Below are 143,669 nucleotides of genomic sequence, written 5' to 3'. Positions count from 1 at the left end.
GGGCTAAGGCAGGCTCCTTGCCTGCCCTGGCTCTGCATGGCTCCCGGAAGCAGCAGCAATTCCCTTGTCTGGCTCCTAGGCATAGAGGCAACCAGCGGGCTCCACATGCTGCCCCCGCCCCAAGCACCAGCTCCTCAGCTCCCATTGGCTGGGAACCATGGCCAATGGAGCTGCAGGGGCAGCACCTGCAGATGGGGCCGTTCAGAGAGCCACCTGCCTGCATCTACGCGCAGGAACCAGAGGGGGGACATGCCGCTGCTTGAGGTAAGCGCCGCCTGGAGCCTGCACCCCTGACCCTCTCCCATGCCCCAACCCCGTGCCCCAGCCCTGATCTCCCTCCCGCCTTCCGAATTCCTAGATCTCAGCCTGGAGCACTCTCCTGCACCCCAAACTCCTCATCCCCAGCCCCACCCCAGAGTCTGCACCCCCAGATGGAACCCTCACACACCCCTGCACCCCAACCACCTGGCCCAGCCCTGATCTCCCTCCTGCCTTCCGAATCCCTAGATCCCAGCCTGGAGCACCCTCCTGCACCCCAAACTCCTCATCTCCAGCCCCACCCCAGAGTCTGCACCCCCAGATGGAACCCTCACACACCCCTGCACCCCAACCCCCTGGCCCAGCCCTGATCTCCCTCCTGCCTTCCGAATCCCTAGATCCCAGCCTGGAGCACCCTCCTGCACCCCAAACTCCTCATCTCCAGCCCCACCCCAGAGTCTGCACCCCCAGATGGAACCCTCACACACCCCTGCACCCCAACCCCCTGGCCCAGCCCGGAAACCCCTCCCACACTCTGAACCCCTCATCCCTGGGCCCACACCAGAGCCCACACCCCCAGCTGGAGCCCTCACCCCCTTACGCCCCAACCCCCTTCCCCAGCCCATAGCCCCCTCCCGCACCCTGAACCCCTCATTTCTGGCCCCACCCTGGAACCCACAGCCTCAGCCCGGAGCGTGTACCCCCTCCCACACCCCAGCCCCCTGAGCCAGCCCGGTGAAAATGAGCGAGTGAGTGAGGGTGGGGAGAGCGAGTGACAGAGGGATAGAGGGATGGAGTGAGTGGGGGGGGAGGGGCCTTGGAGAAGGGGTGGGGGCGTGGCCTCATCGGAGGGGCGGGGCAAGGGTGTTTGGTTTTGTGCAAGTAGAAAGTTGGCAACACTAACAACGGGGCCCTACTCTCAGTTCGGCTACGGGTGCTCATGTAGCACAAATAATCATGACACTCCTGAGGAAGGCTGAGCAGAGACGGGGGAAGGGCGGCAGTGCTGGGGTACAGGGTCTCTGTGTCAATGGGCGCTGCCTCCTGAGACCCAGAGGGTACAGGGATGGACCCCTGGGCCAGGCCGGTGAGGAGAATTGCACTGACTTGCCATTTCCCTGCCCCTGGCAAATGGTCTGCTCCCAGGCCTGCCAGTGGGACACACCCCTGTGCAGCATCACCCCCCCGCTAGTGGCTGGTCCACCTGGAGGATAACAACCTACTACCAGCGAATGGAGTTACTCCTCGGCTCAGGTGGTAGAGGTATGCGCTATGGATCTGAAGGTAGCAGGCTCAAGTTCTGCTGAGAGCCCCTGCTAGCGTTTGTTACAGCAGCTGGGGGCCAGGTACCAGGAGGCCCTCAGCCAGCTCCTGGAGGAGTCCCCCGTCCCATGCCGTGTTCTGAGTGTGCTGTCTGCCTGGTGCTGCAGCGGGGACTCACGCTGGGATCCTTGTAGCCTGTCGGTAGCGGCTCTGCCAGGTGAGCCTCCCGTGGGAGCTGTGAGGAGCCAGAACGGCTCTGCTCATGGCCAGGAGAAGTCGCTCTGTGCCGATCTCCCAGAGACCCTGTAGCCGAAAGCAGCCGGCGTTGGCGTGTGCTGAGCACTGGCTTGTAGGAGGCCGGGGTTGCGCTCAGGCCTGGAGCAGGCAGGACCAAAGGCCAGCGTTTGGGAAGCTGGTATTTCAGCCGCCCTAGGAAAGGCAGGGTAGTGAGCAAAGGAGCGGGCTAATTATTCACTCCGAGGGGAAAACAGACCAGGGGAAATTGGATGAGTAGAACTAGGCAGAAATAAATCACCACAACTTGGAGATACGGGATAGTTACCACAACATGAGCATAGGCTGCAATGTGGCCAATAAACACCACAACAGATCCCCCCCACACACACTTCTCCGCCTGCACTGTGCTGCGTGCCAGGACCGCTGGGGCCTTCACGAGATGACACCCCTCATCCTCCTAGCCAAGATCTTCAGCCGGGCCCAGTGATTTCAGATGCCTCCATTTTCAGAGGGCCCCGCTTGGCTCTCCTTAAAGTGGTCTAATTTGTGGATGGGGGGTGAGAATCAGGGTCTCAAGTCAGGCGCCCAGTGTCCCTGGTCACCTCTGACTGCTCCTAAACAGCCCTGTGGCCTGATCTAAAAGAAATTCATCATCCAACGTCATCCAGCCTCTTCTTCAAAGGGGAAACTAATAGGAATTATGGGTGCTCAGAAGCAGGCGGATAATCCACTAGTCCTGTATGTCCCCCAAGGGCCCCTGCTTTGTGGGAAGGAGAACGTCCAACTAGAGCAGAGGGAAACGATCCCATAGTTGGGACCCTCCTTCCAGATGGTGGTGTGGTATCCTCTCGCACTGAGGATACCTCTCTGGGGGAGGGAACTCCAGTTATTGGGAAGAGACAGGTATTAGTTATGGGGGATTTGATCATTAGAAACATAGATACCTGGGTTTGTGATGACTGGGAGAACCACATGGTGACTTGCCTGCCTGGTGCGAAGGTTGCAGATCTCTCGAGACATCAAGATAGATTTATATGTAGTGCTGGGGAGGAGCTGGTGGTCGTGGTACATGTAGGTACCAATGACATAGGGAAGGATAGGAGAGAGGTCCTGGAAATTTAGGCTGCTAGGTAAGAGATTGAAGTCCTGGACCTCCATGGTAGCATTCTCTGAAATGCTTCCAGTTCTATGCGCGGGGTCAGTTAGACGGGCAGAACTGCAGGGTCTCCATGCGTGAATGAGACGATGGTGTAGGGAGGAGGAGTTTAAATGTATTAGGAACTGGGGAAGCTTTTGGGAGAGGGGGAGCCTATACAGGAAGGATGGGCTCCATCTAAACCAAAATGGAACCAGATTGGTGGCTGCTGTGACGCCACCTGCCAGGTCTCACTGCCCAATTGTCCCGTGCTACACACAGAAAAGCTGGGCTGAGGTGTCCCGGGACCCCCTTCTCCCAGACCCCTGGCTGTCAGAGCTGGACCCAGCAAACAGAGGAGGTTGTAGATTAATAGCCACCAGCATTCCAGGCCTGGGGTTTCCATCTCATCTAAAAGCCCGGTCAGAAGTGCTGGCTCTCAGGAGCGTTCTCTGGGGGCAGACGGCTGCTGTGGGGCAGTGATAAGGGAACCACCCCCCTCCACACACACACACACGCAGCTCATTAAAGGAAAAGCTATAACTATTCATCACGTCCTCCTGGACAATGAGCGCTGAGCGCAGGAGGGACGATAAATCTGGGCCAGGCGATCTTTAGGAAGCATGTGGGGGCCTCTGATAAATGACTTATCTATGGCAAAATAAATGGCAGGTGGCGAAAGGGCACTGGCTGTTAGCAGCTCTATGATTAACTTCATAATTATTTCAGCTCAGTAGTAATGTGGACACGAGAACAAATGGATATAAACTGGCCGTGGGGAAGTTTAGGCTTGAAATTAGACGAAGGTTTCTAACCGTCAGAGGGGTGAAATTTTGGAACAGCCTTCCGAGGGAAACGGTGGGGGCGAAAGACCTCTCTGGCTTCAAGATTAGGCTTGATAAGTTTATGGAGGGAATGGTTTGATGGGATAACGGGATTTTAGTCAATTAGGCATTAACGTGCCATCGCGGGTAAAATGAGGGTCCGGCTGTAGAATCTTGCCTGTATGCTCGGGGTTCTACGGATCGCCATATTTGGGGTCGGGAAGGAATTTTCCTCCAGGGTAGATGTGCTGTCGTGGGAGCTGCAGGGCTATCCCAGGCTCGGGGCTGGGGCAGAGGGTGCTGCAGGCTCAGACTGGGTGGGGCCCTGGGCTGGAATAGCGTGGTGGCGGGGGGGGGGGGGGGCAGCAGGTCAGGACAGAGAGGCATAGGCAGAGCTGTGGGCGGAGCTTGCATTACATCTAATCATGATAACGAGGGCAGCAGCTTGGTCGTGCCATTTTCATCCACCATCCCGGCGCTGACGGTAAATGTAGTAACACTCGAGGGGGGGCGGTTACTAAATTCCCCGCGGTGGCTCCCAGCGGCTGGAGGACAAACGCCCGTCTTCTCCCCCGGCAGCACAGACCACCCGCAGCAGCAGGTTGTTAGGTCTGCGGTGGCCTGCGGGATACAGGAGGTCGGATCGATGGCAACCCAGATCCCTCCCGCTGAGGAGGGAAGGGGAGGGGCTTCGGGCAGTGAGCCCTGGAGGGTGGGGTCCCAGCGCTGCTCTGGTGTGACACCCCACCACCCCCCGCTGTCATGATGACGGGTGGCCGGGCCAAACCTGAGTGGTGCTGTGACGCCACCTGCCAGGTCTCACTGCCCAGGGCGGGATGTTCTTCTCCTCCCTCCCCCTAGGGCCTCCCCGTCTCACCAGGTGGGGATGGGGTCGCTTTCCAGCCCCTCTTCCCTCCCCCTTACTGGGCCCACCAACCACCATTCAGAACATCACACGCGGAGCACGAAGGGATGGACAAACAGGAAAATTACATGATGCATGGACTAGCCACCGCCTGGCTCTGCACACGCACACACACACACGCACTCGCACAAACACACACACACACACACACACTCTCTCTCTCTCTCTCTCACTCTCCCCGGCAGTAGCCCAAGCTCTCAGGGCTGGCTGTAGGCCGCATTGGCAGTGCTGTGGGAGGAAGTTTCCACACCGGTTGCCTGTACTATGCCTGGCTCTGCTAGCTTGTCCTGCCAGCCACCCACCGCTGGAGCTGGGCAACCAGCAGATGTCTCCGTTTGCTGGCAATTGCTGCTGAAAAACCAGCTCGGGTCAAACCGAAAACCGACGTTAGCAACGTTTTCAGCAAATGGATGCAAAAAAGATTTAATTTTATTTTGCTTTTTGTCAGAATAAAATGTTTCGTTTGACCTGAAATGCGACATTTTGTTTCCGTTTTGAGCAGTTTTTTAATGCTTTAAAAATGTTAAACTCAAATTAAAGGAAATTTTGAAACAATTATGTCGATCTAACCCAGCGGTGGGCAAACTATGGCTTGTGGGCCAGATGCGGCCCGCCAGCCATTTTAATCCGGCCCTCGAACTCCCGCTGGGGATGGGATCTGGGGCTTGCCCCGCTCCAGCTGGGGAGCAGGGTCGGGGGCCACTCTGCGCGGCTCCCAGAAGCAGCGGCATCCCCCCTTCTGGCTCCTATGCATAGGGGCAGCTAGGGGGCTCTGCCCTGCATGCTGCCCCCGCCCCAAGCACCACCCCTGCAGCGCCCGTTGACCAGGAACCGTGGCCAATGGGAGTTGCAGGGGCAGTGCCTATGGACAGGGCAGCGCGCAGCAGAGCCGCCTGGCCGCGCCTCTGCGTAGGAGCCGGAGAGGGGACATGCTGCTGCTTCCGGGAGCCACTTGAAGAAAGCGCCGGCCGTAGCCGTAGGGTTAGGGTTATATTGATTTTGTGTGGTGTTACTTTTTTAATCAGAATGTCACGTGGGACTAAGTCAAATGCCTTACAGAAACCTAAACTATTATGTCAACACAGTTACCTTATGGAGCAAACTAAAAAAAATACACAATATCAAGTTTATTTGGCAAGACCTACTTCCCCCCACAGCCCTTGGTAAGTTGGTACATGAGTGTGCCTTATTTCTAGCCTGACTCTGTCTAGCTTCATTGTGTTGGTTACGCTGCCACTGATTGCATCCCACACCGGCCTTTCCATGATTTTGCCTGGGACTCATGTCAGGCTAACTGGCCTATAAGTTGAATTTTAGATCTACTTTGATTCTCGAGGAACCTGTCCAGCTGCGTGCACCCATCTCCCCAGCAAGAACAAAAGCTGCTCATCGGTGGATAAAGGGAAGAAAAATATGAAAACAATGGAGGACGGAAAGTGAAACAAAATGGAGCTAGGAATGTGCCTGGGGCCACTATTACTCCGTCCCTGACCGTGTCTGCCTTAACACTGCACATTGGATGAGATCTTTTTATTCCCATTTTTCATGGGCAATTGAGAGCAAAGCTGGCGCTGGGGCGGGAGTGGCAGGGACAGAGCAATTTAACAGCTGATTGACTAACCTGGGGGGAGAGATTCATCATTTGCCGCTTTGTCAGCGGGTGAGAAGAAGTTCTCCTCACCTAGGAAGGGATTCATACAGCCCCTTCCACCACAGAACCTGAGTGCTGCACCACTGTTAATGGAGCTTCGCCTCACAGCCTCCCAGTGGGGTAGAGAGGTATCATTCCCCTTGGACACACAGGGAAACTGAGGCATGAGGTAGATTGAGTGACTTGCCACGGTCTTGCTGGGATTCTGCAGAGCCAGGACTAGGACCCACATTGACTGAGTCTTGCTCCAACACCTTATCCCCTATGCTGTCCATCCTGCTCTGAAACATGGGCCAGCTGCTTTGCAACAGATACCTTATGTCCATCCTGAGTTTGTTCTGAACTGACACTAATGGCCATGGCTCAGTATTTCCACCTCTCCCTTCACCCACAGAGATCCCAAAGCACTTTACAGTCTTTTCACAATCAAGCAGCTACCCATTCCCTCGCCAAACATAGTTCACATACAGCTGAGGCCGCTGCGCTCAGTATAACCCTTACCCAAAGCATGGAACGAGACAGATGGCCCAGTGACATGATCCTCTCACTAAGTGGTTCCTAACGCCTGGTGGGACCGGTTTGCATGGCATCCTCTTCTCACACTGACAATGAGTCTGTGCAAGCGCCTGGTACACCCCTGTCACCAGCCTCCAGGCCATCCAGGCACGCTCCAGTCTAGAGAGCTCACAGCCCCTTTCTTGCAATTATGACCAGGTTCCAAGCAGCTGGTACGTTGGCTAGTCTAGTGACCAGAACTGAAGCCAGGCAAAGCGTGGAGGGGTGGGTTTGCAACAGCGTCCATGAGGGGAACTCTGGGGCTTAGTCCTTGGGGAACTGGCATGACGTCCACCCTCTTCAGGTTTGCTTGGACGAATTCAGACTCCCTTCCCCCCAAGGCAACATCTCACCCCCCTCAACCCACGATGGTCCCTCAATCCCTCCATCTTCACTTCAGTGCATTGCTGCAACATTCAGATGGGAACAACAGCCTCCTGGACTCCAGGGACATAATCTGGCGGCTCCCCACATCTTCTTTTCCTGGACAGTCCTTAGGCACAGCCACTGCCTCCCTGAGGACCATAGGAGGGACCAGGAAGTGTCACATAGGACAGCAGAGAGAGACACACCCTTCCTTCAGCCACTGCAGTTGGTTCTTCACTGAGGTGTAAGGGCAGGTAACACCCCATAAGGCCTCAGGGACTGCATGTCCCAGTGCCTGGGAAGCCTGTCCCAGAACAGCACATGGCGGGGAGGGGTTATCGTATGGCTCCGGAGGGGGGTTCTGGGCCCTCTTGAGGACGGCATGGTGTGTCAGAGAGAAGGAGGCTTTGGAATAGCTGAGTGGGCAAATTGGGGAAGGGAAGTGTCCTGGCTGCTCTGCTGTCAGTCAGGGGGAGGAGAGAATCACACGGGGTGAAGTGGGGAAAAACATTTTCCCACGGCCTGAACTTCTTAAAGTCAAAACTCAGCCAACCTCAAAGCCAGGCTCAGCTCCAGTGACTGCAAGATTCGCTATGAAAATTTCACACCCGGCTCCACTCAGGACTCCTGGAGTCCACTGGGGTCTCTGCCACTCGCTTCCCGTGTGACGTACGATAAGTCACTTGTCTCCGTTCCCCATCTATAAAGGTTCCCTTTCTCCTACCCTGTGTCTTGTCTAAATCGAGATGGTAAACTCCTTAGGGAAAGGGCCATCTCTCAGGAGGTCTATGCCCAGGATCCAAGACAATGAGGCCTGATGTTGGATGAAATTAACAGGCACCAGGTTGAAAACAAACAAAAGGAAGTATTTCTTCACACAACGCACAGTTAACCTGTGGAACTCCTTGTCAGAGGATGTTGTGAAGGCCAAGACTATAACTGAGTTCAAAAAACAATGATATAAGTTTATGAAGGATAGGTCCATCAATGGCCATTAGCCAGGATGGGCAGGGACAAACCCCATGCCCTGGGTGTCCCCAAACCTCTGACTGCCAGACACTGGGAGCTGATAACAGGGGATGGATCACTCAATAAATGTCCTGTTCTGTTCATTCCCTCTGAAGCACCTGGCACTGGCCACTGTCGGAAGACAGGACACTGGGCTGGATGGACCATTGGTCTGACCCAGTGTGGCTGTTCTAATGTTCGGGGCTCCCAGGTGCTCGCCCTTCTGAAGGATGATGGCAAGATCCCACCTCCACTGAGTTACAGAAAGTGCACGTGTTGGGTTTCCATTCATTTCCGTCCCACGGTAGGTTAACTCACTGCTCAGAGCCAACCCAGAGGAGGGATTGAACAAGGAGAGGCGGTGGCGTGGTGGGCTGGGCTGGGTGGAAAGAGTCAAGAGATGGCAGCAGGGCGCTAAACCTTTCCAAACCGGACCTGAATTTGCAGAGAGTGGGTGCTCAGGCCCCTTTAAGAGCTCTCAAATTGGGGCCCGAATTCATTAGTATAAATCTTGGCCTGGATAAGTGAGAGGAGGGAAAATCCAGGCTGGGCTCACTGGCAGAATGGAGGGGGGGCAGGGAATGTGATAAGTGTTGCAACAGGGTTAGGAGGAGTTTTTCACCGAACTTCCAGGAGTCTGTAAAAGGCAGCTCCGTGCCAGGGATAGCACTGGTGCCGCTCTACGATTTGCTCAGCACGTGCCTCGCTGTACGTTACACATGACACACATTCCCATCCTCTGGCAGCACAGTTCCATCCTACATTCAGAAAAATCAACCTTTTCTCAGGGCCCCATACTGCGAGCGGCAGACATGCACCCGCCCCCCCGGAACAAATCCAGCCCTGGTAGATAAGGGGACCAGATTATTAATAAAAGCACAAAATGCTGAAAAACTATTTTCAGTGATCCATGTGTCAGTGAAAAATCAAGGCTCTCTTGTGAGGTGAGCAGCAGGAGGCAGTGAAGTGGTGGAGTGTATCTCCCAGGAGAGGGAATGGCTCACTGCTTTTCTCTGCAGGATCCCGCTACGGTCCTATAGCAAGCTACCTCCCTGTGCTCACCAAGGATTGCTAGGACCCTGTTGCTCTCCAAAGAGTCAGCGATGCTGAGCTGAAATTAGGGTAGCCCATTTCCCACGTGCTTACTCAGTCTGCAGCATCTCACGAAGCAGCTTTTTATGTTTCCACTGGTTTGATTTTCTTCAGCTCAAACATTCAGATGGCTACTGAAATTGACAGCCTGGAGGGGACCCAGACATATGGGCTGTTGTCGGGTAGTCACCTTTTACGTGATGTTTCATTGTAAACACAAAGTGGTGGCAATATCCTCATGTGGTAGCCTGCAGAGCCATGGGACACCTCTAGCCATCTCACCGCACGCTCTCCACTACGCGAGATTGGCTGTCTAACATAGTGAACGCCAGTGAACATGAGGTAGGATCTGAGGCTGAAATTAGGAAGGAACAAGTTAAAAATTGCTTAGCCAAGTTAGATGTTTTTCAAGTCACCAGGACCTGAGGCAATACTCGCTCCCACCCACCCCCCTGGACTCATTTTAACACTCGAAACCTCCGAGAAGCTCTAAAAAAATGCAATTTTAAAAAGCAACCTGTGCCCCCTCTCCCCTTCCAAAGGACGTTGGCTCGAGGCCCAGGAGGGAAGCTCTAACACTGAGATCCTTTGCTCTTGAGACTGAACGCTCTCCATCTAGAAATGAAGCACATTTGATTGGCTAACGGCTGAATTAAGCACAGCTCTATTTCAGCACGTGTCCATCCTGGAGACCCGCCCTCAGCTCCTCCGTAAATCAGTAGGGGAGATCATGGACTGTGCACGAGCAGTGCGTTATTGTCGCTCATTTATAACTATGCACCACAAATCCTTTTCTAGCCCCGCAGAGCCCCCGTTCCTCAGGCAGGAGGAGCCGACCTGCTCAGTACCAGCTGTCAAAACAAAGCAGAAAAAAGCATGGTGCAGTGTTGCCTGGCAGTTAGAACAGGGGACTGCGAGTCAGGACTCCTGGGTTCTATTTCTGTCTCTGCCCCTGCCCTTCACCCTATGAAACGGAACTGGACAAGCCGCTGATCTCTCAGGTCAGTTTCCTGATCTGTAAAATGGAAGATAATGCAGCCCTACTTCATAGGGGTGTCATGGAGCTTAATTAAATTCACATTTGCAAAGTCCTTTGAGGTCAACCAGGGGAAGTTGCTATACAAGCGCAGTGCACTATTGTTACAATAAGTCAGGTGTCACTTATCTGAGTGCATAGGAAAATCATCAGAGAAGGCTCCGAGAGCGAGGAAAACCCTTGAACATCCCCCACGCACCAAAGAACAAGTCCAGTGAGAGTTCACTAGCGTTGGAAAGCGATTCCCTTGGGCTGTTGGTTGTCATCTCTTTGGGGCAAGGACCGTCTTTCACTCTGCATGTGCAGAGCCCAGCACAGCCAGGGCCCTCCAGACAAACTGTGAAGCAGGCAGGAGAAGTGGCACTGAGATGCTCCCCCAAAGTACCATAGGGGATGGGGTTGGAGGGCTAAGGGAACGTAGAACCTTGGCCTGGCTTGGCAGTGAGTGGAACCTGTTCCCATCTGATGGCTGTTAAGTGCCCACTGTGTGAATTCTGTCAGTGTACCCTGCTCCAGTTCCTAGTAACCAGATGGCCATGTCCCCAAAGCCACCAGCTGGGCCGGACCCCTTGTAGGCCGGCTCAGAAGACGCGGGCCATGGAGGCTGAACTCCTTGCTTACCCATCGAAGACGCACAGATAAGGCCAGAAGGGAGCACTGTGATCATCTAGTCTGACGTCCTGCATAGGACTTCCCCAAATTAATTCCCATTTGAAAAACAGGGCCCCTCCCTCTAGGCAGAGGCTGACGTCCCTTGGCAGGGCAGTGTGTGCTAGTTTGAACTAAACTACAATAGGAAACAGCAGTTCCTCCTTCAGCCCCGTTACTTCCCTGGGTCTCGACTCTCATAACAACGGAAGAACGGCCACACTGGGTCAGCCCAAAGGTCTGTCTATCCCAGTGTCCTGTCTTCTGACAGTGGCCAATGCCAGGTGCTTCAGAGGGAATGAACAGAACAGGGAATCATCAAGTGATCCATCCCCTGTCGCCCATTCCCAGCTTCTGGCAAACAGAGGCTAGGGACACCACCCCTGTCCATCCTGGCTATTCTCCATGAATTTAGCTACAGTCGTTCTTTTTTGAATCCTAGAAGCAGCTGCTCCTGTTGATTCCCCCAGAGCTTAGCTGCCCTTCAAACCCAATTCATCCCCGTCAGCAGAAACGCGCATGTGTCTAATGGATTGGAAGTCCCATAGCCAACGTGTCCCTCTGTGCAGGGCGCAGGTGCCAGAGAGTGCAAGTGCCACCGTGTTGCAGAGAACATCTGTCCAGAGTGTGGAGGCTGTGCCAAGCCTGGAGAGCCAGGGCTCTTTTAGATCCACAGGGGTGAGTGGACATGTGATCACGGGCTGGAAAGGGACAGTAAAAACAGCCCCATCCTATGTAAGGTGCCGTGGCCAGAATCAGGCTAACATCAGATGTGTTCTCTCCTGGGCATGTGCAGGGGAGACTATGTCCTGCCCTGGCAGGGGGATGGGTGCTGCATTGTGACCTACCAGGTGTGCTCCATCTCTAGCTGCTGGAATGCAGATTCGCTCCCTGCTGACACCTCATTATTAAGCAGGCCTCAAGCTGCCTCCGTTTGCAACATGCAACTCTTTGCTCGGCATCCCTGGAGTGTACCATCAATCCCAAGGCCGGGAGGGACCATTGCGATCATCTGGTCTGACCCCCTGGGCAACCCAGGCCAGAGAACATCCCCCAATAATTCCTAGAGCAGAAACACATCAAACGTGATTGAAACATTGTCCATGAGGGAGAATCTAGCCCTGCATAAATGGTTCTAATGGTTAATTACTGTCACCATTAAAATTTACACCTTATTTCCAGTCTGAATTTGCCTTGCTTCAACTCCCAGCCGTTGGATCTCATTAGACTTTTCTCTGCTAGACTGAAGAGCCCATGATTAAATATTTGTTCCCCCACGTAGATACTTATAGACTGGGCTCAACTCAGCCTTTAACCTTCTCGTGTTAAGCTAAAGAGATGGAGCTCTCACTATCCGGCACATTTTCTAATCCTTTCATCATTCTCGTTTCTCTTCTCTGACCCCTCTCCAATGTATCAACTTCCTGCTTGAATGGTGGGCACCAGAACCGGACACAGGATTCCAGCAGCGGTTGCACCAGTGCCAAATACAGAGGTAGAATAACCTCTCTACCCCTGTATATGCAGCCCAGGCTCGCATTAGCCCTTCTGATCACAGCATCATCCTGGGAGTTCATGTTGAGCTGATTATCCACCATGACCCCCAAGTCTTTGTCAGAGTCACTGCTTCCCGGGATAGAGTCCCCCAGCCTGTAAGTGTGGGCTGCAGTCTTTGTTCCTAGATGGACATACTTACATTTATCCATATTCAAATGCATATTGTTTACTTGAGGGGCTATGTGCTCAGTCCCAGGTCTGCATGTCAGCTGTTCTCAGCACTCCAGGGAGAGCCATGGTCAGAGAGCCGGTCACCACCACACATGGCCCAAGACAGGTGGGCAGAGGGTGAGGGGAATCCTGTCCAGACTAGCCTGGCACTGAGACCCAGATCCAGCCAGGTGGCGATGCTGGTGAGAGGCACGTGACGTGTCCATCGTACGCTCTGGCAGCTCTTCCAGAAGAAAGCAACTCCCCCTCTCCGTCCCCCAAATCCACGGCACGGACCCAGTGCCAGGCATGTGGGACTTGTGCATGGGACAGGTCGAGCCCTGACTGCTTCTAGGCACTGAGGGGGCACGTTCACATGACACCGGCTGAAACGGAACCTGCACCCCTGGGCCACCTTCCCTGCCAGCATCCGAGATCCCCTGGCTGGGGGTGCAGGCTCTGGGGTGGGGCCAGAAATGAGGAGTTCAGGGTGCGGGAGGGGGCTCCGGGCTGGGGCAGCGGGTGTGGGGGGGTAAGGGGTGAGGGCTCCAGCTGGGGGTGCGGGCTCTGGGGTGGGGCTGGAGATGAGAGGTTTGGGGTGCAGGAGGGTGCTCTGGGCTGGGATGGAGTGGTTTGGAGGGTGGGAGGGGGATCAGGACTGGGCAGAGGGTTGGGGCGCAGGGAGATGGCTCAGAGATGGGTGGCTCTTACTTAAAGCGGCTCCCGGAAGCAGCGGGATGTCCCCCTCCGGCTTCTATGCCAAGGCACGGCCAGGCGGCTCTGCTGCGCACTGCCCCGTCCACAGGCACTGCCCCTGCAGCTCCCATTGGCCACGGTTCCCGGCCAATGGGCGCTGCAGGGGTGGTGCTTGGGGTGGGGGCAGTGTGCAGGGCAGAGCCCCCTGGCTGCCCCTACGCATAGGAGCCGGAGAGGGGGATGCTGCTGCTTCTGGGAGCCGCGCAGAGTGGCCCCCGACCCTGTTCCCCAGCTGGAGCGGGGCAAGCCCCAGATCCCATCCCCAGCGGGAGTTCGAGGGCCAGATTAAAACAGCTGGCGGGCTGCATCCGGCCCATGTGCCATAGTTTGCCCACCGCTGGGTTAGATCGACATAACTATGTCGCTCAAGGTGCAACATTGTTCACAGCGCTGATTGACGTAGCTCGGTTGATCTGATCTGTAGGTATCAGCCAGCCTCAGACACAGGAAGTCTGTTACCTCTGCACACCTGTCTATAGAACAGCTGGAATGAACCGAGCCCATCACCCTGGCACAACCCCCTACCCAGGAGAAATGATCAAACCATTCTTGCTTAGCTAGCCCATAATCTTTGTGTGGGGCACATTACAGAGACCCTCCGCCAAAGATACACATGGGCAGTAGGGACTTAAAATGAGTAAAAGAATGTATCCATTCCGCAAGCAATTCAGAGTGGTATATAATCATCCGTAGCTACTGCTCAGTAATTACATAGTGAGTTACTTTGTGCTGTTTTTCACTCAGTAATTGAATTATTAACAAAGAAATTGCACTAATCCAGTTCCTTGGTAAAGCCAATCCTCAGACAAGCTGGGCTGGGATCGTATTGTGAATCCGGAAAGTTTTGTGGATTTTAGCACTGGAGATCTGTTCCGAGTAGTAGTTTTGTAGCTGAGAATCAAAGCCCTGAATGCCGTCGGGGCTCTCTCTGCCGCTTGTTACAAGCTCAGACTGGTAATTCAATTCCCACAGTCCAAAGCTAGCTGTCAATATTGCTAATGACACCCAAGCAGAGTGGGATTCCAGCGGTTGCAGCGCTAAGGACAGGAGAATCACGTGAAATCAGCAGCTGCAGACATGAGCAGTAAGAAGGGGACATTCCCACCGTCACGTCTCCGATCGGAACCATATTCCAAGGGAGCACTATAACTCTCTCCGGCCAAAGCCTGAAGGCCTCACTCATTGGCCACATTCTCTGGTCCTTAACTGAGCAAAACTCCCTTTGACAGCAGTAGAGCTTGGGCCAGGTAAGGCGTCAGGCAGGAATTCAAGGTGGGGCCCATAGATTGTTGGCTAAGGTTAATCACAGTCTCCTGTAACAGGAGTGTGAGACATCTCTTGCTTCTTCTTGGGCCCCACAGCCCCCGTCTCTACCAAGCCATCAACAGGAGGCATCTCTGACTTATGAGCACAACAGCAAAGAAGCTGGAGCTCTGAGGATCTGGGCACAGAGCCCATCAAACAGGGAGCAACTAGTAATGACTTCCTCTCACCTCCAACCTGGCATGAATTTGAACCAGTGACTTAAAGCGACACACTCCAATCCTAATTCCCCCAAAGCCAGCAAATCCCCTAATCACCTGATTGGCCTGACCAATGATGCCTACACGTAACCGTGGCCATTCGATCTGACAGAGCCCTGTAGCAGGCTTGCCTCTTTCATTTGATCCATTCCAGTTTTTCTTTTCTCCCTCCTCTCTCCTATTACATGCTAGAGTAGAGAGCTGGGCCGAATTTTTCAACCAACACTTGTTGGGGGCAAAAAATGGAGATTCAGCAATGCTAAAATGTTTCATAAATTTGTATGGATTTGACTGAATTGTTCAGTTAGAAACACCCCCCTCCCGTCCCGCAAAAAAAAAAAAAAAAAAATCAGTGTTTTGATTTTTCAATGCAAAGTGACTTTTTGTTTCAAAATTTCCTTTAATTTGAGTTTAAAATTTTTAAAGCATTAAAAAACTGCTCAAAACGGAAACAAAATGTCGCATTTCAGGTCAAACGAAACATTTTATTCTGACAAAAAGCAAAATAAAATTAAATCTTTTTTGCATCCATTTGCTGAAAACGTTGCTAACGTCGGTTTTCGGTTTGACCCGAGCTGGTTTTTCAGCAGCAATTGCCAGCAAACGGAGACATCTGCTGGTTGCCCAGCTCCAGTGGCGGGTGGCTGGCAGGACAAGCTAGCAGAGCCGGGCATAGTACAGGCAACCGGTGTGGAAACTTCCTCCCGCAGCGCTGCCAATGCGGCCTACAGCCAGCCCTGAGAGCTTGGGCTACTGCCGGGGAGAGTGAGAGAGAGAGAGAGAGAGTGTGTGTGTGTGTTTGTGTTTGTGTGAGTGCGTGCGTGTGTGTGCGTGTGCAGAGCCAGGCGGTGGCTAGTCCATGCATCATGTAATTTTCCTGTTTGTCCATCCCTTCGTGCTCCGCGTGTGATGTTCTGAATGGTGGTTGGTGGGCCCAGTAAGGGGGAGGGAAGAGGGGCTGGAAAGCGACCCCATCCCCACCTGGTGAGACGGGGAGGCCTTAGGGGGAGGGAGGAGAAGAACATCCCGCCCTGGGCAGTGAGACCTGGCAGGTGGCGTCACAGCACCTCTCAGGTTTGGCCCGGCCACCCGTCATCATGACAGCGGGGGGTGGGGCGGTGTCACACCAGAGCAGCGCTGGGACCCCACCCTCCAGGGCTCACTGCCCAAAGCCCCTCCCCTTCCCTCCTCAGCGGGAGGGATCTGGGTTGCCATCGATCCGACCTCCTGTATCCCGCAGGCCACCGCAGACCTAACAACCTGCTGCTGTGGGTGGTCTGTGCTGCCGGGGGAGAAGACGGGCGTTTGTCCTCCAGCTGCTGGGAGCCGCCACGGGGAATTTAGTAACCGCCCCCCCCTCGAGTGTTACTACATTTACCGTCAGCGCCGGGATGGTGGATGAAAATGGCACGACCAAGCTGCTGCCCTCGTTATCATGATTAGATGTAATGCAAGCTCCGCCCACAGCTCTGCCTATGCCTCTCTGTCCTGACCTCCCCCCCCCCCCCGCCACCACGCTATTCCAGCCCAGGGCCCCACTCAGTCTGAGCCTGCAGCACCCTCTGCCCCAGCCCCGAGCCTGGAATATCCCTCCAGCTCCCACGACAGCACATCCTGGGGCTCTGCGCCCGTCAGTGTGCACAGCTCTGCCAGTGCACCTCTGTCTGCTCCTGCTGCAGGTTTGTCCTCTCGCTGCGTCACTGGAGGTTCCTGAGCCAGAGCTCAGTGGTTTATTGGGCGGGTGCTGGGCGGTGCTGGTGGTCTGTGATATACTAGATGATCCACTGGTCCCTTCTGCCCTTAAACTCTATGACATAAATACATCCTGGCCTGGAGTTAACAAGCCATCTCCTTGTCTCCTGACCCACTGCTTCATAACTCCACCTAAAGCGCCCGGCACGCTCTCCCCAGCCTTGCCTGTGACAGGCCAGCTCTTCTAACACGGTACCAGCCAGGCACCTCTGCAGCCAGCCTGCGAGCGGCAGCAGCTCATTATGAAGTTAATCCTAGAGCTGCTAACAGCCAGTCCCCTTTCGCCACCTGCCATTTATTTTGCCATAGATCATTTATCAGAGGCCCCCACACGCTTCCTAAAGATCGCCTGGCCCAGATTTATCATCCCCCCTGCGGTCAGCGCTCATTGTCCCGGGGGGACGTGATGAATAGTTACAGCTTTTACTTTAATGGTGTGTGTGTGTGTGTGTGTGTGTGTGTGTGTGTGTGTGTGTGTGTGTGTTTCCCTTATCACTGCCCCACAGCAGCCGTCTGCCCCCAGAGAACGCTCCTGAGAGCCAGCACTTCTGACCGGGCTTTTAGATGAGATGGAAACCCCAGGCCTGGAATGCTGGTGGCTATTAACCTACAACCTCCTCTGTTTGCTGGGTCCAGCTCTGACAGCCGGGGGTCTGGGAGAAGGGGGTCCTGGGACACCTCAGCCCAGCTTTTCTGTGTGTAGCATGGGACAATTGGGCAGTGAGACCTGGCAGGTGGCGTCACAGCGGCCACCAATTTGGTTCCATTTTGGTTTAGATGGAGCCCATCCTTCCTGTATAGGCTCCCCCTCTCCCAAAAGCTTCCCCAGTTCCTAATAAATTTAAACTCCTCCTCCCTACACCATCGTCTCATTCACGCATGGAGACCCTGCAGTTCTGCCCGTCTAACTGACCCCGCGCATAGAACTGGAAGCATTTCAGAGAATGCTACCATGGAGGTCCAGGACTTCAATCTCTTACCTAGCAGCCTAAATTTCCAGGACCTCTCTCCTATCCTTCCCTATGTCATTGGTACCTACATGTACCACGACCACCAGCTCCTCCCCAGCACTACATATAAATCTATCTTGATGTCTCGAGAGATCTGCAACCTTCGCACCAGGCAGGCAAGTCACCATGTGGTTCTCCCAGTCATCACAAACCCAGGTATCTATGTTTCTAATGATCAAATCCCCCATAACTAATACCTGTCTCTTCCCAATAACTGGAGTTCCCTCCCCCAGAGAGGTATCCTCAGTGCGAGAGGATACCACACCACCATCTGGAAGGAGGGTCCCAACTATGGGATCGTTTCCCTCTGCTCTAGTTGGATGTTCTCCTTCCCACAAAGCAGGGGCCCTTGGGGGACATACAGGACTAGTGGATTATCCGCCTGCTTCTGAGCACCCATAATTCCTATTAGTTTCCCCTTTGAAGAAGAGTCTGGATGATGTTGGATGACGAATTTCTTTTAGATCAGGCCACAGGGCTGTTTAGGAGCAGTCAGAGGTGACCAGGGACACTGGGCGCCTGACTTGAGACCCTGATTCTCACCCCCCCTCCACAAATTAGACCCCTTTAAGGAGAGCCAAGCGGGGCCCTCCGAAAATGGAGGCATCTGAAATCACTGGGCCCGGCTGAAGATCTTGCCTAGGAGGACAAGGGGTGTCATTTCGTGAAGGCCCCAGCGGTCCTGGCACGCAGCACAGTGCAGGCGGAGAAGTGTGTGGGGGGGGGATCTGTTGTGGTGTTTATTGGCCACATTGCAGCCTATGCTCATGTTGTGGTAACTATCCCGTATCTCCAAGTTGTGGTGATTTATTTCTGCCTAGTTCCACTTGTCCAGTTTCCCCTGGTCTGTTTTCCCCTCGGAGTGAATAATTAGCCCGCTCCTTTGCTCACTACCCTGCCTTTCCTAGGGCGGCTGAAATACCAGCTTCCCAAACGCTGGCCTTTGGTCCTGCCTGCTCCAGGCCTGAGCGCATCCCCGGCCTCCTACAAGCCAGTGCTCAGCACACGCCAACGCCGGCTGCTTTCGGCTACAGGGTCTCTGGGCGATCGGCACAGAGCGACTTCTCCTGGCCATGAGCAGAGCCGTTCTGGCTCCTCACAGCTCCCACGGGAGGCTCACCTGGCAGAGCCGCTACCAACAGGCTACGAGGATCCCAGCGTGAGTCCCCGCTGCAGCACCAGGCAGACAGCACACTCAGAGCACGGCATGGGATGGGGGACTCCTCCAGGAGCTGGCTGAGGGCCTCCTGGTACCTGGCCCCCAGCTGCTGTAACAAACGCTAGCAGGGGCTCTCAGCAGAACTTGAGCCTGCTACCTTCAGATCCATAGCGCATACCTCTACCACCTGAGCCGAGGAGTAACTCCATTCGCTGGTAGTAGGTTGTTATCCTCCAGGTGGACCAGCCACTAGCGGGGGGGTGATGCTGCACAGGGGTGTGTCCCACTGGCAGGCCTGGGAGCAGACCATTTGCCAGGGGCAGGGAAACGGCAAGTCAGTGCAATTCTCCTCACCGGCCTGGCCCAGGGGTCCATCCCTGTACCCTCTGGGTCTCAGGAGGCAGCGCCCATTGACACAGAGACCCTGTACCCCAGCACTGCCGCCCTTCCCCCGTCTCTGCTCAGCCTTCCTCAGGAGTGTCATGATTATTTGTGCTACATGAGCACCCGTAGCTGAACTGAGAGTAGGGCCCCGTTGTTAGTGTTGCCAACTTTCTACTTGCACAAAACCAAACACCCTTGCCCCGCCCCTCCGATGAGGCCACGCCCCCACCCCTTCTCCAAGGCCCCTCCCCCCCACTCACTCCATCCCTCTATCCCTCTGTCACTCGCTCTCCCCACCCTCACTCACTCGCTCATTTTCACCGGGGTGGCTCAGGGGGCTGGGGTGTGGGAGGGGGTACACGCTCCGGGCTGAGGCTGTGGGTTCCAGGGTGGGGCCAGAAATGAGGGGTTCAGGGTGCGGGAGGGGGCTATGGGCTGGGGAAGGGGGTTGGGGCGTAAGGGGGTGAGGGCTCCAGCTGGGGGTGTGGGCTCTGGTGTGGGGCCAGGGATGAGGGGTTCAGAGTGTGGGAGGGGTTTCCGGGCTGGGCCAGGGGGTTGGGGTGCAGGGGTGTGTGAGGGTTCCATCTGGGGGTGCAGACTCTGGGGTGGGGCTGGGGATGAGGAGTTTGGGGTGCAGGAGGGTGCTCCAGGCTGGGATCTAGGGATTTGGAAGGCGGGAGGGAGATCAGGGCTGGGGCACGGGGTTGGGGCATGGGAGAGGGTCAGGGGTGCAGGCTCCAGGCGGCGCTTACCTCAAGCAGCGGCATGTCCCCCCTCTGGTTCCTACGCGTAGACGCAGGCAGGTGGCTCTGTGAACGGCCCCATCTGCAGGTGCTGCCCCTGCATCTCCATTGGCCATGGTTCCCAGCCAATGGGAGCTATGGAGCTGGTGCTTGGGGCGGGGGCAGCATGTGAAGCCCGCTGGTTGCCTCTATGCCTAGGAGCCAGACAAGGGAATTGCTGCTGCTTCCGGGAGCCATGCAGAGCCAGGGCAGGCAAGGAGCCTGCCTTAGCCCTGCTGTGCCACCGGCAGGACTTTTAATGGCCCGGTCAGCAGGACTGACTGGAGCTGCCAGGGTCCCTTTTCCACCAGGAGTTCCGGTCGAAAACCGGCATCTGGCAACCCTACCCATTGTACACTGCACCACGTCCACAGACCGAGAGCCAGCCCTTGCCTCAAAGAGCTGACAGGCCACGTAGACGAGACAGCGACAGGATGGAAGGATCATCACCCCCATTTTACAGGTAGGAAAGTGAGGCATGGAGAGACGCATTGATCCATCTAAGGGCACCCAGGGAGGCTGTAGCAGAGCCAGAAATGAACCCAGATCTCTAGAGTCTTAGATGACTGCCATATCCACCGGACTGGCCTTCCTCGCTCAGCCGGCTGGCTGCTACTGGGGTACAGACAATCCTGAATTTGATACCCCCCCCCATCTCTCTTACCTAGCACTCCGCAGCAGTGGATCTCACAGCACTTCCCCCCAGGCCGACGAGGCCGGGCCGTGCGATGCAGACGGGAAACACGAACGGAAAGGCGAAGGGCTCGTCTACACTTGTAACACAACAGCGGCGCAGTGCTTCCGTGTCGACACTAACTACACTGCCCCGAGGGGGTCTTAGGTGACCCACCTCCCTGCGCGGTGGAACCAGAGTGACAGAATAACTCTCTCGGCCTAGCGCTGGCTACACGGGGACTTCGGTCGGCTTAACAATGTCACTCAGGGGATGGGGGTTTCCCGCATAGTTAAGCCAACCTAGTCACCTAGTGTAGACCAGGCTCCGTGACCTGCCCAAAGTCACCCAGGCGGTCTGGTGGAGCAGAGACCTGAACCCCAAACTCCCCTCTCCTAGGCTCCTGACCACTGGACCATCCTTCCCCTCATTAATAATCCCCAGTCTACTCCCAGCCAGTCCTGGAGCCCGTGCCAGCCCAGCGGCAGCCTGGGAAACGGGCCTCTCTCTTTGGAAGGAGTTTGTCTTAGCCAAACTTCCCTCTGCCCAGGCTGCCTGGCACTGCCTTTCGTGCCCCCCAATGGCTGGCAGCTCAGGCTGGTGGGCCAAGACCGTGTCTGCTTCGCGAGGGTTTCCCAGCGGGCTCCGGCGCGGGAGTGACTCCTGCTCCGAGGAAGGCAGGCGGGCGGGCGGCTTTGGTTGAAGTTAATGGAAATAATTAGCTAATTGCAGAGCGCCCGGCAGGTCACTGCAGTTGTTTTTTCTCCGCAAGTTATCTGCTAATTACCTCCATGTGGCTTATCTCTGGGCCCCCAGAGATCGATGGGCATCGTTCTATTTACAAAATAAAACGCAGGGACACACGCGCAGCAAAGCACCATCTCCTCCCGCACACACAGACCCACCGCAAGGGGGTTCAGAGAAGCCATTTGATGGTCCCACGCCGCTGTGAGTTTTGCCGTGAAACCCCCCAGCTCTACGCTCAGCGAAGGATGCGAGAATAGCATTCACGGGGAGGAAGTGTCGTGGAGGGGTTAGAGCAGCAGCCTGCCTCCAAGGAGCCTGTTCCATCCATCTAATGCCTCCCCAGGAAGAAACCAGCACAAAAGCAGGGAGGAAGCCAGAGCCCAGCCCCGTTCTCAGGCTGGAGGGTCTTGAGGCCACCTTGCCACAGCATGGCCAGCACTTCCTGATCCAGGTGCTCTCTCAGAGTGCAAGAGGATGTTGTGCTGATTCTTCTCGTGCTGTCAAAGCCCAGCTCTGCCAACTGGGGAGAACGGGAATGAGACAAACCAAAGGGAAAGGAGCTTTCACATGAGACAAAAGGAAGGTCTCAGCGACCGGCAGGGATGGTCTCCAAAGGAATGTGAAATGGACACGGCGGGGAGGCGCCAGGAAGGGACAGATCAAAGCAGGCTTTGAAATCAGAAGGGGACACAGGCTCCTTGGCAACAAAGAATCATAGACTAGCAGGGTTGGAAGGGACCTCAGGAGGTATCTAGTCCCACCCCCTGCTCAAAGCAGGACCAATCCCCAACTAAATCAAAGAGCTCTGGATCCGAGACGGGCCCCACCCGAGTTCACGTGCAGCACAGGCAGGTCAAAGTCTGCTGAGATTTAAAAAAAAAATAAAAAAAAAATCACAGAATGAGTTTGGGATTTTTGTCGGGTTTCTTATATCGAAGAAAACGTAAAATCCTTTCCCTCAACCTCTTTGCTGCTGCCTGTGCAGCGGGAGAACGCTGGAGTCCGCTCTCCCCCGTCAGCACGGCGTCCGGGGTCAGGGAACTGAGCACAGGCAAGCATGAGCTGATGCAGTGCTACTTCTATTTTTCTTTTGTGCCTTGAAATCGCTGCAAAGAAACCAAGCAGGAGAGAGGCCCTGCATGCCCAGTGTGGTGTGGAGGGCCTGGCTTAGCTCGTAAATTCTCAGGCCAGGTCTGCACTAAAAAGTTGGGTTTCCTGAGCTATGTCGCTTAGGGGTGTGAAAAAGGCACCCCGAGTGACGTGGTTAAGCCGACCTAACCCCCGGTGTAGACAACGATAGGTTGACAGAATTCTTCCATCAGCCGAGCTCCTGCAGCTCAGGGAAGCGGATTATGCAGAGTGATGGGAGAACCCTGCTGTCCCTGTAGTGAGTGGCGACACGGAGGCCCTACAGCGGCACAGCTGTAGAGTTACTCAAGATAGTCCGCTTTGGACTGAACTGTGAAGAGCTACAAAGGGACCCCACAAAACTGGGTCATGGGGCAACTTGTTCGAGTGCATGTCTGCACCTCTTTCAGTCTGTGGTGACCCCTTCTGGCAGTTTCTAGTAACTCAGCCCTCCAGCCAAGCCACACACAGTCTGTACGGAACACAACTCAAACAGACCCTTAATTTAATAATATATGGAGATATACCTATCTCATAGAACTGGAAGGGACCCCAAAAGGTCATTGAGTTCAGCCCCCTGCCTTCACTAGCAGGACCAAGTACTGATTTTAGCCCCAGATCCCTAAGTGGCCCCCTCAAGGATTGAACTCATAACCCTGGGTTTAGCAGGCCAATGCTCAAACCACTGAGCTATCCCTCCCCCAATAGCACCTCAAGCCCAAAGCTGTGCCCCCAGGGCTTCCTACCTGGAGAATCTTTGCCTGCTCTGTTCTAGCCCTACCTCTCCAGCTGGGCCTCTTAACAGGTCAGATCCACTTCTCAGGGTTTATCGCTGTCCACTTGTAGGCCACTTCCCCGGTGCCTTATAGGGGGGAACTGGGCCTACCCCCTACTGCAGGTTCCAGCCCAGGGACCCTAAGAATAACAGCCACGTGCCACTATGTCCCTTTAACTAAAATGCTTTCAGTCCCTGGGCCACTTCCCCGCAGCCCCTGCCCTCGCCAGTGCTTCACCCTTACTTCAGGCCCCTTCTGTGTTCAGGCCCAGCAGCCAGGCAGCCCTTTCTTGCTCCCCAGTCCCGACCTGCACTGTCCATGGTGCTACAGTCCTTCAGCTGGCTTGGAGCTTCACCTTCACTTCTCAGCCTCCAAGCAGTAACTGAGGCTGGTCTGCAATGCAGCTTCTTTTATACTAGCCTGCAACCCTCTGATTGGCTAGTCCCTTGCAGCCTCCTCCTGATTGGCTGCTTCCTGTGTAGTATCTCTAGGCTGCTTGGAGGACTTAGCTCCACTGTTCCTTTCCTGGGACAGGTGTGCAGGACCCTGAAGCCTCCAGCAGGGGGCCTCTGGGCCTACTCCACCCCATCACACTAGTTCTCTGAAAACATCCGCTCAATGTGAAGCAGCGGTCAAAAAAGCGAAAAGAATGTTATGAACCATTAGGAAAGGGACAGATAATAAGACAGAAAATACCTAATGCCACTACATAAATCCGTGATATGCCCACACCTTGACTACTATGATTCTACTGTGTGCAGTTCTGGTCACCCAATCTCAAAAAAGATCTATTAGAATTGGAAAAGGTACAGAGAAGGGCAACAAAAATGATTATGGGTATGGAACAGCTTCCATAGAAGGAGAGATAAAAAAGACATCTCTTTTCCAAGCTGAAAAGTCCCAGACAAAGAGGGTCTATAAAATAGAGGTCTATAAAATCATGACTGGTGTGGAGAAAGGGAATAAGGAAGTGTTATTTACTCCTTCTCATAACACAAGAACCAGGAGCCACCCAAGGAAAGTAACAGGCAGCAGGTTTAAAACAAACAAAAGGAAGTATTTCTTCACACAACTCACAGTCAACCAGCAGAACTCATTGCCAGGGGATGTTATGGAGATCAGAATTATAGCGGCGTTCAAAAAAAATAGGTAAGTTCATGGTGGATAGGTCCATCAATGGCTATTAGCCATGATGGTCAGGGATGCAACCCCATGCTCTGGGTGTCCCTCGCCTCTAACTGCTGGAAGCTGAGTGGATGACAGGGGATGGATCACTCAATAATTGCCCTTTTCTTTCATTCCCTCTGAAGCACCTGGCACTAGCCACTGTGGGAAGACAGGACACTGGGCTAGATGGACCATTGGTCTGACCCAGTCTGGCCACTCTGATCTCTCTGTGTATCTAAACATGCAGTGGCTGGGTGAAGAATTGGGACCAGGTTTGGCTCCAGACATATCATGAGAACACTCCGTGAGCTACTAGGACTGGGAAGCCGCAGGAGCTGAGGAATCCATGCGTGCACGGCCATTCACGGCCATGTGCCGTGGTGGCTCTAGGGCAGCAGTCACCAACCGGTCAATCGCGATCGATTGGTCGATCCTAGAGGATCTCCCAGTCGATCACGATCTCCAGCGGCGCAGCGCGGTTGCTGCTAAGGCAGACTCTCTACCCCGGCCCCACGCTGCTCCCGGAAGAGGCCAGCGCAGCCCCGTGGGGGCAGGGGTCTCCCTCTGCGCACTGCTCCTGCCTGCAAGCACCGCCCCCGCACCTCCCATTGGCCGGGAGAGCTGCAGGGGTGGTGCTTGCAGAGAGGGGCAGTGCACAGAGCCACGTGCCCCCCACCCTCCTCCCAGGGGCTGCAAGGGGCATTGGCCCTTTCCAGGAGTGGTGTGGGGCCGGGGTAGGCAGGGAGCCTGCCTTAGCCTCGCTGTGTCCACCTCTGACCAGGAGCCGCCAGAGGTAAGTGCTGCCTGTCGGGAGGCCACACCCCAACCCCCAGCCCTGAGCTCCCTCCTGGAGCCAGCACCCCATGCCCCCTCCTGCACTCCAAACCCCACGCTGAGCCCTCTCCCAGAGCCAGCACCCCAAACCCCCTCCTGCACCCTGAACCCACTCCTGCACCCCAAGCCCCAGCCCTGACCCCCCTCCCAGAGCCTGCACCCCAAACCCCTTCTGCACCCTGAACCCCCTCCTGCACCCCAAGCCCCAGCCCTGACCCCCCCTCCCAGAGCCAGCACCCCAAACTCCCTCCTGCACCCTGAACCCCCTCCTGCACCCCAACACTCTGCCCCAGCTCGGAGCTGACACTTTAATAGGGAAGCTTGCAGCCTCATTCTGCATTATGCCTCACTTTACCCTCCCCAATTAATCAGCATGTTATCTGGAACCGGAAGCACACAATCAGGGAGCAGCAAAAAACCAGTACAGTATAGAGTTAAACATAAATTACTAACAAAAGAATGTGATTCTGACTATACCTCATTAGCATTTCTGCACATAGTGCATTCTGTGGTTAGGGCACGTGTTAGAAAAATGTGACTACCAGGTATCTTGTATGCAAAAAATTACTCAATGTTAATTTTTTGAAATCTCACCCATTGGCATAGCTTTTCCTATAATCTTGTAGCACAGGGTCAGTCTTTGGTCACTTGCTTATGTCAAGCAATTCTTAACTCTAAAGTCTAGTATGGCCAAGCTAAAATCTTACAAGCCTCAGCCTGTAGGCCTTGTGTTTCAGCCCTACTTACTTAGATACCTAATATATACTTGTCACTGCTGACTACCGATCAATCCTATCCTTCTATAATCCTACAATTTAAATCTATTTACCAGATAATATATGACATAGCATGTTAGTTAAGCATGACATCACACAATAAATGAATGATAGAATGAAGTAATTGGCTACACGGTGATCATAGAATCATAAAAGAATCATAGAATATTAGGGTTGGAAGGGACCTCAGGAGGTATCTAGTCCAACCCCCTGCTCAAAGCAGGACCAATCCCCAACTAAATCATCCCAGCCAGGGCTTTGTCAAGCCTGACCTTAAAAACCTCTAAGGAAGGAGATTCCACCACCTCCCTAGGGAACCCAGTCCAGTGCTTCACCACCCTCCTAGTGAAACAGTGTTTCCTAATATCCAACCTAAACCTCCCTCACTGCAACTTGAGACCACCATGGTCCATTGTGGCACTAACGCCTATGGGAGGGAATGGAATGGACAGACCTAGCTCCAGCCGGGCAACAGCTGCTTTAGCACTGAAAGTCCTGGCTCCAGTCCCCAGAGGTAAGCAAGGTGACCGTTATTCCAGCAGTGTGGGGGTGGAGGTGCAAGACCTCTCCTTGGTCTCCCATGTGGGAGGTATCGTTCGGTGAGCAGAGGCCCGTCAATTACTCTGCCCAGCTCGTTGCTGTCCCCTTGGGCTCTGAGCAGTGGGAACAGCCCAAAAGGTTTGAAAGCCACTTTGTGCGCGCGGCGAATCTTTCCCCTACCCAGCACGGGAGGCTACAGCGCTTTACTCTGGGGAAGAGCTCGCTTTCTAAGACCATAGAATGCACATGCTCCAGTGAGGCTTTATGATTCGCTTGGGAGAAGTCGTCGAATTCCCATCTTGAGCGTGAGTCAGCCGTGGAGATAAAGCCGCCATATGTTAAAGGATGACCATGCACACTGCCCCCAAAGGGAATCCAATAAGGGGGCGTTTGAGCCTGCAGGAGACGGAGCTTTCACAGGGGCCGGAACTCGCTGACACATGAGGTAAGAGTGACCTCATCGCGTTCAGAGCCAATTGCAAAATTCATCCCATGGACTTCGCTTTCACTCCGTACGCTCTTTCACACATCCCCACCCCACCCCTGCAAAAACGACAAAGTCATCAAGCTAGTTCTCTCACCGTCTGGCAAAGGAGAAAGACAGGAAGGATAGCCCAGTGGTTAGCGCACTATCCCGGGACTCAGAAGATCTGGGGCCAATTCCGTGTTCCTCACAGACTCCCTGTGAGCCCTTGGGCAAGTCACTTTGTCGCTCTGTGCCTCAGTTTCCTATCTGTACAATGGGAAACGTAGCCCTGGGGTGCGTAAGGATAGAGACTGTGGTGAGGGGCTCAGATCTCCTGGTAATGGGGGCCCTGGCCATATAAGTACCATGGAGACACTGAGCTGTGGGGAGGCTTTCAGTACAACAGTGACAGGTATGTAGCCAGATTTAACAAGGCCATCTCTTCCTCGATCTATAACCAGAATGGCTCTAAGCTGCTCCATTCTGGTAGGGAAAAGGAAGCGAGTCAAGACAGTTGATGTTGGCTGTGCTCTCCCCTGTTACCTGTAGGGGGCGCTATTTAGAAGTGCCTGCCCGAAGGTGCCGGTGAATGATAAGGGATATTTTGTTACAGAGCAGAAGCTAGTTTGAGGAATTAACTTTCTCTTACCTCTGGGCAACTCCTTCATTCTAGGAATTCTGCTCAGATTTATAGCTTTACTTCACTACCACTAAGGCGCTTTGAAAATTGACAGAAAACTGTGTGGGGAAAGAAACAGAGGGGGAACCCCTAAGTTCTAACACAGGGCTCTCTATAAAAAGACTGTTTAATAGCACGGATCTCGCTCTAAAAAGCATAGTTTATATCGGAGTTTTATGTCCAGCTGAATTGCTCTATTATCCGGCGTGTGCGTAAATCTCGCCAAAGTCAGGGGAGTTACCCTGCATCGGTGCTGGTGCAAAGCAGACCAGACTCTGGCTCATTGTTTCTTGGAAGCTGCTTAGCTCAAAAATATAAGTTATTAAAAATGAAGGGGGGAAGTGAGCAAACGAGAGAACAGTCAGTGTGGCCCAATGGCTCCAGGGCATTGGACTGGGTGTCAAGAAACCTGGCTACTGTATTGGGCTCTGCCATTGCTAGGTAAAGTTGGACAATTACCTTCCCCCGGCCTGTGCCTCAGTTTCCCCATTTGGAAAATGGCAACCCTCGCCTCCTTTGTGAAGTGCAGTGCGAGGGGAGGGATAGCTCAGTGGTTTGAGCATTGGCCTGCTAAACCCAGGGTTGTGAGTTCAATCCTTGAGGGGGCCACTTGGGGATCTGGGGCAAAATCAGTACTTGGTCCTGCTAGTGAAGGCAGGGGGCTGGACTCGATGACCTTTCAAGGTCCCTTCCAGTTCTAGGAGATGGGATATCTCCATTTAAGAAAAAAAAAAAATAAGAAAGCGATCTACAGCTGAAAAGTGCATGGGAGCTGGTTTGGGGTCTCTTGGTTGTTGGGTATTATTTAGATCGTAGTGTACAATACCTATCGTTCTCCTTTGACAAACAGACAAGAGAACAAACGCCATACAAAACAAACAACAAGCCTACGCCCTTCTCTGGTACCTCTGACCCAAGGATGTCACGGCCTTACAAATATTCACAGTTTAAGCCTTCTCAACATATGTTTCTTTTCCAACCTCTTGAAAGCTTCCTAGGACAATTCTCCTCTAGGATGAGATGGGAAATTCCCCAAATAAATCAGTCCCGTGGGTAACTTACGGATAGGCTCATGGTGGGAATCTGACTTCAGCCTTAACTCTGCAGCAGTTAATGCGGCTCTAAAACAGCCACTGGTGCCACACTACAGAGTTCTTCTCCCTCCAGATATTTGCAGACTCATGTCCAACTCAGTCATCTCCTCACCAAGCTATCTACTCTTTAGCCCTTTAACTCCTACCTTGGAATTCAGCCCCTTGATCATTTTTGTTGCTCTCCTCTGAACTCCCTCCAATCTGTCAGTTTCATTCTGGTGATCAGACACCGGGATAATGAAGGCAATATTCAAGCTGTGATTGCCCTACAGCCGGAGAGAGAGATACCAACACCTCCCACCACTCGCTTTGTGTACACAGTCCCAAATCTCATTGGCCTTGTTTGCTTCCACATCACACTACGTGTCTACTTGCTGCCCATGGTACAGTACAGTTGCCTGTACCATTCCTGCCTTCCAGTTTTCATGCTCCCTTTGGGTAATTGTGTTTTAGATTATTTCCCTCCAAACTGAATCTCATTTCATTTCTTTGCTGCCCACGTTTCTTAGCTATCCGAGTCCACTTCACTATCCCCTTGTCTTCCGGGTTATCTGCAACCCTTCCCAGTTTACAGCAGTATCAGCTGTGCATTTCATTAACCCTTTTCCAGGTCATTAATGTTACATAGGACCCTGGCTAACACTGATCCCTCTAGCAATTCACTAGACCCCACCCCGCAACTCAACCCGTTGCTGTTTATTTTTATGCTCTTGACGGCAGCTTTCAGTTGGCGTGACCACGTCCCTTCCCAAGCCAATTTGAAATCGTTTTTCAAGGAAGATTTCACGCGATGCAGTATCAAATGCTTTAATAAATTCAAAATTCATTACAGCATCTGCATGCCTTTCCAGCCACTTATTTTATAATCCTATCAAAAAAGCAATCAGGTTTGTCTAGTACGATTTATTCTTTATAAATCCTGTGCAGTTTATTGCTTCTGGGTTTCTATTATCCCAGAGCTGTTCAGCAATTTTTCCTCTTCATATTAACTACATCTTTTAGGGGGGTGTTTCCCCAGAATGGAGGGTGTATTACCCTAGAATTGCAGCAAGCTAATTGCAACCATACTGGGTGCATTCAGTCACCGTGAATTAATAAAATAGAACACACTTGTTAAGGGTTCCTTTGAACAAGCAGGACAACAAGGTCAAATACTAGCTGCAGACTGGCAGGCTCTGCTAATGGGAGGAGGGGAGAAGAGTCAACAATTGGAGACTGACAGAAGATAAGTGGATAGAGACCTGGAGTTTGGGGCGTCTTTGATACAGAAGTTTATGATGTCTAAGACTGTTAGGAATGTTTGTTGATAGTAGTTTATTGAAGTTAGGAGAAGTGATGACCCAGAACGGGTCACTGTGAGCTGTGTGCTTTGTAAAAGTGAGTTATAAAAAGACTAGATAATAGAGTGCACTTTGGAGCAGTTCTCTGAAGCTCGCCTGAGAGTCTTTTCCTGCATCATATTCCCCGGCAGGGATGTGACCGGCCATCGCTGACCTGCAGCTAATTACTCAATACCAGCTCCGATATTAGGTAATTATTTGGGATATTCTAAACCTATTGCTTATGTCTGTGTGTGCTTACATCTAATAATTAGTAGTTTTAGATAAGAGCACACTTACTTTCATCAATCTGTCATCAGCCAGAAGTGCTGTGTTCCCACTGATTTATTTTGGACACCGGCTGGAGTAAAACAGTTTTAAGTTACCACGGCTGTGGGTTCTGCACACCGTGGGTAATGGGGGAGGAGGTAGATTTATAGAGCCACAATTGCAAGGATTGTTCTTATTTACTTAGTGGAAGGCTGGTACTAGATTCATTGTTCTCCAATCTTTTCAGATTTCCCCTGTTGCCGGTATTTCTCAGACATGTCAGTGCCATAGTAGGTTTGGCAGCTAATTTCTTTAAGGTAGGACAAGAAGTGGAAGATTGGACAAATGACCAGGGAGGAGTATAAAAATATTGCTCAGGCATGCAGGAGTGAAATCAGGAAGGCCAAATCACACTTGGAGTTGCAGCTAGCAAGAGATGTTAAGAGTAACAAGAAGGGTTTCTTCAGGTATGTTAGCAACAAGAAGAAAGTCAAGGAAAGTGTGGGCCCCTTACTGAATGAGGGAGGCAACCTAGTGACCGAGGATGTGGAAAAAGCTAATGTACTCAATGATTTTTTTGCCTCTGTCTTCACAAACAAGGTCAGCTCCCAGACTGCTGCACTGGGCAGCACAATATGGGGAGAAGGTGACCAGCCCTCTGTGGAGAAAGAAGTGGTTCGGGACTATTTAGAAAAACTGGACGTGCCCAAGTCCATGGGGCCGGATGCGCTGCATCCGAGGGTGCTAAAGGAGTTGGCGGATGAGATTGCAGAGCCATTAGCCATTATTTTTGAAAACTCATGGCGATCGGGGGAGGTCCCGGATGACTGGAAAAAGGCTAATGTAATGCCCATCTTTAAAAAAGGGAAGGAGGATCCGGGGAACTACAGGCCAGTCAGCCTCACCTCAGTCCCTGGAAAAATCATGGAGCAGGTCCTCAAGGAATCAATTATGAAACACTTAGAGGAGAGGAAAGTGATCAGGAACAGTCAGCATGGATTCACCAAGGGCAAGTCGTGCCTGACTAAACTAATTGCCTTCTATGAGTCTATAACTGGGTCTGTGGATGAGGGGGAAGCAGTGGATGTGTTATTCCTTGACTTTAGCAAAGCTTTTGATACGGTCTCCCACAGTATTCTTGCCGCCAAGTTAAAGAAGTATGGGCTGGATGAATGGACTGTAAGGTGGATAGAAAGCTGGCTAGATCGTCGGGCTCAACGGGTAGTGATCAATGGCTCCATGTCTAGTTGGCAGCCGGTTTCAAGCGGAGTGCCCCAAGGGTCGGTCCTGGGGCCGGTTTTGTTTAATATCTTTATTAATGATCTGGAGGATGGTGTGGACTGCACTCTCAGCAAGTTTGCAGATGACACTAAACTAGGAGGCGTGGTAGATACACTAGAGGGTAGGGATTGGATACAGAGGGACCTAGACAAATTAGAGGATTGGGCCAAAAGAAACCTGATGAGGTTCAACAAGGACAAGTGCAGAGTCCTGCACTTAGGACGGAAGAATCCCATGCACTGCTACAGACTAGGGACCGAATGGCTAGGTAGCAGTTCTGCAGAAAAGGACCTAGGGGTCACAGTGGACGAGAAGCTGGATATGAGTCAACAGTGTGCTCTTGTTGCCAAGAACGCTAACGGCATTTTGGGCTGTATAAGTAGGGGTATTGCCAGCAGATCGAGGAACGTTATCGTTCTCCTTTATTCGACGTTGGTGAGGCCTCATCTGGAGTACTGTGTCCAGTTTTGGGCCCCACGCTACAAGAAGGATGTGGAAATATTGGAAAGAGTCCAGCAGAGGGCAACAAAAATGATTAGGGGGCTGGAGCACATGACTTATGAGGAGAGGCTGAGGAAACTGGGATTGTTTAGTCTCCAGAAGAGAAGAATGAGGGGGGATTTGATAGCTGCTTTCAACTACCTGAAGGGGGGTTCCAAAGAGGATGGAGCTCGGCTGTGCTCAGTGGTGGCAGATGACAGAACAAGGAGCAATGGTCTCAAGTTGCAGTGGGGGAGGTCTAAGTTGGATATTAGGAAACACTATTTCACTAGGAGGGTGGTGAAGCACTGGAATACGTTACCTAGGGAGGTGGTGGAGTCTCCTTCCTTGGAGGTTTTAAGGCCCGGCTTGACAAAGCCCTGGCTGGGATGATTTAGTTGGGGATTGGTCCTGCTTTGAGCAGGGGGTTGGACTAGATGACCTCCTGAGGTCCCTTCCAACCCTGATATTCTATGATTCTAGGGGGAGGGATAGCTCAGTGGTTTGAGCATTGGCCTCCTAAACCCAGGGTTGTGAGTTTAATCCTTAAAGGGGCCACTTAGGGATCTGGGGCAAAATCAGTACTTGGTCCTGCTAGTAAAGGCAGGGGGCTGGACTCGATGACCTTTCAAGGTCCCTTCCAGTTCTAGGAGATGGGATATATTAATTTATTTTATTTTTAAGGTGCACATCCCATGGAGCAGGGGATTTGAATACTGTAAAAGGTGCATGACATCTCCGCATGCCCCCTTGCATCCAGGTGCTACCTTAACTTCCCCAATTGGGGAATTAGTAAACTTCACCAAGGTTTTTAGGTATCAAACAGCATCCCCTGTCTGAGACTCTGTTTAATGAAAAAGAAAGACAAGCAAGACGTTCACCCAGACTGCTTATCTGGGAGGCAAACTCCATCTGAGTGTATCAGTCTGACACCCAGGGCCTTTACCCACAGCCACACTCAACCTCGATTCCCTTCCCTGGAGCCAAGACTTTCCTGATAACTGCAACCCTTCTCCCAGCCAGGCCTCCTGCAGCTATCTGGGAGATCCCTCCCTGAGTTCCTTGCCTAGGAGTTCCCTGGGAGCCCCTCTCCTTAGGAGAACAACCCTCCGGCTGAACTCGGCACAGGTTTTTCCTTAGCTCGTGGTTATCAAAGACAGGGACAGCAAAGTGACTCATCTCACCAACAGCTCCCTCCCCCTTCACCGCTTTAGAGCCTGAAGAGCTGTGGCCACTAAGAGTTCAGTTCCCCTTCTCAGATGTATCAAAGTCCAGGCTACTTTCCCATTGGCGGGGGTGTGGGGACACCCACTACTCCAGGTCCCAACCCAGAGACCCTACAGCTAGCAGCCGTGCCACAGCCCTTTAAATAAACTGTGTCACTGCTACAATTCCCTGGGCCACTTCCCCATGGCCCCAGCACATTCTTCACCCTCTGGCCTTGTCCTGGTTGAGTCCCAGCAGCCAGCCTGGAGCTCCTTTGCATTCCCCCACCCCTGGGGTCTCTGCCAGCCCTGCTCTGTCCAGAGTCCTGTAGCTCCGTCAGCCAGCCAGGCACACCATGCCCGCTCGGCCAGCTCCAGCAAGGAGCTAATCTCACACCCCGCAGCTCGTCTTGTACTAGCCAACTGAGCCCTGGTTGGCTGTGTGGGACACAACCCCTCTAGGCAGGGAGTAAGCGTGTCCCTTATAATTACAGGTGGAACACAGCATAGGATAGTGCAGCGCAGTGTTAGCATGTGCATGCTGGAGCTGTGTGTGACTTTTCATTGCAATTTACACGTTTCAAATTTAAACTATAACTTTAAGAACGACTGCCAGTGATCGCTTACAGACGGGCCGTCTGTAACAGATCGCAGCACTTGGAATCGTTTCAACTGTAGGATATTGCGGTGTGAATGCTCTTTGACTTGCATTTAAGGGTTTGTGCTTTTATAACGTCAGTACGGGATTTGGGTCTGGTTTATGGTTTTAGATCATTAGTGTATTAGGGATTATTCTTCAGATCAATAAAAAGGTTTCTTGCTTTGGAAAAGAATATTGCCTGTGTCAATCACTTATTGGAAGGCCTTATCTGTGTCCTTCAAGTATTTCCTTAACAACCCTGGTGACCCATATCTTAGGAAAAAGAGATTAAGGGGGCAGTAAGTAGGTTATTTTAGGGACTCCCCAAAAGCTGGTTTTCAATGGGTTCCTGAACCAGCTCTTTTAAAACTCTTGAATGCACATTATCTGGACCTGCTAATTTAAAATTTCTAACTTTAGTATTTGTGGTTTAACATCCATCTGAGGCAATAGTGGAATAGGAAGAGTGGGATCATCATCATATGATATGAATATATCATCTGCTTTTTTTGTATTATTAATGAAAATTCTATCATTTCCATCTAGTAATGGACCAATACCATTGTTAAGGTTCTTTTTGTTCTTAATATACTTAAACTCCTTCTTATTGTCCTTAACTCTGCAGCCCATAGATTTTTCCTTATGTCCCTTTGCTTCCCTTATCAACTTTCTACAATTCCTAGCTTCTGATTGATATTCATTTTTATCATCAACTTCCCCTTTCTTCCATGTGCTATATATAATTTTAAAATTGTTTATAGCCTTCCCTTCTAAACAGGTCCGTGTTTTAACCAGTATGGCCTTCTTCCTCAACTGTGGTATTGGGAGAGGGAGGGGTGGGTTGTGGCTAAATCAGACTGGGAACTCCTTGCCAAACATTTTCTACTCTCCACCCCAGACAAGGATGGGATCTTCCTCCTGGATGGACTCTTGTCATTTTCCTAAGCTTCATTTATTGATCTTCCTCCCAAGCGGCAGCCAGCTGGCAGGAATCAGCTCTGTATTACACCTGCCTCTGTCTGGGGCTCCTCCAGAAGAGAGGGAGGATCAGCATCATGCAGAGGAACACTGGTGTATGTGAAAGGAAAGGCTTCCTTGCTCCGCACAGCCTTGCTGTGGAACCTCGAGCCCAGCTGTGTCCCTGGCATGAACCCCAGGGCTGGTTCGAGGGGACGTCGAAAGCTTATTAAACACCAGCCTTGGATGCTGCATTTCTCCAGCACAGACTGCAGCTTGCATTGGACTCACCTTATAAATGGAGCCCTGACAGCTCTTTCCCTGGTAACTGGGCCAGGCTAATCCATCAGACAAGCATCTCCAGAGGTAGCTATTGACATCTGCATTAGGGATAAATGACTCGGGGGGGACGTATGAGCAGCGTTCATCTGTCTAGCTCTGACTCCTTGTCTGCCCTTAAGAGTTCGGATGCTGCAGCACTGGAGTTGCTGTCGAGTGTCCAGGAAAGATGCGTCCCCAGCGCCTGCTCCTTTGAGGATTCAACTCAAGGCCACAGAACTTGGGCTGGGGGAGTCCTGGGACCTTGGGAGACAGGCGCATGTTTTCTCCTTGGGGCAGCGACGCCACACCTGTCTCTTGTCCGTGTAGTTCCTAGTACTGTAGGTGCAGTATAAAGCTCTTGGCTTTCATACGTCTGCCCCAGATCCAAACCAGGTTAGAAATGCCTGAAACTCAGTAACATCCGGTGGCTTCTCCGAAATGGGCTGGTGGCTTTTTATCCAGTCGCTGTGGCTGGACGAGCCCATTGTACAAACCCACAGGGCTGCATCTGGCACTGCGTGGCAGCCACAGCAGAAGCCATGGAAAGGGAGCTCATCTCCAAAGCTATTCTCCCCTTGGGGAGAGCGGCGCTGGCCTCTCGGATGGCAGGCAGGGTGTTACCCATCTACCTCGCCAGTGACACGGCAGCGGGGAGCAATTCCGCCCTGTCTTCTCAACAGCCAGCTCCAACAGCTGGTTTGAATGAAAGCTGAGCGGGCCGCTGCCATTCGGGGCAGCCCGGAAGTGTCAGCTCAGCAGGGAAAATCCCCTTATTCAAATCCCAGGTGCCCTTCGCTGACTAGTACCTACAATGTGGCACAGTCACGGTGTTGGCCGTCTCCATTTGGGGCGGCACATCACAGGGCTTTGTCCTGGCACAGGAACGTCGGAAAGGAGCCGCTCTCTGTCTCGCCCCCGCTTGACACTGGTGTCCCTCGCCTCTGTTTGTCAGAGGATGGAGATGGATGGCAGGGGAGAGATCACTTGATCATTACCTGTTAGGTTCACTCCCTCTGGGGCACCTGGCATTGGCCACTGTCGGTGGACAGGATACGGGGCTGGATGGACCTTTGGTCTGACCCAGTATGGCCGTTCTTATGCTGTATCTTGTCTGACTTTCTTTGGGCAGGCACTTGGGGCCTATCACCTCCAGCGTATTTAGGTTCCGAACTTCTAGTGAAAGCAATGGAAATTAGGAGCCTAAATATCTTTGAGGATTTGAGCCTCAACATCTAAAGTCATCCTGAAGCGACCCAATCTGACAGTTTTCACCCCCAGACTACTACTACTGAGGTCTCTAGCTGGACCAGAGAGACCACCGCCCGCCGGCTGTCAATCACAATGTTTGCTGGAACGCGCCTAAATACTCCGGTGACGGAGAGAGTAGAAAGTGTGTGTGGAGCAGTTTTGCAGTCAGTTATTGAGCACGTGTCATTCAACAGCAAGTGGGTTGGAAGAGAAAAGGGAGGGGGAAGGGAAGGGAAGAGAGAAAGAACTAAGATCAAACTCCAGGGACCCTTTAGGAGTTGGCACCATGGAATGGAAAAAATTACTTCCCCTGGAGGAGAGGCCATCAGCAAACGCAGCCCCACGGCTCTGCGCCGCTGACTCTTTACATACCGGGTCACTTATCTCCAGCTTACCATGAAAACGCTGTCCTTTCGCCTCCTTAATATCCCATTGCACCGAGGCTAGCGGACTGCAGGCTAAATGATCGCTGGGTTTGCCGTCGCTAACGAGCTGCAAGTGGAAGTGAAAAGCACAGTAATGAAGCTTGCAGATGCTGCGAAACACAGCACAGTTAATACCGGCGCAGGCATTCACACAACAGAGACGCCGAGAGCACTTAGGAGCCTGGGCAGAAAAGAGAGAAATGTCTCTACCTGGTGGAATGTACCAGTCAATAGGGGACAGAGCTGGTGATCAGTAATGCTGACGGAGAGCTACTGCAGAGGTGGACAGTGAATTTGTTTTGCTCTTCTATCCTACTGAAGATGGAGGTCTCTGGGTACGTCTACACTGCAGTTAGTCATGTGCCTGCTAGAGCGGCGAGACAGACCTGCATTACCTTTGCTCAAGCTAGCATGCTAAGATATGGCAGAGTGGATGTAGCGGCTCTGGCAGAGGCTTGGGCTAGCCCCTGCCCCAAGTCCAAGCCCACCCCACCCAGCCCCGTTGGGCTGAGCTCGGCTGGCTAACCTGTCCCCACTGCTATCTTTAACACGCTAGTGCAAGTCTGCCAGCCAGGCTGGACGGCTCACTGGCAGCTGCAGTGTAGACACACCCGCTGCGACTGTGCGGCGCAGACACGTACAGGAATAGCAGGGGGCTGCAGTCAGGACTCAGGTGCGGAAGCACAGCGGTGAGTGTGGAGCAGGTGACCAGAGGTGTCGGGGTGTTCATGGGGCAGGCTGGAGATGGAAACAAACAAATGGACGAATTTCTTCACACAGCTCACAGTCAGCCTGTGGAACTCCTTGCTAGAGGATGTTGTGAAGGCCAAGACTATAACAGGGGTTCAAAAAGGAACTAGATAAGTTCATGGAGGATAGGTCCATCAGTGGTCTATTAGCCAGGATGGCCAGGGAGGGTGTCCCTAGCCTCTGTTTGCCAGAAGCTGCGAATGGGCGACAGGGGATGGATCACTTGATGATTCCCTGTTCTGTTCATTCCCTCTGGGGCACCTGGCATTGGCCATTGTCGGCAGACAGGATACTGGGCTAGATGGACCATTGGTCTGACCCAATATGGCCGCTCTTATGTTCTGGGAAGGAGAGCTGAGATCTAGATTCTAGTTGAAAGCTTTGTGTTATTAGTCCCTCCTTTTCAGAGCACAACACTTACTCACCTCAAGAGAACACCCCACCCCATTTTTGGCTTGCAGCTAGACTCCCTTCTAAAAAGGATGTCTCAGGATCTGTGGGGCTATCCATCTGGTTCCACTGCTAACCCCACTTCCAAAAGCACTCAGGGGCGACAATGTATCGCAAACACGCCTTACAAAGAATGTCCACCAGCATGAACATAACCAGGCGCCACCTGGAAGAACACTGGATGCCATGAGATCAATTCTGGGATTTATTTTGGTTGCTGGTTTACAAAAGATGCTTGAAATAACAAAAGCAGAAGCAAGTTTTCAAAGCAGCATAAAAGAGCTATTAGTATCCAGCAAACCCCGTATTAAACCCTCAATGTACAGCTTAAACTGACAACAAAAGCCTCAGTCGCAATGAAACACTGGTGCCCAAGCAAGGCAGTGCTTAGGGCTTGACTAGCTGCTGGCCAGGGTTCAAGGTTTGGGCATGAGCCCAGGTCAGAACTGACATCACTGGTCTCCAATCTGAACAGTGGACAGCAGAGGGTGCTAGCTGCTTTCAGGAGATTTCATGGGACAAAAAACGCCTCCACTAATCTCTTATCCCAAAGCTATTGGCCCTGTCTGAACTAGAAAACAGGCCTTTCTGGTTTGGGGGCCGAGCCAAACCAAACCCAGAGCGGTGAGTTTGACTGCCAGAGGTGGAAGCCTAACCCTACAAAATATTTACAGGATTTCAGATTAGTGGCTCAGTATCATTAATAACTGAATCAGCTGTAGATGCAGGAGGCACTTGGGAAGTCACCCGTCCCCTCTAAACTCTGTATCCTAGCTTGAAACGTTCAGCCGCTTCCTAGCCAGGGAATTTCCCCCCCATTCTATTTTTCTGCAGTTTACATTATTTGCTAAATAGACGACGACGCTCGGTTTACTGCTCCCTGCAGCTTTGAGACTTCGATTTGGCCTCCTCATTTGCTAGGAAACGTCGGTGTCTTCCATCACAACACATGCAGGAGAACTGCCCCAAATCAGAGCGTGATGCTAAAATCCCTCGCTGAGACGCTTGCATTCAGACGCAAGTGCAAAGAAAGGCAGTTATCCGCAGGGCCGGCTCTGGCTTTTTTGCCGCCCCAGGCAAAAAAGCCTCCGGCCGCCCCCCCCCCCCACGCGGGGGGGGGGGGGGGCGGAGCCGGGGGGGGCGGCGAGCCCCGGCGGGGGCTCCGCTCTCCCCCCGGGGGCAGGGCGCGGGGGGGGGGGCGGCGAGCCCCGCCCCCCGGCGGCCGGGGGCAGGGCGCGGGGGGGGGGGGGGGGGGGAGGGCGGCCGGAGCCCTGGGAGGAGGGCAGCGAGCCCCGGCGGGGGCTCGGCTCCCCCCCCGCGGCCAGAGCGCCGGGGGCAGGGCGGCGAGCCCCGGCGGGGGCAGGGCGGCGAGCCCCGGTGGGGGCTCGGCTCTCCCCCCGGCGGCTGGGGGGAGGGCGCCGGAGGGGAGGGCGGCCGGAGCCCTGGGAGGAGGGCGGTGAGCCCCGGCGGGGGCTCGGCTCTCCCCCCCCCCCCCTCCAGCGGCCAGAGCGCCGGGGGCAGGGCGGCGAGAGGGCGGCGGCCCCAGCTCGCCGCTCTCCCCCCGGCAGCCGGGGGAGGGCACGGGGGGGGAGGGCGGCCAGAGCGCCAGGGGGAGGGCGGCGAGCCCGGCTGTGGCCCCGCTCTCCCCGGCGGCCCGAGCGCCGCGCCGCCCCCCTCCAGGTGCCGCCCCAAGCACCAGCTTGGTTGCCTGGTGCCTGGAGCCGGCCCTGGTTATCCGGCTTGATGTGGCTAGCTGAGCCCTGGCTACCCCACCTTTCCCACTGGCTAGCTTGAAAACCAAAACCCAGAGGCAAAACCCAGCTTATCAGGAGTGTGATACTGGCAGGGCCCACACCGACACACAAGCAGCAAGCAGGAAGTTGGAGGCTGAAATCTTCCAAGGGCAAACTCAGAGTTTTGAAATCTTCTGCAGCAAAGAATTGTCGTGAACATCCTCCAGCCACTTGATGAGGATCTTATTCAGAGCAGCTGGCCTGAAACAAAACAAAACAAAACAACAACACACTCCATTAAGCTCGGACTGCTCCTTACTGGGCTTTCTCCGGCCCAGCTTTCCCGTCCCAAGGAATTAGGCTTCCATCCATTTGCTAGGGAGACTGCTCCACAGCCTGTGCTGCTTTGCTGTTGGGAAATGTTATTTCCCATGAAAAGTTTAGAAGAAAATGATACATTTTATTATTAACTGGTGGTAACGAGGTGGCATTAACATGGGGAAAATGCAGGCTGTCAATTAGAAGAAGCTGAGAATTTGACCCAAAAATGCCTTTTTGACTAAATAGAATGTTAATTATTTTATTGTTCTAATTTTTCAATCAAAACATTGTCCCAAGTCCCATGCCCTATGAAGTCAATTACATCAACATTCCCACGTGTATCAACCAAACTTGTAATCTCGTCAAAAAATGAGTTGGACAAAATCTATTCTCCACAAATCCATGTTTACTGGCATGAATTATTACCCTCCTTTAATTCTTTGTTATTAGAGTCCTGTATCAGTCACTCCACTGTTTTGCCCAGGATCGATGTCAGGCTGACAAGTCTGAGACTACCTGGGTCATCCCGTTCACCCTTTTTAAATACCCGGGGAGTTATGACAACTTATTAAAAAAAATCAACACTAATGGCCCAGACTAGAGGGACTCAGGCTAGAACCCAGATCTGCCGGGCTCTGGGTAACCAAAGCAGCTATGCCCCCACATGACAGAACTGCAATCAATGCACTATAAACCCTGGGAGACTAAGGCCCACAGGAAGTGCCACCCACAGATGACCTGATTGGTAGCACCTCTCAACGACTTCTGATTGGTCCAGGTGCACCATTTAAGCATGGAGGAAATTCCAGAAAGCTGCCTGTGCAAGTTGGTGGTACCCAGTCTTCTGCTACAACATAGTCCTCTCTTATTCCCTGCATTGGACCTGGCTCTAAACCTTGGCTTGATTCCTGATCCCCACCACCAGCTACGATCTCCAGCTAGACTCCTGATCCCTGACTCTGGTTCCAATCTTCATCTTGACTCTTGGTTTCTGACGCCAGCGCTGACCCCTTGCCTTGACCCCTGACTCCTGTTCAAACTATTAGGCCCTACTTCTGCTCCGACCACTAGCCCTGACTCCTGGTTCTACCCGCTAGGTAGGCCACCCATATCCCAGTTGTGACACCAGAGCGCTCCTTGGCCAGCTCTTCTAAAACTCTTGGACGCAAGTTATCTAGAGCTGCTAATTTAAAATGTCTAATATTAGGGGCTGCTGTTTAACATCCTCCTGAGTTACTGCTGGCCTGGAAAGTATTTCCTGAGCCTGTGATATGAATCCATCAGCTGGCTTTTTCCCAGTAGAGAACCACAGGTCAGCATTAACTCACTGACCTTTGTTCCCACACATCCAAGTGGGAATGTTCCTGGGAGGGGGTCTGCATCAATCCGCCAACAAATCCATAGCAGGCCGATGGATCAGCCCACACAACCCTGCTAGACATCTTCAAAGGGGAAGACCTACTTGTCAGTGATACTGACTCCTTCTCGGTACCATCCAATCTCGTTTGGTTCCCATCCATGCAGATACTTGATATTTTATCCAAGGGTGGGAAATGGACACATGCATTGACAGACACGAGGGTGGTGGGCTCGGCTCTGGTGATGCCTGGCAATGGGGCACAGTGACCTCAGCCGGTATATGGGGGGAAGCTTGGGCTGTGATTTTTCTTCAAGGATTGAACTGTGAGGCCAGTAAGATGGTCACAGCCCCTGTGGTTGTCAAAAATAGGTCAGTGAACTAGGTGTTGAAGGCTCCTTTAGCTCCTAGGTTCTGAGCACCTCCTTTTGGAGACACCCAGGATTCACGCAAAGAGAAGCAGAACATTTGCATGAATGGGTTGGTGCCCAGATACCATGGTGAGAGGTGCTGCGGAAACACCCAAGACAGATCAAATCAGCCCACCTTGTCCAGCCGTGGCCAACATCAGAGGAAAGCAACAAATTCCAGTGTGGGTGATTCCCTGAAATTCCCCTTGGATACGGGATTCTTCATTTCCCACCCTACAATGCTGCCTGGTATAGCAGCGCTGCTAAGCAGCTACAGTAGCCCACTCCACCCCAGGGGGGCGTGATCAACAGAGGATGTCAAAGAAGGTGCAAGTGAGGGTTGACGAGCTAGTGTTGTAAAGCACACGGAGGTCTTTGGGTGAAAGGTGCCAAGTTCAGTAGCAGGATTGAGAAAGAAGGTGTCTAATTATCTGCTACATCCACAATTCAATGAGCAGCCCTTTTTTTCCCCCCCGGGACATGAACAAAGTTGAAACCATCAGAAGCCACTAAACTGCAAACAGGTGGTAAGTTTGCAACATGAGGCACTTCTGCTAGAGCGAGAGAAAGAGACAAAAGAAATCAGATGTAGTCACATTAAACAGCCATGGAACCATTTAAGTTTTGAAAACATCCATTCTGAGTTATTCGACCACTGAGGAAGAAGCGAGTTTTCACCCAAGGAGATGGAGCAGATGCTGGTTGGCCAGTGAATGACTCAAACCCAGCTTTGTTTCAGAAGTTCATCAGGATCGGTGTGTCATCCTGAACGAGGAACTCAAACTTTGTCTTATCTGAGGAAACCTGGTTTTGCAATCAACCTGAACACTTGAAAAAAAATCACGTTCCAGTGCAGCGCTTGGGCTTTGGTGAACTATACAAGCACACCGAGGTGTGATAGTCCACATGGGTGCAGGAGAGCATATAGAACTGAAATCCATTGGTCTGAGCATAGGAGAAGGAGCCAGGAAACCTTGAGTTCTAACATGACTAGACCTCTGCCAGTGACCCGTGTGGGGCTCGACGCAAGCCAATTAATCTCTCTTTGCTTCCGCTGCCTTCTCTGTGGAATGAAGATGATAATGTCGATCACCCGGGGTGTTGGGAGCAGAGACTAATTAGTTTTTGAAAGAGAAAAAACGCTGGGTGATGCTGTAACTCTTTAACGATGCACCATCACATAATACTTATGGGCCCAATTCTCTCCTGTATCCCAGTGGAACTGCCTGGACTTGAATGGAGTTACCCCAGCTTTACACCAAACAGGGCTGAGAAGACAAATCAGGCCCAGTGAGACCAGCTGGGAAAATCAGATGGGATCCAAACTCTCCCAAAATTTAGGGAGCGTTTAGATCCCCTGGCACAATAATTCAAACCGCCGGGAGGGAGAGGGAAAGGGAAACGGAAGAAGCTCTTCAAGCCGTTCCAACAGCCATGCAGGCAACTTACAAACCCTCTGCTGGTTCTTTTCAAGGTGATCTCTGCTTAACATCCTTCCCCTGCACCATCAGTGCTCTCTGGGCCTGTCAATGGGAGGCGCTCCATTCGGCTTTGGATCAGGCCCTCTAACCTCACATACAAATGATTACGCGGTTTAATACAAAATGCTACAGTCTAGTTCTGGCTGAGGAGCCGTTTCCATTACAAACCCGCTCCGCAGGCAGGCGGGGCACGCCGAGAGAGATGCGAGTCTGTTCTGTTACTTTCTCTTAGCACCCGTAACATTATTCAGCACTGAGCTCTCTCTCTTTGGAGTGTAACGACTCCGTCCTTTACCGCACTCGGCACTCTTAACACTGGCATTCAGAGCCTGTAAAGCCAGGAGAATATTCCGCCTTGCAATTTAGTTGACGAGATTTTATATATCTTGTAAACCAGCAGAAATCGAGTCTGATTCAAGCAGCGCTGCAGAGAGATTCATCCATCAGCCGTTAGTATTTATCATATTACACATGCACTTTGCAGAAATCCAATTGCTCCTGCTGACTTAACAGCCTTTCAGTCTATCTGCTGTTTTACAGCTTCTCTGACATTCAGGCAGACCTGTGAGTTAATTCCAGGAGTCATGGATGAGCAGTCAGTGGGGGGTTATTTCCCAAGAAGCCTCTATGGAGATGATGAAGTGCTCTCTCTCTCTCTCACAGGTGCAGAGGAGGTTTGGGGGCATGAAGAAGGGGTATGTGGGTAATTTGGGAGGATGGATCCATTCTGTGGGGCTGAGCTATCGGAGCGAAATAGAACGGAGACTTGCAGAGACCTGGGGGGGGGGTGGTTTCACCCCCTGGCTGATGGGCAAGTGTAAAGGAATCTCAGCTGTGTCGTTTCCTTTCCAATGATATGAAGAAGGTTTAATTTAAAGAAAGGGCAGAGCCTAGGGGAAAAGAGGGCCAGAAACGAGCAGGGGCAGAAGAAAAGACCAGCACCTGCTGGGGAAAATGTCCTGGGTTTGGGGCGCAGGCTAGGACCTGCCTCCTCTGGAAACTGAGGCCTTGCCATAGAGGGAAGAGAACTAGAGACCCTGGGTATAGATGAGGATACATTAAATAGTGACACAGCCCTTTTGATAAGCATTAGTACTTCAATGACTGTCTGAACTCCCTGGGGCCGGAGAGCATCCACCAGTTCACAGTGCTCCCGACTGGGGTGCTCAGACACTCTGGCAAAACAGGCCCTATAAGGACCATAGAATGTATAGGCTGAACTTTGTCTAACTTTGCCTTTTCCTAACTACCCCCCATGACTCCGTCTCAGGCCCGCTTGCCTCACCATCCACAGTTCCCTTCCCCCTCCAGTGCCCTGGAGGTGCTGACGGTAATGGCCTCTCAGCCGCGCACACTTAGCTGTCCTACTCTGTTCTCGTGAGACGATCCCTCCCGGCCCAGCTCATCTTCGGTTCCTCTTCTCTGCTAATTACTTGTGTTAAATAATGGCCAGCTGATGACATGGGCTAAGCTAATGAGGCTGATTTAACAGAGCTCACACACCCCAATGGGCTGGATCGCACAGTTCTGTACACAATTCCCATCTGCCGGAGGACAAGCTGGGAGGCTGCAGCGCAGAAATGCAGGGATGCTCGGACGGCACACGAGCTGCCGGGGATCCCGGGGATCTCCCCGTGCGGCACGACTGGGGCTGTAATGAACTCTCTCGTTAGCTGGTGGCGGGACATGCGTTTGGGGTCTATTCCAACAGTCCCCATGCAGACCGAATCTCCACTGACCCCACTGGGGGATTTTGCCTGAGCAAGCGCTGCAGCAGCTGGCTCGGTGGGGGTAGCCCAGGGGGTCTCAAACGGGGGGTCGGGACCCCTCAGGGGGTCGTGAGGTTATTACATGGGGGGGGGGTCGCGAGCTGTCAGCCTCCACCCCAAACCCCGCTTTGCCCCCAGCATTTATAATGGTGTTAAATATATAAAAAAGTGTTTTTAATTTATAAAGGGGGGATCGCACTCAGAGTCTTGCTGTGTGAAAGGGGGCACCAGTACAAACGTTTGAGAGCCACTGGGGTAGCCCCTCCGAATTCTTGGGCTGGGCTATGGGATGAAGACGAATCAGGAGCTGCGTCGTGGCCCCGGGCGGTAATGCTGCCATTACCCAGGTAGGCTGGGTCATGCGTATATGTATTGGCCTAATTCAGGGAGGTGCTGAGCCACCCTGGCTCCCTCTGAAGTCAATGGGAGCTGGGGGCGCTCGGCCCACTGAAAATCAGAGCCAAATGTGCAGTGATCTGCCATGAACCTTTTGGTCTGGTCCCTCCAGCACAGGCCAATACTGGAGGCTTCAGAGGAAGTGTTAAAAGTCACTAAGCCATTTAGGCAGGTTTCAGAGTAGCAGCCGTGTTAGTCTGTATCCGCAAAAAGAACTCCTGTTCTTTAAGCCATTTAGCTAATTGCACAAGGCTTCAGCATTGGGCGGGGGCTGTGGGGGAGATAATCCGTGGTGATCCCTGTGGGCAAATCAGTTCACGGACCAGGCACAAGAGCTCACTGCCCTTAGCAGCTTGGCTTGCAGTGCTGACCCAGCCGAGCCTTTAGCAAACACCGGCCGCGGCGCCCCACTCCCTCGCCGCGCATATTTAGACTCGCTAAAAGCTCACTCCGTGCAGCAAGGGCGCCGGAGCAAGAGCTGGCTGCCAAGCAGCGCTTACAGTCAGGCCCCCAGCGGTTGACGACGACAGGGCTTTAAACGCCAGCCAACCCGCCCCCGCGGTGCATGCGGTACCTTTCCATCTGAGTCCAGTGTCCGCACTCTTCAATGTGGCCCCGGGTCAGCTGGGGAATCTGGAGAGAGATGCACAAGAACAGTGAGACCCTGTTTCACTCCAAAGACGCTGCCGGGCCTCTCAAAGGTACAGAGGCTTTTAGAAAAGGAGGCTGCTTAGGACCTGCCATATGGGATCAGCCCCATCGAGCCTGGCACCATGAACCCAGCGCTGGACAATTCCTGACGCTTGAGAGGAAGGTCAACTCCCCGGCCCAGGCGTGTGGTGCTATACCTGGCTAGAAGAGCATTTCACCCTGACCCCTGCACGTGGCCTGAAGCATGAGGTTTGATCGCCCTTCTCGGCAGGCACAGCTTGTGGGATTTATGTAGCTCGTTAGTCAAGGCGGCTGGTTCGAGGCCCTTCTGCTACTGGGAACTCCCCACAGTTGCTTCACACGTGAAGCACGAGCCACTTACAAGGGATGCATTCAGTTGGGATGGAGTCCGAGGGAACCAACGTCAGCCCAATGACACTGGATATCCCTGGCCACCGGGTAACCGGGACGCCATGGGGTGGATAATGCTGATCACTTACCCACTCCTCCATGCCTTTACTCAGATTAGGATGGAGAACAAAGTCCTTCCCGGCAGTAACCATCAAAGCCGGGACCAGGATCTGCAGGGGGATAAAGACAGGGCTAGGAAATGAGACGCCCCCAGATCAAATCCGCTCTGTAAACAGTCTCCTTGCCCAGCGGGGTAGCGATCACTAGCCGTTCCCATCGGTGCGGAGTGGAGCAGACTCACGTAGAATCCATGGGAGCGGGGTGGGCGGGGGCTGCGTAGACACCCCACCAGGTGATGATGCGCTGCCCAAAGGCCACGCACAACAGTGCACGTGACACCCCTGCAGACGGGGAGCCCCAGGGTTTGTTGCAATTGCTCCTTGGCAGATAACCACACTTGAATTTCAACCCGTTTATCCAGTGTATGGAGAGCATGGGCGGCGCGAGATCCCCCCTTCGGGGAGGCTAGTCCCCCAGCCCCACCCCTTCTGCCCGAGGCCCCGCCTCCCGCCTACCAGAGCCCCAACCGCCCCCACCCCTGCGGATGGAGGAGCCCCGGCCCACCCGCCCCGACCCCCGGGCCAGACCGAGCCCCGGCCTGACCCCAGCCCCGGCCCGACCCCCAGGCTACTGGCTGGTCGAAGCCCCGAGCTCTGGGCCGCCAGCTGGAGCTGAGCCCTCACTGGCTTCAGGGGAGAGGGGGAGCGTGGCTGGGGCCACAGCCCGACCTTCGATACCCACCGCCCACGATGGAGAGCTACAGGCTGAAGCCCCAACGTTTTGCGACCTCGGCAGGCGTTTCTGCTCTTCTGGTCGGGAAATCACTCGGGGACGCTCGCCCATCCGGAGGTACAAGGGCACTAGAGAGGAGCCCTTTCAACCTGCCCCAGTTAGGACAATTTATGCCTGTCCGAGTACTGTGGCCGTCCCAGCCAGAGCACCAGCGAACAGACTGTAGAGAGCAATTCTGCACTGGCCCCAAACGATCATTCCTAGATCTGAGCCCAGGCTGACCAACCAGTCTGACCTCCTGCGTCAATCAGCCCCGAGAAAACAGCTGGACGGATGGAGCAGATGGGATCTAATGAGCCTTCTCTGTCCCTCTTCTCTGAATTCCCCAGGGTAGCCGCTGACCCAAAGAGAGTAGGGCAGGGACAGTGCAAGCGAGACCAGAGCCCCAGAGGGACATGCCCATCACACGCTGCCCTGGGAGCGAGAGAGAGCGTCTGCAACGTGACCACTGTCTAATATCAATCATGGCCCAGTCAATCAATCCCCCTGCTCAGCTGCAGCGGAGGAAGTGCCCTAGGCTGGAGGCCACCCACCGCGCCAAGAGTTCTCGTTTATATTCGCTGAGACTGAAAGAGAAGCGAGGTCACAGAGCCAACGCACGTCTGAGCATCGCATTGATTGCTCCAGCCAGTTGGTTAACCGCTCAATACCCTTTGGGGGGCGGTGCTGCCCTCTTGCGAAGGCAGCATGGTTCAGTGGTTAGAGCACAGAACTGCTGTCCAGCCCACTGGCCTGCAGTGTGACCTTGGTCATGCCACCTCACTTCTCCGTGCCTCAGTTTCCCCAGCTCTGTAACGCATTTGAGATCTCCGGAGGCAGAGGGCGGCATGAGTGCCGATTCCTGCTCTTCCGAGCACAGCCGCGCTGACCCCGCGTTCCGGCGTGGAGAATAAGGGAAAGCAAGAAGGGGCAGGACAACACCGGGTAGCGCGGCAGGGCAGTTTGGCAACCACTGAAAGCAAGTTGTGGGACCGTGTTCAAATCCTGCTGGGGTGGGCAGGCAGACTCTTAAAGGGATTTAGGTACCTAAAGCAGGCTGCACAATACCCTTGCAAAACTGGCCCTAAGTCCGGAACCTTCCAAAGGTGCCGTTCTACCACGGAAGACAGAGCTGAGGTAGACCTATTAGATCACCCCGCCCCGCCCCGCCCCTGGCCAGCGGAGGGTGGTTGACTCCGGGTGACAGGGATTTCAGCCCTCCACAGCCCCATACTCCCGCCCTCCGGAAACTTTTCCTCTCTTGCATGGAAAGGAGGCCCTGGGGGAATAGGCACAATGTTACTAGAGGCTGAGAAGGGACCAGTTGTCAGTTCACTCCGTGGGATGTACTGAGTGGGTGTGTGTCAATCCCAACTGCGGGACAACCCACAGCCCCACAGGGTCCCCAGGCCAGGCTCCCACATGGGGGTACCACGAAGGGCACCCTGCCCTTTGCCAACATGTTGCCTCTGGCAGAGAACGGACATTTCAGATGCCGGATCACGACGCGCCCGCGAGCCTAGGGGAGGACAGACAGATGAGCCTAGTGCCTGTTTCCAAGCGACTGTTCATTCTGCTCCAGGGAACGAAGGCACCGCGGGCTGCTCTCGGCACGTTCCCTCATCTGCGAGTGGCCCAGAACGGAGAACGCTAACCTAGCTCCTGCCCCTGCTCTGAGATCCGAGCCCAGAGACAGCTGCCGAGTGACAGGAGCCGCTCTCACCTTCCTGTCTTTTGCCGACAGGCTCCACAGCCAGTTGGCTCGCATGTTCCGGTACCAGTTCAATGGTCTCCTAAGGGCGAGACAGAGAGAGAAAGGGGGGAGGGGCTTAAATCGTTACTGGGATCCCCGAGAAGTTCTCGGGTGCTGCATTCCTTGGGGAGGTGCAGCTGAACCAGAGGCCAAGATTTTGGCTGAGTTGGTATTTCCTTGCGATCCCAGGGCAGACCCCCCCCGCCCTCTTAGTTGGGCTTTCTATGGTGGCTCATCTTAGGCTCCACATGGGCACCAGCACCGCACGCCTGCCTCCAAGCAGTGGGGAGAGTCTCAAGAGCCCCAGGCGGGGGGGGGAGGGAGTGGTTTGTTTGCAAATGAAACAGCCGAAGGCCTTGTAACAACGTCTCTGGGAATATCCCAGGCAGAGCCGACGTTACCTCCAGCGCCAGACTCTTGCTTCGTTCTTTAGCTTTGCTTTTACCTGAAGCCAGACTTTTTAAACTGCTGGATGAAGTACTGGAGATCCGCTCCCGCTAGGATCTGGCTTGGAGGTGGGTCTTCTGGCATGCCAACCAGAAGCCCTCCTGCCGAGACAGAGAGGGTGAGAACATCTGATAGGCAACGTGGTGGGAATAATCAGCTGCAAATGACCCCGAATCCGTGGCTCCAACAAAGGACTAAGGGCTTGCAAAGGGCCTCTGCAGCCTCCCTGCACCCACCCTCTCTCTCCGTGCTCAGTTTTAAAGCCGGGTGCTGCTCTGTGAATGGGATTTAGGCTGAGACGGGGGAGCCCGGTGGTGACGGGTGGATGGCGTGTGAGTTTCATGCCGGCCCAGGAGTTCAGGCTCCTCATTTAAGCAGCTATAGGAGCGGCCTCCTCTCCAGAGGCGCTTGGCAGCTGCAGCTCCCACTGAGGGTGCTCAGTGCCCGTGACGGCAACACCGGTTATTTAGGCACTTAAATGTGGATTTAGGTGCCTCGACTTTATGCACCAGAGCTTGTGATGTTCAGCCCAATGGCTACAGGGGCAGTGGGACAGAGGCCCAATGGTGCCGGCTGGCAAAGGGTTCCCTGGTCTGTAACAGCAGCGCCTAACAGGCCTGACAAACTCACTACATCCACCACCCCGCTTTCATAGAACGTATCCGTACCCGGGGTCACATGCAGCCCGGGCGTGTCTAGATGAGAACACGGCACTGGTAGAACTCACAGTGTGACGTTAAACCAATACGGTGAAACTGGTCCAGCTAAACCCAGATTAGCTGTTCACACTGAAATCCACACAGACGTTCGCTCTAGGCTGATTTTGAAGCCAACTTCAAGTCCTACCAGGGCATGTTTCTCCTTTGGACCGTCCCTTCGTGCCCGGAGTAGAACCCTGCAGCCCTGGGCATAGGCCACCCCTCCAGCTCTCCTGGAGGTTTTTGCAGGGTACGCGCCTCCAGCTGGAGCTGCGCAACGAATGCTTATCGCTGCTGCTATTGATAGCGCCTTTCTGCAGCGTGCATCGGTGGGGGATTTGATTAGAACGCGCTGCGTAAGTGGATTTGCAAGAAAGGGAAGAAACCCAAGGAGGGAGACAGGAGTTTCAAAGCGACGCCTTCAGGGGCTCTGGTTAACGCAGCCGCTCCACGCCATCCCACTGGCCGAGGCGTCCCTCCTGCTGCCCAGCTTCTAATGAAAGGGACAGCATCAAGGGTGTTTCTCAGAATGGCTCCTATTTCACTAGACCCACCCTCGCCTAGTGCATGATCTACCCAGAGCAGCTTGCAAAGAAAAGCGATTTCTTTCTCAATACCAGCCTCTCTCCTCCCTGCAAGCACACAGGCCAGTTTGTTATGGCAGGGTCTCTCCCAAGCCTTGGGCTGCACACGCTGGGGTGTTATTGTAGGGTTGCACTATTATGGGACAATTCAATGCTTCTTTCTATCCATCCCGCCGTACACCCTTTCTCTCTCCGCCATCCCCTTCTGTCGTGGCCCTGGACTTCCTTACGTCCAATAAACAACCCTACAATAACATACCTGCGTGCGCAGCCCAACCCTCGCGAGCAACCCGATCCTTTGTTATTGTAGGGCTGCTTGTGAAGTCGGGTCTGTTCACATTTGGAGGGCGACAAATCCCTTCCCACCTGGGCCATTTCGCACCCTTACCTCGTTCCCGGACGCTGGTGGCGTTGGGTGGAACAGGCAGCTGGTCCTGCAAGGGAAGCAGCTCTAATTAACGGGACGTGAGTAACTCCCAGGGCAGCCGGCCAGAGGGGAACTCAGAGAAAAGCCATGGGAGCAGTCACGTGGCATCGGGGACTGACGTAGGGGGTTGGATTAAAAAAGCGACGCGCATCTAGCTTGGCTGAGCAGTCATGCGAGGGTCAGGGGAGGGAGAAGGGGGGGGCACAAGAACAGGACCATAAATAGTTGAAGTGACCCAAGAGGCTACAGAGCAATGGGGTGAAATTCACGACAGTTGGGAAAAGCTCCGGGGACAGCGAGACGGATCTGCCTGTGGAACAGTCTCTCCGGGGAGGGGTGGGCGCCGCAGTGCTGGTATGCTCCATACTGGCCCTAGGGAACGTGGTGTAGGAACAATCCTGCCTCAGGACTCTGACCCCACATCTCTAGCTCCTACAGTTCTGCGGGTCAGACTGTGACTCGTAGGTGAGCACGGGAGGCATGCTGGGAGTGGGCGGGGCCACAGGGAGGATGCAGGACTGCTCCGCCCCCCCGGCAGGCTGACATTAAATATGGGGCCCTGTCTAGCTTGTCTTGACATTTACTAGGGCAGAAAAATCCCAACAGCTCTTTTTCCAACTCTTTTCCCCAGCGAATGCACGATTCGATTCCATGACATATTCCACGCAGAGGCCAGGTTATGCAGCCTTGCTCCTCGTTAAAGCCGTTGGCTCCATCTCCTACCAGGGCCCCTGGACAGGAAGCTAACGAGCCTGGAAACGACTGTTCTTATAGACTCATAGACTCATAGACTTTAAGGTCAGAAGGGACCAATATGGTCATCTAGTCTGACCTCCTGCATGATGCAGGCCACAAAAGCTGACCCACCCACAACAGAATCCTCCAGCCTGCGACCCCTGCCCTATGCTGCGGAGGAAGGCGAAAAACCTCCAGGGCCTCTGCCAATCTACCCTGGAGGAAAATTCCTTCCCGACCCCAAATATGGCGATCAGCAGAACCCCGAGCATACAGGCAAGATTCTACAGCCGGACCCTCATTTTACCCGCGATGGCACGTTAATGCTTAATTGACTAAAATCACGTTATCCCATCAAACCATTCCCTCCATAAACTTATCAAGCCTAATCTTGAAGCCAGAGAGGTCTTTCGCCCCCACCGTTTCCCTCGGAAGGCTGTTCCAAAATTTCACACCTCTGACGGTTAGAAACCTTCGTCTAATTTCAAGCCTAAACTTCCCCACGGCCAGTTTATATCCATTCGTTCTCGTGTCCACATTACTACTGAGCTGAAATAGTTCCTCTCCCTCCTTGGTATTAATACCTTTGATATATTTAAAGAGAGCAATCATATCCCCCCTCAGCCTTCTTTTGGTTAGGCTAAACAAACCGAGCTCCTCGAGTCTCCTTTCATACAACAGGTTTTCCATTCCTCGGATCATCCTAGTGGCCCTTCTCTGTACCCGTTCCAGTTTGAGTTCATCCTTTTTAAACATAGGAGACCAGAACTGCACACAGTACTCCAAATGAGGTCTCACCAGCGCCTTGTATAACGGAAGCAGCACCTCCCTGTCCCTACTAGAAATACCTCGCCTAACGCATCCCAAGATTGCATTAGCTTTTTTCACAGCCACGTCACATTGCCGACTCATAGTCATCCTGCGATCAACCAGGACTCCGAGGTCCTTCTCCTCCTCCGTCACTTCCAACCTATGCGGCCCTAACTTAACTAAAATTCTTGTTAGTCATCCCTAAATGCATCACCTTACACTTCTCACTATTAAATCTCATCCTATTATTGTTACTCCAATTTCTTGGTTACCTGCCCAGCCGTTCGGGGAACGGCTCCCCCGGGCCGACTCGGCGTTGCAGGGCGGCTGCAGGGAAGGGGCAGGCCCGGCTGTGGAATGGTTCCCCAAAGCTCCATAGGAAGGCGCTTTTGTGGCCCACAGCAGCACTGGGCCTCCTCTGTGCTCTGCTACCGAGCGCAGCCCCCAGAGCGCCCGGGGAAGGGGCTTGTTGGGGCCTTCCAAAGCCAGGAGCCGACAGACCAAAGCAGCGCAGGATTTGCACCGAGCACACGGGGGCTGGTGCTCAATGTAATGAGGCTGCTTGGATTTTAGGACCTGGCCCAGTCCTATCCGGACCATGCCCAGTCCTGCCCAGGGCTTCGCTCGCCCGGCTGGCTCGGAGCAGACACTGCAGAGAGCTCTAACCCAGCCAGCCCCAAGCAGCACGAGACGCTGCGTTTGGGGCGACGGAGGATCCCAGTCACTCGCGAACGGGCCCCGAGCGCCCCACGCTGCTGCTGGAGCACTCGCTGTCCGCGGGGACAGCAAACACTCATTACTTGACGCCTGAACCCCGATGCCCCAGGGACATGCAAGAGAGTTGGTTCAATTCCCAGGCTGATCTCACTCCCTGGACTCTCCCGGGACGGGACTATTACTCCATTGGCTCTGCAAAGGCCTGGAAGCCAAGCCAAAGAACTGCAGCGACGGGCCAGACGTCCCTGCTTCAAGCATGTGGCTCCACCTCGGCCCCCCTGGATTTACACTGGATATTAGGTCACTATCATTATTCCTGCGTTTAGGATGGCAAAAGGCAAACTGCAGTCAGGTGACTCGCCCCAGGCTACACAGTGAGTTGCAGCTGAGCCGGGATTTAAAAAAAAGCCTTAACTATGAATCTTCTGCCTTCCAGACATTGAGTTTGTTTAAATTACAAAGCTCTCTTAAGGGTTTTTGCCCTGAAGCTGCTGATAAATATTTACCGCCTCTCTTCTAGGTTAATGATGCTATTTGTATTGTGCTCTGAGATAAAGAGACTCGATGTAACCCCTGGAGAGAGTTCAGGTTGTGACGTATGCTCAAGGCCCTGCGCCCTCCACCGAGTCCACCCCAGCCACAACAGCATAGGGCAGAATTGGAGCGAGTTTCCTTAAAGGACATCCCAAGCCCTTACTAGTGAGAACACGGTCCTCCGAACGTGAAATGGATGCAAAGCAGACAGCAGTGCCCTGGTTGAGTCTGCAGACAGCCCAAATTATTGTCTTCAAGAAAGGTGTGAACTAACAACCCGTTCATCTCACCAGAGCACGTTAACTCTGAAACCTACCGATGATCTAAATACCAACATTCTTCTCCAAACATCCAGCGGGCCCATCACCGTTGGGTGGAGTGGCAGATAGCGGGGTCGGGGGTTGCAACAGTTGGCAAAACTTCCAGCTGAGTCTTGATGCCAAACCCCTCCCCCCGGAATTTCCGGCCTCCCCAGGTGAGAGAGATGGGAGCAGAGAGTTAACCCAGGCTGGGGCTGGATCATCAGCCTCTGCTTCTCCTCCTTCAGACCCCAGCTATGGGATAAAGATCACACAAAGCCCCGCCCTACCCAGCCGCATGCCCCGCCCCTACCTCCTTCCTGATGGATCGGATTATGATCCTAAACGTCCTGCTCAGGTCCTTCTCCAGCTCGAGCTCAGCAACACCCTGAAAGAGAAACAGCAGCAGCCGCTTTCAACAGCTCTCTCCAAAGAGGACCCAGAGTGCTGGCGAGCGGCTTGGCGGGAAGAGGCCTGCGGGGTAACACGGCACCGGTTTCCCGGGAATGGGGCGTTTCGTTCGTTATCAGCGCAGCTAAGATGGTGACATTTCAAAAGGCAACAAAACGCTACGTTAGGAGAACCCGGATCTCCCATGGTCAGGGGGCTGGAGAGCTCAGGGGCCTTTTATCTCTAGTCCCCCAGCTGGAACCCAGCCCAGACAGCTGTTCAGTGACCTATGTGAAATGGGTACATGGCACAGCGCAGCATAACAGTCCACAGTGTCGCTGGTCCAGGGACCTCCATCGCTCCCTACAAACGGTCTCACCCCCTCCTCCCCCCAGCAAAATAGGCGACGCGCCCACTTCACAGGGACTTCTCCTGAGAACGAATGGGGAGAGAAGTGAAGTCCCGCGGCAAATTAGAGGTCAAGTAGGAAACAGCACCCAGGAGTCCTGGCTCCGAGTCCTCTGCTTGGCCCACTGGAGGAGATCAGCGAGAATGCCAGCAACGGTGCCAGACATGACAGCAGTTTTGTAACATACACACCCAGCCGCTGGGGACTAGACTGAGACCCCCCCCCAACTCATTTAATATAGGGGCTATCGAGCAGACGTCAGATGTGAAAACTTCTGGTAGCCATCCAGGTGAACTGCAACCCACCTAAAGTGTGAAAGGCTCCAATAACACATTAGCAATCCCCTTCCTGCCACCAACACAGATGGGATGTGAACTGGCACCCTAAAGGTATGAGGCTCTGTGACATTTAAAGACACTTTATCTTAAGACCGTGCAGAAGCCAGTCAATAGTCCTGGTCACCGGCTTTCTGGGCTGGCTATTTGCTGACGCGCCCGAGCTGTCGGCCGGAACGAATTGAATGGCCCTGTTTGCATTTCAGTTCTGCTTTCTCTCACTCCAGCTGTCAATTAAAATGAAGCACCTATTAAAAGAAGAATTCATTTGGGGAAAAGCCAAATGCTCTTAGAAGAAGAGAGAAGGGGGAAGATTAATCAGCTTTGAGGCTGGGTGATTTTTTTTGCAGGTTCCCCACAGCTCCACCAGGGCCGATAATGCATCGGGCTGGCAGGCGTCTTGTCTACCAAGTCCAGTTTGGAGAGTCATATGTGCAGTGGCTTCGCATGCACTGAGAACAGGGGAGGAGAGGGTTAAACGCACCGAGGGGTTCGGTTCTGTCCTGCCCTGCAGGGACAAGCTGTGATGGGGGGAGGAGGAGACTGCAGTTGTGACAACTCCCGGAAAAAGACGAGAATGTTGCTTTTCATACCAAAAAAACCCCCTAATTTTAAAGCCTCCCAGAGAGAGGGGGAAAGAGAAAAAGCTGCATGCGCAGGCCACACGCCACATTTCTCACCATATTTCGCAGAGCCGAGAGGCAGAGGTGCTGGAACAGGGGGGCCAAGGGGCCATGGCCCTCCCACTTTTGAAAGTGTATAGGTGTGGCCCGTCCACTTTTCGCCATGGGCCCGGCCCTCTGCCCCTCCTCTTCCCCCTGAGGCCCTGCCCCCCGGCCAGGCAGGAAGCTGGAGCCTAGCCCAGGTATGAGCGGCCCGGGGAGCCCGAGCAGCTGTGGGGAGTCGCAGACCCAGGGGCTGGGGGCTGCTCTCGGGTCCCCCACCCTGGGCAGTTGGAGGGGCCCGGGCTCCCCAGCCCAGCTCCAGCTTGGCCAAGGGGCAGGGCCTCAGGGAGGGGAAGAGGCGGGGCCGCGGCCTCATGCCCCTCCCCCCCACCCACATTTTTAGGAGGAATCCGTCGCCCCTGCCAAGAGGCTCAGGCAGTTTGGAGAAGCAACCGACGTGTTGGATTCTTTGTGCTGTGTACGGAGCCGTGCTAACCATGTCAGGGTTTTTTTAGGCTGCAGGAGACACCGGCCAGGTTCAATTCTTGATGTTGTGGTCAGGGCCGGCTTTAGCCCGATTCCCCCAATTCCAGCCCCGGGACCAAGAGGGCCCCACGCCCAGTGGCCTTTTTAATTTTTACTCACCCGGCGGCGCACCGGATCTTTGGCGGCAGTTCGGCGGCGGGTCCGTCACTCGCTCCAGGTCTTCGGCGGCGGGTCCTTCAGTGCCGCCGAAGACCCGGAGCGAGTGAAGGACCCGCCGCCGAAGTGCCGCCAAAGACTCGGAGCGCCGCCCAGTGAGTACAAGCCACACGAATCAGGCCCCGCACTTGCTAAAGCCAGCCCTGGTTGTGGTACCCTGTAGCCTGGCGTTTCTGGATGTCATGTTCTTCTGACTCAATGTAACGGATTGGATGGGGTCACATTATTTCAATGGGACTCAAGGTTTCATTATCCACCTCCCACAGGATGGACCATAGGGTAAAAAAATACAGTAACATCTACCTCACTGGGGGGATGGGGGTGGCGTGGATTGATGTTCATTCTGCGATTCTAAGAGAGCGCCACTATCTAAGTGCTAACAACAACAATAAATAGCAATACCAATTCTTATAAAGGGATTTTCATCAGTAGATCTCAAAGCACTTCACAATTTTACATCATGTGTCTCCAAACAAGTATTACTCACCACTATGTACTTCTCTCTAGTGAGAGATTCGGGGGAGTCCTGGAGCATCCTTCACAGGCTGTCTACTACACTGAATTCCCACGAGAGGAACTTTACTGTTGTATAAGCCACTTAGATCGGAATCATTTTGGCCCGCACTGAAATGGAGCCAGCGCTGGGATGGAATGAGGCAGCACCAATGCACTGAATCGTGGTGGGACACGAAGAATCCGGCAATTCCGGGAGCAGAACGCAATTACCCAGAGTGGAGTTTGCCCAGGGCAAACGGGTTAACTGCTTTGCTGTTGGGAAAAGCACCGTGAGTTCTTTGATAACCACAAGTGCCTTGGGTTTACGTCTAATCTGAGGGACGGTCCCTCTGCCAACAGGGCCTCATGGCGCCGTTTACACGCACGGAAACGCTCAGCTATCGGTTCCCATCTGCAAGAAAGCCATCCGCACCCTGGAACGGATTGCTCTTCTCAGAGCCAGTATCAGCCGTCGCCGATGGATCCCTCTTCCCACATAACTCGGACATGCCCTGTCCACCGGGAGCCCAGCTACATCTGCCAACAGCCACATCTCCTATGAACCTCTGATGGGCCTGGCACCGCACCGCCCCTTTGTGGCAGGGGTGGGATGGGGAGTCGGAACCTCGCCACTTCCAAGTTCACGTGCCCACCTCTCTGTGGATGGCCCGATGCAGCCTAATGGCCTCCCTCCATGCAATCACCCCTTGGTCGGGGTAGTGTGACCTAATGGCCAGAGTCCACATAAATTGCTCCCAGCGTTGGAGCAGTGCGGCCCAATGGCCAGAGTCCATATAGCTCCCCCCTCGCAGGCGGGGTAGTGCGGCCTAGCGGCCAGAGTCCATGTAACTCGCCCCAAGTGTCAGGGCAGTACACAGGGATACGTGGCAGGTGTGTGGTGTATTTACAGATGCTGGTGCAGCAGTGCCCCCTACAGGGGACAATGCGCACAGCTAGCTTTGGGCAAAAGAGCCTCGGAGGAGAAGACAAAGGATTACTGGTTGGCTAAAACTTACTCTCTCTGGGGAGGGGGTTCTATTGTTTGAGGGAACAGACAGACCCACACAGACACCCACTGGGGGTCTGCCTTCCAAGGCACACCTCAGCATGATAAGCCTCCAGGTGGTACAGACCATCAGTGCTTTAAAATCCTTTTACACTTCCATTAGCTTTGCTCCTCCTGTTAAGATTAAACGATACTTTGGTTTAATCCCGGGTCTGGTCACTCCATTCGCTGTTGGTCACAGATGCCCTCAGGGAAGAAGTGCAGGGGCTGAACCTGCTGGCTAAGTACAGTGAACCACAGGGACGCTGTGCTCCAGGGCCTGGTCTGAGAGTGGAGAACTGCAGGATTCCATCCCAGGAGAGGTAAAGACCCAAGGCCTGGCAGCGGGGAGGTGCATTTGGAGAGACCAGAGAGGGGAGAGGGACAGCGAGCCCTGTAATTATGGCACCTGCATTCAGAAATTCTATTTACCCTGGATCTGGAGGGATTATCTCAATGGCCCTGAAGCCTTGGGCTGTTCTAGGGGTTTGTACTGCTACCCAGCCCCCTAGTATCTAGGTGCCTTTCACCTCCCAGAGACTGATACTAGTTGAACTGGGATATCAATAAAGCCCTGGCTGGGATGATTTAGTTGGGGGTTGGTCCTGCTTTGAGCAGGGGTTGGACTAGATACCTCCTGAGGTCCCTTCTATGATTCTATGATATGAGCCACAGCCACCGGGCAGAAACGGCAGCACACGCTGCCGGCTATCCTGCACTTCCTTGAATATCCAGATGTTCAGCTCCTAGACCGCTGGGAGTTCTCTGGCCTGTGACAGCCAGGAGGGCAGACCAGACGGTCACAACGGCCCCTTCTGGCCTTGCTACGAGTAAGAACGGAGCTAGAAAGAACCTCACTCTGCAGTGACTTTGCCATGTGTCCTTCACTGCAAGCCTGGCGAGTCTAAATGAGCCTATCAGAGGGGAACAAGTAACATAGGCGCATATTCATTTGAAGCGGAGAAGCTGACACTGCATTTCCTGAGGCTGCATCAGGCCCCTTTTGAGGTTTTGCTTTCTTGTTAAATGCCAGTTGCTCCCGCTCCCCCCCTCAGCAGTCAGCCAAGCCCAGGGCATGCAGCCACCCCGCAAAGCCCTGCTCAAGTTCCTGCCACCCACGGGGGCTGTGCTCCCCCCCGTGTGTCGCTAGGACTTCTGGGGGCGCAGCCCATGTGTTTCTGTGCTGCAGCAAACTGAGCCGCTCTATGATTCTACCCCACTGAACTGTGGGAGAGCTTGCCTGGCCTGCTGGGCACACAGGGGGAATTGTGGGAAGGCCCTGGAGGACTATCAGCACCAAGTGGTTTAGCCTGCGCCCTGGGCTACCAGCTCAAGTGAAGGCGGGACATAGGTTCCACCCCACACCCCCAACGGGACCAGCTAGCCCGAGCAGAAAGAACCATGACACTCGCGGGAGAGGGATATGTGTGGGGAGGGGAAGGTGGTTAGGGGGCACCCCCGGGTAAGAGCCTGGACTCACCGCAGTGAAGACAGATCTCCCCGTCCTCACTTTTGTAATGAAGTTTTGCAGTGGGCGAGACATGCTGAACACCCTCGAACCCCCAAACTTCCCTTCGTCCTCAGAACAGATCCCATACCGACCCCTTCCCTCTCAACGTCTCCAGCTGCAATCGGGGCTTAACTCCCAGCAAATCAAGATTTGGTGGAGCTCATCCCAGGCCCCAGCTATGCCCATTCAAACACACTGCAGTATGTAGCCTGACTGAATGCAGTGCCAGGCTCAGGACTGGAATGGAAAGGGGGGGGGACAGGATTGGGGTGCACTAACCGAGCTGTGTAAAAGGTTTGTGCTACACCTGAGTCTGGCCAGCATCATCAATCTGTCTTTTTCATGAACACTAATAAAACAAATTCACTCCCAACCATCTCAAAGGGAAAGCGCTGGTTCACCAGCCTCCTTGCATCGCTATTAATTCCGGTCACTGTCTGGCAGGAACAGACTTCAAAGTACGTTCTCTGCCCATCCAGATTGGAAACTGCCTTCAGAAGAAATTGATGCTCTGATCCACCCACCCAGAAACCACATACAGAGGCTGAAGTGTAAATGCAATTCCCATTAGCTGGTGATCATCAACTCGCTCTCAGGACATGCCCTTCATGGTGTCCCTGCTCACCCCCTCCTAGGGTGACCAGACCCTAACAGTAAAATATCAGGACATGTAGTGGGGGAGGGGGGACGTTGCACCACGGGATGCTGAACAGACTGCTCCCCCCCACCATTTGAAAAAAAGCAGATGACAGAAATACTGCTGTGTCCGGATCCGCGGCACCCTATCCAATTTGGCGTCACGCACGTGAAAGGGCGGAGAAAGGAGCTGAGAAGATAAATGGGTTTCAGTGGGATATGGAGACTTAACTTCCAGATGAAGACAGCGTGTTGATGGAGTTTAATAAACTGGCGGTTTAGGCAAAGCTGTGATTTCCGCTCAAACCTGGGATTTGTCGGGCTAGAACAGCGCACGTTGAGAAAGATTACACCTTGCTAGCTGGCTCGGGGGGCTGTTCCCTGCCAGAGGGGTGAGCTTTAAAGATGAAGGTTTGTCTTGAATTATAAAGCCAGAGGATGCCTGACGCGGCTCCTAGAGCCAGGTACGGAACGCTTGTTTGGGCGTGTGGTTAAAGGCTGTTTCATTGCGCCACGCGGCCGTCCTGGGGTATTTACGACCATACCGTTCACTGCTGTTCCAATTTCCACACTCTGCTTGCGAATGTGGTCTCGGACATTTGGGCAAAGTGAAGAGAAGCTCCCGGGCTCACCTGGAAGGAAACACCCACCATGTATAGCACACGGCTTCATTTGCCTAGCTCAGAAAGACGACTCAACCCCACAGCGTTTAACAGGATTCCGGGGGGGCAGTTCGAACTGGGGGCCTACGCAGCCTGGCTGCTGCTCTGTGTAGATCTCACACTAGAAAGACCCAGTTTAAAACCCCTGGTCAGCAAAGCAGCTCCAAACTAATGACAGGTCAGTCACATCCCCGGACGGGAACTTCCAGGCCCAGCCATCACTCCGCTGCTGATTCAGAGCCTCCCCTTCTTCCCCAACGTTTTCCAATAGCTCCTCACTCCTTATTTTCCTGGAGGTTGGACTATAATCTCCCCACCCAGCCACCGTGCTCTGCTGTGAGAATCAATACTATGCCTGCATCTAGCCCCTCTTAAAATCCATCCCTGGCTCCCTGGCCCCTTCAATTCCTTATTCTCCTCTTCAAGGCCCTACGCAGCAGAGCTCAGAACATCCCCTTTCATTCCCTCTGCCAAGGCCTCTTTGCTCAGAGGGCAGGAACGTCTTCCTATCTTGAAAGCACCAGAAAGTCCCTCTGTTCTTTCTTTATCTCCTCACCTGCCTGCCAAGCGTGACAAGCAAAGCCCAGCTCTGCCTCTTGGGCTGAAAACACATGGAGGAGCCATCTGCCTAATTATCATTTCAAAGACAAAGTGCGAAGGGAATATGCGAGGCCAGGGCGGAATTCACGCTGGAAAACTCGCCATGTACCACCAGTTCGAGTCAGCTAATCGGATTTCTAACGTGCTCTAAGGGACGCATGGCTCGGCCTTCTGCCTCCGACAGGCGGAAATACACTTGCCATCGTCAGCGCAGCTCAGAGGCCCGGCCCCCAGCTACGAGATGAGCATGCTCATGGTTCATTAGCCACCTGCCCTCTGTCGAGAGAGGCTGTGTTCCACATTTAATTTTGCACAGAGAACAGGGACTGAGCAGGTGGAGTTCCCACCCTGCTCCAGACAGATGGCGGGTCTCCACGACCGCTTAAGTCGATCTAACTTACGTCGCTCAGGGGTGGGGGGAAAGTGATGCAAGTTCCAGCGACCTAAGCGCTATCCACACTGGTGCTCTGTCGGCGGGGGACATACGGCGTCTTCGCCAGACGCGCTGCGTCGGTGTAGCTGCGCCAATGTAGCGCTTCTAGTGTAGACACGCCCAGAGTAAAACCAAACCGCTTGTACTCCACCCTTTTCCCTCCCCGGGGCTTGTAACTCAAATCAAAGCCTCAACCTGAGTTCTCCCCCAAACGGATCTGCTCCTGGACTGTCCTTGCAGGACCTCTTCTGCCTCAGCCCTTCATTCCCACAGCCCCCAAGAGACACACCAATCCCTCCCGTACCTGGGGCGAGCTAACGGGATCCACCTGCCAGCATCAATCCGCTGCAATCACTCCACCCCTGCCTGTAATTACTCACATGCCTGGCTTTAACGCCAGAGACTTTCCCAGCTGTTTTATGACCTTACGAGCTCTCCCTTTATGTCACTATGGGGCTAGATCTGGTGGAAGCCATGAGAGCTAGACTGAAGTCAATCCAGTTATCTGGATTTACAGCAGCTCCGAATCTGGCCCTCTAGCCAGAGCCATCTTTTATATTTCTTCAGGTCGAGTTCTCTGTTGCTGCCTTCCATCAGGGGACTGGCAGGCAGGAGACCAGAACCCATGGAGCGCATGTACCCAGCGCTCTGGGAATAGAACAGCTTTGGCTCGTACTCACCGGCTCCTGGAAATAAAGCTGATAGTCAAACACAGGACGGGCTTTGATCGTCTCCATGACATCCACTTTGGGGTCCGCAGGTCTGTAGGGCGTGTTCAGTCCAGCCACTGCCCTAAGACACCAGCAGCAGGAATCAAAGAGGGAGAAACCAAAAGACCCAGTTTACAACCAGGAGCGATACGCTCGGATTCAAACGGCAGACTCCGACTTCGCACACTGGCATTGGGCTGCGCGCACACACAGGGGCATTTACACGGGACAGGAAGTCACCCACGAGCAGGCTTCGGAGAGAAGTGAGATATGGACCTTTTCAGGTGCTCCCTCGGAGCTTCAAGCACATGGAGCGCCTTCACTAGAACTCCACCGTGAAGGGGTCTGGGGGAAGCAGAGCCGTTGTTTCTGTGATGGGAGGGCAGTGAGAGCAGTAAATGGTGAACTGGGGCAGGGGAGATGGATAGCAGAGACCGTCACTCCTATTACACCCCAGGCCCCGGGAGTAACATCATGTGAAGGACCAGGTCCGCAGCAGGCATAATTCACCATAATCATATTGGCCTAAAGAGATCATCAATTTACACCATCTAAGAATCGAGCCCCGAGTGCCCAGAGCCTTCTCCCGCGGTGAAGCATCACTTGTCAGTGGGGAAGGGCCCAACGAACGAGGTCACTGAATCCCAGATCCACTCGGTCCATATACTAAGGTTCTAGCCACCGGCACCCCAGTTCTGCAGGCTGGTCTCAGATCCAGCTGAGTTATTCACCGGGAATTGGCTCAGGCTCCAGGACTCTTACCGTGGCAACACGCCTTATGGCCACACTGAGAGCTCAGAGTCTAAGACTAGAGAGGTTGGGGCAGCCTGGCAGGACGATGCGCAGAGAAAACTTACTGGGCTGCTACTCAGGCTGTACTTGTTCAGTGGCTAAACAGAGCAACTCTGTCTCCCGGGCTGGCATCCTGGCAACTTTTCCCAGCACCAGCTTCACCTAGTGAGGCTCTACTCTGAAAAGTGTCCCTACAAATGGTCTTGTGAGAGGTCACGTTTGTTACGCCTCAGTGACTCCATCAAGCACGCTCAGTTTGAGTACAGAGGTTTTCCTCCACTAGCCAGCACTGGGAACTCAAGCTGGGCTCAGAGTCATGCTGGGATCCTTCCTTCTCACATGGGGCCACCAGTTCTAAAGGTCCTGTAGGGAAAATCAGGTGCTTGGTGACACCTGCGCAGCCCCAGTGCTTTCAGGTTATGACTTCAGTAACACCTGAGCAAGGCCACCGATTGAACAGGTGTAACTGACCGGAACCTTGTTAATGGTGCAATTGACGATGCCCCCAGAGGAATAGAATCCAGCTCGCTTGCTCTCAGCTGTGTTGGCTCTCGAGGGCTAACAAGAGTCAAGAGCAGTAAAAAATCACCTTTTGCCCCTCAAATGAACAGTTCTGCCTCTGACACTCACAACAGGGAGTAGACCTGGTGAGTCGGCGGAGGCCTCTTTGTCCACGGTCACTTTTCAGAGTAGAACCTCGCTTCTAACAAAGCTCTGAGCAAACAAATATTTTCAAGAGTCAAGTTGGTGATTGTGGTGATAATTTATATGGTGAACAAAAAACCTTCTGGTCACATTAGTGGGAATCGGGAGCATTTTCTCAGCATTCTCTTCCCAAAATCATCTCATTTCAGGACAGATTGGAAAAAACAAAACAAAATCCACGACTAAGTCAGAAAGCTCATTGCGTGGTACCCCCCACCCCCTTTGGAGATTGAATGATAGGGGAGACATCCGCCGGTGACTTACCTCACTCGCTCTGGGTAAAAGAGGGACATGTTCCACACCACAGCTCCACCCCAGTCATGGCCGATGAACACTGCCTGCGAAATGCCCTAGGGGAGTACGGGAAACAAGGAAGGCGTCATTGCGAGTGTGTCAATGGGTTAGTGATTTTGGGGAGCAAATGGGGTTTCCAGGGCAGAAGGAACTCAAGTTACTCTGGCTAGGAACACAGGAGGGTGACCCAGCACTTACCAGTGGGCACGAAGGAGCTTTGGGACAAGGAGACATTTGGAAGCTCTCCACCAGCCAGAGCGAGAGCGGAGTGTGTGGCACCGTTTTTCTCCCCCCCCCCCCGCTTCCCCCCCGCATTCCGAGGGCTCTGCGCCAGTCCAGGGGTCTGTCCCCCGGGGAGGGGTGGGCCAGGGGCTGCGGAACAGGCCAGTGTTCATTGTTCCCCAGCCCTGGGAGGATGGGGAAAGAGACAGCCCGAGGAGGTGCATTTCCACAGCCCAGCCTCTGGGGCGGGGATGGACTAGCTGCAGAAGCCCTGACAGCACGGCTCCAGTTGAGCCGCAAAGCGGCTTCGTCCCCTGGCCCCGCGGCAATCGTTGCTAGCACAGAGTTCTTTGCTTGCACTTGGCTCCTAATCCAGCAGGCTGGGTAGCCCACCCCGAGTGAAAACCAGTCTCCTAGTGACCTCGCAAACCCCTGGGCACGCGATCCAGCGTACCAGTCTGTTCTCGCCCAGGACAAATCTCCATTCCCAATGCCCCGCCGGGGGCCGAGCACAGGAACCAAAGCCAACCTCCCGCCAACCTACAAGCGGGCTGTCAAGTGCAATTCAATGAGCTGCTGGCTGGAGTTTTGCTGGGCCTTTTACAGATGAATCAATTGCTCTCCTGCCTCCCGCTGGCTGGGAAGTTTAAGGCCAAAGGCTGGATTCAAAGGGGACGTGGAACGTGGTGTCAGCTGGAGGCTGGGATGCTCTCACTCCCTTAGCCCTCCGGACACTGCTGTACCAGTGTGTAATGGAGCCTCTATTGATGTAACTTGCAAAGGAGCTGGGAGGAGGGGTTTCTTCCAGTAGCGCAGGGGCTGCTTTAACTCAAGCCTTCTTCCGCCTCCTGCTCGTTGCGTTCCTTGGGTCCCTCGGCACGTGGCTTACAGGGATTAGCCTCCCTTACATTCACATCAGGCGGCCACGGTTGAAGCGGAGAGGTAAGCAGCAGGGTCAGTTATGTGTAGGCGAGTGGGTACAACTCCAAGGCAGGGCAAGAAAATGTGCAGCAGCCGAACTGATCGATTTAAGCAGGGCAAACCCTTAGCGTAACCACACTCGGACTCATTTAAACTGCTCTTAAGCTTAGTTCAGTCAGGCCTGGTCTACACACAGCGTTTCACAGTCTAACTAGAGGTGTGAATTTAAACCAGTTTAATTAAAGCAGTTCACAAGGGCACAGGGGCACTCTTACTGGGGCCTGAGAGGGGCTTATTACAGGTTAGCCTGAACAGATCCCGAACAGACTTAGGACAGGGCACTGGAATAAGTCGGGATATTATGGGTTCTAGTCCCAGCGCTGCTACTGGTCTGGGCAACTCGCTTCATAGAATATCAGGGTTGGAAGGGACCTCAGGAGGTCATCTAGTCCAACCCCCCGCTCAAAGCAGGACCAATCCCCAACTCAATCATCCTGTCCTGTGCCTCAGTTTCCCCCCTGTATAATGGGGACAGCGCTATTTGCCTTTCTTTGAAGAGCTGCAGGTGGACAGTGCTACGGGAGAGCTGAGCACTGCTGTTAGCCACCACCTCTTAAACCAATGGCTTCACAGTGAGGGTTCAGCTGCTGTCACTTGTCATGGGCGGCACGGCCTTGCCAGGCAGAAGATCAGAGGGAAAGGGGACCCGGCTCCCAGGAGATGCCACTAAAACAGCAGCAAGACAGAGAGAAGAGGAAAGCAATTAGTTCCAGTTTCCATTGGCCAGGCCCTGCGTTACCTTGAAAGGACCACTGCCAGCTTTGAAACAGTGTCTGTTTCAACAAGATACAGCTCAATCCATGGCGCTCCCTGTTTAGATGTTATTTATTTGTGTGTCCTGATAGAGGCTGGGCCCGGCCAGAATCTCTCTCCTCCCTTGCACGTCCAGCCGTGCTGCAGTACCGAGCTTCTTCAGATGGCACAGAAGCCCCCTGGGAGCTGCCCCCTTGCGGGGACAGGGTGGCACGTCTGGATTTCACAAATACTACTACTTTGCGTTTCACTGGCGCTCTCACAGCACTTACAAATGCAGGCACCATTATCCCCAGATAGGAAACTGAGGCAGAGAGAGGGGGGGGGAAGTGACTCACCCAAGGTCACAGTCAATCAGTGGCAGAGGTGGGAAGAGACCCAGGTGCATTAGCCATTGGACAACACTGCTCCTATTTCAAAGGGGACTGGATACCGAAATGAACCCAGGCCACTGTTCTGCCCACCTCATCTCTGCTAGTCTAAGGTACTGGCATGGCCCCGACTTCCATCATACCCGAGCGCCTCATGATCTTCTATGTGTTTATCCTCACAAACCCCCCCCCCCCCGCGTGAGGCAGGGCAGAGCCATTAGTACAGAGGGGAAACTGAGGCACGGAGGGACTAAGGCAGATGACAGAACAAGGAGCAATGGTCTCAAGTTGCAGTGGGGGAGGTCTAGGTTGGATATTAGGAAACACTGTTTCACTAGTAGGGTGGTGAAACACTGGAATGGGTTCCCTAGGGAGGTGGTGGAATCTCCTTCCTTAGAGGTTTTTAAGGCCCAGCTTGACAACACCCTGGCTGGGATGATTTAGTTGGTGTTGGTCCTGCTTTGAGCAGGGGGTTGGACTAGATGACCTCCTGAGGTCTCTTCCAACCCTAATATTCTAGGATTCTATGAACACTGCTGTGAGGCAGGGAAGTGCTACTAACCCCACTCTACAGAGACTAAATGACTGGCCTAAGGTTCCTTGGCAAAGCAAGGAACTGTACGCAGACCTCCTGAGTCCCAGGCCAGCACCCTAACCGCTGGGCCATATTTCGTCCCCTATCAACCCATCACTTTCACGAGCAGTCAATTCCATCGGTAGTCTGAAGGGGTCCTGTCCCAGGTAGGAGCCCAAAGTGAAACCTGGCATTTGCAAAAAATGCATCAACACAGCTGTCTGATGCCAAGTTAGCACATCTGCCAAGACTCAGCTAGAGAAAGGGCTCCATTTGTGACTCACCCGGAGGAGCCTGCAAAAATCACAGCTTGAATCTTGGCTGGAGTAGCACGGAACGGACCCACACACAGTCACAGCCTATCTGGCCACCAGGTTACTCCTGGGGGAATTCTGTGCCACTGTGCACGTGCAGAATTCATCTCCCCCGGCAGATTTTTTTCTCTGCAGAAAATACATTCTGGCGGAGAGGCGCTGCAATTATGCCTTTCGCCCACCAGGGGATGCTGTGTCATCAGAACAGAGGGCAGTCGGCTCACCGGCCGTACCAGCCCAGCAGCCAATAGGGGGAGGAGAGGCTGCATTCCCCACAGCATCCTGACCATGGGGCCAGGTGAGGAGGCACAGGATATGGAGGGGGACAGACAGAGCAGGGCACATGGGGCTGCTGGGGGATGACAGACTTGGCTTCAGAATAGCTAGTGGCGGGGCAGACTGGGGCAGGGGCTGAATGGGAGAGGAGGGTGCAGGGACACATAGGGACAGGAGAAGAGGTGGCTGAGTGGGGGGGTGCAGGGACACATGGGGATGGGGGAAGTGGGGTGCAGGGACACATGGGGACGGGGCAGATGTGCCTGACTGAATGGGAGAGGCTAGGGGTCAGCCAGGGTGTGCATGGGGGAGGCTCCCCAACTCTAACAATCCCCCAGCCCCAAAAAGTTCCATACTTCTCCCACCCACACCCAACAACCCCCAGGTTCACTCCCAGGCCCCTTCCCAGCAATTATGTTCCTCTCCCTCTGATCCTCCGTTACCCCTGACTCCCCAGCCTTTGCACTGCTTCTGAGGGATGCGGGAAATACTTTTCTGCATTGTAGTTTAAATAAATTATTACTCAAAGCTCTCTATTAATATGCCTAGTAAGGAATCTATTTGTGAAAAAACAGTTCCCAGATCTTTTTTGTTGTCTATATTATTACACACATACTTCCCCACAGGTGTTTTGAAATAAATTACCAATATAATTGAAACTGGCGTGATTATAATGTGTTATTTGGGGTAATAAAATATGAAGAATTTTGCAAAATTTTTAATTTTTTGGCACCGAATTCCCCCCGGAGTAACCAGGTGCACTGGGGAGAGTGCAGATTACTGGTGAACTGCAACAGTAATCCTGCAACACCAAGCCACCAGCACGCATCACCTAGCTCCCACATGCAACCCTGCCATAACAAACCAACAGCATATGCAGCCCAGTGCTCACATACAACCCTACCACAAACTGCAAGCGAGCCCAAGAACCCGTCTGGGTACACACAGCGAAGAGACACACCCCAGTTACAGCCCCGAGCTCTATGGGGCTAGAAAAGAGTAGAGCAAGATGCGCTTTTAACAATTAGCAATACCTTGCTCAAGTCAAATGAGTTGAATCAGGGAGTGTTCTAGTCTGTAACGAACCTTGGATTCTCGCCAGCATTAGAATAATGAAGTGGACATGAACAATGGTCTTGGACTGAGACCAAGTTCCTCTGAAACCTGCTTGGCAGTGGATGGGGTTGTGAAATTAACAGCTGAGCAGTTATAACAGGAGACACGTGGACCGCGGTGTGAAAAGGCCATCCTAAGAACCCACTAACCATTCCCAGCCTTTGAACGGACGAGCGCCCAATGGAAGAGGCTGGGGCATCTCTGACTGCAGTCCCCTGGGAACACTCTATAGCCTGCTAAGAGACCCTGAATTGAACTGGACAGGCTTGATTCTCCAGGGCCCTGCTCCATGCACAGTCCTGTACACGCCCGGCCAAAGCAGGAGTAGAACTATGTACAGGTGCCAATGACAATGCAACCTGCAACGCGGTGAAGGTTCATGGCTCAGCAATCCTAGCTCCGCTGCACTCCACAGCCCATGGGCACACAATCAGCAGCCGGAAATATCTGCCACTCCAAATATGGAGAGCGTTCCATCATTTGGGGACTCGCCCATCTCTTCCTGGAGTCAGCTGGGGACTAGCTGTCCCCAAACTCCATACCATACTCAACACAATCCCTTCTGTAAAGCGCCAGATGAATGATGTTGATCTGTCCAAGCCCAGGGCAGCCACCCACCAAGAAAAGACCACCCCACGCTGAGAACACATCAACCCCACAGACAGCGGCAGGGCCTGCCACAATGGGCTTATCAAGGCTAGGACGGGGAAGCTGGCTTCTTGTGACATTTCACTTTTAAAAGCCTTTCAGGATGGTTTATTCACAGCCGCTGCTGACAGGAAATGTTAATTGGATTTCTCGCAGACTGCGGCAGTGTCAGAGAAGGGCTGAAATGTAAGATCTGACTTATCAGCCCACGAACCTTTGTGCCACAGTTGAGTCTCCGCATCAATTATACGACAAACTCAACTCCTCCATCTTATCTTCCTAATTATTTTTCTTTCACCCTGGCCATATTCCCTGCCCCGGACAAATGCATCAAATGGATCATCACAGATACTAACAAAGCTAGGGAACAGCAGGAGCTGAATTTCCATATAGGAACTGAAGGTCATGCTAGATGAAAAAGTTTACCCTTAGGTCACAGAGTTGACCTACTACCTTGAAGTTGAGAGATGATTCATGGTCTTGGGCTTAGCTAGGTCTCAAATCTTCTCCTACAAGCAATGAGGTTGCTCCGATGTCTTAGAGGTAAGCAGTCCCTTAGAGCAGTGGGCCAGCCGCCACGTAAGCGTTGCCCCCTGTCAGGGTTCCCTCTCCACTCTGAACTTTAGGGTACAGACGTGGGGACCCGCATGAAGACCCTCTAAGCTTATTTCTACCAGCTTAGATTAAAAACTCCCCAAGGCACAAATCCTTCCTTGTACCTTGGATTAGGTAACGCTGCCACCACCAAGTGATTTAAACAAACAATCCCTACCTTCCCCAAATATTCTCCCAAGCCCCTACACTCCTTTTCCTGGGCAGGCGTGAGAATAATATCCTCACCAATTGGTACAGGTGAACACATACCCAAATCCTTGGATCTTAAAACAATGAAAAAATCAATCAGGTTCTTAAAAGAAGAACTTTAATTAAAGAAAAGGTAAAAGAATTACCTCTGTAAAATCGGGATGGTAAGTACTTTACAGAATAACAAAAGACTCAAGAACACAGAGGATCTCCCCTCTAGGCAAAACCTTAAAGTTACAAAACCAGGTATAAACCTCCCTCTTAGACAAAGGAAATCACAAGCCAAAATAAAAGTAAGCTAAGGCATTCCTTCGCTAGTACTTACTAATACTAATGGAGTTGGATTGCTTGCTTTCTTGATCTGTCTCCGCCAGCACACAGAACAGACAGACAAAGAACAGACAAAACAAAGCCTTTTCCCCCTCCCCAGATTTGAAAGTATCTTGTCCCCTTATTGGTCCTTTTGGTCAGGTGCCAGCTAGGTTACCTGAGCTCTTAACCCTTTACAGGTAAAAGGATTTTGTGTCTCTGGCCAGGAGGGATTTTATAGTATTGTACACAGAAAGGTGGTTACCCTTCCCTTTATATTTATGACACCCCTAGATCTCATGAGTGGTAGGGCCCCTCTAGCAGTCCTGGAAGGTGCTACAGCTACAGAAGGTCCTACCCATAGAGAGAGGCGATCGCTTGGGGAGGCTCTATGGAACCCAGAGAGCTGTAAAGCTCAGACCATGATACCCTGAGCTTCCCTGGGGGAAACCAACTGCGTGACTGGAGCACAGGGGAGACGAAGACCCACCCTATTCACCAGGCAGGCTGCCACACCCTGGACCAGTGAAAGCTTTCCTTGCAGGGCTCGCCTTCCCAGGCATAGCACATTGCAGCCAGCCAATCTGCAGGTCACAGGAGCAAATGTGAACCCTCCTAACACCATTGGCAGGCAGCCACAGTCTGGGGAAACTGAGGCAGCGTGGGTGAGTAACTTGCCGGGAAGTTGCGCGACAGTCCAGGGGCCACAGCAATTAGAACCCTGCATTCAGTCCAGGAAAGCCAGACCCCAGAAAGGAGCCAAACAAACGGAGCTGGGCGAAGAGCCGCTGAGGCTAACAGCAGGCCAGAGGGGCTGAGTTATGAAGGAAGACGGAGAGGTGGGTAGATATCACTGGGTCACGGGGGCACTCGTGGGAGGGGCAGGGCAACTCAGACACTCGGGGGGTAAATAGCAAGAACGGAAAGCAATAGTCGGTAGGTGAGTGACACATGCCCCTCCATTGTACCACCTGTCAAGAGACCCCAGCGATGAGGGTGGCATAAAAGATTGTATGTGGCAGATTCATGCAATGCCATTGGCCTTTTAGGTCAGTTCCCTGCCCTCCTCCAAAGATGGACCAGGGAAGAGTCTTTAAAGGAAAGTCAGGGGCATCTGTCATTTAGGATATTTAAGAGAGGCAGCATGGTCTAGTGGATAGGATACCGGTGACCTGAGTTTTATTCCTGGCCCTCTGTCACTGAGCAGCTGTGAAATCTTGGGCAAGTCTTATTTAGACTGTAAGCTCTTTGAGACGGGCTATCTATGTATATGTACAGCACCTAACACAATAGCCTCAAATGCGATCCAAGCACTCTATATATAGATAACAGACTGGCAAAAAAACCTAGAAATTATACTATAGGATAGGGAACAATCTTGCATTTACTGTAGGAGATGGACCCAATCAGTCACCTCCGTTTCTTGAATTGTGCTGTTGTTATAGGGTTCCTGATCCCTTTACACACACACACACACACACACACACACACACCCTGGCTCAAAGCTGTGCTTTCACAAGCAATCACAGTCACTCAAAACATAGTTTAATAAAAGCACCAGCATTGCACTGAAGAGATCCCCAGACACACAATGCACAATTAACTAAACCTGCTAAATGCATTTCCAGCTACAGCTAATGTGGCAGAGAATCTCCAGGCCAGGCTGCTGGGATTTGGGCAGGCGACTGTAGGAGCTAAGCACACACACAGCATTCCCATCAATCAGACTGATTAAGAGAAAGAATAGATTCTCTTTTTCGGGGAGGATCAAACAATAAATATATTTGATTTTTCAAAAAGCGAGTGTTATCTGGGGAGCAAGCAAAGTTTGTTTTGTCCCAATTAATTGCTTTAAGTACCTAAGGCCTCCCAAGAAAGGTAGATTGATATGATCTCCTGCAAACATTTTTTAGATTACTTACCTCCTGGGATCAGTAGCACGGCTCTTAAACTCCATCCCCATACAGTTATAGCTGGGCAGCAGATGGTGCAGAGAGCATTTCATCTGCAAGCGAACTAAGTGAAACACGGAGCACACACCTCCACAAATGGGTCAGCCCCACAGATTTAACAGTTAGCACATATATGGCACGCACATGTTTAATTACATTTCACATGCTTGCCACTGCCATCTGGACCGTGACAAAGGGGCAGCTGAGAAAGGGCCTTTAGAGTGGGGATCGGGCAAGAAAAATAATGGAAGAACCATTCACGTAAGGATGCTTTGAACAGTTCATCAAGTGCTGCCGGGCACTACAGAGCATTTGATACAATGTCTGCAGGGGGGATGGACTCTCAAGGGATTCGAGATGAGATATGGAGCCTTTCATCTCTAGCTTGCATTTCAAAATCTGACCTGGGTTGGTAGTTAACTCAAGGGATCTCCCTTGATGCTGAAGCAGCAAAGAGATGAAAGTACCTCTGGCTCTCAGTGTCTGTAAACCGAATGGAGTGAGGTTGGGAAGAGATCGTCTCATGGCATGGGGACAGCCGTAGGAGCTGGGAATATTCATCCAGAAGGACTCCAAGGAACATTACAAGGCACACAAGGGACCACTTTGCCCCTCACCTAAATGCAGCAACATATGGGGTAAAACACGGCAGCCACTTAACACCACACATCAATGCTAAACAATTATAGAACAAAGTGATAAACAGCCTCGTTCCCTCTACAAGGGGGACGTTTTAGGGTTGGCAGAATGCAGCTGTATGCCCCAAACAATGGCTTTTTAGCCAAAGCCCAGCTCTTAGAGAGGCTGCCTTGGGGCCCTGAATAACCACCAGTAGCCAGGACAACAAACATGTTTCCGTCTCATCCAACAGATAGCACCCCCAACAACAGTGCCCCCTAGCACCAAGCTGGGGCACTGTTTCCATACCAATGAAAGGAAAAAGTGCTCAATATCAACACCACTTCCTGCCGCACATGGGGGTTCCTTAAAAACTGCCCATCCACACACTGACCCAGCCTAGCTACAGAGTCCTTGGTAGGTAAAGAGTTAACTACGTAACCTTTCTGCCACTGGGAAGAGGGGGAAGCTGTAGTGGGGTTGATTCCACTAAAGACGCAGATGCATTTCCCATCTCTTTACCAAGCGATTCAGGCATTGTTTAAAAATTATGTAGCAGAAGGTTCCCAATTAGCCAGCTGGTATTTAAGATACAATTAAACTTCCCCTTCAAGCAGCAACGTGAAAAAGTCGTCACGTTCCTTGGAAGAGCCTGCAGATGGCGAAGCAGTTTTAATCCTCTCCCTGTTGCTTTACACTGGATTCTCTTTCAGCAGCACACGTGTCCTCGGAGGGAAAGCTGGCAACCTACATAGCAGGATGATGGGCCTCCCAAGGAATGCATTAGAGCAAGGAGCTAGCAGAGAGTTGGCCAACTGTTTGCTACTCTCCTTTGGGGCATTGTGAAATCCCAGACAGCTAATTCCTTCAGCAGTAAAGACCACAGAGGACCATAGCAATTAGAAATGATGAGTATCTGTCAGGTTGTCTCCATGTGGAATACAGAACAGTACATACATGCAGCCACACATGGAGAGAGGAAGAGGACTAGAGTGGAACCTCAACCAAGCAGAGCCGATAGAGCTTGTTCCCACCAGGTCTATAGGGGTCCATCTACATGACCCATGGGCTTTTGAGTGTAGGGAAGAGCACCACGTGACACAGCATACTTCAAAACATGGGCGTGTAGCAGTGTATGAGAAAATGCTGCTTCCCTCCCATGCCTTCTCCAGATGGCTTGCACTGGGCGGGATGGAATTCAAGCCACTCTACCTGTAATTGGGATGCAAAATGCCCAAGTTACTGATACCAGGTTTGATCTCTTAGGGGGCATGTGTGGCTGGGCCAAAAAGGGTTAAGCAACTTGCAGGCTAATTGATCCAGATTCAACCTTTAGAGACGCAGAAGTAGTTAATGTTTGTGGTTTTTGTGTGTTAACAATGTAACCAAATAGTTCCTGTCTATGGCTGTATTCTGTTAATTCAGAGATCAAAAGAAGATCTTCACATTTAAATGTACTGATATCACTGTCTTAATTTCTCTTTGAAGTCTGTGGTAAATCACCTGTAAAATGATGAAGATAGGCAATTGCCTTGTGTTAATCCATGTAGCTAATTACCAGTGATGCTTGGGAAATAGGTTTACTTCCAAGCCACAAAAATTGCCTATTGTTCACCAAGGACTGCATGCTGCTACAGAACTATAAAGGGGACGCTTGGGTCCTGCTTATGCTTTATCAGGGGAAGCATTGACCTACAAGATTGAGGTCTCCAATTTCATTTTGGGTCGCCCTGATATGGAACATTGGACTAAACCTATGAACTAATTCTGAAAGAACTTTGCAACTCTCAAGTTCACCGTCTCTACTATGAAACTGGCCTACAAACTTGACTCATATCTGTATGTATAATGATCTTTTAACCAATACTCTCTCTCTTCTTTTTGAATAAATTTTAGTTTTGTTAATAAGAATTGGCTGTAAGCCTGTATTTGGGTAAGATCTGAAATATTCATTGACCTGTAGAGTAATGTGTCCGAACCTTTGGGACTGGTAGAACTTTTTATATGATGAATAAGATTTTCAATAAACTTCATATTTGACTGCTGTTTGGGTGGAAGCCTGTTAGGATATAGATATTCAGGCCTGTCTGTAAAGGCCTATACTTAAGAATTTAGGTGTATTCTTATCACTTAGCTAGTTATCGAGGTATAAAAGAAAGAATCAAAATCACTGTCTGCCGGTGTAAGGGCCTTCTCTTACCGTGACAGTCTGAGGCCTGGTTCTTAGGCTAAGGCCTTCAGCTAAGCAGCAGAGGCCAGCCATAAACTGGGAAGTGTCTGGTCACATCCTCACATTCCAAACTAGTCACATTGAAATAAGGTGCTAATATAATGTTATGGAGGTTAAACTATTTCCCAGGACATGTGCAGTGTATATTGGAAAAGAGGTAAAAGAAATGCAAACAAAACGTGGTACTTAATTAAAATCCTATTGGGGCTCCAAAAGGAGCCACAATAGATTGTGCTTTCTTTTTCAAATGTGTGTGTGTTTTGGAGCAGGAGATGAAAGTGAAAAGTAATCAGAACTCTGGTGGAAGTGGAATGTGTCCCTTTTAAGACAGTCTCTGAGCTGCTAATAGCTTTGGATCCAAAAGCAAGCCAAGAAAGCCTCTGTGTGAATGCAAATTATCTAGCTGATGGGGGAACGAGGAAACTGCCGATAAGTAGCAGCACAAAGAACCTGCAAATAATGAATAAATCTGGTCAGCAAACAAGCTACTAGAAGACTCAGATTATGGCCCTCCAGAAAAGGGAGGTGAAAAAACAAGTCAAGCCTGAAAATAAGGGCGACGGGAGAGAGAGAGAGAGAGAGAGAGAGAGTGTGTGTGTGTGTGTGTGTGTGTGTGTGTGTGTGTGTGTGTGTGTGTGTGTGTGTGTGTGTGTACAAAGCTGACATCTGAAGCTGTCTCTCAGTTATTACCTAAAAATAAACTTAAAGCTTGGTACAGCAAAGAAACTATTGCAAACCTGGTTTGTTGTACAAGAGGGGAAATTGAGGCACACCACCTCATGAATTTCATAAATGACCAGTGAGTGGGGTAATTCACTAGCCTGACTATAGAACAAAATAAGGATGGCCTGGAGGTAATTCTTCTGTTTTTCCCGCAATTAGCAAGGAAATTTGTAAAAGGAATTGGTATTATTCTTAAGCAATAATCTGTCCCCACCAGGGGGGTGGAAATTGTTTTTTTGTTTGTTTTTCAGACACTCTACAAGCAAGCTGGCGCCAGCAGAAGAATAACCCAGAATACCATGGATCTATGTTCTGTGTTGTTTGTCTGTGGTGTTTGTCTTGTTGCTAGCATGACGTGGGTGGGGGATGGCTTCAAAAGGCTGACCGGGGGGAGGGGGGGGGAGGGAGATGTGTTTGGGAATGCAAAATCTGAGCTAGGAGTCCAGCACCTGTGTAATAGCTACCATGGTGCCTGGAAATGAAACGGCAACTAAGGTGGGCCCCACAAGCCCTATGGAAATAATGAGAAGGGGAGGAGCTCACTGGGAATCAATGGAGGGGTGTGTAAAATGGTGTAAATCCAGAGAAGATGTTTGGATGTGCCCCTCTCCTATGACTATGGAGGAGCAGGATCAATGGCCTATGGCAAGGGGCGAACAATTGGGTGTACTGCGTATAAGGTGTTTTGCTGGAAATGTACATATTACTAGGGGGCACAATTACACCAGCCCCTAACCAAACTACACACATCTACACACTGCTATCTGGACTTTAGTACACAAATGGATCTGTAAATATTATTGCTGTGAATAATCAAACCAGGACATACTGCCTGATTCCATACCAAGTGGTTAAGTTGGTTTGGACAATAACCCATTTCTCTGTGAAAAGAACAGGAGTACTTGTGGCACCTTAGAGACTAACAAATTTATTAGAGCATAAGCTTTCGTGGGCTACAACCCACTTCTTCGGATGCATATAGAGTGAAACATATATTTATCTCCTCAATATATGTTTCACTCTATATGCATCCGAAGAAGTGGGTTGTAGCCCACGAAAGCTTATGCTCTAATAAATTTGTTAGTCTCTAAGGTGCCACAAGTACTCCTGTTCTTTTTGCGGATACAGACTAACACGGCTGCTACTCTGAAACCATTTCTCTGTGGACATTCAATGGACTTATGATATGGACAAAAGCACGTAAAACCTGCAGGGGCAGCTTGTTCCAACTGGACACATTAAGATCTTGACCCTGTCGAAGGAGAAGAGGCAGTGTTTTGGTGGTAGCTCGAATGTTGGACCATATTGCAGTGATCAGGACTCGGTGTTGCTGTGGATTGTGGATTGTTAACTGTACTTGTGTTACGTTGCATATGGAGATAACCTATAAGTAATGTAGTAAGCCCTCCCCACCCCGCAGTGTACTAGACAACCCAGACCCAACCTCCTCGGGCCCACTATAATGGGAAGTCTGGAACACTGATTAGAATAGGTGTGGTATGCCCATATGAGAGAAGGTGCAGGGCACTATACTACACAAGGGGCAGTGGGACAAATGGAATATCGACACCTTCCACCTTGATGCCTGGCCCTATCATGAAATGTGTCGCCATATGTCCAATGCTTTTCCAGGGATACCGGGGCAGGAGGATCGCAAAAGAAAAAAAAAAAATGGGTGGAGTGTTAGGATATAGATATTCAGGCCTGCCTGTAAAGGCCTATACTTTAAGAATTTAGGTGTATTCTTATCACTTAGCTCATTATAGAGGTATAAAAGAAAGAATCAAAATCACTGTCTGCCGGTGTAAGGGCCTTCTCTTACCGTGACAGTCTGAGGCCTGGTTCTTAGGCTAAGGCCTTCGGCTAAGCAGCAGAGGCCAGCCATAAACTGGGAAGTGTCTGGTCACATCCTCACATTCCAAACTAGTCACATGGAAATAAGGTGCTATTGGGCTGTTAGGAATACAATCCTGTCCTGATATTCCTATCACCTCCAGAGAAAGGGAAGAGCCTAGAAGATGTAAAAGGAAACTTAGTTTGATAGCATCCTGTCTGGCAAGAACTCACTTATCAATAGCTGGGATGTGAAATCCTCATTTCTGTATTGTTCTATCACTGTAGTCTCCACTTCCCTATTGTTTGTCTGTATAATCTCTGTCTGGTTCTGTGATTGTTTCTGTCTGCTGTATAATTAATTTTGTTGGGTGTAAACCAATTAAGGTGGTGGGATATAATTGGTTAAATAACCATGTTACAGTATGTTAGGATTGGTTAGTTAAATTTCAGTAAAATAATTGGTTAAGGTATAGCTAAGCAGAACTCAAGTTTTACTATATAGTCTGCAGTCAATCAGGAAGTAAGGGGGGGAATGGGAACAGGGACTGGGGGTGGGGGAATTGGAATCATGTTTTGCTAAGGTGGGGGGAATGGAAACAGGGAGACAGGCAAGGCTCTGTGGTGTCAGAGCTGGGAAGGGGGACACTGAGGAAGGAAACTGGAATCATGCTTGCTGGAAGTTCACCCCAATAAACATCAAATTGTTTGCACCTTTGGACTTCGGGTATTGTTGCTCTCTGTTCATGCAAGAAGGACCAGGGAAGTGAGAGGGTGAAGGAATAAGCCCCCTAACAAAGCCCAAGGCTGGATTGCTTTAATGAAACTGTGTTTTGGCTTCTGTACCCAGTAGGGTATTGTAGAAGCTGTTTGGTTGCTAGCTGGGTGAATCTAAGTATTGGAATAACCACCAGCTTTGGGGATTGTCTGCCCCATTCTTTGCCATTTGCTCTAACTGAGCAACCTCAGTTTGTCCCCCCACTCCTGGACCCCGGTCACAGTGGCGTAGTCTGGCTAGGATCCACCTCACCACAGGTTAATTGGGTTTTTTGGATCAGAACCACACGTGTCAAAAATTAATTCTGATATTGGCGAGTTTAAAGGTTAAAAATCAGCTACAGTGAGTGACCCACGATCATATGAAGATCTTGACAGAAAAAGCCTTGAAGAATTGTGCTCACAGAGGGGGTTGTCTTTTAAGAAAAAGGCCCCAGAACAAGAACTGAAAAATCTGTTAATGGCTAGTGATCAGGAAGCAGAAGCAGTGAGAAACAAGCAGCAACTTGAACATGAACAAAAACTGGTGGATCTTCGAAGGCAGGAAAAGCAAAAGATAGCTGATATGGACTTAAAGAAGAGCTTCGGAGATTTGAGATTGGTGAGGCATATGCAGAGAGAGCAAGATTTGTATTAAAGCCCAGATCAGTAGAAGCATAATCACAACACTACTAAGGCATGAAAAGTAGAACAGAACAACCCACATTACACGTACTGACGCATCTTATGGGGAACACATGATGGAAGAGGGAACCCCTCTTCCTTGAGTCTGGTGTTAAGGTTCCCACTATCCAACTATCCCAACTAAGGGCTGGGCGTACACCTCTTTTCTATCCCTTTCCCTTTCCTCCACATGGCTGGGACCATATCTGCTTAAGTTTCAGCCCCCTGCCCATGTCTGGTATTCTGTAGGGACCAATTTTAGGGATCCAGCTGCTTGTATGGCCATGCCAGGCCAATGCATTTCACAGTGGCTTTGACATGTCAATACAATCTCAAAGGTGCTCAGAAAGTACCTAAAATAAGCTCTTAAGACCAGACTATGAGCAATATAAACATATTAACCGCAATAAATCTTATGACCCTTGGGTGAATCACTCATGCTAACTCTTGAGGCCTTATGCTAACTGCTAACTTATTGCCCAGTCTGTTTAAGACAAACCTTCACTTTGTATACACTTACATTACAGCTTTAATTATTGATTTCTTAAACATCTTAACATGTCCTAGAGGTACACAGGCCTGAACTCAGATTATGAATTACCCAATCTTAGGACAGATCATACTTTGAAGATCAGGTCAACATACCCACCTTCCACAACTCAACTCACATGACTCCTTGTTTCATGACGGCCATGAATAAGGACCTGATCCTGCAAGGTGCAGCTGACCCCTCACTCACAATGATCACAAACAGGAGTAGCAGGCGCTCAGCACCTCACAGGATCAAACCCACCCCAGACAGGAAGAGAGGACTCTTCCAGCTCCTTGAAATGAAAAAGAACAAAGTTATTCCCAAAAGGCACAAGGTGTTTGCAAATATACACATGGCCAGCAAACCTCCTGACAAGATGGAGTTTTAAAATGGGCATACCCTAATCAAATAACCCTAGCCCCAGTCAGAACTCTAGCAGCAGCATTCCTTAGAGAGTGCAATTGCTCACAACAGGCCCGAAGTCCGGAGAAGAGAAAATTACGATGAGCAGTTGAAGAGAGCATCTGTTTCCTCTGAGCCTTTTCTCAATAGAGGGGAGCCTTATTCTAGCAAAATTACAGACACATTTTGGGACAGGGGAAAGCCACTCATGTCGGCCATGGCCGTGTTCAGGTCTGTGGCAACGGCTGCCTTCTGCTTAGAAACATACTGAGGACGGCAAACATTTTTTCTATTTGGAGTGAGTGGCTGTAACTGCTGGAGGGTGAGTGGCATTTCCTTAGAGTCTTTGCTGTCAGGGGCACGAACATGCCCTGCAGTCACATTTCACTATGCACTGCCGGATGGGGATTGCCATCTGGGGGACATGTTTACAATATATGGCAACGCTGTTCTTATAGTCTTATCAATAACATAACATAGGAACAGCCACACTGGGTCAGACCAACGGTCCATGTAGCCCAGTATCCGGTCTTCTGACAGCGGCCAATGCCAGGTGCTTCAGAGGGAATGAACAGAACAGGGCAATTATTGAGTGATCTGTCCCCTGTCGTCCAGTCCCAGCTTCTGACAAACAGAGGCTAAGGATGCTCAGAGCATGGGGTTGCATCCCTGACCATCTTGGCTAACTGATGGACCTATCCTTCATGAAATTATCTAATTGATTTTTGAACCCAGTTATAGTCTTGGCCTTCACAACATCCTCTGGCAAGGAGTTCCATAGGTTGACTGTGCGTTGTGTGAAGAAATACTTCCTTTTGCTTGTTTTTAACCTGCTGCATATTAATTTCATTGGGTGATCCCTGGCTCTTGTGTTATTTGAAGAAGTAAATAACACTTCCTTATTAATTTTCTCCACATCAGTCATGATTTTATAGACCTCTATCATATGCCCTCTTAGATGTCTCTTTTCAGGCTGAGAAGTCCCAGTCTTTTGAATCTCTCCTCTTATGGAAGCTGTTCCATACTCCGAATAATTTTTGTTGCCCTTCTTTGTACCTTTTCCAATTCTAATATATCTTTTTAGAGCTGGGGCAACCAAAACTGCACACACTATTCAAGGTGCAGGGGGTACCATGGATTGATATAGTGGCATTATGACATTTTCTGTCTTATTATCTATCCCTTTCCTCATGGTTCCTAATACTGTTCGCTTTTTTGACTGCTGCTGCACTGAACAGATGTTTTCAGAGAACTATCCACAATGACTCCATGACCTCTTTCTTAAGAGGTGATAGCTAATTTAGACCCCATCATCTTGTATATATAATCGGGATTATGTTTTCCAATGTGCATTATTTTGCATTTTATCAACCTCAAATTTCATCCACCATTTTGCTGCCCAGTCACCCAGTTTTGTGAGATCCCTTTCTAAAACCTCAGAGTCTGCTTTGGACTTAATTGGCTTGAGTAATTTTGTATGATCTGCAAACTTTGCCACCCCACTGCTCACCCTTTTCCAGATCATATGTGAATATGCTGAAGAGCACTGGTCCCAGTAAAATATATTGGGTATACAGTACTCTGCAGTACTGCTTAGGGGCCCCAAGTCATAATTCAGGACCCCAGTGTGCCAGGCGCTGTACAAAGAGAACAGAAAGACAGCCCCTGCCCCCAAAGATTTTACAATCTAAGTAAACTGGCATCCCTTGCAGGTACCACTGCCCTGTTTGTACAGAGGGATAATGGTGTAATGCACGCCTGTGTGAAATGAGTTTGGCGGATCTCAGCCCAAACCCACCAAGCAGGCAGGTGTCTGCATCACAAAAACGATCGCTGCTGTTGGTCCCTTTTGTTGGCAGACTCAGCGAGATGGTCAGGGATTGAAAAGGCCAGGGTGAGCGCGTTCACCTCTCGGCCAGAGAAGCGGTCCTTCCAGGTGAGGGTTGAAGCTCATTGGTGTGCTGTGTTTATGCAGATTAAGCATAGGCCCAGCGTACAGAGGGCTGTTCCTATCGAGTTAGAATCCCTGCCCCCAGGAGCTTACAGGACGCATTTGGGAAACAAGCAAAGGCAGCAAGGGACTTGTCACGATCTCCCAGCAGCTCAATGGCAGACCTGGCATTAGAGCCTTGGTCTCCTGAGTCACAGTCCAGTGCCCCAGCCACTGGGCCACACCATCTTCCCCAAACCTGCCTTGCTCCTGCCTATGCTGTCCCTGTGCTGGGGACCTCCACCTCCAGGGCCATCTTCCTGGCATGGGATCCTCCACCCACCCTGCATTCACCAAGGGAAGCCACAAAGCACCTGGTATTTCAACAGGACAAAGTTCAGCAGCCCAGAATTCACACACACAGATGCAGGTTTGCTCCCCGGCCCCACCCCCCTCTCCACCTCCCCTGCCCTGGAACAAGCTGCACTGTATTGATCAAGGCTCTTCCTTCTCCTTCCCCCACACCAAGTCAAATCCCCGGGTCGCATTGCAGCTTCCTCTCATTTGTACACCACAGATCTTTGTTCAGTGACCTTTGGGCTCTTGACTCATGTGTAAATATCAGCAACAACAATCAGAACCCAGCAGAGGCCCCATGAGAGGTCTCTCCCCAGCTACAATCTCCTCTTCGTCCTCGCCAACTTTTGGCATTCTGCAAGAGAACGCAAGCTTGAGGGCTGAAGACAGACTGACAATGGGTTTCCCCTCCCCCTTACATTTTTGGAGCTCCAGCGTGAAGGCGTTTAGTCCCATTCCTTATCCCTTAGTGGTAATGGCACCGCTGCCCCCTTGCTGTTTAAATCAGGCCAAGAGCAACTTACACAGGACAGCTGCAGCAGCCAAGCAGAATGCATTATACCCAAGGACCTTTGTTTTCAGCTTTTATTTTATTTAATTTTTCCCAGGAATTTATCAGTGTTTCTTACCACAACAAGAAAAACAGGTGAAAATCAGTGCAAAAAACTATTAATTTTTCTGGGTAAATATCAGGGTTTATTTTGGTGGAGGGAAAGACAAGGTGTGACGTTATGAGTATAATATAATATCTCATTGAAAGGTGACAGGGCCAGAAAGAGTTAATTAACTCACAGACTGACCTGACCCATGGCTGAACTGTAAAGACTGGTTAGGAAGATAGGTAAATAAATAGAGCTTTAAAATGTAAGTCTGTATTGTCAGAGGTAAAAGGGTAAATGTTTGCTCAGGGCATGTAATGCAAGCAAACAAGTCTTGTCTATTGCTACAGCTTTAATTCAAAGATCAAAGAAGGAATATTAACATTTATAATGACACTTGAGTAAAACAGTATTATTGTCTATATGTCTCTTTGAAGGTTGTGGTAACCTGTATCTAAACTGTTTAATGGATAAATTATCCTGTGCTAATTGCCATGAAGTTTAGAAGAAGGAAAGTTGAGCCTATTGTTTTCTCAGGCCAAAAGGCTGCTGGAAATGTATAAAAACCTTGGGACACGATCCTTCTGCATCTCAGATCTGCTTTGGGTTTCAAGAGGGGGAAACCTTAAGCCACAAGGATTAAAATCCCCAGTCATTGACTGGAGCCACCCTGAATATGGACATTGGACTATAACCTATGGACTATTTCTAAAAACTTTTGGCAACTACATGCTCACCTCTACTCTGTATCTGAACCTCAAAGATTAAATTCAAGTCTGTATGTATATTAATCTTTTAACCAACACTTTTTTTTTTTTTAACAAATTTTAGTTTAGTTAATAAAAATTGACTATAGTGTGTATTTTGGGTAAGATCTAAGTTATAATTGGACCTGGGTATGTGGCTAATCCTTTGGGATTGGAAGAACCTTTTCTTTTATATGATGAGAAGATTTTCAGTAATCATCATCATATCTGGATGTGTGTCTGGATGAAGGCCTGAGGCTGGGCACTTTAAGGGAACTGCGTTGTTTGGACTTCTAAGTAACCAGTGAGGTACTACAGGGGCTGTTTTGTGCTGGCTTGGTAAATCTAAGTATTAAAATATCCACCAGAGTTTGGGGTTTGTTTGCCCCGTTTTGTTTGCAGTTCACCCAAATTGAGTAACCTTAGCTGGCTCCCACGGGCAGCACCGTCACACAAGGGAAAAAGGTATTCAGTAGATTAATGCTTTGAATTCCGTTCATCAATTGTGGTTCGCTGCAGAACTAAAACAGCACTCAAAACACAATGCCACCTCGGAGTTTAAGAAAACAATACATCTCTAGTCCCCCAATAAAACTTCTCATTTGAACAAACAGTTTATTGTTGTAGACTTAGAACTATTAGCCTGTAAATATTTACATTAAATAATTGGGCCACACCCTTTGCAGAGCAAACACTCAACATCTTTTTTTTTTTAAAACTTTCGACTACTTCCTTGTGTTCTGAAACGTATTCCAATACAGATTTTCATTGTCTTCCCAGTTTAGCGTGTCAAATCTTTAAACCGATATGTGCTAACAGCTTGAAATGTGTACGTGGTGGGCAGGAGATTCATCAGTACATTCAGATGCACACACACTTCAGAGCTTGTGTGTGTTCCTGTTTGTTTATTGTATGTATCTTCTAGACCAGTGGGTCTCAAACTTTTACTGGAGACCCCTTTCACATCAGAAGCCTCTGAGTGCGACCCCCCTAATAAATTAACCCCCCTTTTAAATATATTTAACACCATTATAAATGCTGGAGGCAAGCAGGGTTTGGGGTGGAGGGCAACAGCTCGCCCGACCCCCCCCATGTAATGACCTCGCGACCCCCAGTTTGAGAACCCCTGTTCTAGACCAATACATAGCTTTACTTCAACAGGCAGCTTTGCATATACACAGAGACTAATGTATTATCGAAATACATCTCTCATGCAATGTACTGTATTTTCCTAATAAAACAAGTTATTTTTATCTATTTGAATGATACAAAAAAGTCAGATGAAAAATCAGAAAAAACTGAATAATACTTTTTGTAAAACCTGGGAATTTTTCGGTAACAGTTGGTTTAAATTGAAAACGAAGGGGATGAATTGTAACGCAGTGACAGGACAAACAAACCACTGGAATGAGGGGCACAAAGGCCAGTCCAGAACTTTTATGTTCAGTGTAGGAAATTCTGATCAATTTGCCCAACAGAAGACATGACAGCTCAGCCCTAGAAGCATACATGCAGGGTCAATAAACTCTCCAAGTTATGACTGACAAGAAACAAAGTAATCAGACACCAAGAGTGTAAAGTGTCAGCATTAAACAGACACGAGCAGTCAAGGTAGCTTAGATAAATCCCTGGCAGTTCAGACATTAGCTTAAAAAGTCTAGACAGAAAAAACATTCACAGAGGGAAGTACAGTCCAATGGTTAGGACACTAGCCTAGGAGTTAGGAGGACCAGAGTTCAATTTCTTGCTCTGCCACAGACTTCCTTTGTGACCTTGGTCAAGTCTCTCTGTGCCTTAGGGTACATGTACACAGCAACTAGAAACCCACAGCTGGCCAATGCCAGCCAACTGGAGCTGGCGGGGCTGTTTCATTGCGGTGTAGACTTCTGGGCTCCAGCTGGAGTCCGAGCTCTGGGACCCTCTCACCTTGCAGGGTCCTAGAGCCCAGGCTCCAGCCCATGCCCAGAAGTCTACGCAGCAGTGAAACAGCCCTGCAGCATGAGCCCGAGCCGGCTGGCGCTGGCCAGCCATCAGTGTCAAGTTGCTGTGTAGATGTACACTTAGTTTCCTATCTGTGCTATGGGGAGAACAGCCTCCCCTACCTCCCAGGGGTGCTGTGAGAATGAGTACATTAAAGATTGTGAAGCACTCGATACTATGGTAATAGGAAGGAATACAAGGAAGTTAAATACTTTAAAAAACCTTAACTCTGACCCCCACAGCACAATTGTTATCCCAGCACTTTGCTTTTTGAACTATACCAGAACTGCCTGAAAACTCCCACAAAAACTTAAGACTTTCACCTAGAGAAGACCCAGGAAGAAGAATTTGAATCTAGATCTGCTCAAAGAGCTGGTGGAGCCAGTTCATTTCCAGCTTTAAGTTCCGTAAGATTCATAGACTGGATGGCCAAGAGGGACCATGCGCTCATCTAGTCTGTCCCCCTGTGCAGCACAGGCCATTACATTTCACCCAGTCACCCCTGTACTGGGCCCAATAACCTGTCGAGTGCGGATAACGACACCTCCTTGGTAAAGCGCCTGGCGAGCTGCTGCTGAAAATAATGCTATACAAGAATTAGGTTTTATATTCTCGTGTTTGGCTAAAGCAAATCTTCCAGAAAGGTAGCCAGTTCAAGAGATGGGGACTCCACCACGTCCCTCGGTAGTTTGTACCAATCATTAATCACCCGCAGTGATAAAAATCTGCCCTATTTCCAATTGGAAATGGTCTGGTTTCAGCTTCCAGCCATTGGTTCTTGCTCTGCCTTTCTCCACTCCTCCTGAAAAGAGAAGCGTAGCTGGGAATAGCACGGGCAGCAGTTCAGGCTAGCTGCCTGAGTACAAGCCTGGAACCCCTGGGTACATACTCGGCTGGCTAGCCCAACCACCAGCCACGCCATCCCCAGCTGTACTGCTACTTTTAGTGCCTTTGCTTGGACAGAGCTAGCGCATCTGCCTACTCGAGCTGGGACCCATGTTCCCAGCACAGAGACCCACACAGTGACCCGAGGGGAACGTACCACAAGTCTGCAATTCTTTGCATGTCCTCTAAGATCGTAACATCCTTCCCCTCAGACATGCACACACCCTCCTCTCATCTCCATCACCCCAGGGAACCATATACTTCTGTGGTTAGTAAAAAGCAAAGCCCAAGAACTTATGCTGAGCTAGTCGAATGCAACAATTATACGGGTTAATTGCTGTAAGAAGAGAGACGAGCTGGCAATCGCTGCCTTCATCTCTCAGGCAAGCGCATCTCCCAGCAGAGGACGTATCAGCTATTAAATACTAGATTTGATCTCAGCCAAGAGGCAGAATTAATTAAACCATTCACTCGAGCTGCTCAGCGAGTCACCAGGGATCTGCCTTTCGTCTTCTCTCCACCCCTTTAATTCAAGATTACACGAGGTAAAGCTTTACAGGCATTTCCAGCTCATTTCTCGTCTCTCCCTGGCAACTTCTGTTCCCAGCCAGTCTGGGGTAACGCTGCACAAGGAGGAACGGAGGGGAGAGGGGGGGTAAAAGTTACACATCTGATAATGCTTTTCCCCAGGATCTCTGGTTGTGGCCCAAAGCAATCCCACCGCTTGGATTTGTACATCACTGTACACTTAGCAAAGGGAAAACGTAAATCACAGGGGGTTTCTCACCAGTTTGTCCAGGAAAACCACAAGATCCTGTGAGGGGGGAAAAAGAAACAGATAATCAGATTTCTTAGCCATGAACATGCCACTATCTTAAGTGCCAACAGGATTCTGAAGGCTGTTTGCCTTCACTAAGAGGTCTCCAAAGTCACCTGAGATCCAATACACCTCCCCATCCCTACAAGGTCAGGGCACCGGGCTGGGATTCAGGGGATTTGGATTCAAATTGCCAGCTCAGCCAGAGCCCCCGTGTGCCTACGGGAGGTCACAATTGTGCTGAAGTTCCCCATCTAACGTTTTGTCTTTTTAGACCATGAACTCTTTGGGGCAGGGACTGTCTCACTATGTCCGTGCAGTGCTTCGCACGACGGGCCCTGGAGGATCTTTGCCCCTCAGTGAAGATTATGCAACAAGGAGACCTCATCCTGGCATCAGGGAGTCTTTCCTTGCGGGATCTGCGGTGTTGCATGCAGCCTCGCAGACGAAGAGCAAGCTTCGCTGTACAGTACTGCAAACCACTAACCAGAGAGTCGGATTTATACTGCACTCCTTGCCGAACTAAGTTCAGTCACTCAAGTAGCACAGTTCCCCTGAGTTGGAAACAGCAGCCCTGGGACTGCCTTTGTTCTCCCACCCCATCCTGGACCCTTTTCTACCGTCCATAGAGATACGCGGGTTAGAACCTTAACTAGGGAGCTCGGACCGTGGTTCCATAATACAGACAGACCTAGGTCACAAACAGAAATCAGGACACCGTCTCCTACCTTGCATATCTCTTCCTGGGAATATTCTTCTATGTCTGCAAACAACAACAAACATTAATTATTGAGCTCACTTAAGTGTCCTTCCATTTAATTTTTTAACATTCTAAATCTGCCATGTACCAGGCTGCAGCCCCCTGGCTCCCACAAGCTCTACAACAGTTCAGTACACACCAGGATTCATCTCATCAGCCACTGCACCATCTTTAGAGAGTGGGGGGAAAAATGGGATTTCCCCTAGGCTTTCCATAGGTCTGCTCTGGGACGTTGATGAAGTATGGCTGCCGGGTTCAACCCCAGAGGTGGGTGCATTTTAGCGGTGGTGGCAGCAGGTTGGGGGGGGGGAATGATCCTTCTATGGCAGGTTGTCAAGTGCTTTGGGGTTCAGGATTAAAGGCCCGGCACAGCAGGAGGCTGTGCTAATCTGATTTCAGATTCAAGGGCAGGAGGCGGTATCATGAAAAAGGGGTCTCTGCCTGCAAGGGAAAACAAGAAGCCCTCCTGAAACGAGCTCTGAAGTCTCCTCCTATAAGCCCTGCTGTGGAGGAGTGAGGAGTAACGACGGGGGGATTTAAGGTGAGAGCAGGTACGGTCACTTCCCAAGCTGGAATATGACCAGGACACCAGCAGCCAGAGCCGCCCAGCGACTGGAGCGATGAACGGTGCTATCAGGGACTAGGTATTTGAAAACAAAGATTAGAAAGTCTTGCGTCAAAGGGCTCCAATGACAAGTGGGTCTGGGCTAATCTAGACCAACAGGAGCAGAGTACACATGTCGGCACCAGACCCTGCAGAAACCAACACGTATCAAGAGTGTACTATGGCCCCCAGCCCCTGCTGACTGTGATCCTAGGAAAACCAAGGCCCTTGTACCCACCGCAGGAAGGAAATTAACTGCAGTGGCCTTACAGGAGCTGCTCCCCATGCACCAGCAGGGGTTGGCTCCCTCACAGCCACTCTCTGTCTAGAGACAAAAGCCCTCTGGAAAAATGCCCCTGCTGTGCTCAACCAGTTCCTAGGCAAGCAGCTCAGATGTGCTGGCTCGGTTTAAATAATGTTGTGAGTGACGGGACACTTTACAACAGGAAGCACATGAGTATTTTCAACCATACTAAAAAGGAACACGTCAGTTCAACCACCGGTGATTGGGCTTGAGGGGGGAACCAGCCAGCCGGCGAGAGTCTACAGCTGGCGTAGGGGAGAGGCTAGAGGACCGGCATTGTCCCTTCTGGCCTTAGATCTACCAGCGTACCGATAGACACGGCAGTGGGTGTAACTCAGTGAGCAGAGGTGAGGGGGCTGGGAAAGGGGGCATGTTGGAAGGGAATGAGCTCGGGGTAGCCGTTAAAGAGGACAACGGGCACTGGCAGTACCTAGGTGGAGGCAGTTGCAGAAAAGGGAATGGACATGGCACACGCTGATCACCCACCTGATCACTTGTATGTAGTATCCCTTTTCCCCCACACCCATGTCTCTTTAGACTGCAAACTCCTTGGGCTGATGTTCTTCTGTGCTTCGCTAGGTTTGGAAAGCACCCAGGGTGAGATTTAGATGCCTGAAGATATAAAGAGGCGCCAAGCAGGACTTACAAAAGTGCCTAAGTGAGTTAGGCGCCTCTCTGCATCTTTAGGTGCCTAAATACCTGTGTCAATCTGGCCTCTGGTCCATTGTGGGCACCACAGCAACATTCATAGTGAAATGATATTAAATGAACAGAGTGCAAAGCAGTGAGGGCTGCTGCTTTGATCAGCCCTCAAGATTAGCAATGGCATTTCCCAGGGCCTTGTACCCTCAGCTCTTCCCTTCCCAGCCCCCCTGGATGTTCACTCTCAGTCGTGCGCAAATGCCCTGAAGCGAAAAGGAAGATGCACTGTACAAGAGAAAGCTATTTGGCTTGACACAGATATTGCATAACAATGTGGTTACAGCCTCGATCCAAACCCGGTTAGAACCAGCCGGTTCGGAGGGCTCTGGGGATCCCAGCCAGACTCCCAACCTCTGAATTAGAGCCATGCAGGGGAAGACTCAGGCGGGGTAGGGCGGGTGTCAATAACGAACCCCCTCAACCAGGTAGCGACACCACTCAGCTCCTGCTGCCTCGAGATAGAGGAGTGCGTGCCGCACTGTCATTGCTAGTCATCAGGCATGGATGGCTGCAATGACCCCTCATCCCCCAGGCTTCCAGATGGCTCAGGGGATCGTTAACGGGTGACAGAGCCTCTCGCTCCTAGTTTGCTGGTTCAAATCCAGCCCAGGCTGGTAGTGACTGAAAGTCACTGAGATCCGGCAGCTGTTGGGTAGTTCATGCAAAGCACCTTATAAGGAAAGAGGGTGTTCGCTGCCAGTAGCCAGGGCGTTCTCCCTGTCCAATGCCACCACTTCTTGGCAGCCGCAGCCAAGGCCAAGGATGGAATGGGTCAAAGAAGAGCACCACCAGTTGGATCACCACCTTGAGTTTTCTTTGAAGGTCTCCCATTCAAGTACCAACCAAGCCTGACCCTGCTCAGCTTAGAAGCTAGAGACAACTTGGGTATCTACAGCCAAGTCACCTCTTCTTCAGCTATTCTCCCACGGCATCCTGTGGGCAAGTTCACATCAAGGTTGTGCCAGGGGTGGAAAGAGACAGGAAATTAAAATAAGACGGCCTGAAACAGTCCAGTGTCGTGAGCAGCACTTTTATAACTGACAAGCCAGGTGGTTTCCTCCTTGACACCATGTAAACATTGGGAGCTGTCGTGGAAAAATTGACCACACCGTTGATTTTGGGTCAGACACACTGATGCACTTTTATTAGGTTACACAATACAATTATGCATAAAGGGAAGGTCGGCGTATCCCCATGCAAGGGGGTCAGCCGCCTTGCATAAACCACACAGCTTTAAGCTTATAAAGGTAAAAACCGCAACGCGTAATGAAGCATTACAAATTTTATTAGCCTTATTTAGTATATTTATTAGCAAACCAATTAAAGCCTTTCTGGGGCCGCGACTTGGACCTGATACCATTTAGGGTTTTTTTCTGTTATTGCTAGAGGCCCTGGCACGGCCCCCCTTTTGCGGTTTTACTGTACAAGACTTTTTTGCCTTATTAATTTTTTATAGCTAAACTACTGCTATCTTAGGTTAGGTTACCCAACTACCAGTAGGCGTTGGTTCCCCTTTTTTTTTTTTGTTGGCCTTTTAATTGAGCCATACAGGTTTTGCATTGTGCCACACAAGCGTATTACAAATCTTGCTTATACCTTTAATAATCCTCAACAGAGCCTTTTGTATTTACTTTTCCTGCTTCAGGAGCATTTCAAATCCAAGCCACTCCTCAGACAAACACTAGAAGGAATAGATTGCCAGCCTGAGCTCACATCACACCAGGAGATTCTAGGAACCCATGGGAGGTTATGGGGGAGGACAAGGAGGGGGGTCGGCAGACATACAGATACCAAGCGCATGTCAAGATGGTTTTGACTGTTGTTCAGTTTGTGCCACACCACAGATTTAGACGTTAGCGCAATGGAAGAGATGTGTCAGACTATCCGGTTCATCTCCCTGCAAGGGTGCAATTCTTCCCTACAGTCCCTATATTCCCAGGAACTTTAGCAAAGGACGGGACATTCTCCCAAGAATCAGGGCTTTCCCCACTTCCCTTGGGAGTCTCCCGCAGCCTAAATAGTTCTCACCAAGAGTGAATTCTACCCAATATTCAGCCTCAACTTCTCCTGGCTCATCTCCACCACAACAGTCCTAGCTAGGACCCAGCAGACACACAGACACAGCAGAAGAAGGCTGAGCAATTTATCTCTGCCCTCGTTGCTTGCCCCCTCTAAGGGAGGGAGGAGGAGAAGATGGGAAACGCGACTGACCTGGGGGAGCAGTGGAATCTCCGTAGCCTTTCATATCCAAAGCCAGGACCCGGAAGCCAGCCTCAGCCAAAGCAGGGATCTAGAGCAGAAACAGAAAGAAACATGTGACCTTGGGAAACAGACTTGCGTCTGCTGTAGCTCACCCACAGCTGGGAAGTGGACTTCCATTTATTTGAACTGTCCCCTTTTAACATCCGGCACTATAGCGACTATGACACATCAGTCACAAAAGCGAAGCTACCATGTGAATTCCACACGCTGGAAGGGGCGTAAGAATGACAACAGACACTGCTCTACCAAATGACTGTAGCCAGCCAAACACCGGGCAAAACAATCCACGCCAGCTAGCACCACACACAGAACGAGAGAGTCAGCCACTAAAGAGTAAAGGTGCCTTACATGGTGCATTAGCATTCAGACTGAGGCCGAGGCAAATTCCAGAGGCAGAGACCAAAAGAATAAACCCTGGATCGGTGCAGAGATTCCTCGGGGGTTAGAGGTGGGACGTGAACTTCACACTATCAATCAGCGAGAGGGAAAGAGGGCTGGGGAGCAGAGTTCATTTGTGCACAATCACTTCTTGGCTGTGGGTTCAAAAACGTGCTTTGGGTCATAGAATCACAGAAGTGTAGGACTGGAAGGGACCTCGAGAGGTCATCGCGTCCAGTCCCCTACACTCAACGCAGGGCTAAGTAATAACTAGACCATTCCCGACAGGTGTTTGTCCAACCTGCTCTTTAAAACCTCCAATGATGGAGATTCCACAACCTCCCTAGGCAAATTTATTTCTGTGCTTAATCACCCTGACAGTTAGGAAGTTTTTCCTAATGTCCAACCTAAACCGCCCTTGCTGCAATTTAAGCCCATTGCTTCTTGTCCTATCCTGAGAGGTTAGAGAACAATTTTTCTCCCTCCTCCTTGAAACAACTTTTTATGTACTTGAAAACTGTTAAGTCTCCTTTCAGTCTTCTCTTCTCCAGTCTAAACAAACCCAATTTTTTCAATCCTCTCCCATAAGTCATGTTTTTTAGACCTTTAATAATTTTTGTTGCTCTTCTCTGGACTTTCTGCGATTTGTCCACATCTTTCCTGAAATGTGGCGCCAGAACTGGACACAATACCCCAGTTGAGGCCTAATCAATGCGGAGTAGAGCGGAATAATTACTTTTCGTGTCTTGCTTACAACACTCCTGCTAATACATCCCAGAATGATCTTTTTTGCAACAGTGTTACACTGTTGACTCATATTTGGCTTGTGATCCACTATGAACCCGAGATCTATTTCCACAGTACTCCTTCCTAGGTAGTCATTTCCCATTTTGTACGTGTGCAACTGATTGTTCCTTCCTAAGTGGAGTACTTTGCATTTGTCCTTATTGAATTTCATCCTATTTACTTCAGACCATTTCTCCAGTTTGTTCAGATCATTTTGAATTTTAATCCTAAACTCCTAAGCACTTGAAACCCCTCCCAGCTTGGTATCGTCCGCAAAGTTTATAAGTGTACTCTCTCTGCCATTATCTAATCATTGATGAAGATATTGAACAGAGCTGGACCCGGAACGGATTCCTGTGGGACCCCACTCGTTATGCCCTTCCAGCTTGATTGTGAACCACTGATAACTACTCTCTGGGATCGGTTTTCCAACCAGTTATGCACCCACCTTATAGTAGCTCCATCTAGGCTGTATTTCCCAAGTTTATGAGACGGTCATGCCAGATAGTATCTAAAGCCTTACTAAAGTCAAGTTATACCACATCTACCGCTTCCCCCCTACCCATAAGGCCTGTCAAAGAAAACTATTAGGTTGGTTTGACATATTTGTTCTTGACAAATTCATAGTGACTGTTATTTATCACCTTATTATCTTCTAGGTGTTTGCAAATTGATTGCTTAATTATTTGCTCTATTATCTTTCAGGGTACTAAAGTTAAGCTGACTGATCTGCAATTCCCCGGGTTGTCCTTATTTCCCTTTTTATAGATGGACACTATATTCGCCCTTTTCCAGTCTTCTGGAATCTCTCCCATCTTCCAGAACTTTTCAAAGATAATTGCTAATGGCTCAGATACCTCCTCAGTCAGCTCCTTGAGTATTCTAAGATGTATTTCGTCAGACCCTGGTGACTTGATGACATCTAACTTGTCTAAGTAATTTTTAACTTCCTCTTTTCCCTACCAGTGAGAGGTGCGGAGCAGCCAGGCTACAGCAGAGCAGGACTAAAGTGGCCCTGCTGGGTCGGACCGGGTAGTTCCCTATCAAAGGCAGCAGGTGGCTGCGGTGAAGGAGGAAGCTCAGGAAAGCTGCAGAACGTAAGAGAGGCTCCTGCAGGGAAGACCCCAGTACCAGGCGCGTTGGAAGTCAGAGCCAGAAACCTGAGACTCCAGCCAGTTAGGGTCTGGGACCGGCCTGTCAAAGCAGGAAGGGCCCCAGGCAGGAAGGTGTGGGAGTAGGGTGTGGCTGACAGGAGAAGGAAGCCATGCCAGAGTCTGGGACTGGTGGCTTCGGGTGGAGCAGCCTGGGACAGAGGGAGAGCTCCCTGTGTGGCAGATCAACCAGGGCCAGGTCTGAACTCTTGGGTTACCATGGTGGCCTTGGGCCCCTGAGGACTGTGTGACTCACTTGGGTTAAGCCAGCTCCAAGTGGGGCGCTGTCAGCCACAAGAGAGACTGTGTGGAGTTGAAGGGGCTCAACATGAGGGCTCAGAGGCAGCAGGGTGCCTGCAAAGCGACCGCTGGCCACGAGGGGCTGCTACAGGTGGCCCAGCAGAGCTGTGTGCAGGCCCCAGGCTAGAATAGCAGTGGGGGGAGGCAGGGCAGAAGCGAGGGGCCAAGCAGAGAGGACAAGGTGGTGCCCCGCAGCACCTAACGCTTTGCCTTCGCTTGCTGCTCCCAGCCCCTCACGGGAAGCAGGCACATCACTGAACACCTAGAGCTGCATGCCAAGACTGTCGCTCAAGAGATCTCATCGGGGCTTCAGCCCAAACCATGCGCTCAGGGGACCTCCCACCAACACCCGGCAACTACCACCTGCCGGAGCATTGCTGGGCCAGGACAGTCTGTTACTGCTCTGAGGCCTGGTCTACACTAGGAGTTTATATCGAATTTAGCGCCGTTACATCGAATTAACCCCGCACCCGTCCACACCACGAAGCTATTTAATTCGACATAGAGCTGTCTTAAATTCGACTTCTGTACTCCTCGAAAACGAGAGGAGTAGCGCTAAATTCGAAATGGCAATATCGAATTAGGCTAGGTGTGGATGGAAATCGACGGTAATAGCTCCGGGAGCTATCCCACAGTGCACCACTCTGTTGACGCTCTGGACAGCACTTCGAGCTCGGATGCTCTGACCAGCCACACAGGAAAAGCCCCGGGAAAATTTGAATTCCTTTTCCTGTCTGGGCAGTTTGAATCTCATTTTCTGTTTGGACAGCGTGGAGAGCTCAGCAGCACTGGCAACGATGCAGAGCTCTCCAGCAGAGATGGCCGTGCAATCTAATAGAAAGAGGGCCCCAGCATGGACTGATCGGGAAGTCTTGGATCTCATCGCTGTGTGGGGCGATGAGTCCGTGCTTTCAGAGCTGCGCTCCAAAAGAAGGAATGCAAAGATCTACGAGAAGATCTCTAAAGCCATGGCAGAGAGAGGATACAGCCGGGATGCAACGCAGTGCCGCGTGAAAATCAAGGAGCTGAGACAAGGCTACCAAAAAACCAAAGAGGCAAACCGACGCTCCGGATCCCAGCCCCACACATCACGTTTCTACGAGGCACTGCATTCCATCCTAGGTGCGGCCGCCACCACTACCCCACCAGTGACCGTGGACTCAGAGGATGGGATACTGTCCACGGCCGGTTCCTCGTCGGAAATGTTAGCGGACGGGGAAGATGAGGAAGGAGATGAGGAGGACGAGGCAGTCGACAGCGCTTGCACCACTGATTTCCCCGACAGCCAGGAGCTCTTCATCACCCTTACCGAGATCCCCTACCAACCATCCACAGCCGTTACCCCGGACACCGAATCAGGGGAAGGATCAAGCAGTGAGTGCTTTAAACATCTAAACATGTAATTTTAACATAACTGGTCCACCGTGGTAACACACGTTCCCACGCCATGAGTCCAGTAAGTAGTCTGGGATCATGGCACGGCACAGCATGGCGGCATACGGCCCTGGCCTCTGCATGGTCTCCCGAAGCATTCTTCCCCTCTCGCTCTCCGAGATCCTCATTAGAGTTATATCGCACATGACGCCCTGCTTTAAATTAGGGAGGGGAATGTTAGTATTGGGACTGCTTTACAGCCACGCGGTGGAGGCGGCAGAGGGGCAGCATACAGTGATCTTTCCCGGGGACAGCCGCGAGGTGGTGGGACAGGGGCAGAGCTCATGCTTCCCTGATTGCTGCCAGCAGAGAGTGGCCTTGCATTCAGTGCGAAAGGAGCCCAGTGCTACTATTACATTTTTAAGCTGCCACAAGTCTACGGCTTACCATGTTTTCCTGCAACAAAAGTAGAGGTGTCCTGCCACGCTTCTCTGATCGCAACTGCAAGACCCCAGGCACTGAAGGCGAGGGCCGAAAATTCGACCTTGTCCTGTGTGCGCATGTGAAAGGTCCAGTGCATGGTGTTGTTCACAGAGAAAGACTATGTTCTTTGTTAGCAACTTCATTTATCTGTCTCAGGAATTTACTCCCTTTTTCCCATTCCCACAGACACATCTGCGACTGTCTCCCAACCCAGCCTGGCATCACACTCCCAGAGGCTAGCGCAGATTAGGAGAAGGAAGAGAAAGACGCGTGAAGACATGTTTTATGAACTTATGGAGTGCTCACGAGAGCAGGCAGCCCAGACGACACAGTGGAGGGAGAACTTGTCACAAATGCACAGAGCAGTCATGGAACGGGAGGAGAGGTGGCGCCAGGAGGACCAGCAGGCTACTCGAACCCTGCTTGGACTAATGAGGGAGCAAACGGAGACGCTCCGGCGCCTAGTGGATGTTCTGCAAGACCGGAGGCAGGAGGACAGAGCCCTGCTGCTGTCTATCTCTAACCGCCCTCCCCCGCCACCAAGTCCCACACCCCCCTCACCAAAAGTCCAAAGAAGGAGGGGCGGCAAGGGCCGTTAAAACTTTCAGTCGGCCCCTGCACACTGCTGCAGCAATGGAAGGCTCTCGTTCCAAAGTTTGAAAAGCCCTTTCCTACCCATCTCACAATAGCCCACGTCCAAGTTTCCTCCCCCCCTTTTCATGTGCGGTTCATAATAAAACATCTGTTTCTGTTAAGTACTGTTTCCGAGAGTGTCTTTTAGAGGGGATTCTGTCTGAAGGGGGGGAAGGGGTTTGTTACTTGGACAGGACAGTCACCTGTAGCAGGCTACAGAGGCGGGGGCAGGTCCAGCATCAGGACACATACACAGTACAGTCACCAGTTACCCTGGTCAGTCTGGGAGGCGGTTTTCATGTTCTGGGGTGCGAGGGGGTTGATCTGTGACTTTGTGGCGGGGGAGGGCAGTTACAGATCTTCTGCCGCGGTCCTTATCCTGGATCACAGAGCCACGCAGCAGGGGATCTGTTACCCTCCGCCCCCTGCCAGAAAGTCACTTGGCCGACACATACATGCAGTCCCGCCCAGGACTGCTGGCAGGCTGCGTTGAAACAACCAATCCAGCACTGCGGAGCCTGTCATTCCCGGAGTTTAGAAGCATCATTTGCATCAAAACAATAAACCAGCCCCCCGCCACAGTCTGCGTCCCCGGTTTAAAACATTCCCGCGAAAACAGTAAGAAAGAGAACCTTGTTCAGTAACAAAACGGAACAGATTTTATTTGTTGGGAAGGTGGGGAAGGGGGTATGTAACTTGGAAGGATAGTCAACAGTAACTGGGTAAAGAAACGGGGGCAGGTTCAGTATCTGTGTCCACAAAGTGAACAGTCACTGGAGACCCTGCTCAGTCAGGAACCTGGCTTTCAAAGCCTCCCTGATGCACAGCGCGTCCCGCTGGGATCTTCTAATCGCCCGGCTGTCTGGCTGGACGTAATCAGAAGCCAGGCTATTTGCCTCAAGCTCCCACCCCGCCATAAAGGTCTCCCCCTTGCTCTCACACAAATTGTGGAGCACACAGCAAGCAGCTATCACAATGGGGATATTGGTCTCGCTGAGATCACAGCGAGTGAGTAGGCTTCTCCATCTCCCCTTGAGACGGCCAAAAGCACACTCCACCACCATTCTGCACTTGCTGAGCCGGTAGTTGAATAGTTCTTTCCCTGAGTCCAGTGCGCCAGTGTAGGGCTTCATGAGCCAGGGCATTAGCGGGTATGCAGGGTCCCCGAGGATGACTGTAGGCATCTCCACATCCCCAACAGTTACTTTGTGGTCCGGGAAGTAAAGACCTTCCTGCAGCCGTCTATACAGACCAGAGTTCCTGAACACCCTAGCGTCATGAACCTTGCCAGGCCATCCAACGTAGATATTGGTAAAACGTCCCCGATGGTCCACCAGTGCTTGCAGCACCATGGAAAAGTACCCCTTTCTGTTGATGTACTGGCTGGCCTGTTGGTCCGGTGCCAGGATAGGGATGTGAGTCCCATCTATAGCCCCACCGCAGTTTGGGAATCCCATCTCGGCAAAGCCATCTCTGATGAGCTCCACGTTTCCCAGGGTCACTACCTTAGATAGCAGTAGCTTGACGATTGCCCTGGCTACTTGCATAACAGCAACCCCCACGGTAGACTTGCCCACACCAAAGTGGTTAGCGACGGACCGGTAGCTGTCTGGCGTTGCGAGCTTCCAGAGGGCTATGGCCACTCGCTTCTGGACAGTCAGGGCTGCCCGCATCCGGGTGTCCTTTCGCTTCAGGGCAGGGGACAGCAACTCACACAGTTCGAGGAAAGTCCCCTTCCGCATGCGAAAGTTGCGCAGCCACTGGGATTCATCCCAGACCTGCAGCACTATGTGGTCCCACCATTCTGTGCTTGTTTCACGGGCCCAGAATCGCCGTTCAACAGTATCAACAAGACCCAGTGACAGCGAGATGTCCTGGGCGCTGGGTCTCATGTTCTCAGAGAGGTCGGAGCTAGTGTCCGACTTCATGCCGTCACGGTGGTGCCGTAGCCTCCTCTCATGATTGATCTGCAGCTGCCTCTGGTACAGGTGGAGGAGAAGCTGCGAGGCGTTGAGAACTGCCACAACTGCAGCGATGGTCGCAGCGGGATCCATGCTCGCACTGCTGTGGCGTCCGCGCTGTCAGTAATCAGAAAAGCGCGCGAACTGATTTCCCACCGGCGCTTTCAGGGAGGGAGGGAGGGAGGGCGTGAGTGACGGACGGATGACGACAGGCGCCCAAAAGCACCCTCGACACATTTTTTTACCCAGAAGGCATTTGGGGCTCGACCCAGAATTCCAATGGGCAGCGGGGACTGCGGGAACTGTGGGATAGCTGCCCACAGTGCACCGCTTCCAATGTCGACGCTTGCCCCGTTAGTGTGGACTCACAAAGTCTCACAAAGTCGAATTACTGTCCTTAGTGTGGACACACACGTTCGACTTAGTAATATCGATTCCACATAGTCGAATTAACTAAAATCGAAGTACTCTCGTAGTGTAGACAAGGCCTGAGTCTGCCAGGGCAAGTTCCCCACTCCTCCAAACTGACCGGAGGGGCGGGGCGGGGGAAGGGAAACTGCCATCACGGCCCGGCCGATCAGTCATTTCAGCAGAGCAGAAGGGGCTGGGAGAGAAGGAAGGAAGAGGTGACAAAGATGGAGGGAGGAGCTCTAGATTGCAGATGAAAAAGGGCGATGGGAGACACACCAGGAATGAGGTAGAGTCAGAAGTGGCCTCCACCCCTCGCCATACAGTCACACAAGTGAGAGACTTCCCCCCCCGCCCCCTTTCTTCTCATGAAGGCCACACCGCTGTGTAACAAATGGCCACAACACTCTGCACAGAGGTGGAGGATGCACAGACAGCACCGCTGCCAGCCATTGGCCCGGCTTGGCATTACCTGGTACCTCCAGGAGAACCAGGATTCAGGGAAGCCATGGCAGAGGCACACCACTGGGCCATTCCCCATCTCGACAAAATGCAGCTGGACTCCAGGCTAGAGGGAAGAACAAGCAAATAGCACAAGTTTATTCCCCGCTCCACAGTCCTTCCCCCTCCGTTTTACACCCAGCAGTTACGCCCCACCCCCTTTCTGCGGGCTGGCATATGGAAGCCGGCCCCAGCGCCTGGCACTCGGGTCATTGGCCATCCAGAACCTTAGCCCCTGGCTGTAAACATTCCCCACCTTCCCGTAGCCCGGCCTACTCTGCAGCAGAGACCAGACCAGTGCTCTCTCTGGTCCAGTTTTAGAGGATTTGGCTTCCAGCCTGGCCCTCAGTAAACAGTCTCACACGGTCAGAAAACATCTCCCCCGTGTAAAGTCTCTATCTGCCTTGCTTGAATTTCAGCCCATTGCTGTTAAACACCACACAGTGTGCTCCCAGTCTTCATATATGGATATAGCCACCTCTCCCCCTCCACGGCGTTAACACCCTTCACATGCATGGAGAGGGCCCATTGTTAGGATATAGATATTCAAGCCTGTCTGGCCTATACTTTAAGAATTTAGGTGTATTCTTATCACTTAGCTAGTTATAGAGGTAGAAAAATCAAAATCATTGTCTATCTGTGTCTCTCACTGTGACAGTCTGAGGCCCTGTTTAGTCAAATTGAACTAAGGCAATCTGGGGCTGTTAGGAAGGTGATCCGATCTCTCACCTCCAGATAAAGGGAAGAGCCTAGAAGATGTAAAAGGAAATTTAGTGTGATCGTTTTCTGTCTGGTAAGAACTCACTTATCAATAGACAGCTGGAAAACCCTTGTGTCTGTATAGATGTAGTTGTGAAATCCTCACTTCTGTATTGTTTTGTATGTTTATTTGCATGGTTTCTGTCTGGTTCTGTAATTGTTTCCGTCTCCTGTATAATTAATTTTGTTGGGTGTAAACTAATTAAAGTGGTGGAATATAATTGGTTAAATAACCATGTTACAGTATGTTAGGATTGATTAGTTAAATCTCAGTAAAATGATTGGTTAAGGTATAGCTAAGCAGAATACAAGTTTTACTATATAGTCTGCAGTCAATCAGGAAGTAAGGGGGGGGAAATGGGAACAGGGACTGGGGGTGGGGGAATTGGGATCATGTTTTGTTAAGGGGGGGGATGGGAACAGGGAATGGGAACAGGAACAGGGACATAGGTAAGGCTCTGTGGTGTCAGAGCTGGGAAGGGGAACACTGAGGAAGGAAACTGGAATCATGCTTGCTGGAAGTTCACCCCAATAAACATTGAATTGTTTGCATCTTTGGATTTCGGGTATTGTTGCTCTCTGTTCATGCGAAAAGGACCAGGGAAGTGAGAGGGTGAAGGAATAAGCCCCCTAACATCCATCACTGGATACTTATGGCCCTCAACACCACAGTACTGGGACACTTAGCTATCAAGATGGCTTTCCTAACACACCGTTCGTTACAGCCTACCTTGATTGGCACATAACCATGGGTCAGGTTCCCTGGGTCACACGCAATTGGCAGAGTCTCTTCATGGCCAAGAAGCTACACGGTGAATAAAGAAAGTTCTCAGTTCTACACCAGACACCCCCACTGCCAATGTCGGTGCCCAGCAACACAGCGGCCACAGGCTGTTTGCCCCTTTCTACTGCTCAGCCAGCCTTCTAAACCAGCCCCACCCTCTTTGGGAAGCTTCCTTCATTCAAAATGGTCGTAGCTCATTAGGCCTCCAGCTCAGGGGTTCTCAAACGACCTTGCACCACCACCCCCTTCTGACCACAACAATTACTACATAACCCCAGGAGGGAGGACTGAAGTCTGAGCCCACCCGAGCCCCGCCACCCCATGTGGGGGGCCAAAGGCCAAGCCTGAGCCCCACTGCCCTGAGTGAGGGGGCCGAAGCCTGAGCCCTGCTGCCCCAGGCCCCAGCGGGCCAGCCCTGGTGACCCACTTCGATGTCCCACCCCATTCTAGTACACCAAGGATACTGCTCGGCCTCTTGGGGAGACCATCAATGAGGAGGGCCAAACGTGCACTAACTTTGGTGGTGGTTTGCATGACATGGGCACCTGCCACGTAGGAAACAGAATGAAACACTTGGTTTGTTCTTTCTGGTAACCTAAGCTACCAATCACCTACCCAATGGTGGTAGCTGCCGATCAGGCCTGGATTGGAGCTTGTGACCTTCAGGCAAAAGGTTTCGTGCTCAACCACCAATCCTCTGAACTATCCATTTCCACTCACACGTGTAGGCTAAAGCTAGGCACCCAAATGGGAAGACATTGGGCACCTAGAGTCATATTTAGGCAGCCGGGATGGGATTTTCCAAAGGTACATTGCTTCTTTAGAAGTCCATGACTGTCAGTGGGATACTTTTGAGCTCAAAAGCTTGTATCTTTCACCCACAGAAGTTGGCCCAATAAAATATACCTCACCCACTTGTGTGTCTGATAAAATAAAGGTCAAAGTCACAGTGCACTTCTGCACAGCAAAGTCCAGCCTCTGCTAACATAGCTCGGTGAACCATTAACCACGCCAGACAACTCTCCCAAGGGTGAGAGAAAGGGTAGAAGTTATAAGGAACCCTCTGTAGGGAGATGGGAGCGGAGCCGACTTTACAAAGTGTCAGGAAGAAGGAGCCTTGGCAGATGGCAGGCACTGCAACGTATTAACCTATGAGCAAGGGAAGCATGGAAAGCTTCACTCAGGCTCTGCAGGTGGTAACATGATCTGCTTGTGATTAAATAAGCCAACATTAGTCAAACACTGCAAAAGGTGAGAAAGGCTGAGTGGAATTACAATCACTAGCACCTTAGCCAAGGAGAAGCCACCACTTAGTACTGATCCTCAGGGCACCACACTATTAACTTCCTTCCATGCTCATTAAAGTCTTACTTTGGTTCCTACCTGACAGTTCTTAATCCATTACAGGGCTTTACCTCCTTATCAGATCCACGTGTGGGACTTTCGAAATGAATTGTATCTGCCAGATCTTTTAACATCCTCCTCTATTTTGCTACCTCTTCTACAGAATTGTAACAGATTAGAGCAGCAGGATTAACCCTTCCAAGAGCTGGACTACTTTGCTCCAGTTTTATGACATTCACCCAGGTACTTCATAACTGAACCAAGTTCTACTCTCACTCTGGATTGACAGCAGTGTTAGTAATGCCATCGCTACAACCGAGTTACTCTGGATTGACAGTGGCATTACTTACAGCACAATTTGACCCTCTGTCTTTAACAGAGATGGGCAAAATTAGGGCATTTTTAATGTCGGTTAGCCTCATCTTATCTGGGTTTCGTTTTGCAAAGCCAGGAGTGATCTAGGTCTGGGCTGAATTTGACCCGAACCCTTAAAGGACAGGCACACAGCATTTGAGCCTAAATTTTGCGAGGGATTCTGAGTCCGCTAACAAAAACAGGTCTTGGAATAAAATTACCATCACAACCACACTATAGCATCACTCCGAAAAACACCGTACAGTGCAGGGTCAAGAGAGCCACTCCATGGAAATTTCGCTCTAAATAATAGTAGGCTAGGCAAGAGCAGGAGTCTATCTACCATAGGTTAGGATATTTCTACAGCACCCAGCTTTGCGGTATCTAAACTCTGAACTATGTATTCTGTCCAGAGGGAGGAGACAGTAAATGTACAGATTCAGAAAGCATTTAGCCACTAGATACCTGAATTCCACACAGGTCCTGCAGTTCCTTCAGGGCAGCATCGGTGTCCTTGACAAGGATGGTGGCTATTCCCATTTCCCGGGCTGGCTTTAAGTTAGCTCCGATGTCATCCAGGAAAATAACCTGGATTCAGGAGAGATTCAGAACCTGGGGTCAGTCAAGGGAGAGGAGAGTTTTGGGGAGAACAAGGAGAAGGGGACATTGCTGTGATTTCCCAGTGATTTGGGCCAAGAGATTTTCACGTCAGTGTCTACTGATTTTGGGTGCCCAGCTTGAGAAGCCCTGGTTCACAGCCGACAGGTGTGCCCAGCACTTTCGGAAAGCCTGGCCCCTTTCGTATGTCTAGTTGGGTCGCTTTGGGCAGTTTTTGCCATTGTCCCATAACTAGAAGTAAGTTGCGCCTGCACCTCCTGCGGTTTCGCCTTCAGCACGCCCAGCGCGTACTCGTAAATTCGAGGGTCCGGCTTCTTCAGACCGACGCGGCAAGACTCGATCACCAGATCAAAATGCCTCCTCAGCAGTGAGAGCACGAGAACCATGATGTGTCTCTGAGGGCCGTCATCTATCCAGTTATTTGTGAGCACACACGTCCTGAACCCTGTAACAGACAGATGACTAAATGGGTCGCGGGGCTATTCAGACTGGGAACGGTTAAGGAGAATCCTTCTTTCCACCACCCAGCGGTCTATCAGCAAGTACACATCTCATCTCTCTATGTCCACTTTAACCACAGAGGATCTCAAAGAGCTTTACAAACAAAGGGCCCATCTTTGCGAGGCTCTACTCATACAAGGTGTGTGACTTTATAAGTGTAATATAATATTTCACTGGAAGGTGACAGGGCCAGAAAGAGTTAATTAACTCACAGACTAACCTGACCCATGGGTGAACTTTAAAGACTGGTTAGGAAGATAGGTAAATGAATAGAACTTTGAAATGCAAGTCTGCATTGTTAGAGATCGAAGGGTAGATGTTTGCTCAGGTACATTTATAATGGTACTTGAGTGAAATAGTATTATTGTCTATATGTCTCTCTGAAGGTTCTGGTAACCTGTATCTAAACTGTTTAATGGATAAATTACCCTGTGCTAATTGCCAGGATGTTTGGGAGAAGGAGAGTTAAGCCTATTGTTTTCTCAGGCCAAAAGGCTGCTGAAAATGTATAAGAACCTTGGGACACAATCCTGCTGCATCTCAGATCTGCTTTGGGTTTCAAGAGAGGGAAACCTTAAGCCATAAGGATTGAGATCCTCAGTCATTGACTGGAGCCACCCTGAATATGGACATTGAACTATAACCTATGGACTATTTCTAAAAGGACTTTTGGCAACTACAAGCTCACCTCTGCTATGTATCTGAATCTCAAGAGTTGAATTCAAGTCTGTATGTATATTAATCTTTTAACCAACTCTCTTTTCTTTTTAAATAAATTTTAGTTTAGTTAATAAGAATTGGCTCTAAGCGTGTATTTTGGGTAAGATCTAAGTTATAATTGAACCTGGGTATGTGGCTGACCCTTTGGGGTTGGAAAAACCTTTTTTTATATGATAAAATAAGATTTTCAGTAATCACCATCATATCTGACATGTGTGTCTGGACGGAGGCCTAAGGCTGGGTACTTTAAGGAAACTGCGTTGTTTGGACTTCTAAGTAACCAGTGACGTACTATAGAAGCAGTTTTGTGCTGGCTTGGTAAATTTAAGTATTGGAATATCCACCAGTGTTTGGGGTTTGTCTGCCCCGTTCTGTTTGCAGTTGACCCTAATTGAGTGACCTCAGCTGGCTCCCACGGGCAGCACCGTCACAAGGTATCTTTACTCCTGAAGTCAGGAGGGACCACTCGAGTGAGGACTCCATGTTGAGCAAGGGGTGCACGATCAAAACCGTTTACCACCACCCAGTCACGTAATCCTGTTCAGAAATTTACCAAGCTCCATCTTAAGGTCAGGTAGGTTGTTAGATGAAGAGCACACCGCTTCTGTTATACAACAGTTTGGGACAGGACGTTAAGAAGAATCCCACGTCCCATTGAGACTGTTGGTGGAATTTAGGTAGGCAGAATGGAATCCGGCCACCAGCAGAGGTTTCTGCTTCTGGCCACTGGGTTGAAGAAATTGGCAGGACTTCATTTTGGGAGATTGAACAGTCCCTCTAAGGCAGCCACTCCATGAGGATTTGGATGCAATCTCTTTCTAAGGTGGTGGTTCGGTTGCTTGGGTCTGTTTGGCCTAGTCCCAACTGAGGATTGGGGTGTTTTTTTTGTTTATTTCCAATAAATCCAGCTGTTCCCAGGATTAATGCAAACCAGGTTTGATCCAAAGCCTATTTAAGTCAGTGGGACTCTTTCCCCTGAAGCTCATAGTAACTATAATTCCCTCAAGTATCAGAGGGGTAGCCGTGTTAGTCTGTATCCACAAAAACAACGAGGAGTCCGGTGGCACCTTAAAGACCAACAGATTTATTCGGGCATAAGCTTTCGTGGGTAAAAACCCCGCTTCTTTAGCTGCATGGAGTGAAAATTACAGATACAGGCATAAATATACTGACACAGGAAGAGAAGGGAGTTACCTTACAAGTGGAGAACCAGTGTTGACAAGGCCAATTCAGTCAGGGTGGATGTGGTCCACTCCCAATAATTGATGAGGAGGTGTCAATACCAAGAGAAGGAAAATTGCTTTTGTAGTGAGCCAGCCACTCCCAGTCTCTATTCAAGCCCAAATTGGTGGTGTTAAAGTGCAGAGCTACAATTCATTTGCAAATGTCTCTTTGCAGTCTGTTTTTGAAGTGTTTTTGTTGAAGGATGGCTACTTTTAAATCTGTTATTGAATGTCCAGGGAGACTGAAGTGTTCTCCTACTGGCTTTTATGTGTTACCATTCCGGATGTCTGATTTGTGTCCATTTATTCTTTTACGTAGAGACTGTCCGGTTTGGCCAATGTACATGGCAGAGGGGCACTGCTGGCACATCATGGCATATATCACATTAGTAGATGTGCAGGTGAATGAGCCCTGATGGCGTGGCTCATGTGGTTGGGTCCTATGATGGTGTCGCTAGAGTAGATATGGGGACAGAGTAGGCAACAGGGTTTGTTACAGGGATTGGTTCCTGGGTTAGTGTTTCTGTGGTGCAGTGTGTAGTGGACTGTGGAGTGGCTGGCTCACTACAAAAGCAATTTTCCCTCTCTTGGTATTGAGGCCTCCTCGATTATTGGGAGTGGGCCACATCCACCCTGAGTGAACTGGCCTTCGACATTGGTTCTCCACTTGTAAGGTAACTCCCTTCTCTTCATGTGCCAATATATATTTATGTCTGTATCTGTAATTTTCACTCCATGCCTCTGAAGAAGTGGGCTTTTTTACCCACGAAATCTTATATCCGAATAAATCTGTTAGTCTTTAAGGTGCCACCGGATTCCTCGTTATTTTAATAATTTCCCCCTCCTCTGGAGTTCTCTTAGTGCCTCCAAAGCGGCACAGTGTTACGGAGATTGCTAGACTGTTTAGTTAATTATTAAGTATCAAAGGGGTAGTCGTGTTAGTCTGGATCTGTAAAAGCAGCAAAGAGTCCTGTGGCACCTTATAGACTAACAGACGTATAGGAGCATGAGCTTTCGTGGGTGAATACCCACTTCTTCGGATGCAGTCTATAAGGTGCTACAGGGATCTTTGCTGCTTTTAATGAATTGTTGTTGGCCTGGTGACAGCATGTCTGATTTATTTGGTATTAACACAGAGAGAGAATATCTAATTAGTCAAGTGATGGTAAGTAAATCTCAGGGAAATATTTTGAAGATAAAAAGCCCCATCTAAGCCCCACGATTTCATTGGTTAGAGGATTTGGAATGGTTTGCTGATGAGTGATGGCTATCTGCTGCTGCCAGAGACCAACAGCAACCAGTGCTTCGGGAAAGGTGCGCCGTGGGAATTCAGGATACATTTGGGCCGGGGATGGAACGTTCTTATCAACAGCCACAGTCAGTAAGGAATCATAGAATCTCAGGGTTGGAAGGGACCTCAGGAGGTATCTAGTCCAACCCCCTGCTCAAAGCAGGATATTTCCTAGTATCAGGCACAGCTCTCCATTTATAGGGAACAGAGACACGTTGCCTGCGAAGGGATGGCAATCCAAGCGAGACAAGACGAACATAGACGAGACACGGGACATCGGTACAGGGGAGGCAGGGTGTAGGGTTACTAGTGATGAGAAAGAGGACAGATTGCTGGAAGCAACAAGTGTTCAGGAGGGATCTGAAGAGAACCACCTGGCTGATGGCAGAGGAGGGCAGCATGGCAGGAAGGAAATGAAAGTCAGGGAGGGGAATGGGAAGAGCACAAGGAACAGGATGGGGTTCAGGGCGATGCGGGGGAATGAGATCAGAGATCCAGATGGGAACAACATTGCTAAGACCATTTTCCAACATGGCTATTCTCCATTGTGGTTAAGCAACACCCAACATGGGAGGGACTCTGCTGGTCCAAACCCTCCTATGGAGTGACCACCAGTTAGCCTGCAGCATGGTTTCTGTACCTGGCTGTACCACTGTCAGGGACAAACATTAGGGTAGAGTAAAAATCCATGTAACAGCCACTTAAACTCTAGCATGGACAAGCCAGAGGTTTTGCCTGCATTGCCTTCAAGCTGCTAGTCAAAGACTAACTGCACTACGAAGAGTCCTTGGAGAAATATTGGCAATCAAATACAGTGGGTCTACAAAAGGAAGAAAACCAGGTCTAGTCTTCACTGCAAACATTAGCCATGTTTAAACATGATTTTAGTCCAAGCAATTTCTGTCCACCGTGGCAAGCAGTAAGCCCATTTCCTAACCATGTTTTAACCTGGGGACATTCCAGGGTTGAGACATGGCCCTTCAGTGTATCTATAAACCTATTTTTTCTGTCCACATAGGCAAAGAGAAACCCTATTGTAACAAGAATGTACCAGGGTATCACGCCTGAACGTGGTTACTGGTGTAGCATAGCTGGGTGGGAAGGAATGCTAACAGCAAGCAGCCATCACTTACCATTGTTCCTGAGAGTTACAGCAGCTTGCAGAACAGCAGTATTGAGCTTTCCTTGTGTCGTAAAATCCTCAAAGACCTGTGCTACGGAGAACGTCTCCGGGAGAGAAGCCCCCGAGGAGGCAGCAAACTTCTTGCAATCCTCTTCCAGCTCCGAAACCAGCTTAAAAACACAGAGTTCCCATCACCCAAAGGAGATCAAGTTACATCTCAACACACAATGAGAAAAAGTCACTCAAAACTCTGAATCCCATCAATACACATGCTCCACACTAACTATTTCCTAATGAAGTTTAAGGGTTACCAATAAGCTAGTACACCTTTACCCTGATATAACGCAACCCAACATAACACGAATTCGGATACAACGCGGTAAAGCAATGCTCTGGGGGGGCGGGCGGGGCTGCGCACTCCGGTGGATCAAAGCAAGTTTGATATAACGTGGTTTCACCTATAACACGGTACGATTTTTTGGCTCCCCAGGACAGCATTATATCGGGGTAGAGGTGTATTAAAGACCCCTCTCCCCCAGAAAGCAGGAATGAAAGGATTTAGCCAGAAGGTATAAAGGAACCAAGTACATTTTGTTTTAGATCTAATGAAATAGCATTGGACATAAGCCAAGTAATTAATCTACCACCGGTGGAGGCTATTTCTCATGGTGAAATTGCCAAGCTATAGCAGACTTAAGCCCATCCTGAGGCCAGACTAGCTAAGTGTGAACGCCGCACAGTTACCGTTGTCAAGATTCAAACCTAGCCCCTTCTTGGCCCAAAGGCAATAGCTTCCCCAGGTGAGCCAAGAAGAAACCTTGTCTTGGCAGGACATCTGCACAGCTTGTGTCCACCACAAGTCGTGCCCTGCCCATCTGCTCAGCGCTCAGCTGAGATGATCTCTTACCTGAGATAAGGCGATCTCTCCTCTCATCGCTCTGGCATAGGGACCATCGGGGCCTGCTCCAACGATGACATTTTGCAAAAAGTTCCTAAAAATCAACGAATACATTACAGTAAGGAACGAACAAGCAGCAACTGGCTCCAGGATGCTGCTGTCAAGTTACAACTTCCTGCAAGGCAAGGACCGAGCATTGTCAATGCACTGGCGGGAACCCATTCGGCAGTTCAGTTCTACTCCGAAGAGGGACTGCCAGGAGAGCTTCTCACTCCCCAGGGATCTTTGATTCATCGAGTGGGGAAAACATTTATTCCTTTGTCTCCTGTTGACACTGCAGAGTGCTGAGCGAGAACGCCGGATATTATTCTCCTTACGCATCATCTACCCATTGGTCCTGCAAGCCTCAGAATAAAAACCAGTGGCATGGGAGGGAAAGTCACTTACGGAAAAGACGTCACCTTACTTGAGAGCAGAAGGCCTCTAAGTCAAACATTAGAGATGAAAATGACCTATTAAGCTAGTGGGCTAAATTAATCCCTGGTGCAACTCCAGTCAAGTTAAGTCATAGAATAAGCTTGGTTCATCCCTTGCCACTGCAGTGTGGCTCCCAAGACTCTCCGATGCTTTGTACAGTCCAGAACTGGAGTTCAAGTGCTGAAGCTTCTATCACTTCCGCTAAAAGGATACTGGTGGCATAGTAGATTTTACGTCAGGAAAGCTTTTGTGATGTTCAGCTCAGATTTTCCCTTTGCTTCGTTTCATCCCATCACTGATTTGTATTGGGAGGCAGCGCGTGGCCTAGAGGACTGGGACTGCTGGGCAACCTTGGGAAATTCACTTCACCTCCCTGTGCCTCAGTTTCCCCATCTGCTTAACTGGGATGATAGTGACCTCCTCTGTAAAGTGCTTTGAGATCTTGTATTAATTGAAGTTGTTTCAGGATTGGGGCCTCAATGTTAGAGCCCTGTGTGGATACAAAATTTCCATTTGCATCTGATCCGCAAACACAGTCCGCGGATATCCGCAGATTTGCGGGACTCTGCTCATTGTGACTATCTTAGGTACTACTATGGCCCCATTACACTAGTATCTCAGCACCTCACTGAGTGCTATTACCCCATTGTACAGATGGGGAATGGAGAGAGATTAAGTGACCTGGCCAAGGTCACACAGCGGGTGTCTGTGGCAGAGCAGGAATCAATTCCTGGTCTCCCACAGCCCAGGCTGGTGCTCTAACCTCTAGACCAGGGGTGGGCAAACTTTTTGGCCTGAGGGCCACATCTGGGTATGGAAATTGTATGGCGGACCATGAATGCTCACAAAATTGGGGGTTGGAGGCTCTGGGCTGGGGCAGGTGGTTGAGGTGCCGGGGGGATGCGGCCCACAGGCCGTATTTTGCCCACTCCTGCTCTAGACCATCCTCTCTCCTCCAATTCTATGCACCTCTCACAGCAGCACACAGGGTGGCACTTTCACCCTCTAGAACAGAGGTGAGCAAACTACGGCCTGCGGGCCACATCCGGCCCATGGGACCCTCCTGCCCAGCCCTTGAGCTCCCAGCCGGGGAGGCTAGCCCCCAGTCCCTCCCCCCGCAGCCTCAGTTTGCCGTGCCGCCAGCGCTCTGGGCAGTGGGGCTGCGAGCTCCTGCTGGGCAGTGCGGCGGCGTGGCTGGCTCCGGCTGAGCGGCACGGTTGCCAGTCCTGCTGCTCTGAGCAGCATGGTAAGAAGGCAGGGAGGTTGGATAAGGGGCAGGGGATCCCAGGGGGCAGACAGGGAGCAGGGGACAATTGGATAGGCGTGGGAATCCCAGGGGGCCTGTCGGGGACAGGGGTGTGGCTAAGGGGCGGTCAGGGGATAAGGAGCAGGGGGGTTGGATAGGGGGTGGGATTCCAGGAGGGGGCGGTCAGGGGACACGGAGCAGGGGGGGTTGGATAGGGGGTGGGATCCCAGGGGGCGGTTAGGGGCGGGGGGGGTCCCAGGAGGGGGCGGTCAGGGGACAAGGAGCAGGAGGGGTTGGATGGGTCGGGGTTCTGAGGGGGGCAGTCAGGGGGTGGGAAGTGGGAGGGGGCGGATATGGGGTGGATGGGGGCGGGGGGCCAGGCTGTTTGGGTAGGCACAACCTTCCCTACCCAGCCCTCCATACAGTTTTGGAACCCCAATGTGGCCCTCAGGCCAAAAAGTTTGCCCACCCCTGCACTAGAGGAAGGAATCTTGCAATGCCGCTGCTCCAAAGCACCTTCCCCTAGGGGGCACCCCAGTAGCAGGACCTTAGAGAGGGCACCCATCCACATCAATGACTAACCCAGCCCCCACAACGAAGGACCGAGAGGGAACTTAAAAAAAATAAAATAAAAGCCCTTATTTAAGGCTCGATCCTGTGAGACGCTGGATGCCCTCGCCTCCCATTGGCTGCCCACCAGCATCAATGCTTTGCTCGTCAGACTACAGAGCAGACGTGGAACTAGAGGACTCTGCTACCTCACCTCAATAGTTTTGTGCCACCCAAACTAATGCCTCCCCCTCCCCAGCCCCCCCGATTACACCCTGCAAAGTGCCACAATCCCATCTGCGTTAGCAGCTAAATGTACAGCTTAAAACTACATTAGTTCGTTTAATCTTCCCAGATTAGCTTAATCCTTCCGGCCCCTCCAGCCATTTTGGAGAACTTTGTTCTAGCAAAGGTTTGAGCAACAATTTCTCAGATACCTGGCTCCCGTCTCGCCAGGATCCAGCAGGTAAGGGAAAGTCTGACACATCAAAAGAAACATCAGAAGCGACAGGAGGAGCTAAAAGGACAAAGGCCTTTTGAATGGCAAGTCGCATCACAGATCAAGTGGGGCCGCTCCAGTTTGTTGCTGACATTAAGATGGTTTAAATAATCAGATCACAGCCAGTCCAGCTCCCTGCCAATCCAGGTGTCAAGGTTGATTCCCCACTCTGGTACTTCAAGTGCAGAAGGTGGAAGCCCACAAGGATTCTAAAAATTAATACTGGCCACTCCAGGCTTGTATTAAACTCCCAAGGTTACAGCTTTTCTCTGACCTTGGATGAGGTGGTGGCAGCATCTACCAAGTGCAGAACCCATTTGAGAGGCCGGGAATGTGCACTTGGGAATTCCTCCTTGTGGGGCACCCTCATGCCCTCTCCCCCCCCCCCCCCTTCGGGGGAAGAGCTGAGGGGAAAAAAAGGAAATCAGCTGTTGCCACCAGCTAATTAAACCTCATGTGCACAAACCTCTTAAGACACAGAAATCCAATCCTGTTCTTAAAAAAGGTAAATTGTATTTAAAAGAAACATCTGGAAACTCAGGCTATTGCTAGATTTTAAAAGAGTAACTACAAGGATTAAGCACCAAGAATAGCTTTCTTGAGGTCCCGCTTAAAGGTTACAAGCAAAACAAAAGCACCTGGGGTTAGCACAGAGAAATCCACAAGCCATAAAGAAACAAAAAGAGAGAAACCTAATCGTGTCTTCCTAGACATTCCTGATCTACTTACATAGCTGGGGTTTCAACTGAGTAGTTTCTAGGTATGATACTGAGGATTTTTCATACCTGGCCCAAGCTTTTTACAGCTTAGCTCTGCCCTGTCCACCTCTCCCCGGGAGAACAACAGACAGACAAAAGGGGAGTCTTTTCTCAATTTAAAAAAGTTCTAGCCTTCCCACTGGCCCTTTTGGCCAGTGTCCACCCATTTCCTTTTACCTATGCATAGCAGTGAGACTTTTTAACCCTTTACAGGTAGAGCAATTAGAGAACAGCTACTAAGAGGGATTTTATAGCTACTGGCTGGCTCGGTGTTCATAAAAGGAAGCTCCCCCTCCCCCCCATTTATCACAGCAGGCTAAACCCCTCCAGCACATTTTCTAGTGTATTGGCCACTCTGGTTGCCAGCAACCCAAACAACATAGGTTCCAACGCTCCCCTAGTCACCGCTCTGTTGACATGTTTCCTTCCCCGGTCCCTGCTCCATTTCATCTTCTTCTTCCATGTGCCACACTTAGTTCTTAGACATCCTTGAAGATGGCTACGCTTGGAAAGATTTGATTACCTTTTTTTTTTTTTTTTTTTAAAATCGCTAAGTGTCAATTTCACCGAATATGCACAAACCGAGGAAAAGTATTTCCATCACGTGTAGTACAAAAAGTGCTGGTGGAGACCTGAGAGTTTGATTTAAGGATATTTACTTTATATATTTTGACTTGTGATGTTGACACTTGGTGTTTTAACTATGATAAAGCTTTAACGGTTTGAATCTCTCTGTCTACTCTCGTTAAATAAATGTCTGATCCCCCTCTAGGGTTGCCAACTTTCTAATCGCACAAAACCAAACACCCTAGCCCCGCCCCTTCCCCGAGGCCCCACCCCCCACTCACTACATTCCCCATCCCTCAGTGGTTTGCTCTCCCCCACTCTCACTCACTTTCACTGAGCTGGGGTAGGGGGCTGGGGTGCCGGAGAGGGTGTGGTTCCGGGCCAATAGGAGTGCAGAGCCGGTGTTTAGAGCGGGGGGCAGCGCGCGGAGCCCCATGGGCCCCCCCTCCCAGGAGCCGGACCTGCTGGCCAGGGCACAGCGCAGTGCCAGGACAGGTAGGGACGAGCCTGCCTTAGCCCCAACCAGCACCGCTGACCAGACTTTTAATGGCCCGGTCAAAAACCGGACCCCTGGTCACACTTTTCCCTATCTGCACAAAAGGACCTGGGGATTACAGTGGACAAGAAGCTGGATATGAGTCAGCAGAGTGCCCTTGTTGCCAAGAAGACTAACGGCATATTGGGCTGCATTAGTAGGGGCATTGCCAGCAGAACGAGGGAAGCGATTATTCCCCTCTATTCGGCACTGGTGAGGCCACATCTGGAGTATTGCTTCCTGTTTTGGGCCCCCCACTACAGAAAGGATGTGGAAAAATTGGAGAGAGTCCAGTGGAGGCCAACGAAAATGATTAGGGGGCTGGAGCACATGACATGACTTATGAGCAGAGGCTGAGGGAACTGGGATTGTTTAGCCTGCAGAAGCGTGAGGGGGGAATTTGATAGCTGCTTTCAACTACCTGAAGGGGGGTTCCAAAGAGGATGGAGCTCGGCTGTTCTCAGTGGTGGCAGATGACGGAACAAGGAGCAATGGTCTCAAGTTGCAGTGAGGGAGGTTTAAGTTTTTCCTAATATCCAACCATTTCACTAGGAGGGTGGTGAAGCACTGGAATAGGTTACCTAAGGAGGTGGTGGAATCTCCTTCCTTCGAGGTTTTTAAGGTCAGGCTTGACAAAGCCCTGGCTGGGATGATTTAGTTGGGGTTGGTCCTGCTTTGAGCCGGGGTTTGGACTAGATACCTCCTGAGGTCCCTTCCAACCCTGATAGTCTATGATTCTATGATCCCCCTTCCCCGATTGTCTGAGCCGCCCTCAGTTCCTTGCAACTGTGAACATTTAAATTGAAAAAAATGCTTAAAAATACCCAGCAGTGTTATCGAAGTGACATCAAGGTTAACATTGAATTCTGCCAAGCACATACCAATGGCTCTAATGCTGCAACGCAGCAGCAGCACCGGAGCACCCGGACGCATTGTGCCTACGGAGAACAAACGCCTCCCGGTGGGAGGAGGCTGCACAGCTGCTGCAACACCCTGTGAAAGGGCGAGTTCACAGGATCCACCCTGCTGCCCAGTGCAAGGTACCAAGCCAGGAGCAAGCCCCCTGCTGCCCACCAGCGTTAGGAGACTCCAGCCCTGGCGCTGAGGGGTTTCCACGGACAGCGGCTGCACGCACAACCTGTGTGGGGACGCATGGCTCAGCACAGCCTGAGCCCGGCGCTTGTGTAACCCACACACCTCCCGGGTGTGATGTTCTGTGGTTTGTGGTTGTTTAACCAATTATATATCCACCTAATGGTAGTTCCACCAAGCCTGCATTTCTCCAGCTTATCAGAATAGGGTTGCGAACTTTCTACTGGCACAAATCCGAACACCCTTGCCTCACCCCCTGCAAGGCCCCGCGCCCCACTCACTCCATTCCCCCTCCCTCAGTCGCCTACTCTCCCCACCTTGACTTGCTAATTTTCACCGTGCTGACTCAGGGGGTTGGGGTGCAGGAGGGGGTGAGGGCTTCAGCTGGGGGTGCGGGCTCCAGGGTGGGGTCAGAAGTGATTAGTTCAGAGTGTGGGAGGGGGCTCCGGGCTGAGGCAGTGGGTTGGGATGCAGGAGGGGGGGTGAGGGCTCTGGGGTCGGGCCAGGGATGAGGGGTTTCGGGTGTAGGAGGGGGCTCCGGGCTGGGCGGGGGGTGGAGCCGAGGGGTTCAGAGTATTGGTGGGGGCTCTGGGCTGAAGCAGGGGGTTGGGGTGTGGGAGGGGGTATGGGCTCTGGGCTGGAGGTGCGGATTCCAGGGTGGGGCCAGAAATGAGGGGTTCAAGGTGCGGGAGGGGGCTCCGGGCTGGGGCAGGGGGGTTGGGTGTGGGCTCCAGCTGGGGATGCGGGCTCTGGTGTAGGGCCAGGGATGAGGGATTTGGGGTGCAGGAGGGGGCTTCGGGCTGGGGCTGAGGGTTTCGGAGTGAGGGAGGGGGCTCCAGGCTGGGGCAGAGGTGGGGGGGTGAGGGCTCCAACTGGGGGTGCAGGCTGTAGGGTGGGGCTGGGAATGAGGGGTTTGGGGTGTAGTAGGGTGTTCCAGGCTGGGACCGAGGGGTTTGGAGAGCAGAAGGGGGATCAGGGCTGGGGCAGGGAGTTGAGTCGCAGGAGGCGGTCAGGGGTGCAGGCTCCGGGCAGCTCTTACCTCAGGCGGCTCCCGGAAGCAGCAGCATGTCCCCCCTCTGGCTCCTACATGGAGGCACAGCCCCGTCTGCACGGTTCCCAGCCAATGGGAGCTGCAGAGCTGGTGCTTGGGGTGGGGGCAGTGCGCGGAGCCCCCTGGCTGCCCCTACGCCTAGGAGCCAGAGGAGAGACATGCCGCTGCTTCCGGGAGCTGCGCGGACCCACGGCAGGCAGGGAGCCTGCCTTAGCCCCACTGTGCCACCGACCGGACTTTTAACAGCCTGGTCAGCGATGCTGACCAGAGCCGCCGGGGTCCCTTTTTGACCGGGCGTTCCAGTCGGAAACCAGACACCTGGCAACCCTATATCAGAACAATATGTATCCATACCACACCATGTTGGGGATCTGGGGCATGGGGTCTCATCCCCAAATTCTGGGGTTAGAGAACATCTTAAACCAAACTTTGCACCCTCGATAATGTGTACGTTATGCCCTGATGACCAGAAACTTCTATGCTTAAACTCTGTACCGTTCACTTTTTTTTTTTTTAAACATCTTAATAAAATGTTTAAATCTGTTCTTATCAAGGTCTGCTGGAACATCTACCTGCGCAGGGCTGGGACAGCATATGAAGAGAACACGCCCCCCAACAGACAATGAAACCTAGTCATTTTGATCTGTAACCTTGAGCCGGTAACGACTCTAATGTGTCTAGGACTGTCTGTGCTGTGAAGTGAGGCAGCTCTGAGGTAAGAGGTTGATTGACTTCTCTGTGCTTTATGCTTTAACAGAAGCCAAATTAGTTTAAAATGGGTATTAAGCTCCTGGAGGCACGTGACTACTTGAGACGCTCAGCTTTCATTTTATTCGAAAGTTTCTAGCCCTCATGATTACACCGAAAAGCTTGAAAATATGACCACCAATAGCGACACCAGAATACAAACAAGTCCCACAATATTTATTCTATTTTTCAAGACGCATGATTTTTAAGCCAAACTTTCATTTTTGGAAAGCATGGGGGTAGAAAGGGGTTCACAATCCAGCCCACTGTTCACTCTAGAAAGACACACATCACCTCTTTGTAGTGTGTTGCGAAAGGTCGATACCACATGCCTTCCCAGGTGTCCAGCTCCTCCCACAGAGATAAATTCCCATAGGTATGTTCTGGGTAGAAGCTTGCATAGATTCCTGGCCCACAGCTGGCCAGATTTTGCTCTTAAGTGCACCCAAATTGCCTCACTGAATGTAAAGGCTGGATCATGGTGGAACAGAAGAACCTGGCCCACTCCAGGGTAGACATTGGGCCAAACTCTCCCCAAATATACAAACCACACAACCACCACAACGCGGACGTGATCTCACAGGTGGAAAGCAGTTTGGGATGACGTTTAGGAGTGCGACGGGGGTAACATGCCCAAATCTCTTGTTCTGTCACTTTCTTGTGCGCTACTAAGTGTCAAAGACACCAGCCATTTCATTCCACCTTGTGTTCTGCCTCAGTACAAGAACCTTCCATGAGAGAAGCCAAGCCAAACCCAAGGCCAGATTCTCAGCTCCTGGAAGTCAGTGCAGTCAATGGCGTGGTAACCATTTATGCCAACTGAGGATCTGGCCCCAGCGTATAGTGAGAAAAATATTCAGGAGAAGATGGAGACGTGGAAGGTGAGTTTACTGGCACATGAACCCACAGGTCAGCTTCGTTAGCCCCATTCACTGACATGCAATTTCCATATAATCTCCAATTTTGGCTCATTATATTGGAAAGCTGTTTCCCTTATTATAGTTTTCCCCCCCCCTTCCAGCTTTTTCTCTATAACCTGAGTACAGTATCGCTCCCAAACTGAAGTGTGATTTCCCCCACCCCTATTTGTTTAAGTCTTCTTGTCTCTTAACAAATACAGCCAGGGCTCCCTTTGCTACCCCCTAATAAAAGGGGATGGCGGTGAATGAATTCGTTCAAACCATACACTCTTTTTCTGCACTAGAACTTCCCCCAATCATTGTAAATTAATTTGGCTTTCTTAAAAGCATAAGGCACATATACATCAACCCCCTAACTTCAGAACTGCCTCACTTCGCAGCACAGACACTGACAGACACGTGAAAGCTACAGATTTAGGCCACAAATCTAAATTACTAAATCTGAATACAGAATGGAGTCCTGCAAACTAGGATCCCACATTGGCCCCCAGCCAGAAACCATGACTCCCGCCAAGGAAGAGACCCAATATAACACCAGATGGCCCCTAACATGCAACAGGTACCACTCCCTTCCCATCTCCCGCAAGAGCCCTGCACTCCTCCATCCAGGACATACAAGCATTCTGATTCCCTAACAAAAGCCCTTTGGGACAAGATATATGGAAGTCTGGAGCCTCCCACCCCCAAGCACCTTGCACTGCTCTATCCAGGAGGAAGAGGATCACAGAAATGTCAGGCTGGAAGGGACCTCAACAGGTCATCTAGTCCAGCCCCCTGTGCTGAGGCAGGACCAAGTAAACCTGGACCATCCCTGACAGGGGATTGTCCAACCTCCTCTTAGAAACCTCCCATGATGGGGATTCCACAATCTCCCTTGGAAGCCTGTTCCAGAGCTTAACTCCCCTCAGGGGTAGAAAGTTCCCCCCCCCCCTATCTAACCTAATCTCCCTTGCTGCATATTAAGCCCATTCCTTCTTGTCCTACCTTCAGCAGAAAAGAAATCACTTCTCCTCTTTATCACAGCCCTTAACATATTTGAAGACTTATCACCCCCCCCCCCCCGTTTTCTTTTCTTCCAGACTAAACATGCCCAGTTGCTTTGAGGTTTCCTCACAGGTCAGGTATTTGCTCTCCTCTAGACTCTCTCCAATGTGTCCACATCTCTCCCAAAGGGTGGTGCCCAGAACTGGACACCCCAGCTGAGGCCTCACCCACGCTAAACTGAGCAGGACCGTTACCTCCTGTAACTTACCTATGGCATTCCTGTTAATACGTCCTCCAGAATGATATCAGCCTTTTTTACAACTGCATCATGTTTATGATTCTCATGGAACTTGTGACCCACTAAAACCCCAGATCCTGTTCAGCAGAACGACCTGTCTAGCCAGTTTACTCCCCCCCCTTGGTAGCTCCACATTGGATTTTTCCTTCCTAAGCGTAGTTCTTGTCTCTACTGAATTTCATCTTGTTGACTTCAGACCAACTCTCCAATTTCTCAAGGTCATTCTGAACCTCCCCCCACACGCCCTGCAACCCCCCACAGCCCAGGGTATATGGGTGCCCTGAACCTCCCCACACACACCCTGCAACCCCCCACACCCCACAGTACACAGGTGCCCTGAACCTCCCTCCACATGCCCTGCAACCCCCCCCCCACACCCCAGGGTGGCCTGTATCCCCCACCTTACGGTACAAAGTCACCTTGGACCATCCCAAATGCATGACCCCATGATGCTCCAAACCTTCCCCCCAAATGCCCATCACCCCCCACCCTAGGTACAAGGGGGCCTTGAATCCCCCCCACATACCCTTCAACTCCCCCCACCCCAACGTACAAGCTGCCCTGCACCCCCCCATGCCTTGCCCACACCCGCCACCACAGTGCCCCCCATGCCCTGCACACACTCCCGCCACCATAGTGCCCGAACCCCCCGGCGCCCTGCACCCCCGCAACCACACTCCGCCCCCGAGCCGTGCAGATGGAGCAAAGGCTGGGGCTCTGAGAACGCAGTGCGGGCGGCCCCGAGACACACAAAATTAAACCATCATTTCTATGGGCTTCACTCCCCCGGCAGCCGGAGAAGCAGGCTCGGGTGGGCGGGGACTAGCGCCTACCTGGGCAGGTGCAGCGACGCCTCGTAGCGGCCGAAGGCGCCCAGCGGGCTGGGGGTGAAGAGCACCCCGCCCAGGTCGAACAGCACCAGCCGCCTCGCCATGACCGCCACCTGAGCCGCTCTAGGGAGCCGCGGCCTCTCTATGTGGGGGGTATAGAGCGCCGCCGCGGGCCCCGCCCCTCGCCAAGGCCCACCCTCTCGCCCGGCCCCGCCCATCAGCGCCGCGGGCCACGCCCCCTCCAGGGCCACGCCCCTTCTGGCACTCCAGCCCTGCCTCGAGAGCCAGGCTCCTCTGGGTCCTAGAGCCCGTTTTAGGCGCCCTGGTCTCAGGAGCTGAGACCCTGCCCCGTGGGTGGTTTGGTGCAGTGACATCACAGCAGTATAAGCCCTGGCAGGGGGCGGGGCTCCTTAGCAGGGCACGTGCGTGGGGGCCATACTGGGTCAGACCAAAGGTCTAGCTAGCCCAGTGTCCTGTCTTCTGACAGTGGCCAATGCCAGGTGCCCCAGAGAGAATGAATAAAATGTGCAATGGCCAAGTGATCATAGAATCATAGAATATCAGGGTTGGAAGGGACCTCAGGAGGTATCTAGTCCAACCCCCTGCTCAAAGCAGGACCAATCCCCAACAAAATCATCCCAGCCAGGGCTTTGTCAAGCGTGACCTTAAAAACCTCTAAGGAAGGAGAGTCCACCATCTCCCTAGGTAACCCATTCCAGTGCTTCACCACCCTCCTAGTGAAAAATTTTTTCCTAATATCCAACCTAGACCTCCCCCACTGCAACTTGAGACCATTACTCCTCGTTCTGTCATCTGCTACCACTGAGAACAGTCTAGATCCATCCTCTTTGGAACCCTCTTTCAGGTAGTTGAAAGCAGCTATCAAATCCCTCCTCATTCTTCTCTTCTGCAGACTAAACAATCCCAGTTCCCTCAGCCTCTCCTCATAAGTTATGTGCTCCAGCCCCCTAATCATTTTTGTTGCCCTCTGCTGGACTCTTTCCAATTTTTCCACATCCTTCTTGTAGTGTGGGGCCCAAAACTGGACACAGTACTCCAGATGAGGCCTCACCAATGTTGAATAGAGGGGAATGATCACGTCCCTCGATCTGCTGGCAATGCCCCTACTTATACAGCCCAAAATGCCGTTAGCCTTCTTGGCAACAAGGGCACACTGTTGACTCATATCCAGCTTCTCGTCCACTGTGACCCCTAGGTCTTTTTCTGCAGAACTGCTGCCTAGCCACTCGGTCCCTAGTCTGTAGCAGTGCGTGGGATTCTTCCGTCCTAAGTGCAGGACTCTGCACTTGTCCTTATTGAACCTCATCAGATTTCTTTTGGCCCAATCCTCTAATTTGTCTAGGTCCCTCCGTATCCTATCCCTACCCTCCAGCGTATCTACCACTCCTCCCAGTTTAGTGTCATCTGCAAACTTGCTGAGGGTGCAGTCCACACCATCCTCCAGATCATTAATGAAGCTATTGAACAAAACCGGCCCCAGGACTGACCCTTGGGGCACTCTGCTTGATACCGGCTGCCAACTAGACATGGAGCCATTGATTACTACCCGTTGAGCCTGACGAGCTAGCCAGCTTTCTATCGCCCTTATAGTCCATTCATCCAGCCCATACTTCTTTAACTTGCTGGTAAGAATACTGTGGGAGAGCGTATCAAAAGCTTTGCTAAAGTCAAGGAATAACACATCCACTGCTTTCCCCTCATCCCCTGATCCATCCCCTGTTGTCCAGTCCCAGCTTCTGGCAGCCAGAGGTTTGGGGACACCCAGAGCATGGGGCTGCATCCTTAACCATCTTGGCTAATAGCCATTGATGGACCTATCCTCGATGGATGTATCTACTTCGTTTTTTGACCCCATTATAGTTTTGGCCATCACAACATCCCCTGGCAAGGAGTTTCACAGGTTGCCTGTGCATTGTGTGAAGAAATACTTCCTTTTGCTTGTTTTAAACCTGCTGCCCATCAATTCGGCCTAAGAAGAGAAGCCTCATCAGATACCCCAAGGCCTTGTGGGAGTGGTTAGATAACCACACAGGTCCAGTGTACCCCAGAGTTCTGCAAGAAGGGAACTGCGGGAGCTTTGGCAGTTTGGTTGCTATGCAGCCCCTAAGCAGCTGGACCCCATTTATGGATAGGAATTATTAAAAAATAATGTAAATCGTGAATATTAATGCTTAATTATGGACACTCTCAAGGCCACATATGGATAGAGGCAGCTATTGACCTCATTATAATCAAGGTAAACGATCAGATCTGTTATATAGCCATACTATTGCCATAAGGAAGGGTATAAAATACCACACCCAGTTCCCGGGTTCGTCAGCCTCCTTTTGGTAGTCAGACCTGTTCATGACGACAACAACACCTCCTTTATCAGCCTCTTTGATGATAATGTCAGGGTGGTTTCTGAGGCTGTGGATGGCATTGCATTCTGCATGACTTAGGTTATGAGGCAGGTGATGTTGTTTTTCCACAATTTCTGCCTGTGCACGTCGGCAGAAGCATTCTATGTATAGGTCCAGACTGTCATTTCGACCCTCAGGAGGAGTCCATGTGGAGTTCCTCTTCTTGTGCGGTTGGTGGGAGGTTATCTGCGTATCAGTGCACTGTTCAGTGTTATCTTGAAAGCATTCTTTGAGTCGGAGACTGCGAAAGTAGGCTTCCAGATCACCGCAGAATACTTTCAAGATAACACTGAACAGCGCACTGATACACAGATATCCCCCCACCAATAGCACAAGAAGCAACACTGACATCATCATCAAAGAGGCTGATAAGGGAGGTGTTGTCATCATGAACAGGTCTGACTACCAGAAGGAGGCTGCCAGACAACTCTCCAATACCAAATTCTACAGGCCACTTTCCTCAGATCCCACTGAGGAATATACTAAGAAACTGCACCATCTACTCAGGACACTCCCTACACTAACACAGGAACAAATCAACATACCCTTAGAGCCCCGACCGGGGTTATTCTATCTACTACCCAAGATCCACAAACCTGGAAATCCTGGACGCCCCATCATCTCGGGCATTGGCACTCTCACTGAAGGACTGTCTGGATATGTGGACTCCCTACTCAGACCCTACGCCACCAGCACTCCCAGCTATCTCCGTGACACCACTGATTTCCTAAGAAAAATACAATGCATTGGTGATCTCCCAGAAAACACCATCCTAGCCACCATGGATGTGGAAAGTATCAGGGGGTAGCCGTGTTAGTCTGTATCTACAAAAACAACAAGGAGTCTGGTGGCACCTTAAAGAGAAACAGATTTATTTGGGCATAAGCTTTCGTGGGTAAAAACCTCACTTCTTCAGATGCATCGGTTTTTACCCACGAAAGCTTATGCCCAAATAAATCTGTTAGTCTTTAAGGTGCCACCAGACTCCTTGTTGTTTTCATGGATGTGGAGGCTCTCTACACAAACATCCCACACACAGATGGAATACAAGCTGTCAGGAACAGTATCCCTGATGATGCCACAGCACAACTGGTTGTTGAGCTCTGTGACTTTATCCTCACGCACAATTATTTCAAATTTGGTGACAATATATACCTCCAGACCAGTGGCACCGCTATGGGCACCCACATGGCCCCACAACATGCCAACATTTTTATGGCTGACCTGGAACAACGCTTCCTCAGCTCTCGTCCACTCACGCCCCTTCTCTACCTATGCTACATTGATGACATCTTCATCATCTGGACCCATGGGAAGGAGACTCTGGAAGAATTCCACCACGATTTCAACAGCTTCCTCCCCACCATCAACCTCAGCCTGGACCAATCTACACGGGAGGTCCACTTCCTAGACACCACGGTACAAATAAGTGACGCTCACGTTAACACCACCCTATACTGAAAACCCACCAACCGCTATGCCTACCTTCATGCCTCCAGCTTCCATCCCGGACACACCACACGATCCATCGTCTACAGCCAAGCACTGAGGTACAACCGCATTTGCTCCAACCCCTCAGACAGAGACCAACACCTACAAGATCTTCACCAAGCATTCTCAAAACTACGATACCCACACGAGGAAATAAGGAAACAAATCAACAGAGCCAGACGTGTACCCAGAAGCCTCCTGCTGCAAGACAAGCCCAAGAAAGAAACCAACAGAACTCCACTGGCCATCACCTACAGTCCCCAGCTAAAACCTCTCCAACGCATCATCAGTGATCTACAACCCAGCGTGGACAACAATCCCTCGCTTTCACAGACCTTGGGAGGCAGGCCAGTCCTCGCCCACAGACAACCCGCCAACCTTAAGCATATTCTCACCAGCAACCACACACTGCACCATAGTAACTCTAACTCAGGAACCAATCCATGCAACAAACCTCGATGCCAACTCTGCCCACATATTTACACCAGCGACACGATCACAGGACCTAACCAGATCAGCCACAACATCACCGGCTCATTCACCTGCACATCCACCAATGTAATATACGCCTCCATGTGCCAGCAATGCCCCTCTGCTATGTACATCGGCCAAACTGGACAATCCCTACGTAAAAGGATAAATGGACACAAGTCAGATATTAGCAATGGCAATACACAAAAACCTGTAGGTAGGAGAACACTTCAACCTCCCTGGCCACACAATAGCAGATTTTAAGGTAGCCATCTTACAGCAAAAAGCTTCAGGACCAGACTCCAAAGAGAAACTGCTGAGCTTCAGTTCATTTGCAAATTTGACACCATCAGCTCAGGATTAAACAAAGACTGTGAATGGCTATCCAACTACAGAAGCAGTTTCTCCTCCCTTGGTGTTCACACCTCAACTGCTAGATGAGGCCCTCATCCTCCCTGATTGAACTAACCTCGTTATCTCTAGACTGATTCTTGCCTGCATATTTATACCTGCCTCTGGAAATTTCCATTACATGCGTCTGACGAAGTGAGTATTCACCCACGAAAGCTTATGCTCCAATACATCTGTTAGTCTATAAGGTGCCACAGGACTATTTGTCGCTTTTTACAGATCCAGACTAACACGGCTACCCCTCCGATACAAGATCTGCAGTGTCCTGCTTCCCCCCTGAGCCTTTCCTAACCGTCTGGCTCCTCCCCGCTCTGGGTTTGCCAGGGAGTAACCATAGAGTACCTGTCTCTATAGCCCCAACCACCCCTCCCGTCTCCCAGGCAGTGACTGCAGCCCCTGTCTGCGCTCAGCTCCTGGGCTTTATCCGGCCCCTCCTGTTCCTGTCCAGCTGAGTCTCATCTGATTAATCCCGGCTCCCTGGCTTCTCCTCCAGGTGCAGCCTGGGCAGTTCATTGGCCTGCCCCCAGCCAGCCTTGTGTGGGGTGGGCACCCCATCACCTGCCCCACATTGCAGCAGCCTAGGGGAGCCATAGCAGCTCTGTAGCCTGCCAGCATTGCCAGCCCTATGGAAGAGCTGAGCCATTGAATGGGCAGGGCAAGCTACGGTGCGTCTACACTGCCCAGAAACACCCGCAGCAGCGAGCCTCAGCACCCAGGTCGGCAGCCGGGGACTCCCACTACAGGGTGCTTGGGCTGGAGCCAGGGCTGTGAAACCCGACGAGGGGCAGGTCTCAGAGCCCCAGCTCCACTCCCTGCTGGTTTGAGCCCCATAACACAAGCCCGAGTCTGCAGCCCTGGACTCTGAGACTTGCCGCTGTGGGTGGTTCGTTTTTTGCAGTGTAAACATGCCCCAAGAGGCAGTGGGCCGGGGGCCAGGCAAGCAGGAGAAGGCTGCAGGACAGCCCCAGCGGGAGGTGCCAGGGCTCTGTGAGGGCACCAGGCTCTGCCCGCATGGATCCAATCTCAGGATCGGAGCCGGCGATCTGAGCTCCATTGAGATAATGGGCCGCATCCAGAGGTGCTCTGGAGAACGGTGTTGAGCAGGCGTACGTGAGTCCACAGCCATACCAGTTACACGCCAAGGGGCCCAGAAGGGCCCCCCCATCTCCTGCAGTGGCAATTAACCCCCTGACTGCCGCCCGCCTGCAACCAAACCTCATCGCACCACAAGCAACGCCGCACACGCAGCAGAGGATGGGCCGGTGGTGATAGCACCCAGCTGGGCCTGCCCGACCTCCCCGGGGAGGTGTCGCGGGCAAATCAGTTATTGTTAGCGACCTGCTCAGGTCCTGCGAGGGCGGGACCATCTGAGGGCGTAGCTAAGTCAGTTCCCATCAGGTCACCTTCACCCCAGGCAGAGGGCCGGCAGGGAAGCCCCCAGGGCAGCTCTTGCTGAGTTGTATGTGCTAGGTGCTGTACAAACCACAGAACACAGAGACAGTCCCTGCCCCAAAGTGCTGCCAGGCTAAGTATAAGATGGAGACAGAGAGGGGAGGACAAGGAAACAAGGAGACAGGACTGGCCAGTAGGACAGGCTGTGGTCTCTGCACCAGGAGTGGGGGACGCTTCCTAAAACTGGGGGGGGTCACCTGTGCCCAAACTAAGTGGTCCTATTTGTGATCTCTCTCCCCGCCCCTTTCCCCCAAAGCCCCGCCCACATGCTGCCCCTTCCCCCCAAAGCCCTGCCTTTGCACCGCCCCTTCTCCCCGAGGCCCCGCCCTCATGCTTCCCCTGAGGCCCCACTTCCACACCACCTCTTCCCCTCAAAACCCCGCCTCCCGCTCGGTCTTCTCCGCCCCCTTCCCCCCTTGCTCGCCCTTACGGATGGTAAAGAGTGTGGGGCCCATGCCCCTCCAACCCCGCCAGATACCCCTGCTCTGCACACCAGCTGCCTGACCATTGTCGAGTCTGTTCTTGGCCTCCTCGCAGAGGAGAGTTTGAAGCAGGGCCCGAAGCAGGGGAAGGAGGTAGCTCTGTGGACGACTAGGGGAGAAAGCAGGAAGGTGCTCGTTGGAAAACATAACACGCTGGCGATGGAGGCAGGCCTTAGGGACCCATCGGACCGTTAGATGGACCGGGGCTGCCCAGGGCTATTCCTGTCCCTCTGCACGGGGGTGAATTCTCCTCCCATGGTTCTTTAGACCTGCCTCGAGTTGCCAGCCTTGGATTCCCGCGGCACAAGCGGGCGCGAGGGTCGTTTTTGAAGGACACAGAAGTTGCAGTGTCAGTCAAAACCCTGCTAGGAAAGCTCCCGGTGTCAGCGGAAAGAGCGCCCCCTCTTGCCCCCCCCCACACTCATACACACACACACACACACACACACACACACACACACCCCTGTACATTTCACCGCTCCCCTGGAATTCTGTATCCAGCCCTTCGAGCTCCGACCCTGCCAGAAATCAGTCGTTTTTTACAGTTCTAAAAATGAACTGCAGTTTTTTAAATTAACTCCCCATGGCCTCACTGGCTCAGTGTTGCTTTCCAATCCCTCCTGTGTCCTCCTTTGGGCGCGGATGGCCCCAGAAAGACGAATCGCGATTCCCTGCTATACAGAACGTGGGACGGCTTGTGAGCTCTGGTCCTTCCCTTAACCAAGGCCAGCTTTTCGGTTGACTCGTGCGCCCCCTAGTGGTCGATGCACATTCTCCCCCCCCTCTCCCTGGGCTGTGGTAGCTTCAGCTCTGCTACAAGCAGCTCAAATGTCCTAAAACATCAGATCTAACGACCCATCCCCCCACCCCCAGGACAAGCTTCTGCTATTTCTTTGCAACTTTCAACCTCATCCCCACCAAGCAACTTCAGAACGTGACCTGGGCCTGCGCACACACAGAGGAACGTACGAATTCCCACGCTGGATCAGAACCAGGGTCCATCCAGCCCAGTAGCCCGTCTCGGACACTGGCCAGCCCCAGATCTCTCAGAGGAAGATGTAAGAAACCCTGCGGCAGCAGATGGGGGATAATTAGGGTCACCCACCAACTTTCTAACTGCTGACAACCAGCCCCCCTGCCCTGCCCCCTGCTCTGTCTCTTCCCTCGAGGCCCCGCCCCTTGCTCCGCCTCTTCCCCCAAGGCCCCGCCCCCTGCTCCACCACTTCCTCCAGGCCCTGCCCCCTACTCTCTCCTTTCCCCTTCCTGCTTCCCCATAACTGGATCCGCTCCACCTCCGCCCCCCCCCCCCCCCCACCAGCTGGGCTCCCTCTGCTCTGGGGCTGGACGGGAGCTGCAGCCCATGACACGGAGCCTGCCTGGCCATGAGATGCAGGTAGGAGCTAGCCCCGCCTGAGCAGGGGCTCACACGGGTTGATGACCCTGTGCCTCTCATACCCCTGCCCGCAGTAACCGGACTCTTGGTGTCCGGTCAGTACATCTGACCAGACACTGCCCGGTCCCCTTTTGACCGGACTTTCTGGTCGAAAACCGGGCCCCTGGGAACCCTACATCATCTGACCCCCATATAGATCTGATGCTGATATCTCACATATCCTCACACCCCTTGTGGCCATGGCAAGCTGGCCCAGGGCTGCCGAAGTGTACAAGAGACAGACTTCTCCCGCTCTGGGGGCTGAGAGAGACAGGTACCATCTGCCCAGCAGTGGGCCGCCCCGCACCCAGCCTGATTTCTCCTCGCACGGACCCTGAGCGCAAATCAAAAGCGCCCCCCCCCCCCCCCGCTGCTGACGGTGAAACCAGAGTGAGTAGGGGGAGATTCGTGCCCCCCGCTGCTTGGGGGACGGCCCCCTGTGGCTATTTGTCCCTGATGAGGAGCATGATTCTGTCTCTTTCATGCACAGGCTTAGTGTGGGCTGGTCGCCTTGGGACAGAAGCAGGGGCCGTCTCTTTAGATGTACAGCTCCTAGCGTAAAGAACGGGAGCCCCATTCCTGGCTGGGAGCCACTGAATACAAACATGAAATAATAACACCACTGACCATCATGAGGGACAGGACGGACTCCCAAGCCTTAGGGAATTCACTCCCACGATGACAAATGGAATCTGTCCAGGGTGTGTGTGTGTGTGTGTGTGTGTGTGTCCAGAGGAAGAGATTGTGTGTGAGAGAGAGAGTGTGTATGTCCCCAGGGACAGATTGTGTTTGTGTGTGTGTCAGTGTGTGTCCCCACAGGGAGAGATTGCATCTGTGTGTGTGTCAGTGCGTGTGTCCAGGGGGAGAGATTGTGTGTGTATGTGTGAGTGTGTGTGTGTACATGCATTGTAGCCCCTTCCCCTTTATTTTAAGTCCCCAGGACATTTGCTTCCCTTCCCCCCAGGCTCTCTCAGACACAATCTGCTCCTGCCCGGGATGAGCTGTGCACTGGAAAGGCTGGTGAATAAATCACGACGCTCCGGTGCTTTACAATCTGGGGAAGTGGCGCCGTTAGCTCCCCACAGAAGAGGAGCCCGACTGAAGCCGGGGTTAGCAGATCTATTTGTAAAATGAACCCTCCGTCCCCAGGCCCCGAGCCCCCCACTGCAGCCAGCGCTAACTGGATGATTCCGCCGGTGCCTCCTCCCCCTACTCCCTTCATGGCGTCAGGGTCTAGTGTGAGCGCTGGGGAGATCTTCATCACTCTTGCCAGCGCTGGCTGAGATGCAGCATCCCTGAGCAAGGCGGCCACTCAGCCAAGGCGTGAAACCGCCTGGACCGGAGAGATCACAGCTAGGACCACTTCGTTCCTGGAGCACTGTTCAGTGAAGCTGGAGAGAGGAGGATAAGGGGAGAATAGATCAGTTTGCTCCGGAGCCTGTGATTCTGCTCACCAGGGGTGTTGATCAGCCCCTGCTGCGTGGTGGGGGAGCGGTGGGGCTGTGGACAGAGCGGGAGGCTTTCAGTTCTGATTGCACGAAGGAACTTATGTTGGACAACACTGAGCAGGGCTCCAGCTGGCATCTTCCTTAGCCATCCCAACCGTTCCTCCTCCCCGCGCTTCGTCCGACAGGTAAGGGGTCTCTTTCTGATCTTGGCAGGTTCGCTAGGAGAAAGCTGCTTTCACAAGAGCACGCCCAGGGAGATGATATGCATGTGCTTAACAGCAGAAGGGCAGCAGAGCAAAGCTTAGCCAGCAAACTCAGTGATGAGGAGAGCAAAGGGACTGGAAGTTTTCTTGCTGGTGCGTGAAGTTCCTTTTAAACCCCTCCTATAGCCTGCCTTTGAATTCCAGACACGAAATACATGGATATATACAATGAAGCAAACTATCTGCTTCACTGTACAGCCGAGCTGTTATTTTGTACTGTGGTGGCCTTTGATCTCATCTTTAGCTGCAAGGAAGCATGCACGATCTTACCATTTTCATTCATAAGATTTACACCATAGCACTTGAAATACACATATGCTCACAGCCCTTCATGGTACATATTTCTGTGCAGACACACACACACACGCACACACGCTCTGAAACCTGTCTTAAGTAGAGACGGGCGCACTATTCAAACTGAACAATTTATGTTGTTGAATGTTTTTAAAGTCATCAAAGAAATTATCCAACAACTAACCAGCTCCATGATTAGCCTGTCCCTCCTAGGATAAAACACCTGGTAGACGAACAGGTAAGTGACTAAAGAAATGTGGCTCTTAATTTATAGGTGAAGCAGAATGGCCCCAGACTGTGAGCGTTTGGGAAGCTTTAAGGTGGCTGCGTAAGACAAGGAGTTGTTGCCTGGAAAGGAGACGAGTGTCCAGAGAAACCATCCTCAAATGTTCCTGCTCACAAGGGACACAAGAGAAATGGAACCTGGCTGTTAAAGGCGAGCTGTGAAGAAAAGGATCTCTGCAGGGCATATGGCTAAACGGTAGGTACTGATTTATTACGCACAGTTCAGCTGGAATTCCTAGACGATAAAGCGAATGATGCGATGTGCAGAATTACTCAGTTCGGTAAATGTACCGGTGTCCTTAGGGAACGTTTCCATATGTATAGCTAGATGCGTGTACGTCAAATCTCTGCCTCTCGCCCATGAATATGGTACACATCACAAAGTCACACATCCCTCATTCACATACACACGTCACGTCACACAACACACATGACTAATGGCAGGCGCAAAACACCCAGCCCCACACATTACTCAAAACAGTCACACAACACTCATATGACACATACCAGCCACACAATGCCCATCCATGCACACATTACACATCCCAGTCACACAACAACACATATTACACACACACACACACACACACACACACACACACACACACACACACACACACAAAAGTCACACACACACACTCTCTCTCACAATCTTAGTTTCACAGGTTTTACCTTGCCTGGACCTATGTATTTCTCCCTCTGCTATTATTTATCTATTTATCTCTGCAAAGTCTTCAGCTATTGTGTGTATAAAATACTCAACTTTCTTTTGCATCACATTGTATAATTATGCCCATAGAGATGGAGTAAATGCAGGCAAAGTCCATTGTCTGGGCCTGGCTGGCGACTCGTGGCGTGGTATATCTTAGGTTCTGTCTGCACTGCAGTCGGGGCAGCAGGGGGCAGCATACCGAGCTAGCTTGCTAAAAACAGCGGGGTAGCCGCTGTGGCCCGGGCGAGCAGCCCACGTACGTCCCCGGGGCCCTGAGCACGACTGTACTGGAGCGCTAGCCGGTCTGCCACCCGCGTCGCCGCCGTTACACGGCTCCAGCCGAACTCACTTAGGTGTGGCTGCGTGTACGGCAGGGCGGAGGGACCCCCAGAGAGCTAGACCCTGTTTAAAAAGCAAGTACCTGCCTCTCTCCGGTGCTTCTCCAGTCCCTGCATGACCGCAGTACTTGAGCACCTCAGAGTCTTTACTGTATTTATCCTCACGGGGCCCCCCGAGGCAGGGCAGTGCTGTGATCCCCACGGCACAGACGGGGAACTAAGGCACCGAGACAGCCTGAGAGTGACTGTCTCCAGGTCACCCGTGGCAGAGCAGGTCGCCCGAATCCCAGGCTAACACCCTAACCTCGGGCCAGCCAGAAGGCAGGGACAAAGACCCACATCACAGGACCCTGCATTGTTTCTGCATGGGAGGCTTCCAACCCAGTACCCTTCATCTTCCTCACAAGATCCAGTGTCTCCCAGCTGGGAGTCACTGGCAAGTCAGGCTTTGGCTCTGGCAGCCCCGGTGATCCACCCCCTGGATTGCCAGTTCTCCTCCCACTTCTATACCCAGCAACTGCAACCAACTTCGGTTCTGTCTGCCAAGAGAGAGGCTTTAGCACATGAGAAGTGATTCTACCCTGTACCAGAAGGGGAGGCCAGGCTAAAGGAAGCTGCCCCCTGCTTTATTTCCAGGGTCCATGTGTTTGATCTTAGGTGGCCTGTGTGAAGAACCTGGGTATCCAGGAGTCCCCCCAGGGATGTCCCAGAAAAACAAACAAACTGTGCAGCAAATTCGCCAGTTCTGCCTTCGCCTTGAGAGGCTCCATTTGAATCTTCAGCGTCTCGTGATACTTATGGCCGGTGCAGATATTGTACATGGCAGATAACTACCACATTGCCCCTGTCCTATCCCTAAGAGCATGGTGCGTATGTGGCATGCTGCACACGCATTGCTAAGGAATGCAGCACGGTGCTGGCCAAGAGCCAGGCAGCCCCACGTCAGGGAGTAAATACACGTGACAAGGAGTCTTCCCTCTGCCTATGCAACGCCCTGACTAGGGAATGGAAAACTAACAGGGAAAGAAAAGGATGAAGCTGACGGCACCTCCGGCTGTGCCAGCATCTGGACTGATCAGAGGGGGTTGGGACTGACTGATACACAACCACCCCTATTTCCTAGAAGCCGGGAGCGTGGGTGTAATGCCTGGCATTTCGGTCGTGCCTAGAGCATGAACCAAGACTTGGCAGCTCCAAGAGCATGACCCTCAGTGCTGGAGCTAAAGGAATCCCATCCCTTGCTAGGAGCGGGAGCCGTCAGACGTGTCCTGACACATGGGCTGTTACACGGAACAGCTGGCTACACCGCTGCAGAGACCGGCTGGCTCCTCGCAGGAAGGATAGTGCAGTGGGAAGAGCACTAACAGAGGGTGTGGGGGAGACCTGGGTTCGAGTCCCGCCTCTACCACAGGCGCCGTGTGTGCTTGGACAGGTCACTGAGTGTCTGGGCCTCAGTTCCTGTCTGTACCATGGAGATCCCAGCCTCCCTGGGGTGGTGAGAGGATAAACACAGCGCAGATTGCCAGGCGTGCTGATCCCATGGGAACAGAAGGGCTATGCAAGAACCTTACACAGAAGCAGCCGGAGTTGGATCCAGATCAGACGGTTCACAGTGTTTAGACCCAAACTCTGAGGGAGCAGAAGAGGGTTCAATCTTAATGATCCACCAGGATCTGGCCCGTCTCTGGTGCAAAGGAATAGCTGCTGCAGCTTCCATCCTAGAGCTTTAAAACCCACCTGCACAGGAGGGTAAACGTTATTCTGTAACCCTGAGCCTCCTGCAGGAGGAAACTCATTGCGATGCTGCATTCTGACCTTGTTCTAGTCCCCGTTGTATTTTCCGAGAAAGCCTCATCAGCCAGCAGGCGTATTGCAGCTCCTGCTCTGTGCACGGCCGCTTCCGCTCTATTCTTTGCTGCGTGACGGTAAAGAAATAGCCCGGCATGAAATCCATGAGATTCTCTCTTACCTCTGATCCGGGCCAGCTGCCACTGGCATGTCAATGCTAACTGCATCGTCCTTTCCGACACGATTCTCCGGGGAGGTGCTTTGACCGTACCCACGTGCTGCAGCAGAGTTTGCCTGGTCAGCAGCGCCTGGTTTAGCTCAATACAGAGCGTTACTCTCAATTCACAGCAGGAGAGCGGAGGGATATAACTGTGGGATCAGGTCAGATAATGATCACTAAATGCACAGAAGGCAGAGAAAGGAGGAGAAAGGCTGAGCCTTAAAGATCAATCACAGGGAACGGATTATACGTGATGTGACAAAGTTCCTCCTCTATCTTGGTGGGTCCTGCGCTTATTGGCGGATTTTCTTGCCTCAGAGATTCACCATGTGGGTTGGGGAACAGCCCAGAGACCTTCCCCTCTGGAAGAACCCACAGTCCAGGTCAATTGGGAGGTTTGGGGGGAACCCGGGCCCACCCTCTACTCCAGGTTCCAGCCCAGGGCCCTGTGGATTGCAGCTGTCTATAGTGCCTCCTGTAACAGCTGCATGACAGCTACAACTCCCTGGGCTACTTCCCCATGGCCTCCTCCAAACACCTTCCTTATTCTCACCACAGGACCTTCCTCCTGGTGTCTGATAACACTTGTGCTCCTCAGTCCTCCAGCAGCACACCCTCTCACTCTCAGCTCCTTGCACCTCTTGCTCCCAGCTCCTCACACTCGCACCACAAACTGAAGTGAGCTACTTTTTAAAACCCAGGTGCCCTGATTAGCCTACCTTAATTGATTCTAGCAGCTTCTTAATTGGCTCCAGGTGTCCTAATTAGCCTGCCTGCCTTAACTGGTTCTAGCAGGTTCCTGATTACTCTAGTGCAGCCCCTGCTCTGGTCACTCAGGGAACAGAAAACTACTCATCCAGTGACCAGTATATTTGCCCTCTACCAGACTCCTGTACCCCACTGGTCTGGGTCTGTGTCTGTCACAGTGAGGATGAAATGGGGATGGAAGTTCTAGACATCAGTGAGGTATGAAGGGAATAAAAATTGACAGCAGGAAGAAAAGAATGAGGCAATTCAGACAAGAGCAATGAAATCAAAAGCTAGCAGCATTCACAGCCCCCATTGTGAGCCTTCTCCCAAGGTGCCTCCACCCCCACCCCCGTTTTTCTCATGGCGTGTCCAGCTGAGCCGCTCTCATGTCAAGGGTCACTGCCGGGTCAGAGGTCAGTGAGTGGCACTGCACCCTGTGTGCCAGGCTGCAACGCCACATTGCAATGCCAATCAGGTTTGGGGAGCCTCTCAGCCAGGGGGCCTGGAACAACCTGCCCCTTTTGCCCCCGCTCCGGGGTACACCCTGTGTTTAACGTGCATATGGCTGTGGGCAGCACTGCTTTCTCCTGCCTATAAATGGAACCCACTGGCTCAGTTGGGTCTTCCTCTAGTGGCTGGTCCACAGAAGAGGATAACAGCCTGATAGATCTACCAGCGAAAGGAGCGACTCCTTTAGCTCACACAGTAACGCTTGTGCCGGGGAAGCGGATTATTCACTGTTATAGTTGAGCAAACAAAGACTTTGATTACAACAGAGGAACTCGGATCCCCTGACACTGGTCGCTGCGCTGCACTAGCGCCTCTTAGAACCGTGAAGAGGGACCCCAATAAAAATGAGATATTTAAAATCCCACCTCCAGTTCCTCCCACCCTCTTGTGAGATGTTAGGCTCTGCACATTCTCCCTCCCATCCAGGCCAGTGACAGGTGATGGTCCCTCTGGCAAAGCAAGGCTGAATGGGTGTTCCTCTACAAAAGCAGTGTGGTCTAGTGGAAAGGGCACTGGGCTGGCACTCTGGAGATGTGGGGTCTGTTCCCAGCTCTGCTGCTGAGTCACTGTGTAACCTGGGGCAAGTCACCTCATCTTTCTGTGCCTCAGTTTCCCTACCTAGTCTGAGGACAGCGGCACTCAGCCACCGTGGTAAAGTGCCTGCAGCTCTCTGGAGGAGCAGGTACCTAGCAAATCACTGCAGTACCTAGGCAGATTCTGCATCAAGGCTGTTCCTGAACAGAAATTCCTTGTGTTGTTACTGAAGAAGCCTGGAACATGAGACTCAGCGGTGAGATTCTGACTGCAAAGAAACGGTGCCACCCACTCTCTGGATGGGATGTGCCTTCGCTGGCTTCTCCTGCTGTTTCTCTGAGATTCCTCTTGCAAAGTGCTGCCACCCAACAGCAGTCTCTGAGAAGCAGCCCGATCTCCGAGCAGGCTAATTGCCCGACTATACAGCAGCGGCCCCTTCATTGCTGCTAACTTGCTTGGGCTCTCATCTTGTTTTCATGCACAGCACCTTCCCAATTAGCTTTTACATCTGGGAGGGGAAAATAGCTCTTGTAACAAATCCACTGCTAACCTGGACTTCAGGACTGTCACCATGTTGTACTGCACAGACACTCAGAATTTCACATTCACATTTCAGATCCTCCTTCTCCAAGAGCCCAGACCAGTCTGCTCAGAGGGAGAATCTCCCTTAAATATTTACACTATAGGGCCTGTGACACACAGTATGGCAGTTCTCAATCCATCCAGCAGAGGGCAGTAGTAACACACACACACACACACACACACGATAGTTCATTACAATATGTTATCTTATGGTTTGTGGTTTAAATTGCTATGTATCAGCCTCTGCCAGCTTTGGGTGCCCCTTGCCAGTTTACTGTTAGAAAACTGCATTCATAGACTGGTGAGAGGCTCACAGATCGGTGGCAGAGCCTTAGGGGGTACAGGAATCCCTGCCATATGATGCAGAGAAAAAATGCTGGAAAAAATGTGCACCCACCACTTTTCCCCTCAATGCTTAAAACTCTGCATCTCCCAACACCTCGGCTTTGTAATTGCTACCCAGCCAGTAGCGATCTGAGCCTCCCAGACCCTTGGGCAGGTGGGGAAGGAATTTTGCAGCTAGGGAACAGATAGATGAAGCCACTTGCCCAAAGCCACACAGACGGTCTGTGCTAAAGCTGGGAATAGAACCTAGATCTCTGGGTCCTGTGCTTCAACACACTCACTATCACACTCGCTCTCCCCCGTGCTGGCCATTTTCTCCTGACGCTTGAACCTGTGACCTTGTCCTTAGAGATGGGTCTGGATCCGAACACCCTGGACTCTGGGGAAGCCAGGCTCTGAGATACCAGAACCAGCCACCTGTATAATAGAGCTAAAGCTGTCTCCTTTCAAACCCGGGCCAGAATCCACGGAACTCCTGGCATGCAGATAATGCCCTGACCAGCACTTTCTCCAGGAGTGGCACCTGGCAAAGCCCCCCTGAATCAGCACATGATCCGACAGGACAGAGCCTACAGACTGTTTCCATTCACTGATGGTTCTTTATTGATGTTTTCTCTCTGACAATGCGTTCGGAGCTGTACAGGACACTAAATGTGGACAGTCCCGGACTCAAGAGCTTCCAACCTCAGAGATGGAGACGGGACGTGCTGGAAGCCGAGAGAGATAATGGTTGGGTTCTAATCTGGGGGACATCATGGAAGGAGCAAGTCTCACAAGGAGCATTGTCCATCTCTAAAGGACAGAGCACGGGAGATGGGCTGGCAAGCTTCATTTCTCTTCTCCAGCGTCCCATCCTCCCTCAATAAAACACCTTCTCCAGATACGCGTTCAGGAACATGCCGGTGGGATCCAGCTCCTCCCGCATGGTGCAGAACTTCCGGAAGCTGGGATACATCTTCTCAAAGTCCTTCCGGGTACAGGTGTGAGCCTACGAGAGAGCGACTGTGTCAGCGAACCCTCCGCCCACGAACACTGAGCAACAACGGCAGACGTGAGTTCGTCTGGAGAGATCTACAGGCGCGTGTGTGTTCGTCTGGAGAGATCTACAGGCGCGTACACTGCCTGGGGCCAAACACAGCAACAGAGTCCCGACCCCAGAGGCTTTACAATCAGGCTGGCTCCATCTGGACAGGAGCAGCACAGGGTGGTGTGGTTCTTACAGATGGAAGGTCTGTGACGTCCAGGGGTGGCCAGAACTAATACATACAGTGAAACCTGCCCTGAAACCCCCCTGCCTCAGACACCTTCAGGGACATTTCCCGTTTTGTAAACCCAGGTCTGCGGCTCATTTCCAAGCCCAGCCTTGAGAGTCCACACTGCATGGTAAACCCGGGCTTACAATTGCTGGGTCTGGGTCTTCCAGTCATGCTAATGCGTCCACGCTGCACAACATAGACCTTCTGACTCAGGTCCACAGCTTGTCCTGGGTCCCCACTGCACAATGGCAGGGGTTGGACCCGACTCACAGCAGGACCTGGGCTCTGACCCACCCCCTAGCAGGGTCTTAGGGCCCAGGCTCTGAGTGCTTGCTGACCTGACTCAGAGTGATTGGTGTGTGGACGGAAGAGGGACTTGGTCTCAAACCTGAACCAGAGCCCGGGCTCCGTGTGCAGTGTAGACAGACCCTCTATGTCTGAAGGGACCAATTTGCTCATCCATGAGGTTCTAAAGGCCACGTTTGCCCTCACGGGTCTAGACTGAAAGCTGAGCCATGCCACCCCTTCCCCCATCTCTCCTCAGCCCCATTGCCCTAGGACGATCCTCACCTACTGCCCCTCCTTGAATCTAATGAGGCCTTTCCCTGCCCCCAGAGGGACAATGACTGATTCATGCCACCCCACCCCTGTCCGGCCCCTAGCCCCACTGTTCTGTATATGGCCTCCTGTGCTCCTCACAGTGAGTGAGGGGGCTGGGAACCCGCAGCAGTGGAGATAGGGTATGTCAGAGAGGACAGGCCAGAAGGTTCCCAGATGAGCCGGATCAGGACTCTGCCTCAGCGAGCATCTAGTCCGGCCCTACTCCACCCTCCCACCCCTGCAGCCACCCTCCTTGTTACCCTCAGAACCTGGAGTGTGAGTCACAGTGTCTAGTTCACAGGGTTAAAGAGCAAGGGCTGGGCTCAGAGACCTGCGCTCCGATTCCTCCCTGAACCCATGGGCCAGGCTGCAGCGGTACCTTTGCCCAGTGCGGTCGCCCCCCAGCCTTCTTCATGATGCTCTCGTAGGCCAGCCAATAGTCCAGCCGGGGCACGTCCTTCCCGTAGGGCCTGAGGGCACAGGGCAGAGTCAGTGGCTAGCAGCTGCCTCCGTCCCCCTTCACAGAGGGTTTCTTTGGCATTAAGACCACAAAGGGGGCACATGACACAAACTCATTCACCTCTTACATGGACTGGCCACTGGGGGGAGACAGAGCTACCCTCGCCTTCACAGAGGTTATGGATTTCCCCCACTGGGGGATGCTCATGGGACCTACTGGAGTTTGAGTTCTGCAGCCAGCCCTACTCGGGCCAGCAGTGGGGTGTGAGCCCGGCACCGTTGGTGCTAGAAGCAGCAGCCGCTGCCACGTGAGCTCAAGGACTATCCCCAGCTGGGTAGGGCCTGTGGTAGACTCTGCTGCAGCTCAGACTAGATGGGCCAGAGACGCTCTCTGTCTCCTAAGCCTGGGTTAAAACTGAGCCACGGGCACCTGGGGTGAATGTCAGGAAAAGCTTCCCGGGAGGGAGATGGTGGATCTCTGCTGTGCAGTGTCTCCCGGGAAAGGGCTGGAGACCCATCGCTTGGGACATTTAACATCAGACAGGACAGAGCCCCGGAGAACAGGCTGAGGAACATTTTCGGGTCTGTGTTTGTCCAGCACAACGGGGTCCTGGTCCAAGACGGGGCCCCTAGACATCCCCACAATATGAACAATTAACAACAAGTAACAATAAGAATTCCCAGTGGGACAGGACCCGACAGCTCTTTTACTCTCGTGTTCATGATCAAACCAACCAGCTGGGAGTAAATAATCAACTCAACCCTTAAAATCCCCATGAACCAGCCCGTGTTGTAATCCCCATGTGACATGTGGGGAAACTGAGGCACGGGGCGGGGACTTGACTGGCCCACGGTCCCATAGCTGGGAACATGAGTCAGGACTCTCAAGCCACTGGACAGTTTTTCTGCCCCCGTGCAGCAGGGGACGAGAACTCTGGGGTCACCGCCCACCAACTCCGAGCGGAGCACGAGCAGTGAGATCCGGATCGGCCGAGCCGTCGACGTCTGGTAACACCAGCTTCCAATGTGCAGGTTAACTCTGGCTTGTGCTGCAGCCCCCGGCCCTGCCAGAGCCAGAGCCCCATTCCTCCCGGCCCAGCCCCTGCTTTACCTGTACATGATGATGTTCATGTAGCAGCTGTCTCTCTGGAAACAGGGACTCAGCAAGATGTCATCCCCCCGAGCAAAGCGCACCTCCACTGGGTAGTGTGCCACCATTTTGGGGTTGTTCTCCAGCACGGCCTTCAGTTCCAGCAGGGCCTCCTTTGTCTTCTCACTGCCCAGGCGCAAACCACCCCCAGAGCACACGTTAGCACTGGAGCCACCATCTCGCTGCTGGGCTTCAAACCGCCCTTCCCCACAGCGGGGCGAGCTCAGAGCCTGACCACATCTCCCCCTAGCGCTGGAAGGGCAGGGGCTGGGGGTCGGGATTGAGGGGCACCAGCAGAGCTGTGTGGGGAGCCCAGGGCTGGGATAGCAGGGGGCTGCGGGTTGGGCTGAGGGGATCAACAGAGCTGGGGTGGGGGGGCAGGGCTGGAAGAGCAGGGGGCTGCGGATCAGGATTGAGGGGCAGTGGCAGAGCTGTGTGTGGGGCACCCAGGGCTGGGATAGCAGGGGGCTGAGGGTCAGGATTGAGGGGCACCAGCAGAGCTGTGTGGGGAGCCCAGAGCTGGGATAGCAGGGGGCTGTGGGTTGGGCTGAGGGGATCAACAGAGCTGGGGTGGGGGGGCAGGGGGCTGCGGATCAGGATTGAGGGGCACCAGCAGAGCTGAGGGGGGGTGCCCAAGGCTGGAATAGCTGAGGGGGGGAAGCTTTCACAGCTGCCTGCACCACACTTGGCTCTAGCTGGCATTAAAATCCCTCCCTTTTGTGAGCGATTTATTTACGGAGTCATTATCAAAGAGAAGATACTGCGAGCTAAGCCGGGACCAGAACCACCTTCTCGCCACCAGCAGAGCTGGTCCCTGCAGGACAGCCCCTCAGGCTAACAGGGAAGCGATGCTGCTCTGAGTTTTCTGTGCGTGTGTTTGGGGAAACACCCCCCCCACACACACACACACACTGAGGCTTAACCCCAGCGGCCGGACCCTGCATTTCAGCGCCTCGTGCCCGGGGTGCTCTGAAGAGGTGACGAATTCACCCTTCTGTGTCTGTTTGAGAGGAACATGCAAATGAAGGAACCGGATTGGGTCCCAGTGCGCCGGCGGCTGGGTTACCCACACGAGGTGGGAATCTGCTGATTGGTCCCAAAGTGGAACAAAACCAGAGTGCGAACGCAATAACCCGCTTCGAGGAGTAACCCAGGCCCACGCCCTCCAAGGGTATTAGGCACCTAACTCCCATTGGCCTCTGTGGGAGTTAAGCCACAGGGAATTAGGATCTGGGTCTAAATTCTGTGGGTCTCTGCATCCCAGCCCTGCCCCCACATACCCCCAAGCCGTGCTGGGTGAACACCTTGCTCAGTCATGGGGGGAGGAGGGGTCTCTGCTGCCAGCATCACAGCACAGGGGTGCCCCGTAAGTCCTGGCCTGGGCCCAGCCATCCTGGAAGGGATTGCTGACTACCCCAGAGCCTGGCTGTCTCACAGACCCCCAGCCTGGACATCCAGGTGCTCTGGGGACATCCAGCGGTCGCTGAGCAGATGAGTCACTCCCTAGCACTGGGAGCAGCTTTCCCGAGCCTGGCTCTTGCCTGAGGGGGACTGGGAAGCAGGAAGGAAAGAGGCACCGTGCAATCTCTCCCCTCCCGCTAGCATACACACGCAGGACTGGGCCATGAATGGGTTTAGAGCTGCATTGCACGGCCAGCACTCCCCGTACAGCCCCTTGCACGGTCTGGGTGTGGTGGGGGGTTCCGCAGAGCCGCTTACATGGGGATAGCCCAGTCCTGGACGTGCTGTCTGAAGCGGCACTCGTAGTTGAAGATCTTGTAGCTGAGGTCGACGTGCTCCACCTTGCCCTTGAAGAGGAGCCAGAAGAAGAAGCGATTGATCCAGCACACCAGGCCGGGCAGGAACGTGCTGCAGGGGAGACAGAGAGAGATCAGGGCCGGGGCAGAACCACGGAGAGCACGTGTCAGGTCTGCAGCTGACGAGGGGCCAGGGCTCCCCGAAGAGGTGGGTGGATCTGACGGCCAAGCCAGCCCCTCAGTAATTCCCAATGGGAGGCATCTCTCGACCAGCTGCCCCCTGAGGTCATTAGGAGGGGAAGGGGTTATCACGGGCCACTAGGTCCCCTCTAGGAGACAAAGGGAGGCAGGGCTGTCTCAGGGTCTGCGAGGCCAAGGGGACCTCAGGCCAATTGGGTTGGTAGGAAGGAGGGTGCTTGGGTTGAGCTGCCTCCAGTGCATTGTTCAATCATTGCCATCACCCTCCAAGCCTGAGGCGCTGCACCCCCTTTTCTGGCCTTGCACCCCGGCAGAGACGTCAGCCTCAGAGCACTGCTGGGAGCCAGAGAGGCCAAAGCTTGCTCGGACACACCGCGTCCCTTAGAATCAGAGCAATGCCACCACATGCCCCCTTACTGGCCAAGACCCCACAAGTCACGTCACTGCATCACGGAGCACAGTCAGACAGCGCTGGGGCTTGGAAGGGGATTTACATCATCGGAGATCATGCTGAAAATGCTGTCCCATGCCCTTCGCATTATTTACATCATCATTTTTTAAAGTATTGCAGGGGAGAGGTTATTTCTTTACACGGTGGGGCTTTTTGAACTTCTTCTTTTCAGTCCCCTCAGGCTCTGGTTCTTATATTAACAATCCCCCAATATTGGGGTTTGAACTTGGGACCTTTAGATCCCAATTACCGACCTGCTACCAGTTGTGCTCAAGGAGCAACTCCATGAGCTCTCTCTTTCGCAACATGTTGGCCTCAGCTTTTTTGCAGGTCTTC

At 51.9% G+C, this 143,669-nt stretch overlaps 1 protein-coding gene across 1 annotated transcript; it reads right to left on the bottom strand.

Annotated features, from left to right (window-relative positions):
• Positions 1-40,206: 40,206 nt before the first annotated feature.
• Positions 40,207-110,714, bottom strand: LOC135876087 (bifunctional epoxide hydrolase 2-like). Its single transcript, XM_065401247.1, has 18 exons — positions 110,688-110,714; positions 109,791-109,950; positions 105,177-105,367; positions 104,770-104,892; positions 102,553-102,627; positions 101,035-101,130; positions 93,038-93,116; positions 89,185-89,219; positions 88,427-88,453; positions 65,015-65,100; positions 63,224-63,335; positions 54,952-55,049; positions 51,173-51,180; positions 49,856-49,958; positions 49,381-49,450; positions 46,916-46,996; positions 46,339-46,397; positions 40,207-40,291 (listed from the first exon to the last, which is right to left on the bottom strand). Exons 1-18 carry the CDS (start codon positions 110,712-110,714, stop codon positions 40,207-40,209), a joined length of 1,515 nt encoding a protein of 504 aa, XP_065257319.1.
• Between the last annotated feature and the right edge of the window lie 32,955 nt (positions 110,715-143,669).

This window comes from Emys orbicularis, chromosome 3 (genome assembly GCF_028017835.1).
Source record: "Emys orbicularis isolate rEmyOrb1 chromosome 3, rEmyOrb1.hap1, whole genome shotgun sequence".
In the NCBI taxonomy this organism is placed as follows: domain Eukaryota; kingdom Metazoa; phylum Chordata; order Testudines; family Emydidae; genus Emys; species Emys orbicularis.
The sequence above is the reverse complement of the archived record's forward strand: the minus strand, read 5'-3'. Positions and strand labels throughout refer to the sequence as shown.

Excerpts from the sequence above, each read along its gene's own strand:
- LOC135876087 (XM_065401247.1), bottom strand. The coding sequence starts at position 110,714 with ATGAGAGGAGAGATCGCCTTATCTCAG. Across the intron at positions 109,951-110,687 it reads GAGAGATCGCCTTATCTCAG|CTGGTTTCGGAGCTGGAAGA; the intron begins GTAAGAGATCAT and ends TGTGTTTTTAAG. Across the intron at positions 55,050-63,223 it reads AGCTTTATTTCCAGGAGCCG|GGTGTTGCTGAGCTCGAGCT; the intron begins GTGAGTACGAGC and ends TTTCTCTTTCAG.